The sequence below is a fragment of the Hordeum vulgare genome, chromosome 1H (genome assembly GCF_904849725.1).
Source record: "Hordeum vulgare subsp. vulgare chromosome 1H, MorexV3_pseudomolecules_assembly, whole genome shotgun sequence".
Lineage (NCBI taxonomy): Eukaryota > Viridiplantae > Streptophyta > Magnoliopsida > Poales > Poaceae > Hordeum > Hordeum vulgare.
In genome coordinates this window covers 495,312,564-495,456,742 of record NC_058518.1, presented here as the reverse complement: position 1 = coordinate 495,456,742, position 144,179 = coordinate 495,312,564, and the positions used below count along the sequence as shown (strand labels likewise).

Genomic DNA, 144,179 nt, shown 5'->3' with positions numbered 1-144,179 from the left:
GACAAAGGACGATTTAGTGTAGCTAGGGGCCATTACTCATGTTGGTCCATGTAATCGAATAGACGGGCTCTAGTCCCGATAATTCAGATCTCCATATAATTGTATATATATGCTCGCTTGTAAGATAAGTTAATCTTATATATATATGCATAATTATTTCTATTTAGAATTATATCAAAACTAATTCCCCAACACCAAACGAGGCATCACGTTAATCTCTCGAACACCTAAACCCTAAAACCCTAAAACCCAAAAATAAACAAAATCTGAAACTCTTTAGTCCCGGTCCGTGTTAAGACCCGGGACTAAAGGGCCTGCCCCTGAGGGCGCTCCGAGGCGCCCACGTGGAGCACCTTTGGTCCCAGCTTGGAACAGGGTCGGGACTAAAGGTTAGGCCTTTAGTCCCGCCCCTTTAGTCCCGGTTGGTGAACCGGGACTAAAGCCCGTTACGGGCCGGGGCTATAGGTCCTGTCCCCACTAGTGGACATTGACAATACTCACCCTTTTCAATCCTATGTTTGGCGCGACATCGTCAAAAAAATTGAGTTCTTTCGGTCAGTAACCATGGTTCATATTGGTAATGGTAGGAATACTGCCTTCTGGCTTGACCTCTGGGTACCCAACAACTCTCATAATCTTGCAACGAGTTTCCCAGCAATTTTTTCCCACTCGCTTTGGCCTTCGACATCAGTCGCTCGCGCTCTTAGTAATCCTCAGCTACAACTTGATTTGGCTCTGAGACTTTCTAATGTTGCGGAAATAGAACTGGTCAACCTTCGCTCCTTGCTGACATCTGTCTCCTTGAATGTGCAGGTTCAGGACAAACGAATGGGACGTATCGACGGAAAGCCTCTAACCTGCAACTCAGCGTACAGGGCGGTTTGGGCCAACACATCAGTAGACCCTTTTGCATCGGTCATGTGGAGAAACTATGCGCCCAATAAATACAGAATTTTCTTATGGCTTACATGTAAGAACCGACTTTTCACCAACGAAAGGCGATTCAACAGGGGGTTAACGGACTCTTGCTCCTGTCCTTTCTGTCCTGCTTCGGAATCAGCGGAGCACCTTCTCCTTCTCTGCAGTCATCTTCGACCACTGTGGCAAGAGCTCTCGACACTCTCTGCCTCTCCTCCTTCAGATTTTGGACAGCTCTGGGGGTCTCTCCCTACTAACAAGACCCGCTCCAGAATTATCATTGCCATCTTATGGAATATCTGGAAAAAAAAGGAATGCAATGTGTTCAGAGGGGACCTACAACTCATCCACCTTATCGTCCGATCAGGCGCAGACGACATCATGCTCTGGTCAAATAGATGCTCAAAGGAGCAGAACATGCTCCTGCTGCGAGATTGATGCACCATGTTGTTTCACCTTTCGGAGAGATTGTAACCTTTTTATTTTTATTTCTCATACTTTCATTCTCGACCCCCTCCCCCCCTCACAATGCCCGTCCCGTTTTGTAATTACTCTGTTCCAATTTTATTAAAATGGTTCAGGCCGGCGTAAGCCCGCCGTTGCACCGTCAAAACAAAATCCTACAAACCCGTGGTCAAACATCGGAGGCAGATTGCTAGTAGTCCCTCCGTAAGCGTACGTGTAGCATTCTTGCTAGTACTAATTCTCCGGTATGGTCGCGAGACGAGGTCTCCATGCGTCCCTGCATGGGCTCATCATGCCGCCATTGACGAGCTCTTCTATCCTGGCTTTCCTATCCGCGGCCCGCTTCTCCAGCCTCGCCACGAACTCCGCCGCGTCTTTCCTCGTCGCCACCACCTTCAACCGCACCCCGCCGTCCTCGCCCGCTGCCAGCTCCTCCACGCGCACGCGGCACTCCGGCAGGGTCGCCTCTTTCCCCTTGCCGCCGTCCTGATCCGCCGTGCCGCCGCCGACGTTGTTGGCCACCAGCGGCTTCTTCCTCTTCGCCTTCATGGCGACGGTGGCATGCACCACCATGGCCTCCTTGCACGTGCATGGCAGCGGCTGGACGTTGCCCATGTGCGTGCGTGGGGAGGTGGTGGCGACGCTCGTGTGTTTCGACTCTTCGATTTCTGAGTGACATCTCTGCGTTGCGATATACATATCGATCCAGTGCGGAGACGAGCGAACGAGACGGGGGCGGAGCAAAGGGACCTGTTCAAAGGCAATAAGAGGGCATGCATTCCAACAGTGGTCAAGTGTCGCCAGCACAGTAATCGCCAAACAGTTTCGTGGTCTGCGTACACGGTGAGGATCGTCAGCTGAGAATAGTAGTGCCGGTCAACGTAGCTGCGTGCGATCAAGAACGGGATCGCACGGCACCGTCTTTCTTTAGTTCAGAATAGATGTGTATGTATGCAGGGCTATGGTCAAGATACTTCGTTTAGTCAAGATGAGAATTGGACCCTGGAGCAGGCCGGGCGGCATCAACTGATTTTGTCTTCGTCAGGTGACACTGATCATCTTCTAGATCAGTGATGCATGCCTTTGAATCCAGTTATACAGTGGATATGACATTTGTACAACATCCCCAACGTGTCTTGCGGATAGGATGGAACCCTTTAGGAAAGGGCATGTATAATGTGTTAAGTAAATAGGCAATTTTCCGAGTAGATTAATCCACAAAATAATAACTAGCATGGCATTGACTAGACTAATGACATACTGATCTTGAGCTAACCTAGCACATACTACGCATATAGTGGATACATCTATGCAAACAAGTAGTACTGCTAGAATAAATACGAACAAGAGGATAAACGAGTCATACCCTCCAATCGGCCAGTTGGCCGTAGCAGCAGCAGCGGCGGCGGCGGCAGAGGCAGTATCCTCTGCCATCTTCTTCTCGGCTTCCTCGCGGAGACGATCAGCTTCGCTTGGTGAAGACATGGCGATGACGAGGGCGACGCGGACGCAGACGAAGCAGACGGACGGAGGCGAGCAGTCGCGTGATCGCTCCCCAAAAACCTAATCGCCCCTCTCCCGTACAGGAACCGGAGAGGCGAGGTTTCGGAGGCCTGCTCTCCCGTCGACCGTGTACGCGGTAAACGGGACGGAGTCGCCGGCGGCAGCAGCAGTTCAAGGAACGAACGCGTGAGGCAGATGTGATCTGATTTCGTGACGGCTAGGGTAGGCGATCGCGTGCTTATAAAGGCGGCTGGGTGGAGAGTCCGAGTCGGTAACGATCACGATCCGACGTCTCGGATCGTTTCCTTGTCCGTTACGTATTCTCCGTTCCTGACCGGCAAAAATAAGCGCGTAGGTATGAGCTCGGCTCGGCTCATTCCCGCAACCCGCGTCGCGTCGCGTCGCGTCGCGTCGCGTCGTGACGAGGCGTGGCGTGGCGTGGCGAGGCGGGCGGCGGAGGAGGAGTGCGCGAGGGCACCTTCTCTTCTCACTCTCCAATAGCATGTGGAAGAGAGACCCTTATAAAGGGGTCCAAACTCTCCTCCACTAGCGGGGTGGGACTAAACTCCCACCACCTTGCCATGCCACCACCTACATGGGCCCTTTAGATTTTCTGAAATTCTCTAGTGGGCCTAAGGCCCACCTCCAAATTTCAACAATCCCCCACCAGATCTCAAGGGCACATCGTGTTCCCTCGTTCCAATCACTGTTTTAATATACCAGCATTTCAGTGAAGACCTGTTAAGGTTGAGCTTCACCTAGAACAAGTAGCTACACCCCTTCACAACTGAACAATGGACTATGCCTTGAATTGTCAGTTTGGCGTAAAGGAGCTTCACCACAAGTCTTACTAGTACTAGGCTGCCGAAGGTGACCCCTCGGGTGGAGCATATTAGTCACACTCCTGGCCTATTCATGAGTTTACTAGAGATCACCCAAATCTCATAGACTGTGACCAGCAGTCAAGCTCATATAGGTGTGTTCCTCCAAAGATCGCTCTGTAGGACAGCATCTTGCTTACATATAAGCTTTAGAACACATTAAGACAGTAGTCATCCTACCATACAGTATCCGAGAGCATTGCATCTCCAACGGAGTGGGTTAGTAAAGTTACTCTCCTCAGTTCACCACTGGCTTGTTTTCCCAGGTCCTACTTCACGGGATCTCCGATCATATAGGTTAGGTTACTACCATGGCAACTCATGTGGGTCTCATACCCATCTCCCTCGATGCACTATCTATCACAACACGTGATAGCCCTTTAGTAAAGGGATCTGCCAGATTCTTAGCCGTTTGGATATAATCCAACGCTATCACTCCGGAGTTTCTCAAACGTCTGACAGACTTCAATCTCATTCTTATATGTTTGTTGGACTTCATATTGTCCTTTGAACTCTTCACTTTAACAATAACCGTCTGATTATCGCAGTTCATAAGGATAGCCGGAACCGGCTTCTCAACCACAGGTAAGTCCATCAAAAGATCTCGAAGAAATTCTGCTTCGACACCAGACGTGTCTAATGCTGTTAATTCTGCTTCCATTGTCGATCTTGTTAAGATCGTTTGCTTGCAAGACTTCCAGGAAACAGCACCACCCCCAAGAGTAAACATATACCCAGTAGTGGCCTTCATATCATCAGCATCAGAGATCCAATTCGCATCACTATACCCTTCAAGTACCGATGGGAATCCCGTATAGTGAAGCCCGTGGTTGACAGTACCTTTCAAGTAGCGCATAATTCTTTCAACAGCACGCCAATGAACTTCGCCCGGGTTTGCAACAAACCGGCTAAGTTTGCTCACAGCAAACGCGATGTCAGGCCTCGTTGCGCTAGCTAGGTACATAAGTGAACCGATAATTTGAGAGAATCTCAATTGATCTATAGCTGTGCCTTTAAACTTTCGAATAAGCACACTAGGATCATATGGTGTTTGACAAATCTTGCAGTCTGAATATCCAAAGCGACTCAAAATCTTGTCAACATAGTGGGATTGCAGAAGTGTAATCCCACCCTCATCATCTCTCAATAGCTTGATGTTCAAGATAACATCAGCCACCCCAAGGTCCTTCATCTCAAAGTTTTGAGACAGAAAGGACTTAACCTCCTCAATTACTTTGAGGTTGGTTCCAAATATCAGTATGTCATCAACATACAAGCACAATATAACTCCTTCGCCCCCACCATGGCGATAGTATACACATTTGTCAGCTTCATTAACAACGAAGCCAACAGATGTCAGAGTTGTATTAAACTTCTCATGCCATTGCTTAGGTGCTTGTCTCAGACCATATAAAGATTTCAGCAACTTACACACCTTTCCTTCCTGACCTTCTATCACAAAGCCATCTGGCTGTTGCATATAGATTTCCTCATTTAGCTCTCCATTCAGGAAAGCCGTCTTAACGTCCATTTGATGAACGAGAAGACCATGAGAGGCCGCCAATGAGAGTAGTACTCTAATGGTGGTCAGTCTAGCCACAGGTGAATAAGTATCGAAGAAATCTTCCTCTTCTTTCTGGGCATAGCCCTTGGCCACAAGCCTAGCCTTGTACTTTTCAATTGTACCGTCGGGCCTAAGCTTCTTTTTGAACACCCACTTGCATCCCAATGGTTTGCAACCATAGGGACGATCAGTGATTTCCCATGTCCCGTTAGCCATGATGGAGTCCATCTCGCTACGGACAGCAGCTTTCCAGTAATCAGCATCTGGAGAAGCATACGCTTCTGAAATAGAAGTGGGATTATCATCCACGAGGTATACGAAGAAATCATCACCAAAGGTCTTTGCAGTCCTTTGTCTCTTGCCCCTACCACGGGCTTCCTCGTCATCCTCCTCAGGATTTTCATCATGTGTTTGTTCATAATATTCCATAGGAATGGCAGGCTCAGGAGTTATCTCAGATTCCTGTCTAGAAGTGCTTTGCATATCTCTCATGGGAAATATATCCTCAAAGAATGTAGCATCCCTCGACTCCATTATTGTACCGACCTTCACGTCAGGTACCTCAGATTTCACTACTAGAAATCTATAGCCTACGCTGTTCTTAGCGTATCCCAAATTAACGCAATCCACAATCTTTGGTCCAAGCTTGCGCTTCTTGGGGATCGGTACATTGACTTTCGCCAAGCAGCCCCAAGTACGTAAGTACGAGAGTGTCGTCCTTCTCTTCGACCACTCCTCGTAGGGAGTGACCTCATTATCTTTTGTAGGAACTTTATTCAGGACATGACACGCGGTCAATATAGCCTCCCCCCACCATGCCTTGGATAAACCCGATGTATCTAACATGGCGTTAACCAAATCAGTTAGAGTACGGTTTTTCCGCTCGGCAACCCCGTTTGACTGCGGTGAATAGGGAGGCGTCCTCTCATGAATAATGCCGTGTTCCGCACAAAATGAATCAAATTCGTTTGAGAAGTACTCTCCACCACGATCAGACCGGACTCGTTTAATTTTCTTTTCAAGTTGATTCTCAACTTCTGCCTTATAGATTTTAAAGTAGTGTAGAGCCTCATCTTTAGTATTTAACAGATACACATAGCAAAATCTAGTGGAATCATCTATCAATGTCATGAAGTATTTCTTTCCACCTTTAGTCAACACACCATTCATCTCACAAAGATCAGAATGTATGAGTTCTAATGGTGCCAAGTGTCTCTCCTCTGCAGCCTTGTGAGGCTTGCGAGGTTGCTTTGCTTGCACACACGAGTGGCACTTAGAACCTTTGGCTAAAGTGAAAGATGGGATTAAATTCAGTTTTGCTAGCCGCGACATAACACCGAAACTTATGTGACAAAGACGTGAATGCCAAACTTCAGATTCATTAACACTCGAATGAATATTGTTCACGACGTTATTACAAAAATCTGCTAGAGAAAGGCGGAACAGACCTCCGCATTCATAACCTTTTCCAACGAAAAGTCCATATTTCGTAACTACTACTTTATTAGACTCGAACACCAACTTAAACCCTTCTCTACACAGAAGGGAGCCACTAACGAGATTCTTCTTGATGGCGGGGACATGCTGCACGTTCTTCAGCTGCACGATCCTTCCCGAAGTAAACTTCAGATCGACCGTGCCAACACCAAGAACAGAAGCACTCGCGCCATTCCCCATCAATACGGACCCGCGACCGGTGGCCTGATAAGAAGAGAACAATGACAAGTCAGCACACACATGAATATTTGCACCCGTGTCCACCCACCAATCGGTGGACTGACAAACTGTAAATACAGTAAGTAAATTACCGTACCCAGATGCACCACTTTCATTGTTGCCCACAATCATGTTTGCAGACTTGGAGTCCTGCGCCGGCTTCTTGTACTTGTTTGGGCATTTGTTCGCCCAATGTTCCTCTGAACCACAAGTATAGCAGCCATCTCCCTTCTTATTCTTCTTGAAGGGCTTCTTCCCCTTCTTCTTGAAGTCGGTATTCTGTTGGACAGAGTTCTTTCCCTTGGGCTTGTGAGAATTGAAGTTCCTCTGATGTACCATATTGGCAGCAGAAGAGCTTTCCACCGCTTTTCCATTGGAGTCCTTTGCTCTCGAGTTCTGCTCAACACTCAGATGGCCGATGATGTCCTCTACTGAGAACTCACGCCTCTGATGTTTCAGAGTAGTAGCAAAGTTCCTCCAGGAATTAGGGAGCTTAGCAATTATACAGCCCGCGACAAACTTGCCCGGCAAATTGCACTTAAGAACCTCAAGTTCCTTAGCTATGCATATTATCTCATGAGCTTGTTCCAATACAGAACGGTTGTCAACCATCTTGTAATCGTGGAACTGCTCCATAACATACATCTCACTCCCAGCATCGGTGGCCCCGAATTTAGATTCGAGCGCCTCCCACAAGTCCTTGGCAACATGCATATGTAAATATGCATCAACCAGCTTATCTCCGATCACGCTAATGACTGCTCCAAGGAATAGGACGGTGGCCTCCTTAAACATCTTCTCCTGTTCAGGAGTGATAGTTTCCGTAGGAGTGACACCGGCTACCCAGAACACGTTCATAGCCGTGAGCCATAAGGTGGTTCTCGTTTGCCAACGCTTGAAAAAAGTACCGGTAAACTTATCCGGTTTCAGTGCAGCAGCAAAACCATTACTCGAAAAATTCCTACAGACATTAGGTTTTTGGATTGTTAAGTAAATAGGCAATTTTCCGAGTAGATTAATCCACAAAATAATAACTAGCATGGCATTGACTAGACTAATGACATACTGATCTTGAGCTAACCTAGCACATACTACGCATATAGTGGATACATCTATGCAAACAAGTAGTACTGCTAGAATAAATACGAACAAGAGGATAAACGAGTCATACCCTCCAATCGGCCAGTTGGCCGTAGCAGCAGCAGCGGCGGCGGCGGCAGAGGCAGTATCCTCTGCCGTCTTCTTCTCGGCTTCCTCGCGGAGACGATCAGCTTCGCTTGGTGAAGACATGGCGATGACGAGGGCGACGCGGACGTAGACGAAGCAGACGGACGGAGGCGAGCAGTCGCGTGATCGCTCCCCAAAAACCTAATCGCCCCTCTCCCGTACAGGAACCGGAGAGGCGAGGTTTCGGAGGCCTGCTCTCCCGTCGGTACGCGGGCTGGGTGGAGAGTCCGACTCCTTGTCCGTTACGTATTCTCCGTTCCTGACCGGCAAAAATAAGCGCGTAGGTATGAGCTCGGCTCGGCTCATTCCCGCGTCGTGACGAGGCGTGGCGTGGCGAGGCGGGCGGCGGAGGAGGAGTGCGCGAGGGCACCTTCTCTTCTCACTCTCCAATAGCATGTGGAAGAGAGACCCTTATAAAGGGGTCCAAACTCTCCTCCACTAGCGGGGTGGGACTAAACTCCCACCACCTTGCCATGCCACCACCTACATGGGCCCTTTAGATTTTCTGAAATTCTCTAGTGGGCCTAAGGCCCACCTCCAAATTTCAACATAATGATGTTATCTTACTAGTGCCATGTAGGATAAATAGTGAGGTGGAAGAGAGAGACGACTCATAAAAAAAGATTTGTCTTCTCTTATTAAAGAGAGAACAAGAGGTGACCTTTTACCACAATATGTCTCACCATGTTTTTAGTTATAACTAGTTATTGAAGAAAAGACTAAGAGATGACCCATTATAAGACATTTTTTATCATCTTTAAATTACATGCAAGACTTAAAATAAGATCATTTTATCGATCATTATATATGCCCGAAAGGAAGACAAGAATAAGATGAGGATATGTAGCAGTGAGGTGCTTCATCCACCGATATCCAGGCCTTGTGTTATTCTGGCCAGATCATCGATTCATCGTATCATTAAATGAAAAAGCCTTTATGTAGGGTTAGATATACGTTGGCAATACATATTGGGAGCAACTAGAACTCAGCTAGCTAAGATTTTTCTATGATCTCACTTACATGACATCATCATATGTGTTGGCTGTTTTTTTTCTTCTCCCCGTGATTTGCACACGTTGTGTTTTGTTTTTTGGCTTGGCCTTTTTACTTCTCTTGTCGCTCCTGCTAGAGCAAACATATGAATCAGCACATACGTCTTACTGGGCTGGCCTGTACAATATATTTTCAGTTGCCATAAAACAGTTATGAAGTGTTCTCTTCGCTATCTTAAAAAATTGGTTTCTTCATTATTTTAGTTTTGACTCAGTTCAGCAGTAATCACGAGCAAGCTGCCTCTGGCGCACAAGATCAATCCCGGTTTTGTCCTATGCATTATTTATTTATTTGTTTATTAAAAATCCATCATTTTTTATATTATGGAGTTTGATGTTGCGACCCGACTATAAAAACATGTTGCTGCAACCCGACTATAAAAACTTACAGTTGCAACCTGACTATGAAAACTTGCAGTTGTGATCCGACTTCAAACTTGCATTTATGCCCCCTTTTTAATACTTGCAGTTATGACCCCGTAGACTCACTAAAAAAATTGCAGTTGTGACTTTGAAAACTGATAATTGCAACTTGACTTAAAAATGTGTGCTTGCACCCCTCTTTTAATACTAGCCATTGCGCCCCCACTTGGGTACATCCAGTTGCGAACCAACTTTAAAAACTTACAGTTCGACCTGACTTTAAAAACTTACAGCTGTGACCTGACTTTTGAAACTTGCAGTTGTGACCTGACTTTGAATACTTGCAGTTGTAACCCGACTTTAAATACTTGCAGTTGCGACCCGACTTTGAATACTTGCAATTGCGATTGGACTTTGAATACTTGCAGTTGCGACCCGATTTTGAATACTTACAGTTACAACCCCACCGAAAAAAAATTATAGTTGCGACCCGACTTTAAATACTTGCAGTTGCAACCCGACTTTGAATACTTGCACTTGTGACCTGACTTTAAGTACTTGCAATTGCGATTGGACTTTGAATACTTGCAGTTGCGACCCGATTTTGAATACTTGCAGTTACGACCTCATTGAAAAAAAATATAGTTGCGACCCGACTTTAAATACTTATAGTTACGACCCGACTTCGAATACATATAGTTACACACCCAATTTGAAAGCTTGCACTCACAGCCACATTTGAAAAACGGTGTTCGCGTTCAATTTTTAGAAACCTCGCGGTTGCGACTCCATCTAAATCGTAAAAATTGCAACCCCACTTGACAGATCGCAATTACAACTCCATTTGAAAAACTTGCAGTTGTGACCAGAGTTAAAAACTTTGGTCATGCATTTGTTTTGATGGGAAAACTCGTGGAAAAAACATTTCTACCGAAAAGGAGGCATGGGCATTGATATGATTAGAATTAAAAGAAAAAATACACCAAAATTAAATAAAAAGAGCAATTGATTTTTATTCAAAGTCAGAAATAAAAATGGAAAGAGAAATTAAATAAAAAAAAGCAACTGATTTCTATTAAATAAAAATAGAAAATAAATTTTAAAAGGAAAATACGAAACAAAAAAATAAAATGGAAGGATTGAACAGAAAAAATAGGAAATCCCTTAACAATGATTTTTTCAATCTATGGTAATATATGGATATTAATAAAAAATATGTATAATGTAGGAAAAAGGGGAAAGAGTGGTATAGTATTCTACTACATATTAGTGAGATAAGAAAATAAAAAAAAAATTAATCATGAGAGAAAAATATATGAAAAGAAAGTCGTTACAAAGAGCTGACCCCCTAGAAGCTACATTCAACAAATGGCACTAACATGATTTAAAAAAAAACAGGTGACAATAACATGCAAGGAAGAATGCATTACAACGATTCACATCCTTCGATCATATCATATTTCTCTTTTGTCGCTGGTTAAAAAAGAAGAAGAAGAAAAGCCCATATAGGCCAGCTCCGTAAATGAAAAAAAATACAAAAGCTAGTACTCATGCACATGGGCTACGTCCTGATACGGGACCAGAGCCTTGGACAGAACGCACAACGACAACAATCCGACGAGTGACAATCAGACAGTGTCAAAACGATGATTGAAACCATAATTAAAACTCAGGTAGTTGAATTTCAGCAAAACCGAAAGAAAAAACAACAATTAATTATGAGAAAAAATGAAAATAGAACACCATTACAAAGAGTTGATCCTTTCCAGTGAAGAAATGACAAAACATGTAAGGAGCAGCGTTCCATTAGTACCTCTGACCCCCATCTTTTCTCAACCAGCTGGGAAAATATGAAAACATCCCACATGGCCCAGCTCGATTGTCAAACAACAAAATGCTGAGAGAGAAAAAATCACTGGGCGAGCCATCATCCCTTCATGCGAGATAAACGATAACATTCATACTAATCTAGAAACCGCAAATCTAATGGTTACAATGGTGAACGAGACCATAACAAAAACTCATCTAGCTGAGTTTTAGCAAAACTCATACACATCTGTACACATCAGTCGTTCTGTCCACGGTAGAACAAGATCAATCTTGGATACATTTCAAACATGTTTAATTTTTAACATTTCAATTCACTATGCTCAACCTATTTCGTTGTGAGGGACTGCTTAGACGGGGCCAACAAATCAGCAACAACAATAGTTTCAGTCCCCCTCCTTTCTGGTGAGCAATTTTTTTTTTGCCAGTGCTGGTGGGCAATTGTTGAGGCCGCAGGGTAGGGACAGAACTTGCAGATGGGGTTCGACGGTCGTTTGGAGGTGATTAGGCCACAGGGATTTTACCAAGATGTGAGCAGGGGGAGGTATCAAGTCATCAGAGCAGAATTCTAAGTTCTGTGGTCGCGTTCACGTGGAAGGGCGTGTTGGGCTGCAGTGGCAATTCAAGCAGGGAAATTATGGTGTTAAAGCATCTGTTAGAGCATCTGCAACCGACGCCTTAAAAGACCTTTTATATGCTCGTAGACGCGTTCGGTTAGTGACCGGGTTTAATAGAGAAGAAAAAAAATTTAATCAGACTCCTTATATCATCCTTATACGTTCGGGATATTCGCGAATCCTCATATTAAAGACAAATACAGAAAGAATATGTAGGCTCGCGGACGCACCCTGACACGGCTGATCAGTCTGTCATGTAAGACACGACCCCGTCCGAGACCATTTTTCATTTTTTGCGAGAAGGAGAAGGCCTGCAAACGCAGCTTTGAAAAAAGAACTTCGGAAAAAAGAAAAAAGAAATGATAACTCGACGTTTCCAACAGTTTCCATCCAACCCGAGCAAGCCGCGGGCGTGGCCCGTGCAGCCGCGACGGCCACACCTTTCGCGCGACGACGCCGTAGCGATAAAACCGGTGCCTTTTTTCTAACAAACCGACGCGGCCACGTCCCCAACCAAGAGCAGCGAGAGCATGGCGGCCACGAGCTCCGCCTCCGCGGCGCTCTTCTCCCTCCTCCCCTTCCCCACATCCACCCCGGCCTCCGCGCGGGCAGGCGGCAGCCATTACAGGCCCACGCGCTCGGCCGCGGCCGTGTCCCCCATCAGATGCTCCGCCGCCTCGCCCGACCTGTCGCCCGGCGCTCCGGCGCCGGCGCCGCCCAGGCCCCAAATCGAGCTCGAGTTCCTCGGGGTAAGTCCTCGACGGCCTCCGCTACCTCCGGCCTCCGGGCGGCGAGTGTTTAATTGTTCTTCTGTGCCGTGCGTGCAGCCCAAGCCGGGCGCCGACGGGTCGTACCCCGTGGACAGGGCTGCGGCGGTCAGCGGCGACAAGCTCCTCCGGGACGTCATGGTCGAGAACAAGATCGAGCTCTACGCGGCATACGTGAGCCACCCTCCCTCGCTAACCCCCCACACCTTCTCTGGTTTCAATTCCTCTGCAGATTTCCCTCTTCCACTGTCTGTTAATTAATTAATGGTTCCTGGTGCGCGCGCGCGCTGCAGGGTAAGCTGATGAACTGCGGCGGCGGCGGCAGCTGCGGCACCTGCATCGTCGAGGTGCACCACTCCCTCTCCTTCCCAATCTGCAGCGCCGCAACTGAAAATGGCTCGCTATCTCGTTGTGCTTGTGCATACTGGCTGCTCGCTCTGAACTGTAACTGATGCCACCAGAGTGTGAACCTTTGTGGCGCAGATAATCGACGGGAAGGAGCTCCTGAGCCCGAGGACGGACGCCGAGAACCGTTACCTGAAGAAGGTACGCAGCAGTTCGTTCTGAAATTCTCTGCTGCTGTCTCCACTGTGGTTCACAACCAGAGGAGCTGCCACTTGACTGTGCTCTCTGCATCTCGTTGCCTTTGCCAGAAACCGGAGTCGTGGAGGCTGACCTGCCAGACGATCGTCGGAAACAAGGAGAACTCCGGCAAGGCATGATCTCACTAAGCCTCACGCACTGTCTTCGGCTTTCTTGCCATGACCGCCATTGTCTTCGTGAAAAAAAACTGTGGTTCTTCTTGCAGGTCGTCGTCCAACGGCTGCCGCAGTGGAAGAAATGAGCGAACAATCTTGCATGCACATTGGATGTTCTGTACTGACAGCATGTGATCGATCCAATGCCATGTACGTACCTCCTGCTAGGAAGTGTTGAGCAAAGACGTCTATCCTGGCAACAAGTTTCTGACAATTTGAATGTGCGGTTCTTCACTCCAGAGATGAACACAAGAAGAACACATCTGTTACTCCTGCTGGCATCAGTTACACAAACCTGTTCTTGGCATGTCCCTAGTACCCTTTATCTGTATGATAGGGCCTGGTAGCGCAATTCGTGTGTATCTAAAACCATATCTTGGTTTTCTTCCTGGAATCAATGGTAAACTGTAAATCGTAAATTGTAAATTGTGTTGAACCAGTAAAAGTTCCGTTCCTGCGTAGGGGTCTGCGTTTTGTAACGGATGATTCTTAACCAATAAAGTCATGTATGATTTAAACAACAAAATCCGTCGTAGTCTAGGTGGTTAGGATACTCGGCTCTCACCCGAGAGACCCGGGTTCAAGTCCCGGCGACGGAATTTTTAGCCACCATAAGTCTTTTTTGTGCAGGTATCCTTTAATTTTTTGCCTTTGCCGTCATACAGTCCTTTTTGTGCAGGTATCCTTGAAATTTCACAACAGCTATGCTAATGCCATATGCCAAGGCACAACTACAAAAAACCACAGCACCAAGCTAAGATCATCCCCAAAGGCAACACCTATGCCGCTGCATCAGGCCTAAATCATCTATACAGCAACAAACATTAGAAACTTCACAACCTTGCACCACTATCTTCATTCGCCTGACCACAGATATATTCGATCCTTAGTATGCCACCAGAAGAACGGCTAGTAGCATCATGAACATTCATAGCCAGTCAGCCATCTCCTGAAGAGCAATAGCCCCAGCCATCAATGCATCCATGCCATCTCCAGAATGGAGCATTGCCCAACAAGGGCGAATCTCCATCACATTCCACACCACTTATAGTGCTAAAACCATGGCTCACGCTCATGTATTGCGTGATAGTTGAAAAGGTTTGATAAAGTAAATGTGTAAAACAATTACTTGGCCAATACCGGGGTTGTGCATGATTTAAATTCGTTGTGCAATGATGATATAGCATAGCCAGACTATATGCTTTTGTAGGGATAACTTTCTTTTGACTTTGTTATTTTGAAAGTTCATGATTACCTTGCTAGTTTGCTTGAATTATTATTGTTTCCACGTCAATAACAAACTATTGTTTTGAATCTAATGGATCTGAACATTCACGTCACATAAGAGAAGTTACAAAGGACATCTATCCTAGGTAGCATGAGAGCATAAAAAATTCATTCTTTATCATTTCCCTACTCGAGGATGAGCAGGAGTTAAGCTTGGAGATGCTTGATACGTCTCAAACGTATCTATAATTTTTTATGGTTTCATGTTGTTATCTTGTCATCCTTGGATGTTTTATGTACCTTTTATATCTTTTTCTGAGACTAACTTATTAATTCAGTGTCAAGTGCGAGTTCCTGTTTTTTCTGTGTTTTTGGCTCTTTTCGGATCTGATTTTGGAACGGAGTCCAAACGGAATAAAATTCCCGAAATGATTTTTTCCCGAACGGAAGAAGACCAGGGGGGCTTGAGGGCCAAGCCAGGAGGGCTACAGGGGGCCCACAAGCCACTATCCGCCACGAGGGGGGCGGCGGCCAGCAAACTTGTGGCCTCCCTGGCGCGCCCCTGACCTAACTCCTTCGCCTATATATTCCCTAAAATATAGAAAAAAAATCAAGGGATCCACGAAAATACTTTCCGCCGCCGCAAGCTTCCGTTTCCGCGAGATCTCATTTGGAGACCCTTCCCGGTGCCCTGCCGGAGGTGACTTTGGACGTGGAGGGCTTCTACATCAACATCATCGCCCCTCCAATGACTCGTGAGTAGTTCACTTCAGACCTACGGGTCCGTAGTTAGTAGCTAGATGGCTTCTTCTCTCTCTTGGATCTTCAATACAAAGTTCTCCATGATCTTCATGGAGATCTATCCGATGTAATCCTCTTTGGCGGTGTGTTTGTCGAGATCCGATGAATTGTGGATTTTTGATCAGATTATCTATGATATTTATTTGAGTCTTTGCTGATTTCTTATATGCATGATTTGATATCCTTGTAAGTCTCTCCGAGTCTTGGGTTTTGTTTGGCCAACTAGATCTATGATTCGTGCAATGGGAGAAGTGCTTGGTTTTGGGTTCTTACCGTGTCGTGACCTTTCCCAGTGACAGTAGGGGCAGCAAGGCACACATCGTGTAGTTGCCATCAAGGGTAACAAGGCGAGCTCTGTCGTAGATATGAGATTGTCCATCTACATCATGTCATCTTGCTTAAGGCGTTACTCTGTTCTTTTGGACTTAATACACTAGATGCATGCTCGATAGCGGTCGACGTGTGGAGTAATAGTAGTAGATGCAGAAAGTATCGGCCTACTTGTTTTGGACGTGATGCCTATAGATATAATCATTGCCATAGATGACATCACGACTTTGCGCGGTTTTATCAATTGCTCGACAGTAATTTATCCACCCACCTTATACTTGCTTTCATGAGAGAAGCCACTAGTAAACGCTACGGCCCCCAGGTCTATTCACCCACCGTCTACTTGCTTTCATGAGAGAAGCCACTAGTAAACACTTGGCGAACAATATATAAGGGATTGACAACCCCTTCATAGCGTCGGGAGCAAGCTTTTTGTGTTTGTGCAGGCAATTGTGATACTCCTTCACTGGATCGATACCTTGGTTCTCAAACTCAGGGAAATACTTACCACCGCTGCGCTACATTAACCTTTTCGCCTCGAGGGAACACCAACGCAAGGCTCCAAGGCCACGGGGGAAATCCTTTGCATATTTTCCTAGGAAGTCCCTTAAGGCGTAGCCGTAGCAGAAGGATTCCTGGTGTCGTAACACGCCTATTTCTGGCACCGTTGGAAGGTCTTTTGTTGCAGTAGCAGAAGTATTTCTGGCGCCGTTGCCGGGGAAGGAGAGATCTATCCAAGTAGGTCTCACAAACTCATCTCCTGTATTTACTTTTTTGCCAGTTGCCTCTCGTTTTCCTCTCCCCCACTTCACATTTGTCGTTTCCATTTGCCTTTTGCCTTTTTGCCTTTCTCCTTTGCCGTTTTCTTTTGCCTTTGCCGGTTTTCTTGCTTGCTTGTGTGCTTGTTTGTTTGTTGAAATCATCATGGCTGAAAACACCAAACTTTGTGACTTCTCGAGCACTAATAATAACGATTTTATTAGTACTCCGATTGCTCCCGCCACTAGTGCGGAATCGTATGAAATCAACGCAGCTTTGTTGAATCTTGTTATGAAAGAGCAATTATGTGGCCTTCCTAGTGAAGATGTCGCATCCCATCTCAATACCTTCATTGAGCTTTGTGATATGCAAAATAAAAGAGATGTGGATAATGACGTGATTAAGTTGAAGCTTTTTTCCTTTCTCGTTGCGAGATCGCGCAAAAACTTGGTTTTCTTCTTTGCCTAAAAATAGTATCGATTCTTGGGATAAGTGCAAAGATGCTTACATATCCAAGTATTTTCCGCCGGCTAAGATCATCTCCTTACGTAACGATATCATGAATTTCAAGCAACTTGATCATGAACACGTTGCGCAATCTTGGGAGAGGATGAAGCTTATGATTAGAAATTGTCCCGCTCATGGCTTGAGTTTGTGGATGATTATACAAATCTTTTACGCTGGCTTGAATTTCTCTTCTCACAATATCTTGGACTCCGCCTTAGGTGGAACATTCATGAAAATCACGTTAGGAGACGCTACAAGACTCCTAGACAATATCATGAGCAACTACTCTCAATGGAACACTGAAAGGTCATCTGATAGCAAAAAGGTACATGCTATAGAAGAGATTAACTCGCTTAGTGCTAAGATGGACGAGTTGATGAATTTGGTTGCTAGTAGAAATTCTACTGTAGATCCTAATGACATGCCACTATCTTCCTTGATTGAGAGTAGCAACGCTAGTTTGGACGTGAATTTTGTTGGTAGGAACAATTTTGGCAACAACAATGCTTTTAGAGGAAACTATGTTCCTAGGCCTTTTCCTAGTAACTCCTCTAACAACTATGGCAATTCCTACAACAACACTTATGGAAATCACAACAAATTACCCTCTTATTTAGAGAGTAATATCAAAGAGTTCATCAACTCTCAAAAGATTTTCAATGCGTCCATAGAGGAAAAACTACTCAAAATAGACGATTTGGCTAAGAGCGTTGATATGATGTCTTGTGATATTATCGCTTTGAAAGTTAGATGTGCTCCTCCCAAGGTCAACTCGGATGAAACTTTAAAAGCTATGCGTGTCTCCATGAATAAGAGCAAAGAAAGAACCGCCCAAATTCGTGCTAGGCATGAATGGTTTAAAAGGGTGTGTTCTAGTGATGCAAATCACGAAGATCTTAAAGTGCTTGGTGTGTCTCCTCTTGAATCTTTGTTTTCTCGTGTCAAACCTATTGATGGAGGGGCTGGATATGAATCCACTTTGGTTGAAAAACGCCCCAATGATTCAGATTCCACGTATCTTGATGATAAAGGTGTGGAGAGTGGAGTAGAAGAAATCAAAATTTTGGGTAGTAATGAAACTCCCACTTTAGATTTCAAGGAATTCAATTATGATAATTGCTCCTTGTTTGAATGCATTTCTTTGATGCAATCCATTGCAAACTCTCCACATGCTTATAGCCAAAGCAAAGCCTTTACCGCACATATCGTAGATGCTATGATGAAATCTCTTCAAGAGAAGCTCGAATTAGAAGTCTCTATACCTAGAAAACTTCATGATGAGTGGGAACCTACTATCAAAATCTAGATCAAAAACTATGAGTGCAATGTTCTGTGTGATTTGGGTGCTAGTGTTTCCACGATTCCAAAGTCTTTATGTGATATTCTTGGTTTTCATGAGATTGAAGAGTGTTCTCTTAATTTGCATCTTGCGGATTCTACTGTCAAGAAACCCATGGGAAGGATCGATGATGTTCTTATTGTTGCAAATAAGAACTATGTACCCGTGGATTTTATTGTGCTTGACATAGATTGCAATCCTTCATGTCCCATTATTCTTGGTAGACCTTTCCTAAGGACTATTGGTACTATCATCGATATGAAGGAAGGGAATATCAGATTTCAATTTCCTCTAAAGAAGAGCAGGGAGCACTTTCCTAGAAAGAAAATAAGATTGCCTTATGAATCTATGATGAGGGATACTTATGGTTTGAGCATCAAAGATGACTATACGTGATTCCATCACATTTTGCCTAGCTAAGGGCGTTAAACAAAAGCGCTTGTTGGGAGGCAACCCAACGAATCTATCCTTTTTGTTTCTGTTTTCTGTTTTCCACACTTTCATAATTCTTTTATGATTGTGTTTTTGTGTTTCTTTTTGCGTTTGTGCCAAGCAAAATCGTTATGATTAGTCTTGGGGATGATCGTTTGGTCATGCTCGAAAAGACAGAAACTTTCTGCTCACGAAAAGAATTTTAATTTTTTTTCTGTAAGAGATTTTGAGTTGATTCTTGTTGCTGCTGATTTCTACGCAAATTATTCAGACTGTCGTAATGTTTCAGAGTTTTTGAAGTACCAGAAGTATACGAAATATACATATTGCTATAGACTGGTCCGCTGTTAACAGATTCTGTTTTTGTTGTGTTGGTTGCTTATTTTGATGAAACTATGGATAGTATCGGGGGGTATTAGCCATGGAAGATTGAAAATACAGTAACCCAACATCAGCATAAGTATAATTTAAGTTTGCTACAGTACATAAGGAAGTGGTGGTTTGCTTTCTTATACTAATGTTATCACGAGTTTCTCTTTAAGTTTCGTGTTGTGAAGTTTTCAAGTTTTGGGTGAAGTTCTTATGGACAAAGAGATAAAGAGTGGCAAGATCTCAAGCTTGGGGATGCCCAAGGCACCCCAAGAGATTCAAGGATGCCGTAAAAGCCTAAGCTTGGGGAAGCCTCGGGAAGGCATCCCCACTCTCGTCTTCAATCCATCGGTAACGTTACTTGGAGCTATATTTTTATTCACCACATGTTATGTGTTTTTGCTTGGAATGTCTTGTATCGTAGGATTATTTTATTTTTGTTGTGTCACAATCATCCTTTCTGCACACCTAGAGAGAGAGACATGCACTCACCGTGATTTTGTCGAGCTGCACTTATATCTTTTGGTAGACAATTTTGCTCACATGTGCTTCACTTATATCTTTTGAGCTAGATACTTTTGCTCTATGTGCTTCAGTTATATCATTTAGAGCACGCCGGTGCGTGGCTTGGTAGTTGATCTATGCTTTGAAAGTGGTCTCAAAAGGGGTAGTTATCCAAAGGGATACGAAAACTTCCACCTTCATGTGCATTGAATAGTTAGAGAAGTTTGATTCATCTCAATTAGTTTTGAGTTGTGGTTGTGGTAATATTGAAGTTATGCTAGTAAGCTGTCGTGGATCTAGAAATACTTGTGTTGAAGTTAGTGATTCCCGTAGCATGCACGTATGGTGAACCGCTATGTGATGAAATCTTAGCATGATTAGTCTATTGATTGCCATCCTTTGCGTGGCGGTCGGGATCACGCGATGGTTTATACCTACCAACCCTTCCCCTAGGAGTATGCGTTGAATGCTTTGTTTAGATTAGTAATAAAACTTTTGCAACAAGTATATGAGTTCTTCATGACTAATGTTGAGTCCATGGTTTAGATGCACTTTCACCTTCCACCATCACTATCTTCTTAGTGCCGTGTAACTTTCGCCGGTGCACAAAACCCACCATTAGCCTCCCTCAAAACACCCACCATACCTACCTACTATGGCTTTTCCAAAGTCATTCCGAGATATATTTCCATGCAACTACCACCATGACATGTGCCACCACGTCTACATTGCCATTGCATGATCATAAGATAGCTAGCATGATGTTTCCATTAATGTCTATGCCATGCTAGATCATTGTCACGGTACACTACCGGAGGCATTCCTTATAGAGTCATCGTTGCTCTAAGTTTTGAGTTGAAAGTGTGATGATCATCATTGATGGAGCATTGTCCCATGTGAGGAAATAAAAGAGGCCAAAGGTGCCCACCAAAGTAAAATAAATAAATAAAGAAAATAGGCCAAAGAGCCCACCAAAAAAATAAAAAAAATATGAGAGAAAAAGAGAGAAGGGACAATGCTACGACCTTTCCACACTTGTGCATATTAAGCATCATGATCTTCATGATTGAGAGTCTCTCGTTTTGTCACCACCATATAGCTATTGCGAAATTTTCATTATATAACTTGGCTTGTATATTCCAATGATAAGCTTCCTCAAAATTGCCTTAGGTCTTCGTGAGCAAGCAAGTTGGATGCACACCCACTAGTTTCTTTAAGAGCTTTCACATACTCTTAGCTCTAGTGCATCATTTGTATGGCAATCCCTACTCATTCACATTGATATCTATTGATGAGCATCTCCACAGCTCATTGATGTGCCTAGTTAATGTGATCATCTTCTCCTTATTTTGTCTTGCAACCTCCATCACATTCCACACCACTTATAGTGCTAAAACCATGGCTCACGCTCATGTATTGCGTGAGAGTTGAAAAGGTTTGAGAAAGTAAAGGTGTGAAACAATTACTTGGCCAATACCGGGGTTGTGCATGATTTAAATTCGTTGTGCAATGATGATAGAGCATAGCCAGACTATATGCTTTTGTAGGGATAACTTTCTTTTGGCCTTGTTATTTTGAAAGTTCATGGTTACCTTGCTAGTTTTCTTGAATTATAATTATTTCCACGTCAATAGCAAACTATTGTTTTGAATCTAATGGATCTGAACATTCACGTCACATAAGAGGAGTTACAAAGGACATCTATGCTAGGTAGGATGAAAGCATCAAAAAGTCATTCTTTATCACTTCCCTACTCGAGGACGAGCAGGAGTTAAGCTTGGGGATGCTTGATACGTCTCAAACGTAGCTATAATTTTTTATGGTTTCATGCTGTTATCTTGTCATCCTTGGATGTTTTATGTATCTTTTATATCTTTTTTTGGGACTAACTTATTAATTCAGTGTCAAGTGCCAGTTCCTGTTTTTCTGTGTTTTTGGCTCTTTTCAGATCTGATTTTGGAACGGAGTCCAAACGGAATAAAATCCCCGAAATGATTTTTTCCCGAACGGAAGAAGATCAGGGGGGCTTGAGGGCCAAGCCAGGAGGGCTACAGGGGCCCCACAAGCCCCCTATCCGCCACCAGGGGGGCGGCGGCCAGCAGGCTTGTGGCCTCCCTGGCACCCCCTAACCTAACTCGTTCGCCTATATATTCCCTAAAATATAGAAAAAAAATCAAGGGATCCACGAAAATACTTTTCTGCCGCCGCAAGCTTCCGTTTCCGCGAGATCTCATCTGGAGACCCTTCCCGGTGCCCTGTCGGAGGGGACTTTGGAGGTGGAGGGCTTCTACATTAACATCATCGCCCCTCCAATGACTCATGAGTAGTTCACTTCAGACCTACGAGTCCGTAGTTAGTAGCTAGATGGCTTCTTCTCTCTCTTGGATCTTCAATACAAAGTTCTCCATGATCTTCATGGAGATCTATCCGATGTAATCCTCTTTGGCGGTGTGTTTGTCGAGATCCGATGAATTGTGGATTTGCGATCAGATTATCTATGATATTTATTTGAGTCTTTGCTGATTCTTATATGCATGATTTGATATCCTTGTAAGTCTCTCCGAGTCTTGGATTTTGTTTGGCCAACTAGATCTATGATTCTTGCAATGGGAGAAGTGCTTGGTTTTGGGTTCTTACCGTGTGGTGACCTTTCCTAGTGACAGAAGGGGCAGCAAGGCACACATCGTGTACTTTCCATCAAGGGTAACAAGGTGGGTTGTGTCGTAGATATGAGATTGTCCATCTACATCATGTCATCTTGCTTAAGGCGTTACTCTGTTCTTTTGGACTTAATACACTAGATGCATGCTGGATAGCGGTCGACGTGTGGAGTAATAGTAGTAGATGCATAAAGTATCAGCCTACTTGTTTTGGACATGATGCCTATAGATATAATCATTGCCATAGATGACGTCATGACTTTGCGCGGTTCTATCAATTGCTCGACAGTAATTTGTTCACCCACCGTCTACTTGCTTTCATGAGAGAAGCCACTAGTAAACGCTACGGTCCCCGGGTCTATTCACACCTAACGTTTCCACTTTCGCTTTTACTTTGCTTTGTTACTTTGTTGCTTTCGGTTCTCACTTGGCAAACAATCTATAAGGGATTGACAACCCCTTCATAGCGTTGGGAGCAAGCTTTTTGTGTTTGTGCAGACACTTGTGATACTACTTCACTGGATCGATACCTTGGTTCTCAAACTGAGGGAAATACTTACCACCGCTGCGCTACATCACCCTTTCCGCTTCGAGGGAACACCAATGCAAGGCTCCAAGGCCACGGGGGAAATCCTTTGCATATTTTCCTAGGAAGTCCCTTAAGGCGTAGCCGTAGCAGAAGGATTCCTGGTGTCGTAACACGCCTATTTCTGGCACCATTGGAAGGTCCTTTGTTGCAGTAGCAGCGCTCCCCTACCCTAGGTCTTTGGCCAATAAAATCCCTAAAAATCCAGAAAAAATCAGGGCATCCACGAAAACACTTTTCCGCCGCCGCAAGCTTCCGTTTCCGCAAGATCTCATCTGGAGACCCTTCCCGGTGCCCTGTCGGAGGGGACTTTGGAGTTGGAGGGCTTCTACATCAACATCATCGCCCCTCCAATGACTCGTGAGTAGTTCACTTCAGACCTACGGGTCCGTAGTTAGTAGCTAGATGGCTTCTTCTCTCTCTTGGATCTTCAATACAAAGTTCTCCATGATCTTCATGGAGATCTATCCGATGTAATCCTCTTTGGTGGTGTGTTTGTCGAGATCCGATGAATTGTGGATTTGTGATAAGATTATCTATGATATATATTTGAGTCTTTGCTGATTTCTTATATGCATGATTTGATATCCTTGTAAGTCTCTCCGAGTCTTGGGTTTTGTTTGGCCAACTAGATCTATGATTCTTGCAATGGGAGAAGTGCTTGGTTTTGGGTTCATACCGTGTGGTGATCTTTCCCAGTGACAGAAGGGGCAGCAAGGCACGCATCGTGTTGTTGCCATCAAGGGTAACAAGATGGGCTTTTATCGTAGATATGAGATTGTCCATCTACATCATGTCATCTTGCTTAAGGCGCTACTTTGTTCTTTTGGACTTAATACACTAGATGCATGCAGGATAGCGGTCGACGTGTGGAGTAATAGTAGTAGATGCAGAAAGTATCGGTCTACTTGTTTTGGACGTGATGCCTATAGATATAATCATTGCCATAGATGACGTCACGACTTTTCGCGGTTCTATCAATTGCTCGACACTAATTCATTCACCCACCGTCTACTTGCTTTCATGAGAGAAGCCACTAGTGAACACTACGGCCCCCGGGTCTATTCACACCTATCGTTTCCACCTTCGCTTTTACTTTGCTTTGTTACTTTGTTGCTTTCAGTTCTCACTTGGCAAACAATCTATAAGGGATTGACAACCCCTTCATAGCGTTGGGTGCAAGTTCTTTGTGTTTGTGCAGGTACTTGTGATATTCCTTCACTGGATCGATACCTTGGTTCTGAAAACTGAGGGAAATACTTACCTCCACTGTGCTACATCACCCTTTCCTCTTCGAGGGAACACCAATGCAAGGCTCCAAGGCCATGGGGGAATCCTTTGCATATTTGCCAAGGAAGTCCCTAAAGGCGTAGCCATAGCAGAAGGATTCCTGGTGTCGTTGCTGAGGAGTATCTAGACAAGAATAGTCTCCCGTCAGCACGCTTGTTTCCGGTGCCGTTGGAAGGTCTTTTGTTGCACCAGCAGAAGTATTTCTAGCGCCGTTGCCGGGGAAGGAGAGATCTATCCAAGTAGGTCTCACAAACTCATCTCTTGCATTTACTTTTTTTGCGAATTGCCTCTCGTTTTCCTCTCCCCCACTTCACATTTGCCATTTTCATTTGCCTTTCTCCTTTGCCTTTCTCCTTTGCCGTTTTCTTTTGCCTTTTGCCTTTTTGCCGTTTTCCTTTGCTGGTTTTCTTGCTTGCTTGTGTGCTTGTTTGTTTGTTGAAGTCATCATGGCTGAAAACACCAAACTTTGCGACTTCTCGAGTACCAATAATAATGATTTTATTAGTACTCCGATTGCTCCCGCCACTAGTGCGGAATCGTATGAAATCAACGCAGCTTTGTTGAATCTTGTTATGAAAGAGCAATTCTCTGGCCTTTCTAGTGAAGATGTCGCATCCCATCTCAATAACTTCATTGAGCTTTGCGATATGCAAAAGAAAAGAGATGTGGATAATGATATGATTAAGTTGAAGCTTTTTCTTTCTCGTTGCAAGATCGCGCAAAAACTTGGTTTTCTTCTTTGCCTAAAATTAGTATCGATTCTTGGGATAAGTGCAAAGATGCTTACATATCCAAGTATTTTCCGCCGGCTAAGATCATCTCCTTACGTAACGATATCCTAAATTTCAAGCAACTTGATCATGAACACGTTGCACAATCTTGGGAGAGGATGAAGTTAATGATTAGAAATTGTCCCGCTCATGGTTTGAGTTTGTGGATGATTATACAAATCTTTTACGTTGGTTTGAATTTCGCTTCTCGCAATATCTTGGACTCCGCCTCAGGTGGAACATTCATGGAAATCACGTTAGGAGACGCTACAAAACTCCTAGACAATATCATGACCAACTACTCTCAGTGGCATACTGAAAGGTCACCTGCTAGCAAAAAGGTACACGCTATAGAAGAAATTAACTTGCTTAGCGCTAAGATGGACGAGTTGATGAATTTGGTTGCTAGTAGAAACGCTCCTTTAGATCCTAATGACATGCCACTATCTTCCTTGATTGAGAGTAGCAACGCTAGTTTCGACGTTAATTTTGTTGGTAGGAACAATTTTGGCAACAGCAATGCTTTTAGAGGAAACTATGTTCCTAGGCCTTTTCCTAGTAACTCCTCTAACAATTATGGCAATTCCTACAACAACACTTATGGAAATCACAACAAATTTCCCTCTGATTTAGAGAGTAATATCAAAGAGTTCATCAACTCTCAAAAGATTGTCAATGCGTCCATAGAGGAAAAACTACTCAAAATTAACGATTTGGCTAAGAGCATTGATAGGATGTCTTGTGATATTGATGCTTTGAAAGTTAGATGTGCTCCTCCCAAGGTAAACTTGGATGAAACTTTGAAATCTATGCATGTCTCCATGAATGAGAGCAAAGAAAGAACCGCCCAAATTCGCGCTAGGCATGAATGGTTTAAAAGGGTGCGTTCTGGTGATGCAAATCACGAAGATCTTAAAGTGCTTGGTGTGACTTATCTTGAATATTTGTTTTCGCGTGTCAAACCTATTGATGAAGGGGCTGGACATGAATCCACTTTGGTTGAAAAACGCCCCAATGATTCGGAGTCCACCTATCTGGATGATAAAGGTGTGGAGAGTGGAGTAGAAGAAATCAAAATTTTGGGTAGTAATGAAACTCCCACTTTGGATTTCAAGGAATTCAATTATGATAGTTGTTCCTTTTTTGAATGCATTTCTTTGATGCAATCCATTGCAAACTCTCCACATGCTTATAGCCAAAGCAAAGCCTTTACCGCGCATATCGTAGATGCTATGATGAAATCTCTTGAAGAGAAGCTCGAACTAGAAGTCTCTATACCTAGAAAACTTCATGATTAGTGGGAACCTACTATCAAAATCAAGATAAAAAAACTATGAGTGCAATGCTTTGTGTGATTTGGGTGCTAGTGTTTCCGCGATTTCAAAGTCTTTATGTGATATTCTTGGTTTTCATGAGATTGAAGAGTCTTCACTTAATTTGCATGTTGCGGATTCTACTGTCAAGAAACCCATGGGAAGGATCGATGATGTTCTTATTGTTGCAAATAAGAACTATGTACCCGTGGATTTCATTGTACTTGACATAGATTGCAATCCTTCATGTCCCATTATTCTTGGTAGACCTTTCCCAAGGACTATTGGTGCTATCATCGATATGAAGGAAGGGAATATTAGGTTTCAATTTCCCCTAAAGAAGGGCATGGAGCACTTTCCTAGAAAGAAAATAAGATTGCCTTATGAATCTATGATGAGGGATACTTATGGTTTGAGCACCAAAGATGACTATACGTGATTCCATCACCTTATGCCTAGCTAAGGGCGTTAAACAATAGCGCTTGTTGGGAGGCAACCCAACGAATCTATCCTTTTTCTTTCTGTTTTGTGTTTTCCACACTTCCATAATTCTGTTCTGATTGTGTTTTTTGTGTTTCTTTTTGCGTTTGTGCCAAGCAAAACCGTTATGATTAGTCTTGGGGATGATCGTTTGGTCATGCTGGAAAAGACAGAAACTTTCTGCTCACGAAAAGAATTGTCATTTTTTTCTGTAAGAGCTTTTGGGTTGATTCTTTTTTCTGCTGATTGCTACGCAAATTCTTCAGACTGTCGTAAATTGTCAGAATTTATGAAGTACCAGAAGTATACGAAGTATACAGATTGCTATAGACTGGCCTGCTGTTAACAGATTATGTTTTGTTGTGTTGGTTGCTTATTTTGATGAAACTATGGATAGTATCGGGGGGGGGGGTATTAGCCATGGAAGATTGAAAATAAAGTAACCCAACATCAACATAAGTAGAATTTAAGTTTGATACAGTACCTAAGGAAGTGGGGGTTTGTTTTCTTATACTAATGTTATCACGAGTTTCTGTTTAAGTTTTGTGTTGTGAAGTTTTCAAGTTTTGGGTGAAGTTCTTATGGACAATAATATAAAGAGTGGCAAGAGCTCAAGCTTGGGAATGCCCAAGGCACCCCAAGATGAATCAAGGATGCCGTAAAAGCCTAAGCTTGGGGATGCCCCGGGAAGGCATCCCCTCTTTCGTCTTCAATCCATCGGTAACGTTACTTGGGGCTATATTTTTATTCACCACATGTTATGTGTTTTTCTTGGAGCGTCTTGTATCGTAGGAGTCTTTTATTTTTGTTGTGTCACAATCATCCTTGCTGCATACCTAGAGAGAGAGACATGCACTCACCGTGATTTTGTCGAGCTTCACTTGTATCCTTTGGTAGACAATTCAGCTCACATGTGCTTCACTTATATATTTTGAGCTAGTTGCTTTTTGCTCTATGTGCTTCACTTATATCTTTTAGAGCACGGCAGTGTGTGGCTTGGTAGTTGATCTATGCTATGAAAGTAGTCTCAAAAAGGGTAGTTATCCAAAGGGATACGAAAACTTTCACCTTCATGTGCATTGAATAGTTAGAGAAGTTTGATTCATCTCAACTAGTTTTGAGTTGTGGTTATGGTAATATTGAAGTTATTAGTAAGGTGTTGTGGATCTATAAATACTTGTGTTGAAGTTAGTGATTCACGTAGCATGCACGTATGGTGAACCGCTATGTGATGAAGTCTGAGCATGATTAGTCTATTGATTGTCATCCTTTGAGTGGCGGTCGGGATCACGCGATGGTTTGTACCTACCAACCCTTCCCCTAGGAGTATGCGTTGAATGCTTTGTTTTGATTACTAATAAAACTTTTGCAACAAGTATATGAGTTCTTCATGACTAATGTTGAGTCCATGGTTTAGATGCACTTTCACCTTCCACCATCACTATCTTCTTTAGTGCCGTGCAACTTTCGCCGGTGCACAAAACCCACCATTAGACTCCCTCAAAACAGCCACCATACCTACCTACTATGGCTTTTTCAAAGTCATTCCGAGATATATTGCCATGCAACTACCACCATGACATGTGCCACCACGTATACATTGCCATTGCGTGATCGTAAGATAGCTAGCATGATGCTTCCATTAATGTCTATACCATGCTAGATCATTGTCACATTACACTACCGAAGGCATTCCATATGGAGTCATTATTGCTCTAAGTTTTGAGTTGTAAGTGTGATGATCATCATTGATGGAGCATTGTCACATGTGAGTAAATAAATGAGGCCAAAGATGCCCACCAAAAAAATAAAAAAAAATATATATAAAAAGAGGCCAAAGAGCCCATCCAAAAAAAAGAGAGAAAAAGAGAGGTGGGACAATGCTACTATCTTTCCACACTTGTGCATATTAAGCACCATGATCTTCATGATTGAGAGTCTCTTGTTTTGTCACCACCATATAGCTAGTGGGAAATTTTCATTGTATAACTTGGCTTGTATATTCCAATGATAGGCTTCTTCAAAATTGCCTTAGGTCTTCGTGAGCAAGCAAGTTGGATTCACGCCCACTAGTTTTCTTTAAGAGCTTTCACATACTCTTAGCTCTAGTGCATCATTTGTATGGCAATCCCTACTCATTCACGTTGATATCTATTGATGAGCATCTCCATAGCTCATTGATATGCCTAGTCAATGTGACCATCTTCTCCTTGTTTGTCTTGCAACCTCCACCACACTCCACACCACTTATAGTGCTAAAACCATGGCTCACGCTCATGTATTGCGTGAGAGTTGAAAAAGTTTGAGAAAGTAAAGGTGTGAAAACAATTACTTGGACAATACCGGGGTTGTGCATGATTTAAATTTGTTGTGCAATGATGATAGAGTGATGTTTGCTGTGTATCCCTTGCAACGGCGCCAGAAATAGTTGTGTCGACGGCACCAGGAATCCTTCAGCTACGGCTACGCCTTAAGGGACTTCCTAGGCAAGTATGCAAAGGATTTCCCCCGTGGCCTTGGAGCCTTGCGTTGGTGTTCCCTCGAAGCGGAAAGGGTGATGTAGCACAGCGACGGTAAGTATTTCCCTCAGTTTGAGAACCAAGGTATCAATCCGGCGGAAGAGTATCTCAAGATCCTGCACAAACACAAAAGCTTGCACCCAACGCTATGAAGGGGTTGTCAATCCCTTATAGATTGTTTGCCAAGTGAGAACTGAAAGCAACAAAGTAACAAAGCAAAGTAAAAGCGGAGATGTAAACGATGGATGTGATTAGACCCGGGGGTCGTAGTGTTTACTAGTGGCTTCTCTCATGAAAGCAAGTAGACGGTGGGTGAACAAATTACTGTCGAGCAATTGATAGAACTCTGCAGAGTCGTGACGATATCTATGCAATGATTATTTCTATATGCATCACGTCTAAAACAAGTAGACCAATACTTTCTGCATCTACTACTATTACTCCACACGTCGACCGCTATCCAGCATGCATCTAGTGTATTAAGTCCATAAGAACAGAGTAACGCCTTAAGCAAGATGACATGATGTAGAGGGATAATCTCAAACCAATGATAAAACCCCCATCTTTTTACCCTTGATGGCAACTGCTTGATGTGTGCCTTGCTGCCCTACTGTCACTGGGAAAGGTCACCACATGGAAGAACCCAAAACCAAGCACTTCTCCCATTGCAAGAATCATAGATCTAGTTGGCCAAACAAAACCCGAGACTCGGAGAGACTTACAAGGATATCAAATCATGCATATAAGAAATCAGCGAAGACTCAAATATATATCATAGATAATCTGATCACAAGTCCACAATTCATCGGATCTCGACAAACACACCGCCAAAAAAGATTACATCGGATAGATCTCCATGAAGATCATGGAGAACTTTGTATTGAAGATCCAAGAGAGAGAAGAAGCCATCTAGCTACTATCAACGGACCCGTAGGTCTGAAGTGAACTACTCACGAGTCATTGGAGGGGCGATGATGGTGATGAAGAAGCCCTCCAACTCCAAAGTCCCCTCCGGCAGGGTGCCGGGAAGGGTCTCCAGATGATATCTCGCGGAAACGGAAGCTTGCGGCGGCGGAAAAGTATTTTCGAGGCTCCCCTGGTTTTTTGCGGAATATTTGGGAATTTATAGGCGAGAGACCTAGGTCAGGGGGCGGCCAGGGAGGCCACAAGCCTGCCCACCGCCGCCTTCCCCCTGGTGGCGGAGTGGGGGCTTGTGGGCTCCCTGGAGCCCACCTGGCTTGGCCCAAAAGCCCCGTGGACTTCTACCGTTCGGGAAAAAATCATTTCGGGGTTTTTCTTCCGTTTGTACTCCGTTCCAAAATCAGATCTGAAAAGAGTCAAAAACACGGAAATAAACAGGAACTGGCACTTGGCACTGAATTAATAAGTTAGTCCCAAAAAGATATTAAAAGGTACATAAAACATAGAAAGAAGGCAAGATAATAGCGTGAAAACATCAAAAATTATAGATACGTTTGAGACGTATCATAGAGCATAGCCAGACTATATGATTTTGTAGGGATAACTTTCTTTTGGCCTTGTTATTTTGAAAGTTCATGATTACCTTGCTAGTTTGCTTGAATTATTATTGTTTCCACGTTAATAGCAAACTATTGTTTTGAATCTAATGGATCTGAACATTCACGTCACATAAGAGGAGTTACAAAGGACATCTATGCTAGGTAGCATGAAAACATCAAAAATTCATTCTTTATCACTTCCCTACTCGAGGACGAGCAGGAGTTAAGCTTGGGGATGCTTGATACGTCTCAAACGTATCTATAATTTTTGATGGTTTCACACTGTTATCTCGTCAACTTTGGATGTTTTGTTTACCTTTTATATATTTTTTGGGACTAACTTATTAACTCAGTGTCAAGTGTGAGTTCCTGTTTTTCTGTATTTTTGACTCTTTTCAGATCTGATTTTGGAACGGAGTCCAAACAGAATAAAATCCCCGAAATAAAATTTTCCATAACGGAAGAAGTCCACGGGGCAGTGTAGCCGTACGGGGCGTACGCAGCTTGGTGCTGGGCCAGCGGAGCCTGCTGCGGAGGAGTGCCAGACCGCGAGCCGAGGACGCCAACACCGGGGGCACGTCAGGACATCGGCCAGGCTTGCACCATGCCGGTCCAAGAGTTGTCGCTGGTGCAGGGCCGGGGAACACCGACGGGCGGGGAGCCAGAGGCTGGCTCGAGGAAGACTGCGTTGGGGCCTTGCCAGCGCGGCAGCGCCCGCGGCCACGACCTCGACCCGTGAGAGACGACGGTTTGGAACCCGGGGCGGGAGCCGGTGCAGGCGCTGGAGCCTGTGGTGGTGAACACGCGACAACGAGCACGTGAGCAGTGTGCTGGCAAGCCGCCTGCTCCGCACGATGTTCTTCAAGGAGCAACAAGGAACGGGCCTGCAAAAAAGTGGGGAGTGGAGTACACGAGGTGATGTGAGGTATAGCACTGTGGTGCTGTCGCCCAAGACCACAGAGCATGTTGAACAACTGTTGGGTCTCGGAGACAGGCTGCCCGAGATGGCGCAGCTGACCGACGAAGGACTTGAGGCGCGTGCAGTATTACATGATTGTAAGGCCAACTCCACCGCATGACCCCAAACGGACGTCCGGTTTGGCCGGATTTTGTCCGTGTGGGACGACAATGGGTTCGTCCATGTCCGCCTCTGTCCGTTGGGTCGTGCGTGCGCCCACCGTGCGACCGCACCCCAAATCATGTACGTGGTGGACTTGATTAAAAAACTAGGAAAACTCAACTAAAAATAAATAAACGAAGTTCAAAAACTTAAAACATAATAAGATTTACATTAAAAAAGGCCCAGTTTCACATAATTAACATAAAAAAGGTAGCATGTCGTTGCCGTTGCCGTCACCGTCTTCACTGAGCGCCGGTGTCGTCGTCGTCGCCGTCGCTGACGAGGTCGACGTAGGGCGGCGGCGTCCAGAGGTGGGCCGGTGGTCCCTGGTGCGCGGGGCGGGTTGGAAGCTGGTCTGCAGCACCTCCTCCCGTTGCGAGGCCTCCCACTCCGGTGACCGCGGCGGCGTGGGGCACCAGTTCACGGCCCCCATTGCCCACGCCATCTCCGGCGTGGTGTACGACCAGCCCCACAACGTGCCCACCAGTTCCGGAGGGAACACGGCCACCACCTCCTCCTTCATCGGCTCAGGGATGGCGACGTCACCGGCCGCAGAGAGGGCCATGGTGCGGTCCAGGCCCGACCATTGGCGCTCATCATGCGTCGTCATGGAGTCCTCCATGACGCGCTGCATGAGCCGGGCCTCCTCCTCCTCCGTCATGCGAGGAGGTGGAGGTGGTGTCAGAGACGAGGAAGGCGACGGCGTGGGCGTGAGGCCACGCACCCGTGTACGCCCGCGCACCTCCCGTGCCTGCCGCGGCCCCGCGACCGTCTTGGCGAAGTAGGAGGCACGCAACACTTCGTAATCATCCCTGAGCCAGGTGTCCCAGAGGGTGGAGTCGGCGGCGCACCTTGGGTCGTAGTAGAGGTCATCGGGAAGGAGGCGGCGGCGGCGCTCGATCTCCTCGCAGCGCGCACGGCCTCTCGTCGGCACCGGCGGGATAGGGACGCGGTCGGCAGAGAGATACCACGCGTTGGGCAGGTGGACATCGCTCCACGGGACCGGCGTCGTCGTCTTCCAGTAGCACCGGCATACCTCAACGCTGAGGTACTGCCGGTCGCGATGGCCGGCGGGCCTAGGAGCGATGGTGAAGGGAGCCGCGACCTGGCGCAGTGGGATGCGGCCTCCTCCTTCACGGAGCCGTGGCAGCGTCCCGACGAGGAGCTAGCCTCGCGGTCGTGGGTGCCCTTGCGGCCGTAGTTCCACAGGCCCATGGTTGCGGCGGCCGACGAGTTTGAGGAGGAGGCTAGGGTTCTTGGCAGTCGGGTTTCGAGGAGGCCGCGGGGTGGCGATGGGAACTGTGGATGACCGGTCCACGGCTTGCTCATTTAAGAAGGACCGCGACCGTTCCCTGGGCGGATGACAGGCGGGCCCGGCCGCTCGTGCGCATTGATGCGAGTGGGTGAGAGGTTGGTGGCCGCCTGCCACGCGTCCTCGACGCGGACGAGCATGCGTCTGTTTGATGTCCGCCGCGACCCAAATCTCGCGCAAGTTTGCGCTCGAAATGGGTCGTGCCGGACACAAAACGGACAGGATGGGTCCGGGCCGACCTGTTTGTCCCTTTACCCCAAACGGACGGGGCCGGATAGAATGGGGTCGTGCGGTGGAGTTGGCCTAAGATCGCCTTGGACGGGAGCGTGGTACTCGGCGTCGATGTAGACGGCGGGGGGCAACTGGTTGTCGTGGAAGATGCTGGTGACCGTGGCCCACACCGTCGTGGCGATGTCCTCCATCTGTTGAGTCAAGCAGCTCCGCAGAGACGGTGGCATAGAGCTAATGCACAACACAGTGGTCGATCATCGTCCAATACAAGTCGCGGGGAGGCCCGGCTGCCTCGGCGGTGAGGTGATCGTGGACGCCAAACATGCCAACGACGGTGAGGAAGAAACACCGCCACTGGGATAAGTGTCGGCATGGAGGTCGAGGACGACTGGAACGTGATGACGGATGTCAATCGTCTGCGGCACCGAGGCAGGGAAGGCACGGAGCAGGGTCGCCACGGTGATCGCGCCGATGGGTGCAGCAGAGAGAAACCCGATGCCAATGACGTCGGTGGCTGCAGAACCGGCAGGAAGATTGCCGTCAACAACAGCGTCCCCATTTTGGGAAGAGGTGGGAGATATGGTGGGGTTGGAGTCCATGGGAGCGAAAGCGAATGGGTTGTGCATGAACTGGTCCTGCGATACCATGAAAGCAGAGAAGAGGATCCAACACAACTTTTTCATTCATCAGGTGCCAGTAATATAAAGGTTACAGAGGGCTGATGACCCACAAGTATAGGGGATCTATATATTGTAGTCCTTTCGATAAGTAAGAGTGTCGAACCCAACGAAGAGCAGAACGATCTGACAAGTGGTTTTCAGCAAGGTATTCTCTGCAAGCACTGAAATATCGGTAACAGATAGTTGTGTGACAAGATGATTCGTAGCAAGTAGCAAGTAACGACGGTAACAAAGCTGCAGCAAAGTAGCCCAATCCCTTTCGTAGCAAGGGACAAGCCTGGACAAACTCTTATAGGAGGTAAAGCGCTCCCGAGGACACATGGGAATTTCTGTCAAGCTAGTTTTCATCATGTTCATATGATTCGCGTTCGCTACTTTGATAGTTTGATATGTGGGTGGACCGGTGCTTGGGTGATACCCTTGCTTGGAAAAACCTCCCACTTATGATTAACCCCTCTCACAAGCATCCGCAACTACGAAAGAAGAATTAAGACAAAGTCTAACCATAGCATTAAACTAGTGGATCCAAATCAGCCCCTTGCGAAGCAACGCATAAACTAGGGTTTAAGCTTCTGTCACTCTAGCAACCCATCATCTACTTACTACTTCCCAATGCCTTCCTCTAGGACCAAATAATGGTGAAGTGTTATGTAGTCGACGTTCACATAACACCACTAGAGGACAGACAACATACAACACATCAAAATATCGAACGAATACCAAATTCACATGACTACTTATAGCATGACTTATCCCATGTCCTCAAGAACAAAAGTGACTACTCACAAAGCATAATAATATTCATGACCAGAGAGGTATTGAATAACATCAAGGGTCTGAACATATAATCTTCCACCAAGTAATCCAACTAGCATCAACTACAAAGAGTAATTAACACTACTAGCAACCTTACATGTACCAATCGGAGTCGCGAGACGGAGATTGGTTACAAGAGATGAACTAGGGTTTGGAGATGAGATGGTGCTGATGAAGATGTTGATGGTGATGAGTCCCCTCCGATGAGAGGAGTGTTGGTGATGACGATGGCGACGATTTCCCCCTCCGGGAGGAAGTTTCCCCGACAGGACGACCCTGCCGGAGCTCTAGATTGGTTCTGCTCAAGTTCCGCCTCGTGGCGGCGACGATTCCTCCCGAAAGCCTCCTCCTGATTTTTTCTGGAACAAAACTCTCCTTATAGCAAAAGAGGGGGGCCAGAGGGCCAGCAGGGAGCCCACAAGCCCCCTAGGTGCGACCAGGGGGGTAGGTCGCGCCTAGCAGGCTTGTGGCCTCCTGCTGTATCCCCTCTGTACTTCTTCGGCCCAGTATTTTTTATAAATTTCAAAATAATTCCTCGTTGATTTTCACGGATTTTGGAGTTGCGCAGAATAGGTATCTCATACTTGTTCCTTTTTCAGGCCAGAATTCCAGCTGCCGGCATTCTCCCTCTTCATGTAAACCTTGCAAACTAAGAGAGAAAAGGCATAAGTATTGTACCGTGAAGTGTAATAACAGCCCCAAAAATAATAAATATCAACATGAAAGCATGATGCAAAATGGACGTATCAAGGGCACACACGATCATCAGGACGTGCGCTAGACCACGTACAGCATGTACGTGAGGTGGTGATCGTGTGTGTTGACCCTGAGAGCACACACGCACGCACACTTGTGCTAAATTAACTATACTGATGCATTCACTAGTCTAACAGGGGGATCCAACAGAAACAATGTGAGAAGCATTCAGTCCTAGTCCTGGTTCCAATGGCGAGGACCACAATGCTCTTGCTCCACACATATTTTGGAGCAGCACAATAAAATAAAACACGGTGGATGGTGTTTTCATCAGAACAAAACCTACAAGTCATGCTGCCTATACAATTACGCCTAGTCATATAATCTTTGATAGCAATGGCGTTATGCCGAATTAGCTATAACCCTGATTTTAATTGTGAGTGCTATTTTGGCTTTCTACAAGTGTTTAAAAGATCTACATAGATGAACATATCCTCTCCCCTGTGTCGCCTCTCTCGGGCGTCATGGTGCAACCCCTCCGGCACCGCCACCTTCCCATCCCAGGGGCGGAGCCAGGCTGGCAATAGGCCCCAGGCCGCCTCGACCATTTTCCTGAATTTAGGCCTCACATTCCATATAGTTCCTACAAACATCAAAGAAATTGGGCCTCACACCCCGGGCCCAGGCCCTGGGGGCCTGGGTCCTGTCTGCGCCCCTGCATCCCCCTCCTCCCCCTCACCTTGCCGCCGCCTCAGGACACCGCCGGTGAAGCCCGATCACGCTCCAGGGAAGGTGGGGGCAAGGCATCTCTCTGAAGGGCGCATAGGCAGATCTGGCGTGAAGGCTTGTCGGGCTCTGGGAGGCACGCGGGCAGGCTGGCGCGGTGCCGGTGGTCCGGGAATGGGGGCGGTGCGCGACGGCCAGGTGCAGCCGGGCGCGGCGTCCAGTTGCGGCGCCGGCGCGCGACGCCTAGAAGCGGTGCATGTGCACGATGTGGGGAGGGGGCGTCCAGATGCGGTGTGGATGCACGATGAGGGGCGCAACAAGCGCGCGGCGAGGCGAGCTGCGGGCACGACTGGGGTGTGTCTGGTCTGTATCGCGTGGATGCCCCTCGGGGTGCGTGGATCAAAGGCCCATGACGACGAGGAAGTGCGCTCCGATGGCGTGTGATGCGGATCTGGTCTCCGACCGTCGGTGGTCTTCGCGAGGTGCGGTTGGCTGCGACTAGTCTTCATGCTTCTTCGTTGATGGATGACTGCGATGTTGGTGATGTATGGAGGGCTTACCGACGCTAATGCGGAATCATGTGCGGCCGAGGTGGCGTGGAGCTCGGTCAAAACCATGTCATGGCCTCGGACCTTGACCAGTGATGGCGGCGATTGTGGCCGTCATTGATATTCTTGGAGGCATCGTTGCATGTTCTCCAACCCCTCCGGCGCGAATCTGTCCGTTTCGGCCTCTCCAAGGAAACCTTGATCTGTGATCGAAGGATGGCGGTGCCTTGATGTCGTATTCCCTCTTGGGGCTTCATGTGGGGAGCTTCACATTGGTGAGCGGGACCATTGGATGGAGGTTGGTGGGTGTGGCGTCCAGACTTCTATGGCAATGATGATGGTGGGAGCGATGTAGGCAACGCAGTAATGGTTGCGGTATTTGGCTCCTCTTCGGCGTGTCCATGGTTTTGCCTCGGTTTGTTTGTTGCTATGGAGTCGAAGCTACGGCGGCGAGGCCCTACAATATATGATGACTGGTTGCAGGTAGCCCGTTCGTGGATCTCCCGTGACGCCAGTCATGCTTGGTTTTGTTTTACAGAGTTCTCCGTCAGAGTCGGAGTTACGTTGTTTGGACGTAGGTCGACGTGCCGTCGATAAGGGGGGGGGGGGCTTTGCCCTGAGTGTTTTAGTCTAGGGGAGTGGACTTAGCCCTTGTTGTATCGATTTCTGCCCAATTTTTCGTAATTAACTGGACAATTCTCTTCTGCTTATTTAATAGATGAGGCAATCTTTACATCTGTATCAAAAATAAAATAAAATCTTCATGATCGTTGTAAGCAATGTGGGCATAAAGAGATTCGATGTGAACACTCCCGATACTTGGATCTTTTTTTCTGTTTTTTGGAAGGGTAATACCATGGCACTAATTCATTTTTTCTTAGAAAACTTAACTGTTTTGTAAAAAATTCCTTACTCAAGGGTAATAGCAATACCACTAATTCATTACTTTTCAGAAAGCCTCCTTTTTGCCAAAAATGACAATTTTATGATTATCCTTTCATATTAATAATAAATATATTTTTTGTTTCACTTTTTAACATTTTTTATCTTTTTAAAAAAAATCTTTCTTCTTGAAGGGTAATAGTAATGCCACTAATTTATTCTTCCTTAGAAAACTTTATTTTTAATCTTCATTTATTTTCCTATTTTAGGCTAATACGAGTGCCACTAATTCATTTTTTCGAATTCAATTTTGTAAAAAATGTGTGGAACTTTTCTCATCATTTATTTTATTTGTTTGTTTTCTTTCTTCTTTAAGGATAATACCGATGTCAATAAGCATTCCTCCTTAGAAAAGTTCATTTTAGTATTTTTTTTCCTTTTTATTTGTTCACTTATTCATTAAAGTGACACAAACACAAGTATTACATTATGACACACTTTAGCTACATGTAAATTGCCTGAATTCAAAAACTTTGTTCAGTCGAACCATGGACCATCCATTCTTGTGTTGTGTTCTTATGTTTGTCATGTTGTTTTGTTGGGTTGGGCCTTCAAGCCTGCTAGCCCATTTCCATATGATCAGTCAATTTCCTATTGGGCCTTGAAGACTGCTAGCTCCATATGATCGCCATATAAGTCATGGAAATAGCCCTTTTATTTAAAAAACAATTTTTTTAGGGGAAGTTAAGGAAATAGGGACATGGAATTTTTGCTCCCGAGCTCATATGCTCCCTCGTGAATAGTAAAGTTGAAAAAAAAATAGTAAAAACATTTAAATTTTCTTGATTTTTTTGTGATGAACTTTGCCAAATATTTTGTATGTTTACAAAATTTCAGCTCGAAATAACATTTGTGAAAGGTGTGGCGAAAATAACAAAATCGCTGCTCAAAAAATGCTAGTTTTGGATACATTTTAGACTGTTGATTTTTTTTCCGCTGCGACTTCCACGAATGTTATTCCGTGCTGAATTTTGATACGCATGTAAAACATTTGTCAAAGTTTACAGTAAAAGAATTTCACAATCTTTTAAATTATTTACTATTTATTTCAATTTTACTATTCACGGGAGAGCATTTGAGCTTGGGAGTAGAATAGGACTTTCCAGGAAATAGCTGCCTCTATATCTGTCCAATACTTTGGGCCTTCAGCAGTGCACTTAGAGAAACTCTAGCGGACCCCGCATCCCGCCCCGGCCTGTAAAATAACCGCCAAATTGCGGGTCGGGGCTGGAAAATCCGCACGATCAGACACCGCATCCCGCCCCGTCCCGCAAATTTTTTTGCGGGGCGCGGGAAATCTTCTCCCCCAACCTCCATCTTCACGGGCTGGGAGGCCGACCCGAGCTGAACCCCTATCCGGCGCGAGATTTGGCGGGAGGGACTTTTCCGCGCACCCTTTCCCTGCTCCTCGCACCCTCTGGCACCATTGCCCCCCCCCTCCGCAAGCTCCGGTTCCTCCTCCCCGGCCGTTCCTCGCCGCCATGGAGGACCCCATGCTGTCCCCCGTCACCGTCGAGGTCGCGCATGCTCCTTCCCCTCGGGCAGATCTCGTCGCCGGCCATGTTTCCTCCGCCGCTGTCGCCCAAGTACACGCCGTGCCTTCCCGCAAGCGGCAGGGCAACGTGCTCGTGCAGGGCGGAATCCGGCTGCCCCCGTCGCGACGGCCCGCGCTCCGGGTGCCAACGTCGCAGTGCGATCTCGGCCTGCGGCGGAGAAGGCCGACAAGGCCGCGGGCATAAAGCGGAGGAAGGTTCTCGCTTCAAGGAAGCCACCTTATTCAACCTCTGACTTCATCCCCCCGCAAGGAGGTGCTCCGGCGATGCGTCCAACGATGTCGCTCCCCCCGCGTGCGAGGTGTTCGACGAAATGGCTGGAAGGTATGCCTCTTCGGTCTTGGCGATTCCCTTTCATTTTTCGCCATTAGTCTTGGTAGCTTGTGACTTGTTATCGTTCGCTACAGCGGTGGTTCGAACAATGCAACAACCGAGTTCATGAACATGTTGGACACGAACATGGTTGACATTGATCAAGCTTCTTTCGAACCATTCAACTACAATGAAACGGACGGCGGCGTGGATGATCATGGTGCTGCGGGTGAATTGGAGGAGATCGAAGCGGAAGCGTTTGAGCAACCGCAAGCAAAGAGTGGGAAAAGCCAAAGATCGAAGAACTACATGATCTTGGAAGATCAAGCTTTGATCCAAGCATGGAGTGCGGTGTCTCTTGATGCATGCACGGGTGTTTCTCAAACCGCCAAGAGATATTGGCAAAGGATCGAAGATCAATACTTGCGCATTATGAAAAAGTATCCTAATAGGACTGCACGCACATTTCGGTCTCTTCAAGGGCGTTGGGAGAATATCAAGCCTATGTGCAGCCGTTGGGCAGCTTGCTTGGAGCAAGTACGCAATGCACCTCCAAGTGGCACCGTGGAGTCCGACTATGTGAGTTTGTTTTTCCTTTGTTCAAGTTGTGCATCATCATAATGTATCATGGGAAATGATTTCATCACTTTGTTCACATTTTGTAGGACAAGATTGCTCAACATAGATACAAGGACATGGAAGCTTCGGAAGGCAAATTCTTCAAATTAGAGCATTGTTGGGAGTTGCTCCGAAAGTGCGAGAAGTGGAAGTTGATCGACAAAGAATCCCCACCAAAGAGAGGCTCACTTATAAACATGGATGAAGATGAGGATGATGATGGCCCAAGAAATTTGCACAAGGCCGATGACGACAAGAAGACTAAAGAGAAGATGAAGAGAGAGCAAGAAGCAGCGAGCTTGAGGGAGAAGATTGATGCCATGGTGCAATCAAACGAGTTGATGTTGTTGAAGTCGTTGGAGATCAAGAAAGAGTTGGTCCAGAAGAAGGCAAAAGAGAAGCAAGACAAATGGCAAATGCTCAAGGAAGAGGGGCTCCGCAAAGCTGCCATTGAGGAGAGAAAAGCACGTGCCTCTGAAAACAAATCAAGGCCATTGTTGCTCGCCGAGGAGAACAAGATCATGTAAATGAACCGCAATGACATGAACGACCTCACCAAAATATGGCATGATATGACAAGGAGAGAGATCTTGAAGAGGAGAATGGTCGCCTCGGCCGGTCTGTGTTCCAGTTCCGGTGATGTTTTCTCTGCTCCATATGGTGCCAATGTGGATGATTTCGATGCGGGAGTTGGAACAAGCGACGGAGGTGGATTCGGTGGCGCTAATGAACTCCAATATGGACTCCATGGCGTGGAGTGAAGATCCACCCCCAAGATGATGCCGGACATGGACGCAAACCTTTGCATGTCCTCTTTTGCGTAATGAACTTTGCTTTTATTTGCGCGCAAACTGTTTATGTCGTTTGAATTTGAACTTGTTTGTCAAACCTTATGTCAAATGCGAGATTTGCAGTTTTTCTGTTTGTGGGTCGTCGCGGTGGAGCCCGAGCAGAACCCACAAAAGCCGACCCTTAAAAAATCATATTCCGCAAATATACTTTTTTACGGATTCGTTTGGGGTCTGCATCCATGTCAGCCCGTGCCTGCTCGCAAAAGTGGTTTTGCGTGAACTGTAAACGCGCTTTGTGGGGCGACGGGATGCGGGGTACAAACGCCAAGTAGAAAGTGGCACGCGTGTGTGTGAGCGCTTCCTTGTGCCGTGCATCTGTGCTCATGTATGTGTGTTCGCTCAAGCGTGTTTGCGTGCATACGCATGTGTATCTGCACGATATGTGAAAAGTGACACCACGAATATATCAAATATACATTATATATAGTTTTTTCATTATTTCCAATTCTTGATAATAATATTTTTCAATAATCTGTTGTTGTTGTTTAGTCTTTCCCTTTTTTTTGTCGGTTGGTAAATTTTTTCCTCTGTGTCTGCGTTCAAATTTTTCTTTGTCTATTTAAGTGTGTGCAATTTGTCTTTGATGTGTCGAGGAGTGATTAAACACTTTTGCAATTGGACAAAGTCAATTTTATTTCCTTTTTCCATGTGTGTTCTTTTTTGAGTCGTTTTCTTTTCTATATGTGTATTTGTGGATGTTGGATTTTCTTTATTCTGAAAGGGTGATATCGATGTCACTAATACGTCTTCTTTGGAAAACTTCATTTATTTGCCTTTATTTTAATTTTAATTTTATCTATTTTCTGCATTAAACATAATAATAATGCCACTAAATCCTTGCTTCTTGGAAAACTTTTGTGTATTCTTGCATATTAACTCAATTTCAATGTAAATTGTATGCAAATTCGATCATTTTTTGTTTGTTTCATTTTATTTCTTCTTAAAGAGTAATACCAATGCCACTAAGTCATTATCCCTTAGGAATCTTTATTTCATTATTTTTTAGTTCTTATTCATTTTTTCGTCTTCATGGCTAATAAATTTCCACTTCTTATGAAACTTCCTTTGTGTGAGAATTCAACAATTATATTTTTATTATTGCATGCCATAAAAAGCGCGATATCCGTGTATATTGTGTGCAAATTTAGTCATTATATGTTTTAGTTTATTTCACTTTCTTTCTTCTTAAATGGTAATATCAGTGCTACAAATTCATTCTTCCCTGGAATACTTCATTAAGTTGATTTCATTTAATTTTCTTTTCCTTCAAGGAAATACCAATTTCACTATTACTTTCTCTCTAAGAAAACTTCAATACTTTGATTTTACTTTAATTTTACAGAATTTTCTTTCTTTTGAAGGGCAATACCATGCCACCAAGTCATTTCTTTATGCAAATCTTCCTTTTGCAAAACAAAATGACTGTTATTAGCTTGTTCTTGTTTTTTGCAATTTATCTATAAATTGTTTGCAAATTTTGTCCTTATTTACTTTATTTTTTTTACTTTAATTATTTTCAAAGGGAAATACTAACGCCAGTAATACCTCCTTTCTTAAAAAATCATATTTTGATTTTGCTTTAGTTTTTGTTTCATTTTATTTCTTCTTAAGGGTAATACTAACATGCTACAAATTCATTCTTTTTTAAAAACATTTTTGTTGCACAATTCCATTATGACATGCTTTTTTTGCAAGGATATTATTCTTGCATATTATGAAAAAAATGCAATTTATGCCTAAATTGTGTGCCATTTTTGTCATTTTTTTTGTTACAATTTCTTTCTTCTTAAAGGGTAATACCAATGCCCCTAATTCACCCTCTCTTAGAAGGCTTCATTATTTTGATTTTAACTCTTCATTTACCTACTTTCTTCATTAAGAGTAATACTAATTCTACTACTCCCTTTGATCCAAATTAAGTTAACTTAACCTCATTATATGTTTTAGTTTATTTCACTTTCTTCCTTCTTAAATAGTAATATCAATGCTACAAAATCATTCTTCCTTGGAATACGACATTAAGTTGATTCATTTCATTTTCTTTCTCCTTAAAGCAAATACCAATGTCACTATTTCTTTCTCTCTAAGAAAACTTAATTACTTTGATTTTACTTTAGTTTTACTGATTTTTCTTTCTTTTTAAGGGCAATACCATGCCACCAAGTCATTTATTTATACAAAACTTCCTTTTGCAAAACAAAATGACTATTATTAGCTTATTCTTGTTTATTTGCAATTTATCTATAAATTGTTTGCAAATTGTGTCCTTATTTACTTTATTTTTTACTTTAATCATTTTGAAAGGGAAATACTAACGCCACTAATACCTCCTTTCTTAAAAAAATAACATTTTGATTTTCTTTTAGTTTTTGTTTCATTTTCTTTCTTCTTAAGGGTAATAAAATGCTACAAATTAATTCTTTCTTAGAAAACTTTTTTGTTGAAAAATTCCATTATTACATGCTTAATTTTTTTTGCAAGGATATTACTCTTGCATATTATGAAAAAGAATGCAATTTATGCGTAAATTGTGTGCCATTTTTGTCATTTTGTTTTTGTTCCAGTTTCTTTCTTCTTAAAGGGTAGTACCAATGCCCCTAATTCAACCCCTCTTAGAAGGCTTCATTATTTTGATTTTAACTCTTCATTTACCTACTTTCTTCATTAAGAGTAATACTAATTCTACTACTCCCTTTGATCCAAATTAAGTTAACTTAACGTCATTATACGTTTTAGTTTATTTCACTTTCTTTATTTTAAATAGTAATATCAATGCTACAAAATCATTCTTCCCTGGAATACTTCATTAAGATGATTCATTTCATTTTCTTTCTCCTTAAAGCAAATATCAATGTCACTATTTCTTTCTCTCTAAGAAAACTTAATTACTTTGATTTTACTTTAGTTTTACTGAATTTTCTTTCTTTTTAAGGGCAATACCATGCCACCAAGTCTTTTTTTTATACAAAACTTCCTTTTGCAAAACAAAATGACTATTATTAGCTTATTCTTGTTTATTTGCAATTTATCTATAAATTATCTGCAAATTGTGTCCTTATTTACTTTATTTTTTTACTTTAATCATTTTCAAAGGGAAATACTAACGCCACTAATACCTCCTTTCTTAAAAAAAAGCATATTTTGATTTTGTTTTAGTTTTTGTTTCATTTTCTTTCTTCTTAAGGGTAATACTAACATGCTACAAATTCATTCTTTCTTAGAAAACTTTTTTGTTGCAAAATTCCATTGTTACATGCTTATTCTTTTTTTTTTTTGCAAGGATAGTATTCTTGCATATTATGAAACAGAATGCAATTTATGTGTAAATTGTGTGCCATTTTTGTCATTTTGTTTTTGTTCCAGTTTCTTTCTTCTTAAAGGGTAATACCAATGTCCCTAATTGACTAATTCACCCCCTCTTAGAAGGCTTCATTATTTTGATTTTAAGTCTTCTTTTACCTACTTTCTTCAGTAAGAGTAATACTAATTCTACTACTCCCTTTTATCCAAATTAAGTTAACTTAACCTCATTAAAATGTCCATTGTACATTGTATGGAGGCTGCGTCGTTAATTCAGATTGGAGGGAGTAATTCATTTCTTCTAACGAAACAAATTCCACTATTATAAACTTATTCTAGGCTTCTAGCATATCATAAAAAACGTAATATGTGTGTATGTTATGTAAAAATAATTATTATTTATTTTAATATATTGTGTCGTATTTCATCCATGAAAGCTCATCGTGAATTGATATGCACACTACGTATACACAAGACGCTCGAACTGGAGGTTTGTCATGTTTCCGGCTAAAAGAAGTGACTGACCCACCAAGCAAACCAAATTCAGGCAACGACTTACAGTGTTTCCGAAGAAAATTTCATAGTTCCATGACAACTGCGTTTCCGTAATAACGCGTTAGGAAATCATCTATTCCCTCCGTTTCTAAATATAAGTCTTTTAAAAGATTTCACTAGAGGTCTACATACAAAACAAAATGAATGAATATATACTCTAAACTATGACTATATACATCCGTATGTAGTCTTTTATCGGAATTTTTAAAAGACTTATATTCAGAAACGGAGGGAGTAGTTAATTTATTGTTCCAATAAAAAAGAACAAGGCGATGAAGCGGACACGGCTGACGACGTGCTCATCTACAGACTACAGAACTGGGAAGGCGACAAGGTACATTGCACTCTCCATTCATATGCTATTTTGTGTGCACGGCAACGCAACCTAACCAACCAACGCCACTTCGTGTGCCAATGCACACATATATGCACCGCTGCATGAGACCAAGAGAAAATTCAGCTCGTTACCATTCCTCTACGAGCTACGTGCATCGCCAGCGCCTGCAGCATGTATTGCATGCACGCGTCGCCGACCGATGAGCTCATCGCCGACACCGGCGAAAGACATGTCCCCGCGCTCCACCGGCGAGCGCTATAAAAACCCGTCCACACATGCATGGTTGATCACAATTCAGCGTGCGTACATCGTTCCGTCGATCGATCGGTATGGCCTTCTCCCGTGGCGCATGGCCGGCGATCACCGCAATCTTGCTGGCGCGCGGCCTGTTCGCCGCCTTCCCGGCGGCGTCGGTGGACATGGGCGACATGCTGATGATGGACAGGTTCCGCCAGTGGCAGGCCACGCACAACCGGTCGTACCTGAGCGCGGAGGAGAGGCTGCGGCGCTTCCAGGTGTACAGCGACAACGTGGAGTACATCGACGCCACCAACCGGCGCGGCGACCTCACCTACGAGCTCGGCGAGAATGAGTTCGCCGACCTCACCCAGGAGGAGTTCCTGGCCAGGTACGCGTCGTCCTACGACGGCACCGGAGATGACGCCGGCATCAGGTTGCCCGTGGGCGGCGGCGACGCCGAGCCGTGGTCGTCCGGCGGCGACGACGGTAGCTCCTTGGAGGCTCCGCCTCCCAGCTGGGACTGGAGATCCAAGGGCGCCGTCACACCGGTCAAGACCCAGGGCTCAGGATGCGGTACGTACGTAAAGATAAATCCATTTCAACTTTACATTGTGGTGGTTAAATGAATCATGAATGGATGCAGCTAGCTGCTGGGCGTTCGTGACGGTTGCGACGATCGAGACTCTCAACTGGATCAGGACGGGGAAGCTGGTGGCGCTGTCGGAGCAGCAGCTGGTGGACTGTGACCAGTACGACGGCGGGTGCAACAAGGGGTCCTTCCACAGGGCCTACAACTGGATCGTGGAGAACGGCGGGATCACCACGGCGGCGGAGTACCCGTACAAGGCGGTGAGGGGCGCCTGCAGCAAGTCCGTCAGAAACGTCGTCAAGATCCTCGGCGGCGGCGTGATCCCGCCCAGGAACGAGGCCGAGATGCAGGTCGCCGTCGCCGGGCAGCCCATCGGCGTGGCCATCGAGGTCGGCGGCGGCATGCAGTTCTACAGGAGCGGCGTCTACTCGGGCCCCTGCGGGACAGCGCTCGCTCACGCCGTCACCGTCGTCGGCTACGGCGTCGACGCCGCCACGGGGGTCAAGTACTGGCTGGTGAAGAACTCGTGGGGGCAGACGTGGGGTGAGAGCGGCTACATCCGCATGCGCCGCGACATCGGCGGCCCGGGGCTCTGCGGCATCGCGCTGGATGTCGTCTACCCGAAGATGGCGAAATAGTAGTGAGAATTGTTGGTGTGATTGTGAATGTACCTATGTCATGCATTCGCATGCGTACATTCCCAATTAAGTAAGCTCTCCTACTGTACCGGGATTGTTTCAGGACTACCTGAACTGGAAACATGCTTTTTTCCCTAAACATAGTATAAACGAAAGCGCTCATATATACGTGCATACACTTATCCCTTTGAACGTACACATGCACATCTTATCCCTAGGATCACCTCTAAGAGACTCAACCATCATATCATCATGAAATTTACGAAGTCAACACTTGTAAAAAACAGGGTTGTAGTCCCGAATCACCAACCGAAACTAATAATTAGATACCAAAGAATTTTTGGATTTATGATTTATTTTTTCTTTTCATTTTGTGTTTTTCATTTAATTCTTTTTTATTTCAGACATATTTTACGCTACTACATATACTGTAAACGTTATGCATATATAAAAGAATTTCTCATACGACCAATGATATATCATAGTATTTCACATCGATTGTACATCGATAGAAATCCTAAAATAAATTCAGAGATAAAGCGGGTAACAGGATTTAAATCCCCTCTAGCCATCCAATCATAGGTTGCTTTCTAGTGTGTATGGATGTGTCTATGTTGGACTTATATTGCGCGTGTCTCTTGATGGTGGACTTGTTATATGCCCGTATATTGTACGTACCATTTTTATCTTTTAATCTTAGTCACTTTAACTAAGATCGACGAAGGATATTTTTTAGCATATGTAGAGGAACGTGATGGCTTGTTTGCCTCTTATAAATGTCACTCAAAAAACAATCTCACGCTATAAACATCAAAGTTTCTGTTTCAAGCGTGTACTTGGTCCAGATCTGTCTATGATGGACTTACTAGCAAAAGGCATATGCGTTGTAATGAAAGAAAAAAAGTCATAATATTCAATCGCCATGCCCACATTTTGCTGCATCACCGAGATAGACTACCACTCTCAATTTCATGAAATCATTAATAATTTTTGAATAAGGAATAGTTTTATAAACTTATGCACTTATTTGAAATCATGAACATTCTTGAAATTCATGAACACATTAAAAAATGAAAAAAACTGAAAGTAATCGCATTATTTCATGAATATTTTATACTATATGAAATATTTTTTAATATCAAATGTTTTGAACAATTTTCTTGAATTGGAAACATTTTCAGAATCGATGAGCATTTTTCTGGAAATTGGTAGAAGAATTTTTGAAATGCATGATTTTTCGTATTTAACGAACAATGTTTGAAATGCATGACCATTTTTTGATCAAGCGAACATTTTATGAACAAATAAACTATTTTGTAACTCACGAACAATTTCTGATTTTTATGATATTTTTCCATTCATGATTTTTTTGAATTGGTGAAATTGTGGTCAATTTATTTATCATTTTTGAATATATTTAAGAAAAAAAATCATGAACACTTATTAAATTTCCTAACATTGGGTTTGAAAAAATCGAACATTTTTATATAAGAAAACATTTTTCACAAAGTCACAAACATTTCTTTAATCCAAAAACATTTGATGATTTATTAAACATTTTATTTCAAAGTTCTCACTTTTTTAAGTTATGAAACTTTTTTGGAGTCCCAAATTATTTAAAGCTTTACAAATGAAAACCTAAAAAAACAGATTATCCATACATGGGCCGACCCAAATGGACGTGTTGTGTCTTCTCTAACGAAGCCTATTGGACTCGTCTGATAACCGGACATCCGAACGCATGAATGGACCTTAGGGACGGAACCGATGCGTGTTGTTCCACTTGATGACAAGAATCAATCACACCCTTAGTATATAGGAGCGGAAGGGGTTGATGGCGGGCCAAAAGAAGAAATGATATTTCTTTGAGACAACAATAAAGGCACAGCTAGGGCACACCTGTGTATTTGATAGTCACTCCAAACAAAAAAGGAGATGAAAGTTAAACATTGACTGACATTCCTCATTGTATTTGTACGGACCATTGCCAGAATATGCTAATTTATGTCTCTTTAGTGTATTCGATCTGTACTTTCCCATTTTGGCGCTGTATACCCGCCTAGTTATTGTGTAGCTCAAGGCATACCATATAAACTAGTTTTAAGATGGACATTGGTAGTCATTAATTGTACCCTTTGCACAATTTTTTGTCTATGTGCGCATTGGTAGAGAAAAACGGCAATGGGGGAAGTACTGCAGCCGGCCTATATATATATATATCAGGGTTGGATGACCTTGGTAGAAAAAACAATACAGATTGAGAGGATGACCTTGTCATGGTGCTCCCTACTTGCGCAGGTACTTGTTCTAGCAGGTGCAGGGCTGGCAAATGGTGCGGTACAAGTCGATCCCAAAGACATTAAGATGACCATAAAGGTATGTCTCCATCTCTCCATCTGTGTATGTTGAGTCGATTCTATTGTATACAGCCACGCATCTTGTTCCTTGGGGAATATACCATTATCTCTGTATATGCATGTTGCAGAGACGAAATGGCGAGATAGTTGACTGCGTTGACATCTACAAGCAACCGAGCCTCGGTAACCCACTGTTGAAGGACTTGAAACAACAGGTTGATTACCCTCAAATTATGCAAATAAGCCATCCTCTGTATTTGTAAACTCAATTAACTACTACTAGTTCTCTTCAACTATAACTATTTCAGGGTAGATATGAGTGTGTGACCTATGTGTGCTTGCAAGCAGATAATGAGTGATATAGCCCGCACCGTAGCTAAGCAGCGAGATGAGAAGACGGAGGCGGAGGCGGCGGTGGAGCAGGAATGGCACAAAAGCACAAGGCAATGCCCAGTCGGGAGCGTCCCCATCTTGAGGACGGCCGCCGGCGCCGCTCCTGACCGATGGCGTTGAGGATGCCCTCGACCCCAGATACGAGGTCTCTCGATCTCTCTTTCTCCATCTACTGGAGTAGTAATCTCCAATCTCTTTCTGCGTGTGCTTACTTCATTTGATTCTGGTGTGGGGTTACCCTACCCAGTACGCTGCAGCGACTGCTGCTAACGGGCCGTACGTGCTGCTGCCGGCGTGGAAGGCGAGGCGCGTCCGTGAATTGGAATACACCGCGACGTATCTCCTAGTCGCCGGCACTGACAACCCTGATTTCGACCCTACACCCGGGGTGTTACCGCCAGACGTCACCAATCAAATCGGCGTCGGCCTCTTTGTACGTACGCGTGGACGTCATGACATATACAAATATAAGCTGGAGTAGCATGTTATTTACTACATGATACATATTCCTATGAACAAACATATATATATATATATATATATATTACTGACATATATATTTATGTGTTCTGCGTGCAGGGTTATCCTTTAACTAACGGCGTAAACAATAATCCTGTGTTAAACATATTCTATACGGTGAGTAGGGTAGGGGGAACAGTTGCATGCGCGTACTCTTGAATCATACTTTCTTCGTCTTAAATAAGTATCTCAAGTTTAATACGTACAATTTTGTATTAAAACTAACATAAAGTTAAGATAAATATCTTAAAACGAGGGAGTATATAGCTATCTGAATCTGATATCTGTATGATGTACATAGGCCGATGGCGGAAAGACCCTGTGCTATAATTTGAACTGTGGAGGGTTTGTTCAAACAAACCGTGCCGTCGCCCTCGGTGCTAGCGTCGCCAAGGCAGCATCCCGTTCAAATGATACAGCACCGTCCTACCTAGTTAGCATATACAAGGTATGCACATATACATATATACGCAATATACAAGCTTGCATTTTTTCTTTGCAATAACTGTTTTTTATATACTGGATAGTGAATAGCTTTATTATTAATACTTTCTCTGCCTCAAAATAACTGTTTTAACTTTGTACTATATATAGTATAAAGTTATACAATTAAATTTAAAATAATTATTTTAAGACGGAGAGAGTATTATTCATTGAACGAGGAGCATGGATAGGTTTGATTAACCATTCCATGGACAAGTGTGCAGAACCCAGGCACGTGCTGGTGAACGACGCGGACCTGGGCTACTACCCTCGGACGCTTTTCCCTTGGTTGTTCCCGGAGGCCACGGCCAACACGGTGGGTGGCACGGTGCTCAACACATGGCCCGGCGGCAAGCACACCGACACCATCATGGGCAACGGACGCCAGCCATCCGGAGACAACAGAGCTGCTGTCGCTAAGGGCTATGTAGCCGTTAACCTCGCCGGAAACCCCTTCGCCGACACTCTCGACAACACCGTTCACACCGTGCCCAACTGCTACGACCTCAACGTACTTGGCCAAAGCGCCGACACCCCAGGCAGCAGTGTTGCATTCGGAGGATCCGGCGGACCGGACTGTGCTTCGCACCCTGCTTAGCGCGCGGCTAGCTGCATGCATGCATGACAGCACCAAAGCTTCAAAGCGTGGATGGTGATATGGGTGTCTTTTGAAGCTATCAAAGCAGTTGTTCAATAAGAAAAAAGAAGTTGATAAAACTACAAATCGTGCATGTATTTTCTTTAAAAAAAAGAGAAACCCCTTTATATATGTGTGGAAAACTACTTTTCAAAATCAGCAATAATGAAACTATAAACCAATATCACGAATCGTGCCATACAACAAATTCACCATTCATCCACTAAAGTAAATTCCATTTAAACCCGTGTTTTGATAGTGATCGCCATATTTAAGGTATTTTCATCTGTTTTACTCGATTTAACCATACATATGCCACACTTGCCAAATAAGAGAAAATATACACATGTGGAGTAATTTTTGAGCACTCACAAGTTGTATTCGTCGAAATTCGATCCGGTGTTCAACCTCACGTGCCACATTGATTGCTATGCGTTAGACCGATGACGATATTGTTCTCATGGACACGGCCGATAGTCACACCTTCACTAGCCGCCGCAAGTGATTCCAAGGCGAGCAACATCCTACGTACACCGTTACGCGGAGCGGTCACGGTAGGATGATAGCATACATGACGTCGGGATCCCCCGGAATAGGCCCATAGCAAGGATTCAGCCCACCCATATTGGGGTGGCCCATCATAATTTCAGGCAATCACTCGGTTGAGCCTCTTCACCATGACGTCCACCTGGTTGGATCAATCATGGTTTATCAAGCCATATTTTTTTTGAATGAAAGGGTTTTCTCCCTGCGTCATTTTTATAAAATGAAGCAACCAGTCCAACATCGGGTTTGAGCACCATTGCTCCAAAACTGGATGCAACTAAAGGAAGAGATTGCCACCATGACCTTATTACACTACTAAACCAAAGGTCCAAACCGAGAGCAGAAGTTCCCTCAACACTAAACTCAACTCCAATTACAGCCCCTGAGAACAAAAGCTAAAAAACAACCACCATAGATCAAAGCGTGCGCACATCCGACATTTTATGTACTCAACTCCGATAAAAAAGGACATTGGATAGATTCACCCTCCCCACAGAATAAACAGGTTGAATCCACCACTGGTCTATGTTTTGCTAGATTGTCTCGCGTGAGTACCTTATTATACACACACAACCATAGAAGAATATGTATTTTTGTTGGGCAAACAACTTTCCATAATTTGTTACCAATAGTAGAAATTATACCCCCAAAATTAATCTTAGCATACAAAGATTTGACTGAATAAACACCACTAGGTTCTAGATTCCAAATAGGTGTATCAATTTTATCAAGAAGAGGAATTTGACTAATCAGCTCAACTAGTTGATTCGAAAGATCTACCCCACCTGGATCTACACATCTCCTAAAGGTCAATTGTAAACTAAACTCATCCCACACCTGTGCAGTGGTGCGATCTGGCTGATTACAAATTTTGAACAGATCACAGAATTGTACCTTGAGGGAACAATCAGCTTCCCAGGTATAATACAAAAGGCTAATTAGTTCCCCATTACCCACACTGGTATCGTTAGGTCCTATACAAATGGGTTTTAACCCTTTTTCCATGACATAGTTCCAAACCGTTGTCGTGCCTATCTGGGCGATAGGGGGGGGGGGGGGCACGTCCCACACGACATCGAAACATTGTCTACGATGGGGCGAGCGCCTTCTGACGATTCACTTAACATAAGTGTATGTGAAGTCATAGCCTATCCCACACATCACACTCTGATGTTATGTTTGTGATCAACCACACATCCGAGACGATGGCGCAGATATATTCGTGTGCGGAATATGGATATCACAAACATTTCATCTCATGACATGTTTGCGATAAGTATATTATGACACACTGTCCAAAACTTTTAAACGAGTGCGGTGGCTCTACTATCGCCAACGTGCCAATTTCATAACCGTACATGATAGTTATTCCGATCTCTTCTTATCATCCTACATTACGCATGCACACATGTTTGGAACTGCTTGTCGTATTGTCGCCAATCGCACACACTTACGGCGTGCAAACGCATGTGTGACATTGCGCACATCCCACACGCTCAAAATAGGCAACCGTGTGTTGCAAAGCTAATAATCACATGCGTTGTTCATCAAACAATCATGTATAATATATGACACCATCGCAATTGATTTTTTTGTCCTAACTGTGTGCACAGTAATTTATTACATAATAGCTTATTTTCGTTAATTTATTATTTGAATTGGAAATTTCAAAATAAAAATTATGAAATGTGGATCTCACAACCATCAATACATATTGTAATTATAATGGTTCAACAACCAATGCATAAATAAAAAGCTCAATACATGTTGGATGGTTACATAGGTCGATAGAAAATTAGATATGATTAACCATAATATACTAAGTCCGCAAGGGATTCTTTTTTTAGGTTTTTTTGAAGTTTTATTTTTACCTCTACTACTTTAAAAATTACACGTATGCTGGGTTGTTCCTTCCTGTAGCTTTTTAATTTATTCTGACTTCCACCGCTTTGACTAGTCCTACGAAATTGTTTTATATGAAGCCATCAGTTTTTTCTTTGTCATGCTTAGCGTTGCGTTGAGCGCTGGTCTCCTCTGATACTTTATGGCCTTATGTTTGTTCCTGATTCTTTCCCTCATCTCTAGAAGACTCCTGGTCAATCCTGTACCACCGCTGAACCTGACTATATAACCTTGTGAATCAAGCAGAAGCAGACCAAATTCTTCTTCCTTCCTTCGTCCATCCAGGGCCGGTCCAAGCAAATTTTGGGCCCCGGGGCAAAGTCGAAAATAAATGAATTTTATACCAAACTTTTATATTCTTCTAAACATATTGTTTAATCAGACTAAAACCTAAACGAGTATGATGTTTTCCACTTAGTTGGCATAATTAGTCACCCAACTACATCCCTAAATATTAATTATTGTTTTTTTGTCCTACGATTGTAACGTACATTAACAAAACAATTATATTAAATTTAAATTATTTATCCTAACAAAAATTAATTTGATGGTTTGCATAAATTATATATATAGGGGGGGGGGGTGAGTGTGCGCGTCCATGTTTATTTTAATATCGTGAAATATCATGATAAAGCTTCGTAAAGCATATTGTTTAAAAAAAGTTAATAGTGGTTTCTAGTGTATTATTGGGTAAGTATATCTATAGAAATTTATAGAGTATAAATTGAGTAGTTGCCAACTGAATCTTGCAAATTAAGTTAATTAATAAACTGACACTATGTGCGTACTAGATAGTTGATTCTGAAGTAGCATCACTTATAAGAATCACCTATGCAAAGATAAGAATAACGTTAGTTCAATTTCTATATACTGATTTTATTATTTCACTAGTTGGATGCCCGTGCGTTGCCACGGCATATGGTTTTCATTTACTTTGCGACATATATTGGCTTTGTCTATCATCTTTCCTCCACAGTAATGTGTCTCCTCAATCACTCTTTGCTTGGAAGAAGAGATGGGGTTCAATGATCTAGTTGAAGTAAAATATTCGTGTGTTGCCACAAAACAGTTGGAGTTACTGATGTAGTCTTTTTGGTATTATTTTGTAGGATCTAAATCCCTCTGAACTCCAACTCATGTGAGGACTTGTTCTGCTTTGGGGTAAAAAGGAAAAGAAAAAAAATACTCCATACGTTTTGGAAACCATGGGAAATGTGTTTCTTCTATTCATACTAAAGAGCAATACGCAAACAACATCCTCAGAAATTTCTATCAGGAAACATGTGACATGACTACGATATGATGTAGGAAACTTTGCAATTGGGTAAATCGATAGCTATGCGTAGTAACTCCAACCTTTTTTATTTGAAGAAGACTCCGCAAAGGGCTATATTCGTTGCACTGGATCTCCTGTTCCAATTTCCAAGTTGCAAAAATACCTTGATTTTTTTTTCGAGAACACCAAGTTGCAATATTTTCTCAAGAAGACCCAGTGTTGAAAGTCGCAATCACCTCTTAGGTTGCATATAAGTTTTGTTATCACAAGGTTCCTTCTCGAAAACACCAGCTCACTTTCTCGGGTACAAACATATGGAGTTGTTCAATCATACATGTCATCTTGTCTGTTGAACAATAAACAACAAAATATGTTGGGAAGACTTGTACTTTTGAAAAGTTGTGGCAGTAGACCTGAACATGACCACTAAAGCTTGTGTTGATACCATCTGAAGTGCTTATCTGTCTTCGCAATCACGCTGAAACTTTGGATCTACAATGCGATAATGATGGAATATGTAGATCCTGGATGACGCCAGGGAGCACTGTAGCCAAGTCTACGGCCTCCGGTTCCATCAGAAATTCAGAATGCCCTTCCCGCGCATCCTATTCCTACCACGGAGACATCCAGTTTTTTTTAAACGGAGGTACAACTTTGTCTCATTCATTAAATACAAAAATAGAGTTTGTGTTAGAGCATATATCTCCATATGTGGTTTTGGTAATTGATGACAATTCCTACGGACTAATGGTTGCCTTAAGTTATATTTATAGGATTTTTCCATAGGCACTTCTTGAAGTCCATCTGTTGGGTTCAAGGAGTTTATATGATGACCAAGGTGGTATTCAAGGTATTATCCAAAGAATGGTCATAGAGACACAAGGTTGATCAAGATCTCAGACGAAGAGCAAATCAAGATGATCAACACACAAAGCGTACAAGATGTACCGAGAGGGATCAAGTGATCCCATGGTATGGTAAGCATTGTCCATTACGTGTTTGTGTACTAACCGGTGGTCTTCGTGAGAGTCCTATGTGTGGGTTAGGTGTGTTTCCATGGGCTTGCGTCAAAAGGAAGATCTCATACAACCCATGAAGGATGACGTCAAGTGGTGATCGTCATCAAGATTGTGGTGTGCAAGTTCAAGAGGATCAACACGAATATATCGTGCTTGAAGCTTGCCGTCCATTGTGGTGGCAATGGACTTGTGAAGGTATGCTGAAGAGTGGCTCACCCATAGTGAGTATGGGGGAGCAATCAACTAGTCTTCATCAAGCCAACGCAATCAAGAAAGGTGGTCCATCTTAAGGAAGCCAAGATCATCATCATCTAGCTCAAGAGGTCGAGGTGCAAGGTATAGGTTTTCCCTTGATAGGTTTTCTGTTTAGGATAGAATGTTGTACTGTCAAGGGGGGCTCTCAAGTGATTAGCTTGATCGTATCGTTCGTTGAGAGCTCAAACCATTTGCATCCTTGCATCATACTTCTTGGTTCTTATTTGGTGTTTCTCTTTGTGAGTTTTAGAGCTTATGGTCATCTTCATGACAAGCTCGAGTTCATCGAAAACGGAGTCCATATGCAACTACTATGATGTTTTCGATGTTGGAGTTTTTGACGGTTCTTCATTCATAGAGGTCTCACATCTCTAGATCATTGGCATTTTCATATCAGCATGGTCATAGAGGTCGCTGTTTGGATAGCCCTTGTCGTCCTGAATCCAACAAGCTTGGGTTTGCTCGATTTGGAGCTCGTATGCGAAAGTTATGGCTTTTCAGTGGCGAGCGGTAGTACCACTGGACCTAGCGGTAGTACCACTAGAGCTGGCGGTAGTACCGCTGGCCCTAGCGGTAGTACCGCTAGAGCTGACGGTAGTACTGTTGTGCTGGCGGTAGTACCGCCCCTGGTCAGCGGTAGTACCGCTCCAGGAGCTTAGTATCGCCTTCCTAGCGGCTGTACTTCGTCGGACCTTTTTGCGAAGACTTTCTTGGCGGTGGTTGGCTCGGCAGTATCTTTGCGCTACCATGGGCTCAGCGGTAGTACCGCTGCAGCCAGCGGTAGTACCGCTGGAGGGTCAGCGGTAGTACCGCTGGAGTCAGCGGTAGTACCGCTGGACTCAGGCTGTAAGTGGGGGTAACGGTATGATTCCTCCCCCCACTATATAAAGGGGGTCTTCGTCCCCCTTGGTCTTATCCATCCGTTGAGCTCTTGTTCTGCCTCCATTGTTGACATTCTTAGAGCTTGCTTACTCTCAATCCCTCCAATGATTCTTGCTTGTTCTTGAGGGAAAAGAGAGAGGAGATCTAGATCCACATCTCCACCAATCACTTTCTCCTCTATGTGAGGGGAACCCCTTGGATCTAGATCTTGGAGTTCTTTGTGAGCTCCTTGTTCTTCCTCTCATATTTCTGTTGGGGAACGTCGCATGGGAAACAAAAATTTTCCTACGCGCACGAAGACCTATCATGGTGATGTCCATCTACGAGAGGGGATGAGTGATCTACGTACCCTTGTAGATCGTACAGCAGAAGCGTTAGAGAACGCGGTTGATGTAGTGGAACGTCCTCACGTCCCTCGATCCGCCCCGCGAACAATCCCGCGATCAGTCCCACGATCTAGTACCGAACGGACGGCACCTCCGCGTTCAGCACACGTACAGCTCGACGATGATCTCGGCCTTCTTGATCCAGTAAGAGAGACGGAGAGGTAGAAGAGTTCTCCGGCAGCGTGACGGCGCTCCGGAGGTTGGTGATGATCTCGTCTCAGCAGGGCTCCGCCCGAGCTCCGCAGAAACGCGATCTAGAGGAAAAACTATGGAGGTATGTGGTCGGGCAGCCGTGAGAAAGTCGTCTCAAATCTGCCCTAAAAGCCCCATATATATAGGAGGAGGGAGGGGGACCTTGCCTTGGGGTCCAAGGGACCCTCAAGGGGTCGGCCGAGCCAAGGGGGGGAGGACTCCCCCCCCCCCCAAACCGAGTTGGACTTGGTTTGGTGGGAGGAGTCCCCCTCCCTTCCCACTTCCTCCCTCTTTTTTTTCCTTTTCCTTTGATTTCCTTCTCTTGGCGCATAGGCCCCCTTGGGGCTGTCCCACCAGCCCACTAAGGGCTGGTGTGTCTCCCCAAAGCCTATGGGCTTCCCCGGGGTGGGTTGCCCCCCCCCCCCCCCCGGTGAACTCTCGGAACCCATTCGTCATTCCCGGTACATTCCCGGTAACTCCGAAAACCTTCCGGTAATCAAATGAGGTCATCCTATATATCAATCTTCGTTTCCGGACCATTCCGGAAACCTTCGTGATGTCCGTGATCTCATCCGGGACTCCGAACAACATTCGGTAACCAACCATATAACTCAAATACGCATAAAACAACGTCGAACCTTAAGTGTGCAGACCCTGCGGGTTCGAGAACTATGTAGACATGACCCGAGAGACTCCTCGGTCAATATCCAATAGCGGGACCTGGATGCCCATATTGGATCCTACATATTCTACGAAGATCTTATCGTTTGAACATCAGTGCCAAGGATTCGTATAATCCCGTATGTCATTCCCTTTGTCCTTCGGTATGTTACTTGCCCGAGATTCGATCGTCAGTATCCGTATACCTATTTCAATCTCGTTTACCGGTAAGTCTCTTTACTCGTTCCGTAATACAAGATCCGGCAACTTACACTAAGTTACATTGGTTGCAAGGCTTGTGTGTGATGTTGTATTACCGAGTGGGCCCCGAGATACCTCTTCGTCACACGGAGTGACAAATCCCAGTCTTGATCCATACTAAATCAACTAACACCTTCGGAGATACCTGTAGAGCATCTTTATAGTCACCCAGTTACGTTGCGACGTTTGATACACACAAAGCATTCCTCCGGTGTCAGTGAGTTATATGATCTCATGGTCATAGGAATAAATACTTGACACGCAGAAAACAGCAGCAACAAAATGACACGATCAACATGCTACGTCTATTAGTTTGGGTCTAGTCCATCACGTGATTCTCCCAATGATGTGATCCAGTTATCAAGCAACAACACCTTGTTCATAATCAGAAGACACTGACTATCATCGATCAACTGGCTAGCCAACTAGAGGCATGCTAGGGACGGTGTTTTGTCTATGTATCCACACATGTAAATGAGTCTTCATTCAATACAATTATAGCATGGATAATAAACTATTATCTTGATACAGGAATTATAATAATAACTTCATTTATCATTGCCTCTAGGGCATAATTCCAACAGTCTCCCACTTGCACTAGAGTCAATAATCTAGCCCTCACATCACCATGTGAATTACATTGTAATAAATCTAACACCCATACAGTTCTGGTGTCGATCATGTTTTGGCTGTGGAAGAGGTTTAGTCAGCGGGTCTGCTACATTCAGATCCGTGTGCACTTTGCATATATTTACGTCCTCCTCCTCGACGTAGTCGCGGATGAGGTTGAAGCGTCGTTTGATGTGTCTGGTCTTCTTGTGAAACCTTGGTTCCTTTGCTAAGGCAATGGCACCAGTGTTGTCACAGAACAAGGTTATTGGATCCAGTGCACTTGGCACTACTCCAAGATCCGTCATGAACTGCTTCATCCAGACACCCTCCTTAGCCGCCTCCGAGGCAGCCATGTACTCCGCTTCACATGTAGAATCTGCTACGACGCTTTGCTTGGAACTGCACCAGCTTACTGCACCCCCATTAAGAATAAATATGTATCCGGTTTGTGACTTAGAGTCGTCCGGATCTGTGTCAAAGCTTGCATCGACGTAACCTTTTACGGCGAGCTCTTCGTCACCTCCATACACGAGAAACATCTCCTTAGTCCTTTTCAGGTACTTCAGGATATTCTTGACCGCCGTCCAGTGATCCACTCCTGGATTACTCTGGAACCTACCTGCCATACTTATGGCCAGGCTAACATCCGGTCTAGTGCACAGCATTGCATACATGATAGAGCCTATGGCTGAAGCATAGGGGACGGAGCGCATATGCTCTCTATCTTCATCAGTTGCTGGGCACTGAGTCTTACTCAATCTCGTACCTTGTAACACTGGCAAGAACCCTTTCTTGGACTGTTCCATTTTGAACCTCTTCAAAACTTTATCAAGGTATGTGCTTTGTGAAAGACCTATCAAGCGCTTTGATCTATCCCTATAGATCTTAATGCCTAGAATGTAAGCAGCTTCTCCTAGGTCCTTCATAGAGAAACTTTTATTCAAGTAACCTTTTATGCTTTCCAAAAGCTCTACGTTGTTTCCAATCAGTAATATGTCATCCACATATAATATCAGAAACGCCACAGAGCTCCCACTCACTTTCTTGTAAATACAAGATTCTCCAACCACTTGTATAAACCCAAATGCTTTGATCACCTCATCAAAGCGTTTGTTCCAACTCCGAGATGCTTGCACCAGTCCATAAATGGATCGCTGGAGCTTGCACACCTTGTCAGCATTTTTAGGATCGACAAAACCTTCGGGTTGCATCATATACAACTCTTCCTTAAGGAAACCGTTAAGGAACGCCGTTTTGACATCCATCTGCCAGATTTCATAATCGAAAAATGCAGCTATTGCTAACATGATTCTGACGGACTTAAGCATCTCTACGGGTGAGAAGGTCTCATCGTAGTCAACTCCTGGAACTTGTGAAAAACCCTTTGCCACAAGTCGAGCTTTATAAACGGTCACATTACCGTCAGCGTCCGTCTTCTTCTTAAAGATCCATTTGTTCTGAATAGCCTTGCGGCCCTCAGGTAGTATCTCCAAAGTCCACACTTTGTTCTCATACATGGATCCTATCTCGGATTTCATGGCTTCTAGCCATTTGTTGGAATCTGGGCCCACCATTGCTTCTTCATAATTTGCAGGTTCATTGTTGTCTAACAACATGATTGATAAGACGGGATTACCGTACCACTCTGGAGCAGCGCGTGATCTCGTCGACCTGCGTGGTTCAACAGAAACTTGAACTGGAGTTTCATGATCATCATCATTAACTTCCTCCTCAACTGGCGTCGCAACGACAGAGGTTTCCCCTTGCCCTGCGCCACCATCCAGAGGGATGAGAGGTTCGACAACCTTGTCAAGTTCTATCTTCCTCCCACTCAATTCTCTTGAGAGAAACTCCTTCTCGAGAAAAGTTCCGTTCTTAGCAACAAACACTTTGCCCTCGGATTTGAGATAGAAGGTGTACCCAACTGTCTCTTTTGGGTAACCTATGAAGACGCACCTTTCCGCTTTGGGTTCCAGCTTTTCAGGCTGAAGCTTTTTGACATAAGCATCACATCCCCAAACTTTAAGAAACGACAACTTTGGCCTTTTGCCATACCACAGTTCGTATGGTGTCGTCTCAACGGATTTCGATGGTGCCCTATTTAAAGTGAATGCAGCTGTTTCTAATGCATAACCCCAAAATGATAACGGCAAATCAGTAAGAGACATCATAGATCACACCATCTCTAACAAAGTACGATTACGACGTTCGGACACACCATTACGCTGTGGTGTTCCAGGCGGTGTTAACTGCGAAACAATTCCACATTGTCTTAAGTGAGTACCAAACTCGAAACTCAGATATTCACCCCCACGATCAGACCGTAGGAACTTAATCTTCTTGTTACGATGATTTTCCACTTCACTCTGAAATTGCTTGAACTTTTCAAATGTTTCAGACTTGTGCTTCATCAAGTAGACATAACCATATCTACTTAAATCGTCAGTGAAGGTGAGAAAATAACGATATCCGCCGCGTGCCTCCACGCTCATTGGACCACACACATCGGTATGTATGATTTCCAACAAGTCACTTGCACGCTCCATTGTTCCGGAGAACGGAGTCTTAGTCATCTTGCCCATGAGGCATGGTTCGCACGTGTCAAGTGAATCAAAGTCAAGTGACTCCAAAAGTCCATCAGCACGGAGTTTCTTCATGCGCTTTACACCAATATGACCCAAGCGGCAGTGCCACAAAAATATGGCGCTATCATTGTTTACTCTAACTCTTTTGGTCTCAATGTTATGTATATGCGTATTGCTATCAAGATTCAATATGAACAATCCTCTCACATTCGGTGCATGACCATAAAAGATGTTACTCATAGAAATAGAACAACCATTATTCTCAGACTTAAAAGAGTAACCGTCTCGCAATAAACAAGATCCAGATATAATGTTCATGCTCAACGCAGGCACTAAATAACAATGATTTAAGTTCATCACTAATCCCGATGGTAGTTGAAGTGACACTGTGCCGACGGCGATTGCATCAACCTTGGAACCGTTTCCTACGCGCATCGTCACTTCGTCTTTCGCCAGCCTTCGTCTATTCCGCAGTTCCTGCTTCGAGTTGCAAATGTGAGCAACAGAACCGGTATCAAATACCCAGGCACTACTACGAGAGCCGGTTAAGTACACATCAATAACATGTATATCAAATATACCTGATTTTTCTGTGCCCGCCTTCTTATCTGCCAGATACTTGGGGCAATTGCGCTTCGAGTGACCCATACCCTTGCAATAGAAGCACTCTGTTTCAGGCTTAGGTCCAGCTTTGGGCTTCTTCGGCGGATTGGCAACAGGCTTGCCACTCTTCTTCGAATTGCCCTTCTTTCCTTTGCCGTTTCTCTTGAAACTAGTAGTCTTGCTCACCATCAACACTTGATGCTCTTTACGGAGTTCAGACTCTGCGACTTTCAGCATCGCAAACAACTCGCCGGGAGACTTGTTCATCCCTTGCATGTTGTAGTTCAACACAAAGCCTTTATAGCTTGGCGGCAGTGATTGAAGGATTCTGTCAGTGATAGCTTCTTGCGGGAGTTCAATCCCCAGTTCAGCTAGACGGTTTGAGTACCCAGACATTTTGAGCACATGTTCACTGACAGATGAGTTTTCCTCCATCTTGCAAGCATAGAATTTATCGGAGGTCTCATACCTCTCGATCCGGGCGTTCTTCTGAAAGATAAACTTCAACTCCTGGAACATCTCAAATGCTCCATGACGCTCAAAGCGACGTTGAAGTCCCGGTTCTAAGCCATACAAGACTGCACATTGAACTATTGAGTAGTCCTCCTTACGCGCTAACCAAGCGTTCTTAACATCCTGATCAGCCGTAGCGGGTGGTTCATCTCCTAGCGCAGCATTAAGGACATAATCCTTCTTTCTAGCTTGTAAGATTAGCTTAAGATTACGAGCCCAGTCTACAAAGTTGCTTCCATCATCTTTCAACTTAGCTTTCTCTAGGAACGTATTAAAATTCAGGATGACTGTCGCGTGAGCCATGATCTACAACACAAATATATTCAAAGTGGACTTAGACTATGTTCAAGATAATTAGAGTTCAACTTAATCAAATTATATGCTAAACTCCCACTCAAAAAGTACATCTCTCTAGTCATTTGAGTGGTTCATGATCCACTTACACTATCCCAAGTCCGATCATCACGTGAGTCGAGAGTAGTTTCAGTGGTAAGCATCCCTATGCTAATCATATCAACTATATGATTCATGATCGACCTTTCGGTCTCATGTGTTCCGAGGCCATGTCTGCACATGCTAGGCTCGTCAAGCTTAACCCGAGTGTTCCGCGTGCGCAACTGTTTTGCACCCGTTGTATGTGAACGTTGAGTCTATCACACCCGATCATCACGTGGTGTCTCGAAACGACGAACTGTAGCAACGGTGCACAGTCGGGGAGAACACAATTTCGTCTTGAAATTTTAGTGAGAGATCACCTCATAATGCTACCGTCGTTCTAAGCAAAATAAGGTGCATAAAAGGATTAACATCACATGCAATTCATAAGTGACATGATATGGCCATCATCACGTGCTTCTTGATCTCCATCACCAAAGCACCGGCACGATCTACTTGTCACCGGCGCCACACCATGATCATCCATCAACGTGTTGCCATCAAGGTTGACGTGCTACTTATGCTATTACTACTAAAGCTACATCCTAGCAAAATAGTAAACGCATCTGCAAGCACATATGTTAGTATAAAGACAACCCTATGGCTCCTGCCGGTTGCCGTACCATCGACATGCAAGTCAATATTTCTAGTACAACATGATCATCTCATACATCCAATATATCACATCACATCGTTGGCCATATCACATCACAATCATACCCTGCAAAAACAAGTTAGACGTCCTCTAATTTTGTTGTTGCATGTTTTACGTGGTGACCAAGGGTATCTAGTAGGATCGCATCTTACTTACGCAAACACCACAACGGAGATATATGAGTTGCTATTTAACCTCATCCAAGGACCTCCTCGGTCAAATCCGATTCAACTAAAGTTGGAGAAACCGTCACTTGCCAGTCATCTTTGAGCAAAGGGGGTTACTCGTAACGATGAAACCAGTCTCTCGTAAGCGTACGAGTAATGTCGGTCCAAGCCGCTTCAATCCAACAATACCGCGGAATCAAGAAAATACTAAGGAGGGCAGCAAAACGCACATCACCGCCCACAAAACCTTTTGTGTTCTACTCGAGAAGACATCTACGCATGAACCTAGCTCATGATGCCACTGTTGGGGAACGTCGCATGGGAAACAAAAATTTTCCTACGCGCACGAAGACCTATCATGGTGATGTCCATCTACGAGAGGGGATGAGTGATCTACGTACCCTTGTAGATCGTACAGCAGAAGCGTTAGAGAACGCGGTTGATGTAGTGGAACTTCCTCACGTCCCTCGATCCGCCCCGCGAACAATCCCGCGATCAATCCCACGATCTAGTACCGAACGGACGGCACCTCCGCGTTCAGCACACGTACAGCTCGACGATGATCTCGGCCTTCTTGATCCAGCAAGAGAGACTGAGAGGTAGAAGAGTTCTCCGGCAGCGTGACGGCGCTCCGGAGGTTGGTGATGATCTCGTCTCAGCAGGGCTCCGCCCGAGCTCCGCAGAAACGCGATCTGGAGGAAAAACTATGGAGGTATGTGGTCGGGCAGCCGTGAGAAAGTCATCTCAAATCTGCCCTAAAAGCCCCATATATATAGGAGGAGGGAGGGGGACCTTGCCTTGGTATCCAAGGGACCCTCAAGGGGTCGGCCGAGCCAAGGGGGGGAGGTCTCCCCCCCCCAAACCGAGTTGGACTTGGTTTGGTGGGAGGAGTCCCCCTCCCTTCCCACTTCCTCCCTCTTTTTTTTTCTTTTCCTTTGATTTCCTTCTCTTGGCGCATAGGCCCCCTTGGGGCTGTCCCACCAGCCCACTAAGGGCCGGTGTGTCTCCCCAAAGCCTATGGGCTTCCCCGGGGTGGGTTGCCCCCCCCCCCCCCCGGTGAACTCCCGGAACCCATTCGTCATTCCCGGTACATTCCTGGTAACTCCGAAAACCTTCCGGTAATCAAATGAGGTCATCCTATATATCAATCTTCATTTCCGGACCATTCCGGAAACCCTCGTGACGTCCGTGATCTCATCCGGGACTCCGAACAACATTCGGTAACCAACCATATAACTCAAATACGCATAAAACAACGTCGAACCTTAAGTGTGCAGACCCTGCGGGTTCGAGAACTATGTAGACATGACCCGAGAGACTCCTCGGTCAATATCCAATAGCGGGACCTGGATGCCCATATTGGATCCTACATATTCTACGAAGATCTTATCGTTTGAACCTCAGTGCCAAGGATTCGTATAATCCCGTATATCATTCCCTTTGTCCTTCGGTATGTTACTTGCCCGAGATTCGATCGTCAGTATCCGTATACCTATTTCAATCTCGTTTACCGGTAAGTCTCTTTACTCGTTCCGTAATACAAGATCCCGCAACTTACACTAAGTTACATTGCTTGCAAGGCTTGTGTGTGATGTTGTATTACCGAGTGGGCCCCGAGATACCTCTCCGTCACACGGAGTGACAAATCCCAGTCTTGATCCATACTAAATCTACTAACACCTTCGGAGATACCTGTAGAGCATCTTTATAGTCACCCAGTTACGTTGCGACGTTTTATACACACAAAGCATTCCTCCGGTGTCAGTGAGTTATATGATCTCATGGTCATAGGAATAAATACTTGACACGCAGAAAACAGCAGCAACAAAATGACACGATCAACATGCTACGTCTATTAGTTTGGGTCTAGTCCATCACGTGATTCTCCCAATGATGTGATCCAGTTATCAAGCAACAACACCTTGTTCATAATCAGAAGACACTGACTATCATCGATCAACTGGCTAGCCAACTAGAGGCATGCTAGGGACGGTGTTTTGTCTATGTATCCACACATGTAAATGAGTCTTCATTCAATACAATTATAGCATGGATAATAAACTATTATCTTGATACAGGAATTATAATAATAACTTCATTTATCATTGCCTCTAGGGCATAATTCCAACAATTTCTCCATAGCTTTCGTTGTTGTGGAGGGATTTGAGTGTGAGGGACTTGACCACTTCGTGTGTTCTTGCCATTGCATTGGTTGCATCGATTTGAGTTCTCCACGGTGATACGTGGAAGTGAAGTTTGAGAAGCTTATTACCTTTGGTACTTAGTACCCTAGATATTGTTCTTCGTGGATGCTTTGGCGTCCTAGAAGCTTGGTGGTGTCTTGGAGCTCAAGCATTGTGGTGTAAAGCTCCGGGCAAGCGTCGGGGTCTCCAATTAGGTTGTGGAGATTGCCCGAGCAATTTGTACGGGTACCGGTAACCGCCCCCAAGGGTTGCCACGTGTACGGGTCCGGTGACCGCCCCCAAGGGTTGCCATTTGTACGGGTTCGGTGACCGCCCTCAAGGGTCCCTTAGTGGAATTACGACATCTTGCATTGTGCGACGGTGTGAGGAGATTATGGTGGCCTTAGTGGCATCTTGGGGAGCATTGTGCCTCCACACCGCTCCAACGGAGATTAGCATCTGCAAGGGTGTGAACTTCGGGATACATCATCGTCTCCCCGTGCCTCGGTTATCTCTTACCCGAACCCTTTACTCATGCACTTTACTTTGTGATAGACATATTGTTTATTGTAATATATCTTGATATCACTTAGTTGTTTATCTTGCTTAGCATAAGTTGTTGGTGCACATAGGTGAGCCTAGTTGTTTGTAGGTTTTGTGCTTGACATATTAAACGTTAGTTTTATTCCGCATTTGTTCAAGCCTAAACCTTAATTATTTTAAAGCGCCTATTCACCCCCCCTCTAGGCGACATCCACGTCCTTTCAGTTTGTTACAATTTTATTTTTTTTGTTTTGTGGACCGTGCTGTAGCTGATGCATGCATGCATGACCATCTTGCGGCATAGCTGGTTGCGCGTAGTCGGGCCTCATAATCACACAATTTACTAATTAAGGGTTATGATCAACATGCAACTGCCAATTAAGCTGCTGGCCAATATATATGCGGTTAGCACGATCTCCTTATTCCTCGTTCTTAATGGCGGGTCATCATACGGGTTTAGATATAACAGAGATTAAATTTTTTCCTCACCAAAACATATTGCATCATAAAATTCATATTATAAATATATAGCCACAACATATAGCAAAATACAATAAACAAATCCATGGAGATGAACAAAAAAATCGATATAAAAAGAGTTTGAATACAGGTGTGTAGAGATAAGTCCACTTTAATTATGTAGATTACTAACTCCCTATTTGAGGCAGTTGAGAATTTGTCGTATATTATACGGGATGTTGTCTTCAGCTTCATTCCTATGATAGTCGAGCAAATATATCAAAAAAATTCTTTCTCAGCTCATAACCATCCTGCATGAGCAATGTATCTCATTAGCATGCAATGCTGCTTCGTTTTTTTTATTAATATGTGCTATAGGACACTCACCGTGTAAATTGGACGAACAAATTTGTTACCATACCATGAGAGCATAAAATGGAAAACAAAATAACCAGATTCATACATGTAGATGAATAAACTAATCATTATTTTGGGAGTTAATAACAATGAATATAAAAAGTGCATAGTGATTTTTATAGTAACTGACCGGTCTAGGCTCGTTGGAACATCAGTTGCTAATTTACGTGGCCACAAGAAAATATCGGACTTCCAATCTGGTTGTGCTAATTCCAGTGCATCATTCATGTAGAATGAAATCCTTTGAAATTTTAGTGCATATCTCTCCGAGGATAAGGACGGAAAAAGAGGGTCCATAATAGATACTTGACGGGCATGTTTGTTGATCGCGAACAAGATGTAATGGCCAAGGAATCTATGAGGAAGCAAAATCTACAAGCAACACTAATTAAGAATAAACATTTATCACGACAACCATATAAAATAGACCAAACTTACCAAATTGCATGATGAGATGTTGCGCTCTATCTCAGTCCAGCTACGAAGCAATGCTGCTAGCGCTTGAATATCTGGTTGTACCTGTGAATCTAGATCTCGTGCGGAAGCAAGAGCGGCCTCGGTCACAGCCGTCTGGGTGAAAAATGGTTAAGAAACATGATGGTGACAATGATAATATAATCTATGATTGTGGTAACTCACAGAAAATTGTAGATCCATGTAGCGCACCGGAGGATCTACCGCGAGTGAGGCCTTGTCACATGCAAGTATACGTATAGCCATGTTGAAACAATCAATGTCCAGCGGATGATCCCTGTGGAGTATACCCTGAATTCTTCTAAGACTTAATCCTATTGGATGGGGTTTAGAGCTTCGCATCCACTCCTTCCTGTAGGTAACAATTAATAATCATAACATTGTAATAGTTAATATTGAAACTTTATATTTCTTAGACATGGTGCTTACTCCAACAAATCAGCATCATTAATTGACATGATGTCATTGCATATTTTGTCAACTAAATCATGCGGGTCTACGCCCATGATTGGGGCTGGAAGGGGGCTTTTGTCTTCGGCTCCATCAGGTGTATCTTGCCGCTTACGCTTTCGATCATCCAGGAGCTCAACATCAGAATCAGATTCTTTTTCTTCATTGTCAGGCTCATAGTATATTGGACTTCCTTTTAACTTATTAAGTTCTGTCTCCAATAGTATGACAGCTAATTTTCGTCGAAATTCTTTCATGTCCTCCTGCATATAGCAATTAAAAATAATTCATTAAAAAAGCACGTGCATTTGAGATGAAATCCGATATTAAGAAAAAAAGAGATACCTGAGTGAATTGATCTGACAAAAGTTCTCCTGTCCAATACTCCTTAAAATTTAACATAAACAATCGACACGATGTGCTGCAATATTGAAATATTCCTTTAGGCTTTCGTCTCAATATAAATAAAGTATTTAAACAAGTAATAATGTTCATTGTGCATGTCTCCATGCATCGACAAATGTATCTATTACCTCAATGTTTTGGCTATAAAATAAGACCATATTTACTACCAAAAATTTATTATTCACATGACTTACTATTCTATCTATCATAAATTTCTCTATAATTTGGTTTAAATATGAGATGTGTTCATCATACCATCTGTTTGGAGTGGCTTTTGGAACTATTCTACGACTGTCCAATTCATAATATCGAGGTCCTGCCACCTATCACCTCTCTTAAACTCCGGCATATCACATGCGATTTTTATATGCTTGTCAAGTCCTTGTATCTATTAAATGGAAAAAGTCACCACATATTAGGAAAATGAAATGTAATGTCTAGGGAAAGAAACACATGAAGTAGACATTTACCATCATAGTGAGGTCACTTCGGTTCATGCCAATTCCAAGTGAGTCCAATACATGTATCTCTCGTTTCTTCGCATTGAGAACCGATAGATACCAGTGGTATTTTGTAATGTTAATTGGAAGGAATACCTAAAGCAAAAAATATTATATAATATAACATGTGACTACTCTCACGTAAAACAGTGTTGCATCATTATATGTAAGTGTAGTGACTTAAGACTAACCATGTCATGCTTCAGAAAAGTATTTATTCGTCTTACAATATGACGATGTGTTGCCGGGTCTATCTCATCTTTCTTTAGCAGGGAAGACACAAACGTGCTTGCATTGTGTACCTTTCCACCCACTCTATCTTGTAGATGCTCCTGGGCACTAATGCAATATATGTATGCATTTATTACCTATAGTTTCAAAGACACAATACATTTAAATGTTAATACACTTATCGTGCGAAAATAGAATACATTTTTGTTAGTTTAAAAGAGTTTGTGTGGTTTGACTTACTTCATCGTACAGAAACACATCATCGTGCGTAAGACATCTCATCTCAGCATTTGATAATAATGCATCATTGATGTGCACCAACTTAGTATTTGAATGTAAGGGCATGATTGTTTTAATAATTTAAATATCGCGCGGGGTGCAAATATAATCTGTCATGGGACGACATGAAACCAAATTAGTAGATCATAAAAAAGACCAACAGAATGAAAAAGTTGATAATCACTGTAAAAGTAAGTACCTTGTGGTGTAATATTAGTATTTGCTCTTTTTGGTTTGGTATGACCTGAATTGGATGTATCTATATGTTGTGTAGTAGTTGTTGAGTTTTTGTTCGCTTCCAATGACATATCCGTCGGGCTCTTATCGGTAGCTTCTTTTTGATGGTCCACGGTATTCATATCTATCACCTTCGGGCTCTTGTTGAGAGGTAACTTTTGATGGTTCCCCATTTCCCTTGCCAGATCTGAGCCGAGGGGGTTCTGTGCTCCTTCTCCCTCGCCAGATCCGAGTCGGGAAGAACCCTGGGGTTGGCCGGCGGCCGTGGTGCGCGTGGGTTCCCACGCCGTGCGCCGGCTCTAGTCTCCTTTCCCGTGGCGGTCAAGCCCCTCCTAGTTAGCTTCCATGCCCCGCCGGCGCACTTCATGCGCACAAGACCAGGGCCTTCGGTGGCCACGGCGGCCGGGCCTCTCTCCATTGCTTGTAGCGCGAGAGAGGGGCCTTGTTTTCGTGGTTGCCGAGGCCTCTGGCGGTTGCCTTCGCGCACTGGCCTTCGGCCCCTTGCCGAGGTCGTGACCTTCCCCTCGCCGGCTGCGCACACACCTTGCGGTGGGTGCGCCGCCGTCGAGTGGTCGGTTGCGGCCTCTTCGTTTTTCTTTTCTCTTTTCTTTTCTTGTCTCAAGAGAGAGAGTGACGGCATGACCGGGGCGGAAAGCATCTTTGTTGCCATCCCCCTCGCCGGCGGCACGTCCGCCTTGCGGTGGGCGCGCCGCCGTCGAGGGATTTGGTGATGAAGTCCTATGCCCCCATGGGAAACTTTGTTTTTCTTTGCATGTTCATCCGAAAACACATCTAATGCCAACTTGGCTCTGATACCATTGATAGATCCCGTGGATCTTAGGCTAGATGTGTTCGGTATAAGACAGTGATTTATTACCTTGTTGTGCACTCGATGTGCTCCCTCCGGCGTCCATCGTGACGTATTGGCGACGGTGAGGAAGGAGAGAGAGATGCGGTAGCGGCGGTGATGGACTTCCCATCGCTTCAGTGCTACCCTCTGGATCAGATTAGGGTTGAGAGTGGGGAACCAGTGGCGGCGGCGAACCTCGTGACTTGTGCCATGGTCCCCACCTCCTCTTTATAGCACTGCGCGACAGAGGCCCACCAGCCTTGCTTGGGTTGGATGCCCCCGATCAGGGCGTGGGTCAAGGTTCCAATGGGCCGTTGGGCCCATTGAATGAGAGATCAACCTAACAGTTCTATCAATTGACCAAACCGAACCAAGTCTGATCATGGATGATGGTACATAGTGGATGATTTATCAATAGCAACACGATCTGATTCTCAATTTACAAGTTGATTTTACTGCTATGGATTGGATTAAATCTGATTTTTGATATCTTGATTTAGTCTGCTTCAGGTTCATGGCCGGTGGATTCGTTCTTCGATGGTGACACTATCCATGTCAAGCGGCGGCATGATAAGAGCTCCGGCGAGGTCGTCATGTGCCGGTGCATCTTCAAGCACATGCTGCCGACTCTCGGTGGTGTGGCTCTATTCCTTCCCCGTCCTGTTTTTCTTCACTCTCCCTTGGTTACTTTTCGCCTTAATCTTGATTTTTTTTGTCGGTTCATGTTGTACGTTAGTTCTTTCTCTGCTGGATGTTCGGCCCATTGATGCTGCATGGAAGCATTGGAAGCAAAAAAATGTCACATACCTTCCTGTAAGTGCATTTCCCCATCTTAATTTGGGTTGCTCTCGATGTCTCGCTTATCTATTCTCCTCCGCCCATCGTTCAGTGCAGGGTTGGTTCATGAGATCAGATAATGTGCTGTCATTTAGTTTACCCAACTGCTACATTGAAGATCGAGGAGTACAAGTGTGTATTAATTTGAACACAAAGTGTTACAATTTTCATTTTGAACTTATCTGTGCAAGTGGATAAATTGGTCGTATATCAGTCTGCACTTTTAGACCAAAATAAGTTCTACATGGGCTTCTTCGAAGGAAAATGAAACCCCACCTGAACTTTTAGCCCCCCGTATGTGTGTGATCACTTGTTGAGTTTTCCAACGTGATCAGTTTTCTTATGAATTCGTGGGATTTTATATTCTAATCAAGTCCCGCAGTTCTGAGTTTTAATTCATGTGCAATAGTCACAAACAGATCTGCCTTGGATTCAAAATATTGCAGGCTTGAACTTATTTACATTTCAATCAACTTTTGTTCACCAATGTCAGCCAGTGGGAGAGCCAAGTTTTCCTTCGACTATTCTAAATTTTCCTTGGACTATTCTCCTGATGTGCCACTGTGCAATATCACGACGACGAACTTCACCCAGTGAACACTGAAAAATTCTCGGATCAATATGCATTTGCGACTTGTTGTTATGTCCTGTTTTAGTAAGGTTGCATCTCTTTTCTTCTATAATCTTTTGGTAATTTTGTAGATTAGGAAGTTTAATTCTTTTCTGATGATAGTTTAACTGTAGTCAAGATATGGAATCTGCATGTCCATTTTACGAGCTTTGCTACAGCTACGGATGCTTTACAGGACTTCTACGCACGAGGCTGAGCTGGGTTATTTTAATTGGTGATTAGATGAGGCCGGTCCCACGGTGAAAATCAAAGGGGGAAGATTAGTGAAGGGAAAAGTATAGGTCCGTAACTTTTTGTAAAAAAAATCCGTAAGTCTAGCATTTTTGTTCATTTTACTGTATGTATCTGTTTTTACACTTCTATTATAGGTCTCGGAGTATTATGCCCATTCAAGAAGCACAAGACCAAGCCTCTTCAGCAAGATTTTCAATATTAAGGAGGAAATATTAAGGTGTACAAGTAAACACACAAAGCTCTAGATATATTTAGTAATAAATTTTCTTTGTACCTTGCATTGTAATTACACATGGGAAATACGGATGAGGTTCTCGATGTCAGCTGCAATCACAGATCCAAGAACCACCTTTTTAATGTAATTGATAAAATGATCAAAGAGTAACCGTGTGACCCACTATGCAGAGAAAGTGTAAGAACGACACACCTATTAATCCTGAATGTTATCAAGTTCAGGTATTACCATCATTGTATATATTGAAGCAGTGTGATGTAGTTATCATGACACATATCTTCACGAGAGAAGTTTTTGTGAAGCAGTAGCATAGGATAGCTTTTCTTCAGCATAGCTTAGATCATCATTGAATGAAATAAGAACATACCCATTACTTGTGTGAAATCTTATAGGAGAGGAAAGACGTTTATGCAGACTGAACTTGACATTTTGCAAACTTATGTTGACACAAACTATAGACCGGGTCTCCGGCTTGGTGCTACCTTTATGGTGTTGTAGGTGCCATTCTTATTGGCCTGCTGGTACATATTCAGTTAATCACGCAGAGTTACAGGAATATAGGCAAGACTGGAATGTGTTCATCTGAAAACCTATAGACGCTTAACAATATATTAGTGATCTTGGATGCTATCACCTACATAGACTTTTTTCCCATAATAGTGTGCTTTCGGTTTTTTGGTTCATGGACGATCACACTTAGCTGGTTCATGAACAGTCAGATGGATCTCACTTAGCTGGCCTGCTTTCAAGCATCAGTTTGCTAAACATGCAAATGTCTCTGGAATTTTCATTGGCACTATATAATACATCAATTGATTTCTTACTGTTGAAATCTGTGAATTAGAAGAATGTCTTTTTTATAGGATGCCTATGCTTAGAGGCTTATAAATCGAGTATTTCCTAATGTGGTGCAAAATATTGTGTTGTTCTTATGGCCCATGGTCCTACGTGAAGTATTCCAACACATTTCCACAAATCAGTTTTTATATTCTTGATGTAACACGTGTTCATGTCCAATCAGGGATGGATTCAAGCGGTGCTAGGACATGTATGGAGAAGGGAGCCCATTATATATGGAGAAATGTTTTGAACTGGGGTGTGTTGTTTCCTACCTGATGGTGTAGACGTTAGATGAGGGATCTCCATATAAGTAGAATGTCACACATATGATGTTGTATCTTGGATGATTCATAGAAAAAATACCAGGAGAATTCATCGGTTGCATATCTTTTTCACGTCCTATACATGTTATTTCTTTCTCCATAGGTTGGTCCGCTCTTCAAAAAAGCTGTGAACGTGACTATATATGAGAAGCGTAGTTAATTGTGTTCAAAAAGTATACATAGGAAAAAAATAGACTACTAGGAGTAAGAACTCTCGAGCTTTGTCAGCTACAAAGGTACCTATATTCAAAACGTATAACGATTTTTTAAAAACTATAACAAACACAACACATATATACAGAACCAATGGACGTGGCGGCACAACGGATGCTTCGATGGATGGTGGGGCGACTTATCAGATATTACAAATAAAACTAAACGGCTTATCAATCCTCATGGCGCGGCGACACGCCGCGCATTACTCACTAGTATAGTACTAGAGGTGGTAAAGGTGAAGAGAGAACTGTAAATCCCTTTGGCTCTTGATGGTGTCGAAGAAGTGGAATACCCGTAATGCGTCCTCCTTCATGCCAAAGGTGCGCACAACTTTTGTCCAACCCTTGTGATTGTCGTCCGTTCGTCCTTCGTTACCTTCAGGAAGACTTGTAGACCATTATCATGGTAGCATGAATTATATACTATAACATTCGTTTCCTTCACTCCGATCAGTTGGTTTGCAAGGTAATCTTGAGTAAATTCCTTTGAAAACCCGTGCTGCCATATTCCAACGGTTGCACCCAGGCCCGGCCCTGAGGGGGGGCGAGCAGGGCAGTCGCCCCGGGCCCCCAAAATCAAGGGGCCCCGAGCTTCTGTAATAGGCCTGGCTATAGAAGTGGGCGCACATCGCGTGAGAGGGTCGCTGATTCCACGATCACACCCAGCGCATAACCTAAACGCGAAACCTCCGCTTGTGAATGCAACTATTGATAGCAAGATCTCCTAGATTTTCCATCTGTTGTGGCTGCGTTCCGAGAGTTCTGATCCACATCCATGGCGTCAGATGCGTGTGCTGGCTGCATCGGTATCACGTTACCACGGTGGCTATACGAACACACCCTTCGGTGGACAGGAAAAGTTCACCGCGCTGCAGATCTTCCATGAGCTCATCGACTACATCTCGGTGAGAAGCAATTGGTCGTCGTTGTCCTCAACGATGGTTGTCCTTGTGCATCGCCTTCAGACCAGGAAGCCTGGCTTAGAAACCTGTGGATGGCTCGGTATGCACAGGCCCGGCCCTGAGGGGGGGCGAGCAGGGCGGCCGCCCCGGGCCCCCAAAATCAAGGGGCCCCGAGCTTCTGTAATAGGCCTGGCTATAGAAGTGGGCGCACATCGCGTGAGAGGGTCGCTGATTCCACGATCACACCTAGCGCATAACCTAAACGCGAAACCTCCGCCTGTGACTACAACTATTGATAGCAAGATCTCCTAGATTTTCCATCTGTTGTGGCTGCGTTCCCAGAGTTCTGATCCACATCCATGGCGTCAGATGCGTGTGCTGGCTGCATCGGTATCACGTTACCACGGCGGCTATACGAACACACCCTCCCGTGGACAGGAAAAGTTCACCGCGTTGCAGATCTTCCATGAGCTCATCGACTACATCTCGGTGAGAAGCAATTGGTCGTCGTTGTCCTCAACGTTGGTTGTCCTTGTGCATCGCCTTCAGACCAGGAAGCCTGGCTTAAAAACCTGTGGATGGCTCGGTATGCACAGGCCCGGCCCTGAGGGGGGGCGAGCAGGGCGGCCGCCCCGGGCCCCCAAAATCAAGGGGCCCCGAGCTTCTGTAATAGGCCTGGCTATAGAAGTGGGTGCACATCGCGTGAGAGGGTCGCTGATTCCACGATCACACCCAGCGCATAACCTAAACGCGAAACCTCCGCGTGTGACTGCAACTATTGATAGCAAGATCTCCTAGATTTTCCATCTGTTGTGGCTGCGTTCCTAGAGTTTTGATCCACATCTATGGTGTCAGATGCGTGTGCTGGCTGCATCGGTATCACGTTACCACGGCGGCTATACGAACACACCCTCCGGTGGACAGGAAAAGTTCACCGCGCTGCAGATCTTCCATGAGCTCATTGACTACATCTCGGTGAGAAGCAATTGGTCGTCGTTGTCCTCAACGTTGGTTGTCCTTGTGCATCGCCTTCAGACCAGGAAGCCTGGCTTAAAAACCTATGGATGGCTCGGTATGCAAGGCCCTAGGAGGACGAGCAGTACATGTGCTCTCTGTCTGCATTCAGGTATGTAGTATATACCATATATAAAACTCTTAACAGAAGCAAAGTTTCATAGATTTTTTGCTTTCCGTCTCTTGGCTGAATTGAATTGTCCAATGAAAGACAATGATTGTGTGTCCATGCAATTTAAAATTACTTCCAATTTTTCTTTCAAGAAGTCATGAACGAGATGTGAAACCATTGCTTAATACCCTATATAATTAAATCTTTGTGCAGAGTTGGTGGTTAATTTTATTGGATTAACTAGATCATGATTGGCGCGCGTTGCTGCGCCTATCTCTTTTTGCAATGAAACAATATGAATTCTCGTAGAAGAGCCCCAAAATGGACATAATATTATGTTAAAATTTAGACAGCATGAATAGTTGAAAATCATTGTGCTACCTCGAACCAACAGCATGACGAGTCTTCAGCCAACTAATCTTATATTAGATTCAAACATTTGGATAGTAGCCCAGCGCCAAAATTAGGATAATACAGAGTAGTAACACCCTAGTATGGCATGCCACATACACAGCGGAGTAGCAATGCAAAACAGGCCAAAATATAGTAACCCAAATTATAGTTCAGATACCATAAGACGCATTGAATAAACAGACAGTTCATAGGTAACCAGGTATTTCTAAGTTGTGTATAACCATGGAACGAAGCTGTTAGTTGATATCTTTTGTTGTTCTGTAAGATCTACAAGAAGATATTGTCTGTGGGGTGTATGCAAACTATTTTGAGGCAAAACCATGTCTACATCCAGGTATGCCACTTTGAATCAAAATTTATCAAGATAACATGGAAAGCAACATGTAAACCCTATAATTTAGGAGGCTTCCTAAAAAAATATGTCACGCTTTGCCGCGCCAATCAAGTAAGAAAAAACTTCCAATCTAAGCATCGGTTTTCTAGATCATTGATGGCACGCTTTGCCGTGCAAGTCCATTGGTCCAATGTAATGACATGAATTTATGTAAATGTATGGTGCCATGAGCGAGACCCAGTGTGCAACATATTTAGTTGGGTCACCATACAAACCAACAACTGATTGGCGACATCAAGACATAATCGCATAATCGTGCAAGATTTCAGCATTTATCCTTTAGTAGTATCTTGCTAGATGTAACATCATGAACATATGGAATTCCAGCTTTGTTATTTCGGCATTAAGTTTACTTTGTACTTCCTGTAAAGAGGGAAAGAAGCATTAAAAGAAAGGCAAAGGGCGTACGTTATACATTCAGATTCATCTAAAAAGATGAAACGATAACCTGTTATGGTAAGTAATTGTTGTTGTTAACATGAGAAGATTACACACAATAATAAAACAAAATATATTCAAGTGAGGATTATGAGATATATATATTAGTCTGCATGTATTATTACGACATTGGTTGATCCTCTTCCCAGGTTCTAGAATTCCTTTATCATATCCATTGCAGGTGAGAGCCGCTTTGCTAACCTAATCACGGTAAAGTCCCCTCCTACTAACAATTAATTTATAGAAGTGTTGGTTTTAAAGATTATTAGAATTTAAATTGTTAAGGTGTATGAAAGGACAATAGTTTTTATACCACAAGCGTATATGCCTCTAAGAAGGTTCTCTTGGAACTTCATGTCAACAATACTCTCAGACACTTCATTATATGAAGTGAAAAAGTCCAAAGTTAATGTTACCAATTAATTTACAAAAGTAATGGATCAACCAATCATAGTTCTATTTTCCATTATCAAAGGCGATCAACTCATCCTGCACATATTCAGAGAAGATCGGCAAATGAAGTAAAACACGATGTTTGTTTATGCTATCCTCCCACCCAATCGAAGGAACGAACCTTGTGTGCGCCGATGGAAGTCGACTAGAGGAGGAGGACTGCATCTGGGGCAGGACGATACGCGGGCCCGGCGGAGCCGGAGGAGGATGACCAAGGTGCCGCGGGGTGCTGCAGCTGGGGCAGGAGGAGGCGCGGTCCCGGCAGAGGAGACGCCGGTGGAGGTTGGCAAGAAGAGGACGAGCGAGCCGGGGGGGCTAGCCGGAGGGACGCCAATGGAGATTGGCCCGGGAGGAGGAGAAGCACCAAGCTCGAAAGATGTCGTCCTGAAACTCCAAAGCTGTCGCCGTCGCTGCATACTCCTCGGGCAAGACGAGGAGGGTTTGGGGTAGCGGATGGGGGAGGGGTGCGCGAAGGGGAGTGGGCATGAAGCAAAATCACCGTCGCTCGTTCTGGATCCGACGTTCATTTGTTGCAATTAACGACAGGCATCCGATTCCGCCTCTGGATTAGCAGCCCAGGACAGTTGGCCTAGGAACAGCCCAAGCGTGCGAAATCCATGCATCGGATGACCAAGAACAACGAGTCGCATGATCCAACGGCCAAAAGCAAAGAATGCGTGAGAGAGCTCCATTTAAGTGCAGTTTTACTGTCTGTAATTAGGACCATAACAAAGCAAGCAAAGAAAAGGATAATGTTGTAAATGAATGCAGATGATTTATTGATCAATGGAGGGTAGTGCTCAAACTATTTTCTTATAGAAAATATTATTGATTGCTACATCATATATTGTCTATGTAATACTCCCTTCGTCTCAAAATAACTGTTTTAAGCTTAGTATAATTATGTACTAGAGCTAGTACAAAGTTGAGACCGTTATTTTGGGACAGAGGTAGTATGTTGTACAAGCAAAAAAAAACTAAAACTTGCACAAAGTTTATGTTGGGAGAATCATTTCAAAGTTAAAAATTATTATTTTGACGTGTATATTAGAGGACTCGATTATCACTTTGCCCCGGGCCCCCGAAATCTCATGACCGGCCCTGGTTGCACCAAGTAACTAAAATCTTCCTGAACTTCGCATGCATGAGAAACAACCACATACAGATTAGATAAGCTCCAAAAAGTTGATAAAGTTTTTTCTATAAAATATCATATCATTTCTATAGTTTCATATAGACCAAAATAATGCACATATCCCTCGAAAATACAGTTTGGTTCTTTGATTGTATATGCACCCCATATGGGAACTTTTTTAATAATTAAATAAAAAGTCAAAATAGTTCAAAAATATGTTTGGATTAAAGTTGACTTTGTTTTGCACTAGTATCAAAAATTTCACGAAAAAGAACCCAACATTGACTTCGGGGCAAAAAAGAAAAAAATCATTTGCTATTATAGGTCACTATTCACATTGTTTTGACCGAAAATTTGTCTTTTTTGAAAGGACGTCAACATTTATTTATATATTTGTGCAATTTTTCTTACAAGTACAATGGAAGGTCAAATTTATTTCAAAATATTTTTTGATTTTTTTAAGTTTTTATTGTATTGCTATATTTTTTTCGCATATAGGGTGTATATACACCCAGGAACCAAACGTTCCCGTCCACATATCCCTATCCGAATATGACTTGCTATACTTGTTTCCACTTCATTGAGCCACGTCTCAAATAACATGTTCATACTATATGGAGGCCAATATTGACACCTATATGTAAAGTATGTCAAAGTAGTTGGGCAAGCGAACAATCGAAAAGGAGGTGTTTTATAGTTCCATTCTAGTCACAAAAACAGCATGTAGAGCAGTACTCCTTGGGTATGCAACACTATCCTAAGCATACATGTTATTTGATCGAGTATTTAACAAAATTTTATCACAATACATGGAACCGTGCCTATAAACTACCATTTTACGATTTTGTCTAAAAAACTATCACTTTTTGCTAATATTGACGACTATATTTAAAATACGCCAAAGTAGTTGGACAAGCGAACAATCGAGAAAGAGGTGTTTTATAGTTCCGTTCTGGTCACAAAAACAGCATCTAGAGCTACCTACCCATCTTGGCTTAAACAAATTATCGTTCGTCAAAATCACTCACTTGTGAACAAATCATATAAATATTTTAATTCTAAGTGGAATCTTAATCTTCCATATGTCTATGGATGTCGTTAATGGTTCAGAATCAATAAGATCTAAATACATTAATTTCACCCAGAAATTACCACTCATGATTAATTTCGAGTGAATAGCATTTGCCTCGTCCGTAAGTTAAACCTCCATCAACCTACAGACAAGGTGCAGCCAAGAGTTCCATCGTCCCCCCACCAAAAAATACAAGGTGCTTAAAACCGAAAAAGGCGTTGTAGGGACTGCTTCAAGCGCCCAGAGCTTGGAATGTAAAACTTGATGCATGTCACTATCACTTGGTTTGCTAGATGCCCGCTAGAGCACGGTGTGTACTGCAGAATTACAGGAGATGGCCGGCTGCTGATAGGAGTCTCTGTGGATGACCTGATTGTAGAAGTTAATCATGTTGTTTCTGTAGGATTAGAAAAGAAAGCCAAACCAGGTCCTAGTAGTATTAGGATTTCTAGTCTTATCTATTTCCATAGTCCCTTGTGAACGTGTACAAAAGGCACCCTAGGGGTGTTGGTTGTAACACCAGAAAAAACGAAAAGCAATACAAAGCAAAGGCTCGACACGGGCCTTTAGCCATCAAATCCATCGATCAGTTTTATTCGTGTCGCTAGTTACGCAAGTTCCGTCAAGTACCCGGCCGAAGCAAGAATCGCGTAGGCACGCCTGTACGGCTGCATACGCACGTTCAAAAGCCAACAATTGGTATCTAGAGCCTCGACGATCTACGATGACGGACAGCGACGCTGAGTGGGTCAAGTCCGGCAAGGGCGGTGCCAAGGCGAACAAGAACGGCGACAAGGTGAAGAAGGGCGTCAAGTCAGCAACCAGTGCTGGAGGAACGAGCGACGCCAACGTCCAGGCGCATCGCAACATCCCCATCCAGTATCCGATGCTCACCGATGCCAACTACGGCGTGTGGACGGTGAAGATGAAGATTATTCTCCGAACCCTTCGAGTGTGGCAGGCAATCACGGATGACGACGTCGATGACGAGTCCGACGAAGGTGACATGGCCGCCATAGCCCAGTCCGTGTCGGATTCCGTGCTAATGACATTGGCGGAGTTCGAGACGGCGAGAGAGGCGTGGAACGCACTCAATGAGATGAGGATCGGAGAAGATCGCGTCACCAAGGCTCGGGCACAAGTGCTGAAGTGCCAATTTCACAAGTTGCAGATGGAGGAAACTGAATCGGTGAACGAATATGCCATGCGTCTTACTACTTTGGTGGGAGAGATCCGCGCGCTTGGTGCAAAGCTCGATGAGACCGAGATTGTGGAGAAAATTTTCAGTTCGCTGACTGATAAATTCACGTACATCATCGGCACGCTCGAGCAGCTTTACGACATCGACGACATGACCATAACGGAGGCGATCGGACGCCTGCGGACATGGGAAGAGAATGCTCGTGGCTGTCGAAAAGGCAAAGGAGGAGGTAGTGACCAACTCATGTACTCGCGCGCAGATTGGGAGGCCCCAAGTAGCAAAGGAAGGCGTGATGGTGGCGAAGGCTCAAGCAACGTGAAGCGCGACGGACAAACCGGAAAAGGCAATCCACAAGGTCGTGGTAAGGCGGACCAATCTAAAGGGCGGAAGCCACGGAACTTGAATTTATCCGAGGTCAAGTGCTATAACTGCAATGAGATGGGTCACTTTGCAAAGGATTGTTCGAAGCCTAACAAGCGGGTGATCAAGACAAATTTGGCAAAGCAGGAAGACGAAGGTCCAGGTCTTCTGATGGCCGAAGTTTGTGATCTCGCTGAAACGGTGGTTGTGAAACCAAGCCGGAAGGTGCTACTTCATGAGAAGAAAGTGACATCGAAGTTATCTGGTGATCAGAACGTGTCGCGGTATCTCGACACGGGTGCCAGTAACCACATGACGGGGTGCAAGGAGAAATCCCTCGAGCTGGAATACGATGTTGAAGGCTCGATCAAGTTCGGTGATGGTTCAGCTGTGGAGATTTGCGGGCAAGGATCTGTCCTCTTCGAGGATCTCACAGGCGAACATCGCATACTCACCGGAGTGAACTACATCCCACGGATTCGCGACAACATCATCTCTATTGGGAAGCTTGACGAGAATGGATGCAAGGTGAATATCGAGAACGGAGTGATGACGATCTTCGACAACCTCCAAAACGTGCTAGCTCGTGTTAATCGCACACAGAATAGACTCTATATCCTCAACCTTGATCAATCTCAACCGGAGTGTTGGCTTGCCAAGAGTGATGATGATTCGTGGTTATGGCATGCTAGATTTGGACATGTTAACTTCTACGCCTTGAAGAAGATGCCAAAGATGGAGATGGTATCCGGGATGCCAGTTATCGACCCTGTTGATTGAGTATGTGACGGGTGCTTGGTTGGAAAACAGCACCGCAGGCCGTTCCCTGCTCAGTCTACCTATCGTGCAAGTGATGCACTCGAGTTGCTCCATGGTGATCTATGTGGCCTTATCACCCCGACAACTCACGCGGGAAATAGGTATTTCTTCCTTGTGGTAGACGACTACTCGAGATATATGTGGGTCATTCTCCTACGATATAAATATGAGGCGTTTGAAGCGTTCAAGAAGCTGAAGGCTGCAACGGAAATGGAACACAAGCTTAAGGTTCGCGCTCTACGGACAGATCGCGGCAGAGAGTTTACGTCGAACGAGTTCAGCGACTACTGCGAGAAGATTGGCATAAAAAGGTTCCTCACGGCACCTTACACGCCACAGCAGAACGGGGTCGTTGAAAGGCGCAATCGAACCGTCGTTGACATGGCAAGGAGTATACTCAAGAGCAAGAACCTCCCGGTGATTTTTTGGGGAGAAGTTGTCTCGACGGCGGTCTATCTTCTCAACCGGGCTCCAACGAAGGCGGTGATCGGCAAGACTCCATATGAAGCAATTTACGGACGTAAGCCGAATGTGTCTCATCTACGGACGTTCGGGTGCATGGCACATGTGAAGACGGCGGAGCCGCACCTCTCAAAGTTTGCTGATCGTAGCAACAAGATGGTGTTCATCGGATACGAAAGGAGTTCCGGCACCAAAGCATACCGCTTCTACGATGCACAAACCAAGCGTCTACGGATTTCACGCGACGTCGTGTTTGAAGAAAACCAAGCGTGGAATAGGAGCTCCGCAGCCGACGATGCTCCAAACGGTAACATATTCACGGTTGAATTTCCAAGTGAGGATGATGCAGGGGAGGATGTCCAGGTGGTTGGCAAGACGCCCAACCAAGGTGACCACCATGGTAGTGATCATCATAGTGCCGACACCGACGACGACACGCATAGGTCGCAAGGAGATAGCGACAACGACGCGCACGACACAGGCGGAGATCTCAACGACAACATCGACAACGAGGCGCATAATGATAACTACAATCAAGATGATGGTCAAGGTCACGACGTCTACGCCGATGACACGGATGTCGATGATACGCCCGGGAGTCGGCCGTCTTCCTCAAGTGCATCAACACCGACACATTTGTGTCACCTCCTTCGCAAAGCTCCGAGAGATTTCCCTATGTCAATCGACTTATGCGGTCAAGTTAATGGAAAAGTGTAGCATGTCAGATTGCTACGAGACACAAGTTCCAATGGACCAACGTCACAAGTTGAGCAAGCGTAGCTCAAATCCGTCGGTGGACACCACAATGTATCGAAGCGTTGTGGACAACCTAAGATATTTGGTGCATACCCGACCTGATTTGGCTTATTCAGTCGGGATCGTGAGTCGTTTCATGGAGAATCCGACAACCGAGCACATGAGCGCGGTCAATCAAATCTTGCGCTATGTGAAAGGCACCATTAATCTTGGTTGCACGTATAGAAAGGGAAAGGAAGGATTGCTCCTTCGTGGATATTCAGATAGTGACATGGCAGGTGATGTTGATGACCGGAAGAGCACAATGGGCATGATTTTCTACCTTGGCCCGAATTCGATTAGCTCAAATTCTCAGAAGCAAAAGGTGGTGGCACTGTCTTCATGCGAGGCAGAATACATAGCGGCAAGCACGGCGTCTTGTCAAACAGTTTGGCTGAGAAGACTCCTAGCTATTCTTGCAAAGCGGGAGGTGCAGAAGGTGTCATTGAAGATCGACAACCAAGCTGCAATCTCATTGTGCAAAAATTCGATTCATCACGAAAGGAGCAAGCACATAGATACCCGGTTCCACCACATCCGGAAGTGCATTGAAGAAGGGTTAGGAAAGGTGCAACATGTGAACACGAAAGACCAACTTGCCGATATTTTCACCAAGTCCCTCGGTCGACAGAAGTTCATCGAGATGAGGAGGAAAGTCGGAGTGCAAGAAGTGAAATCAAGCAACAAGATTAAGGAGGTGAATGTAGAAGTTAATCATGTTGTTTCTATAGGATTAGGAAAGAAAGCCAAACCGAGTCCTAGTAGTATTAGGATTCCTAGTCCTAGTCAATTTCCATAGTCCCTTGTGGACGTGTATAAAAGGCACCCTAGTGGTGTTGCTTGTAACACCAGAAAAAACGAAAAGCAATACAAAGCAAAGGCTCGACACGGGCCTTTAGCCATCAAATCCATCGATCAGTTTTATTCGTGTCGCTAGTTACGCAAGTTCCGTCAAGTAGCCAGCCGAAGCAAGAATCGCGTAGGCACGCCTGTACGGCTGCATACGCACGTTCAAAAACCAACACTGATAATCTCTGGAACAAGCACCCCTGAAATTGCAAAGTTCAAGGATGAGATGAAAGAGAAGTTTAAGATGAGTGATCTTGGTTTACTCTCTTACTATCTTGGTATTGAGGTAATCCAAAAGGCAACTGGCGTTACACTCTGTCAAGCTGGCTACGCAATGAAGATACTTGAGAAGGCTGGTTTGAGTAACTGCAATCCGAGTCTGATTTCAATGGAACCAAAGCTGAAATTGTACAAGTCTAAGGAGGAGAAGGAAGGTGATTAATTCAACAACCTACAGAAGTCTGCAGGTAGCTTAAGATACCTGATCAATACATGGCCTGATTTACTCAGTGGGAGTAGTGAGCCGCTTTATGGAAGCGCCCACCGTTTCTGATAAGGCTGCAGTAAGGCAGATCTTAAGATACATCAAAGGGCAACTACGCTTGGCTGCTGTCATGGAAGAAAAGAAGAGGAAAATCCAGGATTTGTCGGTTATAGACAGTGATCATGCAGGAGATGTGAACGACCCAAAGAGCACAAGTGGAATTGTGTTCTTTCTCGGAAGAAACCTGATCAGCTGTGCATCACAGAAGCAAAGAGTCACATTCATCTTGTGAAGCAGAATATATCTCTGCATGTACTGCAGCTTGTCAAGGTGTCTGGTTGAGCAGACTACTTAGAATTGCAGGGCAAGGAAGTGCAGTGTGTGTAGTTGAAGGTTGACAACCAATCTGCCATTTCCTTATGCAAAAATCCAGTTTTTCACGACCACAGTAAGCACATAAAAATTCGATACCACTTCATTCGTGATTGTGTTGAGGAGGGCAGTGTGGCTGTGGAGCACGTGAGAACAGGGGACCAGCTTGCTGATCTGTTCACAAAGGCACTTCCTAGACTGAAGTTTCATGAGCTCAGGGAGAGGATGTGAATTGCTGCAGTGAAGAAACAAGCACAAGGTCAAGGGAGATATTGTTAGAATTATTAGTACTAGATATCCTTGTCTTAGTTTCAGACTTCGTTTATCTGCATTTTGTAACAATCTGGGCAATGCTCAATCTATATAGGCCATGCCCTGTACTCAAAACGTCCACTTGCTTTGTGTGTTTCAGTTTGCCTGAAGGAAGTTGGGTGAGAAACTGAGTTCCCAGCTCTGTCCACCGTGCAAGGGAGGACGAGGGAGACTCAGACAACTATCAAACATCACCACTGCCAAATTGTACCACTTGTGCCTCAGAAAATAAATCATGTACTGCTACACCTCAAGCCATGGATCTGCTTCATGGTTTGAGCTGTACCAGGAGTCCAGGACTGGAAGCGCTGTGCTCCAACTACCAACGAGGAGTCACGGTTCAGACAACCGGCGAGGAGTGCTGCTCCGGCAACGGACAGGGAGGCCCGGCAACAGCGAATGGTGAGGTCCCTGTTGTGCAGCAGCGTCGCCTGTGATGCCATATACTGTACGAGTTTAGTCTCTTTTTTGTATGTTTTCGCAGGTGTTATTGTCTGCAGGTTTGATGTGTTATTGTCTGCTCAATGAGTAGGCTAAAGTTGTTCCTACAAGATAATTTAAACGAGGCAAGCGCCCTTACAACAACTCAAGTGATAAACCGGCCATCAATACTCATGAAACACATGTTCAGTCGATAATAGTGAAATACATGTTCAGTAGTTATATATGGAGAACTGAAGACATGCATGTGGAGAACTCCTTGCGTATATATCAGTCTATCAATTGGTCCCGATAGTGCATCGATATTCATGAAATACATGTTCAATAGTTATATATGGAGAACTGAAGGCATATGAAGAACTCCATGCGCATCAGGCTATCACTTGGTCCCGAAGACGCATGCAATTGCAATGGCGATGTACACCATGTACATGCTCAGGACGGACGAGATGACCATCCCGGTCAGCATCGCAGCCATCGTCCCCTGTGGCCAGCAATGGACCTTGCCCATCCGCAGGGACACTGCAAGCATAAGACTCGAGAAAAAGCAGACGGTCAGTCCAAGCTGTGACACAGCGGCGACGAAGACCAAAACTCGGCGCATCACCAGCGCCGCCACGGTAATATGCTATACCCAAAATGAACTGAGTAGTAATAAATGTAATGAAGACATTAGCTCAAATAAACTCGTCCAACCATTGTGAGTGAAGTATGCCATTAGTCTTAATTCAAAGTGATTGCATGCTTTAGGGCAATAACTTGAGAACCGATCGATTTAGGCCGTAACTAATTGACTTGATTAAGGACCTGTTCGGAGTCACTCCCGCTTCCTGACTCCACTCCAGGAGCAGCAGGAGCCGTAGTTAAACTTTACGGAGCGGGGAAACAGCTACTCCGTGGATCCTTCTACTTCGCGAAGCTGGAGGTCTTCCGAACAGCTCCTAAATAAGGCCCAAACTGATTTAAGATGGGGAAAAAACCGCCACTTGGCTGCCACATTAGCACTCGTTTGACTGCTTGCGAACTAACTATTTTATACAACGTTCTAGTCCCTCCGTTTACAAATATAAGATGTTTTAAATAATATAATATAAACTATATACGAGCTGAAATAAACGAACAAATACACTAAAATATGTCTATATACATCAGATTCAGGAAAAAACTATAACAAATTATATTTGTGCATAAAGAGAGTTTTCGCCAATTTGCCGGGCTTTTTTTTCTCACAAACCAGTGTATGCAGGAAAAAACATCAAAAACAAACTTTACATGGGACTAGAACCCACAACCTTTGGCCCTGGCCCATGATTTCCTTTGTCTACTACTCCCTCCGTTTTTAAATATAAATCTTTTTAGAAATTTTACTAAGAGACTACATACACATGTAATATAGACATATTTTAAAATGTAGATTTACTCGTTTTGTTTCGTATGTAGTTCTTCAATGAAATCTCTAAAAGGACTTATATTTAGAAACAGAGGGAGTAAGATCTAACCAACCCTATTTATTACAATATTACCTTTTTTGCTTGAAAATTAGAATATTAACTTTGACACGTGTTTTAAAAATAATTAAGCCGCTCTGCCTTAGGAAGGGTTTCAACCCACGCCCTAAGAAGCAAGAAGCAAGTAGCCCTAACCAATGGAATGCAAATTGTTCTGGGTATCTAGTTGGTTACATATGGAATCAGCGGAAAATTAAAACGTATGCGAAAAGTTTCATTCTACTCCAAATTATACAAGTACACCGTTTTCCAAAAAAAATTCTCTAAAGAAGGGATATCATCAAAAGTTTACGGCAACTGTCTAAGTTACCTTTCGTATCTCTCTTTTAAATTAGTTAGCTCGTGAATCTAAATTGAACGTGTTCTTGTTATTGAGTGGCGTGGGAAATGAGAAGGCCCACTTAATTAAATACGATTTAGGAATTGCCCACAAAAAAGGTAGGAGTATGATTTAGGAATTGTTCAATTATGGCATGCGATTATTAGCGGTGGTTATGACAAAAAATCACCACAGGATTACTTCCTTAATCAACAAGCCAAAAAGTATGTGCCTGCTCTTTGCAGTTGGAGGAAGTAATAAATAGAGTCAGCTGAACTAACGCTCAAAGATCAGTCCAATGTGGAGACAGAAAGAAGTTGGTTGTTTATGCGGCCCATATGTGAAACTAACGCTCAAAGATATGTGTTCAAGTCCAATTAAACCCATATATTTTTATGAAAAAATTGTACACGGGCCGACCAATTGGCAAATACATCTTTATAAAAGATATATAATTGTAAATGGTCAAAGTAACACTGATGTGGCAGCCACGTGGGCGGTTTCCCCCCTCTTAAATCAATTTTGGTCTTATTTTATGAACTCAATGTTTATACGGCCTAAGTTGTCGAGTTGGTGGCCCAAAGTGCGCAATCACTTTAAGTTAATTGACTAGTGGCGCATTTCACTCAGCCATTGTACTATCTATACCAGTGATGAATCCAGCATCACAAGAATTATAGACCAATTTATAATTCTTGCTCGGACCTAAACCGAGAACTATAAATTGTTTTTTACTTGATATAGTCGACTCTGAACAATTGTATACAAGTACTAAAGTTAGTACTCCATTAAGTAGGTCCATTAAGATGCACAGGAATAATTCATTTAAATATGTGTTTGACGTACCTAGTAGACCGGGCAGTGCATACGTCCCCTGATTGCCGGTACGCCGGTCCCGAACCACAGCCTGTGTGGAGGAGTCACCGGGGGGTGGCGGTCCTGAACCACAACGGGCGGCGGCTGCTTCTGTTGTGCAGTAACGTAGTTAGCTCAATAATCCAGGTTGATCGGATAGTAAAACTTTCATTTGTATTTAATTATTCACATCAAATTTTGCTTATTTTTTGCTACAATATATAGACTGTAGATAAATTTTAGGATGGTCCATGCCCCCCCCCCCCCCCCCCCCCGAGCTACGTCACTGCTATTGTGCCGAGGAAAATACGGCAATATCATATACAGTGGTAAAGAACTTCGACAAGAAAAAAGTAACAAGCATAACAGTATCACTTTTGTCTGAAAAATACTAGAGAGTTTTTGTGATTATATGCTGGACCACTCGGCTATAACGGCTGCTGCGTCTATTGGGGAACGTGTTGATCGATCTCGAAACAGAAGAATAGTCTTGTACTAATGCGCCTCACCTAGTTTCGGAAGCAGCGAGATTTCGGAAGCTGGAAGTAGCATCGCCCCCAACCCCCCGCTACCCCCGGGTCCCGGCTCCCTCCCTTCCATCGCCCATTTGCCCCCATGGCCCCGTCGCTCGCAGCTCGCTTCCTGTCTGCGGTTCACCAAAACCATCGAAACATTTGTTTGATATGCCATTGTTTTTTAAAAAAATTCAGGAAAGCAAGATGAATAAAAGGAACAAGACATTGAATTCTTTTTTTCAGATTCGAACCACCGAAACCGTGGAAAGAGGTGCTTCAACTCAAATAGATAATCACACCCTAATGTTAGAGCTGAACTCAAACCCGGTGGTGTTGAATCGGACCCTGGTAAGAGAATACCCATTGAGGATTGGATGTAGACATTAGAGATCTTGCTACAAGGGAGTACATTAGTACGGGTCCTTGCCAACCATCTAATCATACATATGAAAAGATCGATGGTAGAAGTTTTCATAACTATTGGTTCGATAATCATCGCGGCTGGTTGGAATATAGCATTGAAAAGAAATCAGCCTTCTGCTGTTATTGTTTTCAGTTTAAGAAACCAAGAGCTGAAAACTATGGCATTGAAGCATTCACGAAACATGGATTCAAAACATGAAACCAACCATTTCAAATTATGTGTGATGCTAGTGATTACGGCATTGGCGTTGTTCTAGGGTAAATAATAGACAAGAAATTGAATGTTATTCATTATACTAGTAAGACCCTAGATTCTGCTCAAAGAAATTATGCTACTATTGAAAAAGAATTTTTAGCAATTGTGTTTGCATGCGATAAGTTTAGACCTTGCATTGTTGATTTTAAAGTAACTATCACACTAATCATGTTGCTATTAAATACCTTATGAAAAAGAAAGATGCTCAGCCTAGACTTATTAGGTGGGTACTTTTACTTCAATAGTTTAATTTGCATATCGTTGATAGAAAAGGAGTTGATAACCCTGTAGTAGATAACTTGTCTAGGATGAAAAATGTTCTTGATTACCCACTGCCTATTGATGATAATTTTTCTGATGTACAACTTGCTCCTATTAATGCTTCACGTAGTTCTCCTTGGGTGATGATTATGCTAATTTTATTGTTGCTAAATATATTCCACCTAGATTCACGTATCAACAAAAGAAAAAAATTGTTTATGATTTACGACACTATTTTTGGGATGACCAACATCTTTATAAAGAGTGAATGGTGTTATTAGGCATTTTAATTCTTATATATTACAGAAAAAAATTCGTCATGAAGTTTCAGGTCATTTGGAGTAACTTGATTTTTTTGCCTTTTTCTTGATTTCTTTGTTCAAAATTCCAGTTTCCATACAATTTCCTTTTCATAATGTGCCTTGCATATTCAGAGAAAAAGACATAAGAATTACATAATAACAGGGAAATAATGGACACTAATAAAACAAATATCAATAAAGATTCATGATGCAAAATGAACGTATCAACTCCCCCAAGCTTTAGACCTCGCTTGTCCTCAAGCGAAAGTCGAGCTCAAGAATAATGCCCACATGACTTGAGAGAGAGAAATCGATAAAACTAAAATACGGACATGAGAGCATCATGAATATTAGCATGGCAACAGCTATTTTATCATATATCTTCTCATAAACAAGTAACGATTCATTCACAAATCTTGGAGTATGAAGCATAAATTTTGTTGACAATCAACAAACTATGTTCTCAGTCATTGGGACAATCATATTTGAACATATTTCAGAGGAGGGTCTATGTCAGATCTTTCTTATTGGCAAGTTGTCATACTCAACTATGATTCATTCTTCTATGATTGCTCATACTCAAGTCATATTCTTAGAGCTCTTGTTTTCATAGGACACAAAGGAAAATGGGGGCTTAAATGATTCGCGGTCCAACTCATTTACCTCGACTATAATGTCAACAATAATAAATCATGATAATCTACATTCACTTGGATATAGAAATCCGAATCTTTCCTCGACACATGATGCTTGCCACTATAGAATTAATAGGTAGAGGGAAATTGAATTTAGTGACTCGAGCATAAGAGTGAATGATAACCCACAAGTATATGGGATCACGATAGTTTTTTAGGGTAGAGTATTCAACCTAAATTTATAGATTTGACACCAGGGGAGCCAAAGAATATTTGCATGCATTAGCCGATGAGTTGTCAATTCAAACACACTTGGAGATTTAGTATGTGCAGCACAATAATCAGTAGCACAGTAACATGATAGTTTTGATAGCAATGATAACAGTAGCAGAAGTAACGATAGTAGTGATAGCAGTTTTATAGAAGTTGTAATAGGAGTAGCAACAATAGTAACTTAGGAAGACCAATATGTGGAAAAATTGTAGGCACTGGATCGGTGATATTGTTGGATAATATACATCATATATCAGTCATAACATAGGGCGACAGCGAACTAGCTCTCGTTCATCGATATAATGTAGGTATGTATTCCATAAATAGTCATACGTGCTTATGGAAAAGAACTTGCATGACATCTTTCGTTTTACCCTCCCGTGGCAGTGGGGTCCTTAAGGAAACTAAGGGATATTAAGGCCTCCTTTTAAAAAAGAACCGGAAGAAAGCATTAATACATAGTGAATACATTAACTCCTCATACTACGGTAATCATCAGAATGAATCCCAATTATTGTCACTCTAGGGTATGTGGATCCTAACACGTAGTAGGTGCATATAACTTGCAAGATCGGATCAAGAACATAGTTATACTGGTTAAAACATACAAGATTCAGATCTGAAATAGTGACACTCGGGCCCTAGTGACAAGCATTAAGCATAGCAAAGTCATAGCAACATCAATCTCCGAACATGGTAGATATTGGGGATCAATCCCTAACAAAACTAACTCGATTACATGATGAATCTCATCTAGCTCTTCACCGACCACCAGGCCTACGACGGGATTACTCACTCACGGTGGAGAGCATCATGAAATTGGCGATGAAGCATGGTTGGTGATGATGAAGACCGAAGATTCCCCTCTCCGGAGCCCCAAACGGACTCCAGATTAGGCCACCGAATGAAGAACAAGATGTGGCGGCGGCTCCATATTGTGAAACGCGATGAAACTTCCTCTATGATTTTTTCACAACAAATAGGGTTTTATAGAGCTGGAATTATGGTCAGCGGAGCCCCATGGGCCCCACTAGACACCAGGTCGTGCTAGGGGGGCTCGCGCGCCCTCGTGTCTAGTGGGTGCGTGGGGCCTACCCTTTCGCGGGTCTAGATTGCAGTATTTTTTTATTTATTTCATAAAAATCTCCAAAAAATTTTGTTCCATTTCGATAACTTTTATTTCTGACAAAACAACATCATGGTAATTCTGCTGAAACAGCATCAATCTGGGTTAGTTTTGTTAGAGCATATTTCTCCATATGTGGTTTTGATAATTGATGACAATCCCTATGGACTAATGGTTGCCTTAAATTATATTTGTAGGATTTGTCCATAGACACTTCTTAAAGCCCATATGTTTTTTTTTTAAACAAACACCACTATAGTAATCAACAGGCATAGCAATATCGCTAGCCACCACACCAACAACATCATTTGGTACATCATCTGGCCATAGGAGACCAGAACCGGCAACACCCGACACACCTAGCGCCGCCATAGCATGCGCCACTTTATTACAGTTTCTCCTACAGAATCTATATAAAACATTGGAGAAATTCAGGCCAGCGAGCATCTGTGCATCCCGCACTATAACACCAATGTGTGATCTATCATACTCCTTATTTAGTGCATCCACAAGAACCTTAGAGTCAGTTTCAACCACAACTCTTGTCATGCCCCAGTTCATCGCCGATGTTAGCCCTTGGATACATGCCTCCGCTTTAGTATGAACCGCATCCATCGGAAACGCCATCTTCCCTGCACCCGATCCAGCAACAACCCCAGCGCTATCTCCATAACGAAGCCCCAGCCACCTCTCCGTGGGTTCTCACTAAAACCTCCATCCGTGTTAATTTTCAGCACTTCGGTAACCGGTCTCTCCCATTGATCAACACCATTTGCATGAGTTGATGACCCCCTTGGTTTTGTCAGGTACATCACAAAATCTCCCGCCCATCTCCTGGACTGGGCAGCCACCTCTAGTATTGACCGAGAGCCATCCTTAGCATTCCTCTTGTTCCGGGTTGTCCACCATTGCCACATCATTGCTAAGATCTGCATGCGTTGCTGTTCATCCATATGAAAAATGGCCATGAGCATATCCTGGGCATTCAAACAAGAGCAAAGCTTCAGACGAGCTTCTTCCATATCCAACTCTCGCCACAACAATTTTACTTGTTTGCATCGAAGAAACAGGTGTCCCCCATCCTCATCAAGCCTACTGCACATAGGACAAACTGTTTTAGTCTTCATTCCCCTTCTTTTGAAATTTAGTCTCCAAGGAAGGCTTTCATGAGCAAGTCGCCAAAGGAAATGTTTTGTTCGGAGCACAACGTTGAGACCAAAGTAACTGCCAATCAAAACCTTTGATATTATTTCGCACACCCAAAGAGGAAGCTCCGTCAGGCTGTGAAAACTTCTGTCCTACCAACATCATGTACGCCGAACGGACAGAGAAAATTCCTTTAGAATCGTAACTCCATGCAGGAAAGTGGGATCATAAGAATGGCCTCATCATCTTCTTGGTAGAAAATGTCCCTGATAAGATGTCCGTCCTACTGACCGGATAATGGGTCGATAAGCTCTGACACTCGTGTCAAAAGACATTGCCTCCTCGGAGTGATCACTGAATTTTGTCCAGCCCTTGGTAGCCACTTATCTTCCCAAATATGTACCTCTTCACCATTGCCAATCCGCCAAAGCATTCCTTGTTTTACCACCTCAATCCCTTTCATAATACTCCTCCATGTGTATGACATATTCCGGGTCCTTACAGCCTCCAAAATAGTTTTATTTGGGAAATATTTGGCCTGCAGCACCCTTGCACACATGGACTCGGGATTGATCAATATCCTCCAGACTTGACGAGCCAGCATCGCGAGATTAAAGAGGTGTAGATCACGGAACCCCAACCCTCCTTCCCTCTTCGGTCTAGCCATTTTATCCCAACTTATCCAGTGTACCTTCCGTTCATCCTTCTGTTGAGCCCACCAAAACCGGTTGATCATGGCACTGATTTGGTCACACATATTTTTCGTAATATCAAAACATGACATGGCAAAAGTGGGTATAGCTTGAGCACAAGCTTTGATAAGTACATCTTTTGCAGCCCTAGAGAGGAGCCTCTCATCCCACCCTTGAATTCTGGCCCATATTCTTCCTTTCAGATATGCAAACGTGTTTGTCCTGGACCTTCCCACATACGCTGGCAACCCAAGATATTTCTCATTCCTTGTTTCCACTGTAATGTTCAGAATGTCCTTGACCTTCCTTTTCACCTGGTTTGGAGTATTTGGGCTAAACATAGCAGCTGATTTGGAATAGTTGACTGTTTGCCCCGAGCAATCCTCATACAGAGCTAGTATATTCCGAAGATGTGTTGCGTTCTCTTCTGTTGCTTTCAGCAGAACCAACGAATCATCTGCGAACAAAAGATGATTGAAACTCGGGGTTGTTGCATACACTTTAACACCTTGGAGTCTTCCATCCTCCTCAGCTCTATTCAACAAACAGGATAGAGCCTCCCCACAAATTAAGAACAAATAGGGGGATAAAGGATCCCCTGTCGAAGCCCTCTCCGTGGTGTTATTGTATCTGAATATGCATTATTCACCTTTATTCTGTATCTGACCGACGATACACAATGCATAATTCTCTTAATCCAATCCTCATGAAAGCTTAGTCTCCTCATCATATCCTCCAGAAAGTGCCACTCCACCCTATCATATGCCTTGCTCATATCAAGCTTCACCGCAGCAAAACACTCCTTCCCCCTTCTCTTATTATGCATGAAATGTGTGCACTCATATGCCAGGAGTATGTTATTGTAATAAGTCTACCCGGTATAAATGCACTTTGATTCTGGGAAATGATCTCAGGGAGAATTATTTCCATTCTATTTGCCAAAACTTTGGAGATTAACTTGTAGACAACATTACATAAACTAATCGGCCTGAGCTCTTTCATACTTACAGGATTTGCAACCTTCGGGATTAGCACCACACATGTATCATTCCATCCATCAGGTATATCTCCCCCATTCAGCACCTTGAGCACCTCTGACGAAATATCCTTCCCCACCACATTCCAATATTTCTTATAGAATAAAGTCGGCATACCATCTAGACCCGGAGCTTTAAGGTTACCGATACTGTCAAGGGCTTCATAAACTTCCCATTCAGTGAACTCCTTCAAAAGAGCATCATTCATAGCCGGTGTCACTCGAGGGCCGATCTGTTCGAAGAGCTCTGCCGACCTAGTACCTGCATTGGATGTGAACAAATCAACAAAATAATTAGATGCTAACTCCTCCAAATCCTTCTCCTCTGTCACCTCCACTCCATCATCCCTCCTTAGCATTTTAATCCGGTTCTTTTCATTTCTTCGTGTAGCTACCGCATGGAAAAACTTTGTATTGCGGTCTCCCTCCTTTAGCCATGACACATGAGCACGTTGTTTCCAGTACGTGTTTTTTTGATCCTGCGGTCTGCTCAATTTGAAACACAAAATAGCCTCTTTTCGTACCATGCCTACCGAAATATCCCCCCTTCTGCATCTCTCCAACTCCTTTTTTAGACCATTTATACGGTTGTCCAGCTCCCCCAAAACCTCCTTACTCCATCTCACCAGATCACCAAGCACTCCCTCCAAACCCCCTTTCACCGACTTTCTCTCTACATTGATAGCTTCCTCCCAAGCCTTCCTTACCCTTTCTTCACATTCTTCCTCCTCTACCCATCGAGCTTCAAACCTAGGGATAACTCCTCTCCCTCTCTCTCTGTGGCACCGCTCTACACCTTGAGTATCAATGATAATTGGTCGGTGGTCTGAATGCCGGGGGTCTACATGAGTGATCGTGAATAAAGGAAATCTTGTACGCCATGCAGGGCATGCAACCGCACGATCCAAACATTCTCGTATATATCTCATTGCATCATGGTTGGGGTTTCTCCATGTGAACACATCCCCTTTAAATCCGAGATCCATCAAATTACAATCTTCCAGCGCCGTCCGGAAACAATCCATACATGCTTGGGGCCGAGGCATTCCCCCCTCTTTCTCCCAATCAAATAAAATTTCATTGAAATCTCCCGCACACATCCACGGTTTATATGATGACCAAGGTGGTATTCAATATTTTATCCAAAGATTGGTTATAAAAACAAAAGGTTGATCAAGACTATGTGAAAAATCAAATCAAGTTGATCAACACACAAAGCGTATACAGTAATCAGTGCGGTGACCGGCGAAGTTACACGTAGGAGTCTCAGCACAGGGCGCTCGCTTACAGGTACATTTGCCTCTGCAACATAGACATAGTGGGAATAGTTAACACGTACAGTACAAAAGGAAAACAAAACGATGAGCCCTGAGCTTCTCGAAGCATGAAGGGATGAAGGAGGAAAGCGGGACGGATCCGGCGTCTTTGATCGACGCGCAAGCGGAGTGTGTGGTCTTCCAAACGAAAGAGCTGACAGAGCAACATGGCATCCTCGACTGCATCCAGTTTGAGGCAGAGGTGGATGCCAACTGCCGCTATCAACGCAAGGCACGGGCGGAGGCATTCGCGAACATGGAGTCGGACGAAGAGGCGAAGCTGCCGGAGGTGGCCAACGACGAGGAGCCAGGTTCGTTCGGTAGTGCCGACGCAAATGTGTTCTACACCTCCGATGAGGAGTAGTTTTATTTGATAAGTTAATTCGTTCTGTCCAAAACACACGGAATTTTGTATGTCTAAATCCATTTCCTGATTTTCTTTCTGGGAATAACTGGAAAATTATAACTTATGTTGAACCGTTAACGCTTTTCATTCTACATGGTCTTGTGTTTTTTGCCCATGGATGCCTAACTGAATGAATACTTTGCCATGAAGAATGTTTTCAGAATCCGTCGTAGTCTAGGTGGTTAGGATACTCGGCTCTCACCCGAGAGACCCGGGTTCAAGTCCCGGCGACGGAATTTTTTTGCCACCACCTTGCAATATTTTTCTTTGCAAGCACTCTTTTGAACTTTTACTAGTAGTATAATAAACAAGGCCATCTACTTACTCTTTTCATTTCAAATACGGAATGCTTAAAATGCTAACTTTCCTGCCTCCAAAGCTAATGTCTGTTGTACACTTCAATTACAATGCCCTCACATATAGGATGTCAGGATAATACAGAGAAATAGGTACCCACATGGCAATCAAATTCAAAACACTGGAATCACAGCCGCGACCCATATTTGCTCGAGAGAAATAGCTCTAGACACTTGAATTAAGCTCTAGGACAATGTTCATAAAATAAGCAGGCAAAGTTACAGGTAGGAGTCTCAGCACAAGGCGCTCGCTCACAGGTACATTTGCCTCTACAACATAGACATAGTGGGAATAGTTACAACGTACAAAAGGAAAACAAAACGACGAGCCCTGGAGTTGATCTGATCATCAGCCAGGCGCGCTTCACCGAACAGGGGAAGAGCACCATTTGCACGAGCCTCCACCGAACGAACATACGCTAAACGAGGGTGGCGGCGATCAAACTATCGTCGCCGACGACTGGCTGACCTACCCTACCAGGACGGCTGTGTGGCCGGTCACTGGCTGGAGGGCTGCAGCGGACTCTAGTTTCGCCCACTTCAGCCTCCGCTTCTCCTCCATCGACACCTGGTTTTCTTCGTCCTCCTTGCACTTTGTTAGGCACACCGAGAATAGTTCCTCGTCCATCTCGGAGAACATCTTCATCACGTTGGCGGTCAGGTTCAGGACCGCGTGGTTCCAGTGGTTCTGCCCGTTCTGTTCTAGCGCTGGAACGATGATGGGCATGATCACTTGTCGGTTTTGTGCCACCAGGCTGATGATGTGATCATTGTTCCACATGAAGAGTGCTCTTTCAGCAACCTGAAGAAAGAGTATCTTATCAAGCCAACAACCATTTGTAATAAAGAAATTAGAGCACATGTGAGCCAACAAATAAGTGACTAACAGACCATAACGCACTAGATGCGTGAACTCACTTCAGTGCTTAATGCCGGCCCAAGTGTATGATATTCATAGTATTAAAAATAGATATAGAATGAGTAGGTGATAATATGACTGCCTACTTCAGAGAAGTTGTCCATTTGTCAACACTAACTTTCAGGGCTTGAGACAGCTATTGCTCATTTGCCATGTCCACACACACACTCTAATCACCAATATGAGGCACTAAGCTAGCTATTGGGGCCATTTAGGACAGCTTGATCAAGAATGTTATTTTTTTATCATGACCCATTCTGATTGAGTGATGCTAACTTCTTCAGACTTCACCACATAAGCACCTAAATAAATTTCATATGAAAGCGTCTAGTTTAAATGGCAGAAACAAGTATAGTGCATCTAAGAATACAACTATATGAGTTTTCTTTTTCCTTTGATGGTGGAAGTACGTGCAAACTCAAAAAGGAACATTTCAAGAATTCAGAATTACCGCGTTATGTTAGTTGGGGCAAAGCTAGTTACCTGGAAGTGGGAACTGTTGATGCAATGAGCTATCCGTCGAAACAACGGAACCATACATTTCTGGAACTCCACCATGCTGGTAGCCTCCAGGATCTCCTCGATCTCACTCAGGAACATCACTTCCTTCTGACTATTTGTTACAGGCCAATATCTCAGCAAACCGATGATTATCGATCCGGCAAGCTTGGGGTCCTTTTCTAGAAACTGTGTCACACAGTATGTCAACTGCTGGAGATACACCCCAACTGACTTAGGCTTGTGCAGAGGAATCAATACTCTCCAGAGAAAGATCTTGTGTTCTTCCTTGAGAGGCAATGCAAAGCCACTAATGACACTGCCAAACACCTCGAGTAGCTCCGCGATTCCGTTGTGCCGCTGAGTTTCAAACACAAAGTGGTAGAATATGTTGCTCACCGCCTTGCGGATGAACGGCCGGTGAACCATGAATTTGCCATAGATCCTGTGGAGGATGGTTTTCAGAGAGTCTCGCTCTCTGGGGTCCTCTGAGTCGAGGAGGTTGAGCAGCCTGACAATGAAGGAGTGGTCGAAGTACTTCTTCCCTATCTTGGCATCCAGGGAGTTGGATCCGATGAACTTGAGCAGCAGCTCATACACAAGCTGCAGGTGGCACCAGGCAGGGTCGAACATGGGCTCGTCCTCGTCGCCCTCGCCGCCGCCTCCACCACCGGACGAGCCACCACCAGACCTGTAGCTCGGAGGGAACACCCGGAACAGGTTGACGGCGAGCATCCTAGAGCAGGCGGCAATGACGGCCTCCGGGTAGCGGCCGCTGCTGGAGTCGACGAAGTCGATGAGATCCAGCAGCGTCTGCCGCTTGATGTCCTTCTCGGCGGAGCTCTTGGCCGGGTCGGAGAAGTCGAAGACGGCGCAGCAGAGGCCGAGCTTGCTGACGAAGAGGTTGTGGCGCTCGGAGCTGGGCACGTCCTTGAAGGAGACGAGCGGCTCGATCCCGGCCACGACGCTGGAGGGGAAGACGGCGGAGGACATGCGCTTGATGGTGGAGGCGGAGCGGCCGCCCCCGCCCGCCGGCACGCTGCTGGTGCGCTGTATCGGGTTGCCATTCCCGCCGCTGCACTGGCCCGAGTCGCCGCCGCCGCCGCCGCCCGAGGACTTGGTCCGCGGCAGCTTGCTGAGGAACTGCTTCCACATCTTGGTTGCGCCCGCCCGTCCGCCCAGGAGCCCCTCACGCCGGCGCCGGCATGGTACGGCCGCAGGAGAGCGGAGCAGAGCCTTCAGAGGAGCAGAGCAGGGGAGGGATTAGCAGGAGCCGGAGCAAGAAGAAAGATCTGGGGAGCTCTAGATGCAGCAAACAGTGAACTTTGCAGGAAAGATCTTCCAAATCGAGGCCAATGCAGCTGAATCTGGACCCAGCGCGCTCAGACCACACACGAAGATAACCAAACCGGAGCTCGGAAACCTCGGCCAGGAAAGGGACGGTGCAATGGCGGCGGCCACCCACCAGCCACCTACCTCACAAGCGCGCAGCAGGCGGCAGCAAAAGCAGATGGCCGCTCCACCCCCCACCAGAACAGAACGGCACCGGATCTGGGGCCTCCGCGGCCGGGGGTCTCCGGATCCGTGCGCCGAGACGCGGCGGCGAGCTCGGCCGGGAGCTCGTGAGGGGGCGATGCTTGGGGAAGCGGATCGAAATCTGTGAGCCTGCGCGTGGTCCGCTGCTTCTTCTCGGGAAGAGGAGAGGAGAGGGAGTGAGGTGGGGGGGAGCAGACAGGAAGGGAAGGCGTCGCTTGTTCGCTTCCTGCGCGGACTGTTTTGTTAATACGGGAAAGCGTACGGACGTCCTCGTCATTATTTTTCAAAAGGGCAAAAAGAAGCATTTTTTTGTACCGCCACGAGTCAGTCCTCGTCATTATTTTTCAAAAGGTGTAGATCGGCTGCTTCCAGTGAATGTAATGTTAAAACAAATTAAAAAATGGAATCACCAATTTTAAATCTTAAAATTTAAGTCCTTTTGAATCACCAAATTTAAACTCGTTTCAAAGCAAACAATTTGGACACGAAAATGCGACTCAAGCGGGCTCCTCAAACGGACATTAAACGTTTGGTCTCACCGGCACATCTCATACTCAGTTCAAATCTAGAGCGAATATAGGAGCGTCCGGGCACGTCCCGCCCCATCGTACTAACCATTGGGTCCCACGCGAAATCGTCTGGAAACCCAATGGTCAGATGTAAGTCTCCTCTGGTTGGGATGCGAACGTCGCGTGGCGCCTCTCCAGCTCGCCACCCGAGGCCAAATTCGTTTATTGAAGCATATCAATGTCACTCAACCCTAGCCAAATACACCTTCTCCCTCACCGCACCACCAGCCTGAGCCCATCCACCTCCTCTCGTCCGCTCAGTTGTTTGCCCCACTCCGACTGGCTTCGCCATGGCCTAATGAAAGAAGACTACCTACGACATGCTCATGCCAGAGCGTCGCTTCCCAATCGAGGAGCGGATCCACGTGAGGCGGGGCACCCGCATCGTTGTCGGCATGTCTCCGGACCCATCAATGCAGGAGGAGGAGCAGGACCATCCGGTTCCGATGGAGGAAGAGGAGTTGGCTCCAGGGTTCAACATGGATAAGGCGGAGCGGAGTCCGTACTCGCCTAAAGGCCTATTTGGGACTGTTGTACTTCATAAAATTTAGCTCCGCTCCATCAAATTCAGTTTAAAGCAATTTCATACAGAAGTTGTAACTCTTTTAAGAGAGTATTTGGCTTTTATCTAGCTCCAGGTTCAAGAACGAGAAATTTGATAGCAAAAAAGGGTACAGAGTGGAAAGAAACGAACGGGGTATCTTGTAACTGATGACGATGGTAGGTAATTCTTTTCCAACTCCAGCTTCTATATTTTTTTAAAGCACATCCTAAAGAGCTTCACAAAAAACATGAAGGTATATTTCAAATTGTAATTTTTTTTACGGAGCGGCATTATCGTCGAGTTACCCGTTTGTCTTGCATTTTTAGAGGGTACGTGAACTTTAAGGAGCGGAGTAGTACCAAACAGACCCTATGAGATAGGAAACTACAAATCTCAAATCAAATCTGTGGCCTTTCTGCAAAGCCGGGATCCCCGGGCGGCCCTACGAGCAGATTTGGTCGCCGGGTGATAATCTAATTACCCCAGCTTTAATAACCTTAACAAAACCGGCCGAAATAAATTGTGTGGAAAAGCAGTTGGACAAAATCTGTCTAGGAAAGAGTAGTACCCTTGGTAGAGTAGGGAATAATAATGTGAGTAAGTAGAAGTAGTAGGGGCGCATGTGCGTGTGGGTCCTTTGAATCAGAGCCCGCCCATGCCTATGCCTCTGATCGAAGCTGTCCGCGTGCACGGCCGGCGACGGCTTTAATTCGAACGGCGCGCGGTCACGGGCGGGCCGGCCCCGGCCCGGCCCGGGCCGTCGGATGGGTACGGCCGGCCCCGTGTGTGTAGTGTACATGTGCATGTGCATGTCCTCCGGTGAGGCAGGGCCGTGCGTGAGGGTGACGCGCACGGGCGGGCGGCCGGAGGAGCAGGCCGGACCACCGCCCGCCGCGTCGCTGTCTCGCCGCGGGGGACCGCGCGCAAGGGGTCGAGTGAAGTCACGCACCACGTACTACTACTCCTGTTGCCTCCTGCAAGCTTCCCTTCCCTTCCCTGGGTCTGGGTGAAGAGGAAGGAGGATGGGGACGTAGTGGAGTAGAGGTTTTTTACTGGTGTTGTGTGCTACGGCTACGGCCCTGTCCCTGGTCCGGCGAGGCCAACGGGCGTTGCGCCGACGGCATGCGGCCATTTGCGCATGCAGTAGTAGCAGGACGTTTGTTCGTCGAGCGTACTGCGTGGGCGGCTCTTTTTGCTGCGCCGTGACGTCGCCGCTGCAAAAACGCGCACGTACGCACCCTTTTTTGCGGGTACGTACACACTAGTGCGTAGTACGTTCTTTTTCTTGTACTCCCTTCATTTCTAAATATGAAGCATTTTACAAAATTTTAACGAAGAGACCATTCCCTTCGTTTTTACATATAAGTGGTTTAAAAATAATAATTATACATATAGATGTATATACTTTAAAGTATAGATTCGTTTATTTTTGTTTTATATGTGGTCTACCATAAAATCTCTGAAAAAGACTTTTTATTTGGAATGGAGAAAGTACGTAAGCAAACTAAGTGAATCGGCATTTTAAAATACGTATTACACATATGTCTGTAGTCTTTATTGAAATCTCTAAATGTCTGATACTTATACTTAAAAGGTAAGAGCATCTATAATCGAACTTTATAAATATGGTCCTTCAAACGTTCGCGGACGTGCTCGATTGCGTCGACGGGTATTAACCGGACACGCCTTATATTTGGTACTCTCCATCCGTATATCTCATATCAGACACCCTATATTCATACTACACGTACAATGTTGAGCTACTCTACTAATCAAACACCGAACCAAAAATCAGATGAAAACAAACATGAGATCTACTCCAGACGGACATCAAACATCAAACGGACCTTGCCTCCAAATGTTCCTAGCGGCAATTTGATATGCTCACTTTGGAACATTTGGAGGCAGCAAAATCAACGAGTCTTCACTGGCAAAATAACCGACTTACCGTGAAGTGTCTCACCTTGGATTTTGGCATGCACAAAAATAGTTGTTTTATACTCCCTCCGTCCCAAAATTCTTGTCTTAGATTTGTCTGTCTAGATATGAATGCATCTAGTCATGATTTAGTATTTAGATACATCCATTTCTAAACAAAACTAAAACAAGAATTTAGGGACGGAGGGAGTATCTCACAAGTAATTCACATGTTGTTTGTTGAGGTTCTCTCGTCTTTACATCAACAAAAAAGGCATCATCTAAATATTTGTAATAACTTCTCTTTTTTCTTTTTTAAAGGTAGGGCTTCTGCCGGTTGCTTGGAGAAAAAAAAAACATGTGGATACATATGATGTTCTCTCACATATGAAACAAACTGCATTAGTAATCAATATTTACCGATTGACGGCATGGCAGTGAGTACATGGCTCTAGAACCTTGAACTGAACATACACTAGAACTCTTCCAGCGGTGTACCGACCTGCAACCTCCAGGCCTCCTCGAGCTCTCGTGAGATCTGTCTTGCTCATCATCTCGCATCGATCTTTCTTTGTTGAGGTGCGACATCTACCAATGATACCAAACCTCCTCGTAACCAGAGGTCGTGTCCAACGTAGGACGTTCGAGGGAAGCCACACTCTCGAGGATGTGGATGGTGAGCTCAACCAGGTTCTTGATGGATAGAATCACATGATCAACACGTGCTTGCGACAGTCATGCCAACGCTCTAGCTTTCGGCTAGAATACTCAATTTCGTCTCCAACAATGCGATCGGGCCTGCTGGCACATTGCCCTATCTGCATATATATGTTAGTGTCATGGTTCTAATAAAAAAAGTACTCCCTCCGTCCCAAAAATTTTGTCTTAAGTTTGTATAGAAATGAATGTATCTAAATACTAAAATGTGACTAGATATATTCATATATACACAAATCTAAGACAAAAATTTTGGACGGTGGAAGTACATGATTCTATTAGCTTGATGTGTTCCGGATAGTGACTTACCCGCGGGATGAAAGAATCTAGGAGAGCACAAACATCAAGAAAAGAAACCAAAGAAAAGATGTCGGAACTTGGAGGGAAGGGCATTGCTGCTTGCCGGAGTCCGATTTCCAGGTTCCTGAGGTGGGGGAACTTGGACGACCACATTGGAATTGGATTATTGACATTCTGGATAAGGAAGAACCCCAAGATTAATCAAAACGTGTTGTATACGTACATTTAAATACTTGAACTCTTTCATCTTAATTTCGGTACGATTACGCTATTACCGAAGAAAGAGGGGGCCTCCAGAATTGAACAATTTCGTCCTATATGTCTGCTCAATGTCAGCTTCAAAATTTTCACAAAGATGGGAACGGATAGGCTAACTAAGATGGCACATTCGGTCGTGCAATCTTCGCAGACAGCTTTTATGTCTGGTAGGAATATTCTTGAAGGGGTTGTCGTTCTGCATGAGATTCTTTATGAACTACACTCCAAGAAACTCAATGGAGTTTTATTTAAAGTTGATTTCGAAAATGCATACGACAAAGTTAAATGGTCTTTCCTGCAACAAACTCTACGTATGAAAGGGTTTGGTGACATTTGGCGAAAACATGTGGATTGTTTTATAAAAAAAGGAAGTGTCGGTGTTAAAGTAAATGATGACGTCGGTCATTTCTTTCAGACGCTTAAGGGACTTAGGCAAGGAGACCCTATGTCACCTATTTTATTTAACATTGTTGCGGATATGTTGACGCTAATGATCAGGAGGGCTAATGACAAAGACTTAGTAGGGGGACTAGTACCACATCTAGTTGATGAGGGTGTCTCGATCCTACAATATGCGGACGACACGATCCTTTTCATGGAACATGATCTCTAAAAGGCCAGAAACTTGAAACTCATATTATGCTTGTTTGAACGGCTATCTGGGTTGAAGATTAATTTTCACAAAAGTGAGCTTTTCTACTTTGGGGATGCACAAGCTGAACAGCTCACGTATTACCAACTTTTCGGCTGTCAGGGTGGTACATTACCGTTCTCATATTTAGGCATCCCCATTCATTACCGAAAATTGACCATCAAGGAGTGGAGATGTATCGAGGATCGTTTTGAGAAAAAACTAAGCTGCTGGAAGGGCAAGCTGTTATCCTACGGAGGACGATTAGTTCTTGTCAACTCAGTGTTGACAAGTATGCCAATGTTCCTCCTATCCTTTTTCCAAGTGTCTGTTGGGGTGCGGAAAAGGTTGGATTTCTATCGATCTCGATTTTTCTGGCAGAGCGATGATGTCAAGACTAAATATAGACTTGCTAGATGGGACATTATTTGTAGACCCAAGGATCAGGGAGGTTTGGGAATTGAAAATCTAGAGGTTAAGAATAGGTGTCTGCTTAGCAAGTGGCTATTCAGATTGTCTGTCGAATCGCAAGGGATGTGGGTACAAATTCTAAAGAACAAGTATCTACAGCACAAAACCTTAGCCCAGGTCACTGCGCGACCGGGTGATTCCCCTTTTTGGAAGGGTCTAATGAGGACAAAGGCCGCTTTCTTTAACAGAACTAGATTCGTCATTGGAAATGGTGAAACTACTAGATTTTGGGAGGATACTTGGTTAGGAGCGCAACCTTTGGCTCTACAGTATCCGTAACTCTATAACATTGCACAACGAAAACAGACTTCAGTTGCGACAGTGTTACGGCAGACTCCTCTTAACATTCAATTTCGCAGAGCATTGTTCGGAAATAGATGGGTTAGTTGGTTACATCTAGTCAGAAGACTGATGGATATTTCCCTGTCTGATTTTCTAGATAGTATTCATTGGAGGTTGACCACGAATGGTACTTTCTCAGTGAAATCGATGTACGACCATATTATTGATACGTCGCCTATGCCAAAGTCCATGCATATTTGGAAGGTCAAGGTTCCCCTTAAGATAAAAGTCTTCATGCGGTTTGTTCACAAGGGAGTTGTTTTAAGTAAGGATAAATTGGCTAAAAGACAATGGAAAGGAAATAAAAGATGTAGCTTCTGTCAAACGCATGAGACGATTAAACACCTCTTTCTGGAATGCCCTATGGCTAAATTATTATGGCGCTCATTACAAATTTCTTTCAACATTAAACCGCCTACTAGCATTCACATGTTATTTGGGACGTGACTAAATGGGGTTAATGTACTTTACGCCAAACTAATTCGGGTTGGAACTTGTGCCATGTTGTGGGCGATATGGAACTGCAGAAATGATTTAGTTTTTAACAGTTTGCATTACATTAACTTTTTGCAGGTCATCTTCATGGCTACCGCCTTGATCCGCACGTGGTCCTTACTCACTCCTGTGGAAACCAGGGAGCCTTTGGTTATTGGGTGTGTCCGATGGGAGATGGTAGCTCAGGATATCTTCAACCGATATGGTGTTGGAAATATTCCCTAGAGGCAATAATAAAATGGTTATTATCATATTTCCTTGTTCATGATAATCGTCTATCTTTCATGCTATAATTGTATTAACAGGAAACAGTAATACATGTGTGAATGAATAGATCACAATGTGTCCCTAGCAAGCCTCTAGTTGGCTAGCTCGTTAGTCAATAGATGATCATGGTTTCCTGATCATGGGCATTAGATGTCGTTGATAACGGGATCACATCATTGGGAGAATGATGTGATGGACAAGACCCAATCCTAAGCCTAGCACTAGATCGTATTGTTCGTATGCTAATGATTTTCTAATGTCAAGTATCTTTTCCTTCGACCGTGAGATTGTGCAACTCCCGGATACCGTAGGAGTGCTTTGGGTGTATCAAACGTCACAACGTAACTGGGTGACTATAAAGGTGCACTACGGGTACCTCCGAAAGTGTCTGTTGGGTTGGCACGAATCGAGATCGGGATTTGTCACTCCGTGTAACGGAGAGGTATCTCTGGGTCCACTCGGTAGAACATCATCATGAGCTCAATGTGATTAAGGAGTTAGTCACACGATGACGTGCTACGGAACGAGTAAAGAGACTTACCGGTAACGAGATTGAACAAGGTATAGGTATACCGACGATCGAATCTCGGGCAAGTTCTATACCGACAGACAAAGAGAATCGTATACGGGATTGATTGAATCCTTGACATCGTGGTTCATCCGATGAGATCATCATGTATCTAGTGGGAGCCACCATGGGTATCCAGACCCCGCTGACGGTTATTGGCCAGAGAGGTGTCTCGGTCATGTCTGCGTGTCTCCCGAACCCGTAGGGTCTACACACTTAAGGTTCGATGACGCTAGGGTTATAGGGAATTGTTATACGAGGTTACCGAAAGTTGTTCGGAGTCCCGGATGAGATCCCGGACGTCACGAGGAGCTCCGGAATGGTCCGGAGGTAAAGATTGATATATAGGACGGATGGTTTCGGACACCGGAAGTGTTTCGGGCATCACCGGTAACGTACCGGGACCACCGGGACCACCGGAGGTGGTCCCGGGGGACCACCGAAGGGGGGCTGCGACCCCGGGTGGTAAGGTGGGCCAAGTGGGGGTGGGAACCAGCCCCTAGGTGGGCTGGTGCGCCTCCCCACTCAGCCCATGGTGCAGGGGAAAGAAAAAAAGGGGGCAAACCCTAGGCCAGGTGGGCCTAAGGCCCACCAGTGGGTGCGCCACCCCCTCCTCCCCATCTGGCCGCCGCACCACCCATCTGGGAGGGCTGCCGCACCCCCTAGGGTGGGAACCCTAGGGGTGGCACCCCCTCTCCCCTTCCCCTATATATAGTGGGCACTTTTGGCCTTTGGAGGACACGGTTTTCCCTCTCCCTCGGCGCAGCCCTGCACTTCTTCCTCCTCCTCTCTGCTGGCGCTTGGCGAAGCCCTGCCGGGAGACCTCGTCTCTCCACCGACACCACGCCGTCGTGTTGCTGGACTTCTTCCCCAACCTCTCCCTCCTCCTTGCTGGATCAAGGTGCGGGAGACGTCACCGGGCTGCACGTGTGTTGAACGCGGAGGTGCCGTTGTTCGGCACTAGATCGGAATCGCTGCGAGTACGACTCCATCAACCGCGTTCTAGCAACGCTTCCGCTTAGCGATCTTCAAAGGTACAAAGATGCTCTTACCCCTCTCTCGTTGCTGGTCTCTCCATAGGAAGATCTGAACATGCGTAGGAAAGTTTTTGAATTTATGCTACGTTACCCAACAGTGGCATCCGAGCCAGGTTTTCTATGCGTAGATTCTATGCACGAGTAGAACACAAAAGTTGTGGGCGATGGTTTGCCAATTTGCTTGCCGTTACTAGTCTTATTCTTTTCCAACGGTATTGTGGGATGAAGCGGCCCGGACCGACCTTACACGTACGCTTACGTGAGACTGGTTCCACCGACAGACATGCAGATCGTGCATAAAGGTGGCTAGCGGGTGTCTGTCTCTCCCACTCTAGTCGGATTGGATTTGATGAAAAGGGTCCTTATGAAGGGTAAATAGCTTTGGCATATCATCGTTGTGGCTGTCACGTAGGTAAGAAGGCGTTCTTGCTAGAAACCCAAATCAGCCACGTAAAACTTGCAACAACAATTAGAGGACGTCTGACTTGTTTTTGCAGGGTTTGACATGTGATGTGATATGGCCAAAGTTGTGATGTTGCATGTATGATGTATGAGATGATCATGTTATTGTAATAGGTTTCACGACTTGCATGCCGATGAGTATGACAACCGGCAGGAGCCATAGGAGTTGTCTTAATTTATTGTATGAGATGCAACGCCATGTGCTTACTATTTTACTTCATTGCTAACGGTTAGCCATAGTAGTAGTGATAGTAGTAGTTGGCGTGACGACTTCACGGAGACACGATGATGGAGATCATGATGATGGAGATCATGGTGTCACGCCGGTGACGATGATGATCATGCGATACCTGAAGATGGAGATCGAAAGAGCAAAGATGATAATGGCCATATCATGTCACTATATGATTGCATTGTGATGTTTATCATGTTTTACATATTATTGCTTAAAACGCCGGTAGCGTAATAAGATGATCCCTCTTAAAATTTCGAGAACGTATTCCCCTAAGTGTGCACTGTTGCGAAGGTTCGTTGTCTCGAAGCACCACGTGATGATCGGGTGTGATAGATTCTAACGTTCGCATACAACGGGTGTAAGCCAGATTTAAACACGCGAAACACCTAGGTTGACTCGACGAGCTTAGCATGTACAGACATGACCTCGAATACAAGAGACCGAAAGGTCGAACATGAGTCGTATGGTTGAATACGATCAGCATGAAGTTGCTCACCATGGTGACTAGTCCGTCTCACGTGATGATCGGACACGGGTTAGTCAACATGGATCATGTATCACTTAGATGACTAGAGGGATGTCGATTTAAGTGGGAGTTCATACTTAATTTGATTAAATGAACTTAATTGTCATGAACTTAGTCTAAAAGTTGTCTTTACAAATATTGTAGATGTCCAACGTCAACCTCAACTTCAACGCATTCCTAGAGAAAACAAGCTGAAAGATGATGGTAGCAACTATGCGGACTGGGTTCGCAACCTGAAGCTCATCCTTGAAGCAAGTAAAAAGGCTTATGTCCTTAATGCGCCACTAGGTGACCCTCCCGCTCCCACAGCAGCCCAGGACATTCTAAACGTCTGGCAAGCGCGGAGTGATGACTACTCTCTGGTCAGGTGTGGCATGTTATACAGTTTAGAAACGGGGCTCCAAAGACGTTTTGAGCAACACGGGGCATATGAGATGTTCCAAGAGCTGAAGCTAGTTTTTCAAGCTCATGCCCGCGTCGAGAGATATGAAGTCTCCGACAAGTTCTTCAGCTGTAAGATGGAGGAGAACAGTTCTGTCAGTGAGCACATACTCAAAATGTCTGGGTTACACGGTCGTCTGACTTCACTTGGAGTCGAACTTCCGGATGATGCTATCATTGACAGAATCCTCCAGTCTCTCCCACCAAGCTACAAAGGCTTTGTGCTTAACTACAACATGCAAGGGATGGAGAAAACCATTCTCGAGTTGTACTCGATGCTCAAGTCTGCAGAAGTAGAAATCAAGAAGGAGCATCAAGTGTTGATGGTCAACAAGACCACTAGTTTCAAGAAAGGCACGGGAAGAAGAAAAAGAATGGACCCAAGCCTGAGACTGAGTGCTTCTATTGCAAGGGAAAGGGTCACTGGAAGCGGAACTGCCCCAAATACTTAGCGGACAAGAAGGCCGGCAACGTTAAAGGTATATTTGATATACATGTTATTGATGTGTACCTTACCAGCGCTCGTAGTAGCTCCTGGGTATTTGATACCGGTGCTGTTGCTCACATTTGCAACTCAAAGCAGGAACTGCGGAATAAGCGGAGACTGGCCAAGGACGAGGTGACAATGCGCGTCGGGAATGGTTCAAAGGTCGATGTGATCGCCGTCGGCACGCTACCTCTACATCTACCGTCGAGATTAGTTTTAAACCTTAATAATTGTTATTTAGTACCAGCTTTAAGCATGAACATTGTATCAGGGTCTTGCTCAATGCGAGACGGCTACTCATTTAAGTCAGAGAATAATGGTTGTTCTATTTATATGAGTGATATGTTTTATGGTCATGCTCCGCTGGTGAATGGTTTATTCTTGATGAATCTCGATCGTGATGTTACACATATTCATAGTGTGAGTACCAAAAGATGCAAAGTTGATAATGATAGTCCCACATACTTGTGGCACTGCCGCCTTGGTCATATCGGCGTTAAGCGCATGAAGAAGCTCCATACTGATGGACTATTAGAGTCTCTTGACTTTGAATCATTTGACACATGCGAACCGTGCCTCATGGGCAAGATGACTAAGACTCCATTCTCAGGAATAATGGAGAGAGCAACCGACTTATTGGAAATAATACATACTGATGTGTGTGGTCCAATGAACGTCGAAGCTCGCGGTGGTTATCGTTATGTTCTCACTCTCACCGATGATTTGAGTAGGTATGGGTATATCTACTTGATGAAGCACAAATCTGAGACGTCTGAAAAGTTCAATGAATTTCAGAGTGAGGTTGAGAATCAACGTGACAGAAAAATTAAATGTCTACGATCTGATCGTGGAGGAGAATATTTGAGTCACGAGTTTGGCACACACCTAAGGAAGTGTGGAATCGTTTCACAACTGATGCCGCCTGGCACACTGCAGCGCAACGGAGTGTCTGAACGTCGTAATCGCACTTTATTAGATATGGTACGATCTATGATGTCTCTCACCGACTTACCGCTATCATTTTGGGGATACGCATTAGAAACTGCAGCATTCACTTTAAATAGGGCACCGTCTAAATCCGTTGAGACGACACCGTATGAACTATGGTTTGGCAAGAAACCTAAGTTGTCGTTTCTTAAAGTTTGGGGCTGCGATGCTTATGTGAAGAAACTTCAACCAGAAAAGCTCAAACCCAAAGCGGAGAAATGTGTATTCATAGGATACCCTAAGGAAACTATTGGGTATACCTTCTATCTTAGATCCGAAGGTAAAACCTTTGTTGCCAAGAACGGATCCTTTCTAGAGAAAGAGTTTTTCTCGAAAGAAGTAAGTGGGAGGAAGGTAGACCTTGATGAGGTAATTACACCCCCTCTCGAACAGGAAAGTAGCGCAGCGCGGGAAGTTGTTCCTGTGGCGCCTACACCGACTGAAGAGGAAGTTAATGATGATGATCATGAAGCTTCGGATCAAGTTACTACTGAACCGCGAAGGTCCACAAGGGTACGCTCCGCACCAGAGTGGTATGGCAACCCTGTGATGGAAATCATGTTGTTAGACAACGGTGAACCTTCGAACTATGAAGAAGTGATGGCGGGCCCGGATTCCAACAAATGGCTTGAGGCCATGAAATCCGAGATAGGATCCATGTATGAGAACAAAGTATGGACTTTGGTGGACTTGCCCGATGACCGGCGAGCCATAGAAAATAAATGGATCTTCAAGAAGAAGACTGATGCAAACGGTAATGTAACCGTTTACAAAGCTCGACTTGTCGCAAAGGGTTTTCGACAAATTCAAGGAGTTGACTACGAAGAGACTTTCTCTGCCGTAGCGAAGCTGAAATCAGTCTGAATCATGTTAGCAATTGCCGCCTTTTATGATTATGAAATTTGGCAAATGGACGTCAAAACAGCGTTCCTTAACGAGAACCTTAAGGAAGAGTTGTATATGATGCAACCAGAAGGTTTTGTCGACCCTAAGGGTGCTAACAAAGTGTGCAAGCTCCAGCGCTCCATCTATGGGCTGGTGCAAGCATCTCGGAGTTGGAACATTCGCTTTAATGAGGTGATTAAAGCGTTTGGTTTCATACAGGTTTACGGAGAAGCCTGTTTATACAAGAAAGTGAGTGGGAGCTCTGTAGCTTTCCTCATACTGTATGTGGATGACATATTATTGATGGGGAATAATATAGAGATGTTGGAGAGCATAAAGGCCTATTTGAACAAGAGTTTTTCAATGAAGGACCTTGGATAAGCTGCATACATATTGGGCATCAAGATCTATAGAGATAGATCGAGACGCCTCATAGGTCTTTCGCAAAGTACATACCTTGACAAGATATTGAAGAAGTTCAATATGGAAAACTCAAAGAAAGGGTTTTTGCCAGTTTTGCAAGGTATGAGATTGAGTAAGACTCAGTTACCGACCACGGCAGCAGATAGAGAGAAGATGAGTTCTGTCCCCTACGCTTCAGCCGTGGGCTCTCTAATGTATGCCATGCTGTGTACCAGACCTGATATAAACCTTGCCATAAGCTTGGTAGGGAGGTACCAAAGTAATCCCGGTGCGGAACACTGGACAGCGGTCAAGAATATCCTTAAGTACCTGAAAAGGACTAAGGAAATGTTTCTCGTTTATGGAGGTGACGAAGAGCTCGTCGTAAAGGGTTACGTCGACGCTAGCTTCGACACAGATCCGGATGACTCTAAGTCACAAACCGGATACATATATGTGTTGAATGGTGGGGCAGTGAGCTGGTGCAGCAGCAAGCAAGAAGTCGTGGCAGCATCTACATGTGAAGCGGAGTACATAGCTGCTTCAGAAGCGGCTCATGAAGGAATTTGGATGAAGGACCTCATCACCGACCTTGGAGTGGTTCCAAGCGCGTCGGGTCCTATGACACTCTTCTGTGATAACACTGGAGCCATTGCCATAGCCAAGGAGCCCAGGTTTCACCGGAAGACGAAGCACATCAAGCGCCGCTACAACTCCATCCAGGACCATGTCCAGAGTGGAGTGATAGATATTTGTAAAGTACACACGGATCTGAATATTGCAGACCCGTTGACTAAACCTCTTCCACGAGCAAAACATGATCAACACCATGATGCTATGGGTGTTCGATACATCACAATGTAACTAGATTATTGACTCTAGTGCAAGTGGGAGACTGTTGGAAATATGCCCTAGAGGCAATAATAAAATGGTTATTATCATATTTTCTTGTTCATGATAATCGTCTATCTTTCATGCTATAATTGTATTAACAGGAAACAGTAATACATGTGTGAATGAATAGATCACAATGTGTCCCTAGCAAGCCTCTAGTTGGCTAGCTCGTTAGTCAATAGATGATCATGGTTTCCTGATCATGGACATTAGATGTCGTTGATAACGGGATCACATCATTGGGAGAATGATGTGATGGACAAGACCCAATCCTAAGCCTAGCACTAGATCATATTGTTCGTATGCTAATGCTTTTCTAATGTCAAGTATCTTTTCCTTCGACCGTGAGATTGTGCAACTCCCGGATACCGTAGGAGTGCTTTGGGTGTATCAAACGTCACAACGTAACTGGGTGACTATAAAGGTGCACTACGGGTACCTCCGAAAGTGTCTGTTGGGTTGGCACGAATCGAGATCGGGATTTGTCACTCCGTGTAACGGAGAGGTATCTCTAGGCCCACTCGATAGAACATCATCATGAGCTCAATGTGATTAAGGAGTTAGTCACACGATGACGTGCTACGGAACGAGTAAAGAGACTTACCGGTAACGAGATTGAACAAGGTATAGGTATACCGACGATCGAATCTCGGGCAAGTTCTATACCGACAGACAAAGGGAATCGTATACGGGATTGATTGAATCCTTGACATCGTGGTTCATCCGATGAGATCATCGTGGAGCTAGTGGGAGTCACCATGGGTATCCAGACCCCGCTGACGGTTATTGGCCAGAGAGGTGTCTCGGTCATGTCTGCGTGTCTCCCGAACCCGTAGGGTCTACACACTTAAGGTTCAATGACGCTAGGGTTATAGGGAATTGTTATACGAGGTTACCAAAAGTTGTTCGGAGTCCCGGATGAGATCCCGGACGTCACGAGGAGCTCCGGAATGGTCCGGAGGTAAAGATTGATATATAGGACGGATGGTTTCGGACACCGGAAGTGTTTCGGACATCACCGGTAACGTACCGGGACCACCGGAACCACCGAAGGGGGGCTGCGACCCCGGGTGGTAAGGTGGGCCAAGTGGGGGTGGGAACCAGCCCCTAGGTGGGCTGGTGCGCCTCCCCACTCAGCCCATGGCGCAGGGAAAAGAAAAAAAGGGGGGCAAACCCTAGGCCAGGTGGGCCTAAGGACCACCAGTGGGTGCGCCACCCCCTCCTCCCCATCTGGTCGCCGCACCACCCATCTGGGAGGGCTGCCGCACCCCCTAGGGTGGGAACCCTAGGGGTGGCACCCCCTCTCCCCTTCCCCTATATATAGTGGGCACTTTTGGCCTTTGGAGGACACGGTTTTCCCTCTCCCTCGGCGCAGCCCTGCACTTCTTCCTCCTCCTCTCTGCTGGCGCTTGGCGAAGCCCTGCCGGGAGACCTCGTCTCTCCACCGACATCACGTCGTCGTGTTGCTGGACTTCTTCCCCAACCTCTCCCTCCTCCTTGCTGGATCAAGGTGCGGGAGACGTCACCGGGCTGCACGTGTGTTGAACGCGGAGGTGTCGTTGTTCGGCACTAGATCGGAATCGCTGCGAGTACGACTCCATCAACCGCGTTCTAGCAACGCTTCCGCTTAGCGATCTTCAAAGGTACGAAGATGCTCTTACCCCTCTCTCGTTGCTGGTCTCTCCATAGGAAGATCTGAACATGCGTAGGAATTTTTTTGAATTTATGCTACGTTATCCAACATATGGATGGCGGCATGCTAATAGGATTGGACCTTAGTCCAGTTTATTAGAGGGTTATAGTTGGTTGTTGGGCGGTCTGATCGCCGTGTAACTTTTATTTTCTTCTTCTTTGAATGCTCGGACTCATTTGTATTTTTTTCAGACTATTTCGTTCTTAATAAAATGGCTGTATGCATCACTCGATGCAGAGGCCGGGGCAACACCTCCATTTCGAAAAAAAAAACTTGAATATGTCGATGTTGTTTTGTCACAAGAAGCTGTAAAACTGGGGAAAAAACTCTCCATAAGATGAGCGCAGGGTAAGTCCCTCAACATTTTGTATAATGGATGGAAACATGACGCGAACATCACAGCGAAGAATGCATGACAAATCTATATTCTGAAGTTGAGAAGATTTACTCAGTGAGGTTTCTGTCAGGATCCCATCGGAATAAAATGAGAGGAGACTCGGTCCCGTGAAATGTGCAAAACTACGGTATTTGAGAGCTGCTGCAACTACAAGCTATTCGCAAGCAAACTATCCCTATGCAAAATGAGATGTCCCGACTCTGTTTCTTCAGAGTTTTTGTAATGCCCTGACTCTAACGGAGCTAGATCGCCTAGTTGTTACTTTGTACTCTCTCTTCATCAGTGTAATAAAGATGGGCCAAGGATCCTTCGAGAGAAATATAGAACTAAATAAGTACTCCTACTCTAATATGGTCATATGGGAACGGGGGAGTACAAGTATAACTATTGTGGCGATTTACGATGAACTAGAACCAGTGATTCCTATGTCAACAAGCAAAAGTTCTAGGGCTAGATACATCGTATATTCATGTGGTAGACATTTCCACTGCCCGCAAGAACATATACCTTGCCCAAAAACTGGTACGTGTCTCGTACTAGCCAATTGAAGTGTGCTGAACTTTGAATACTTCACAATCATAAAGGTTTGCTAATCAAAACAGCACCGAAGTCGTTGTAGTATAGTGGTAAGTATTCCCGCCTGTCACGCGGGTGACCCGGGTTCGATCCCCGGCAACGGCGTTCTACTTTTTTTCTTCTACTTTACAGCAATTTTCATCTCTCCTTGCCAAACCTGTTGCAGTCCGTCAATAAGTCATTGAAATGCAACCCCTTCGCGCTATTAATTTCATGCATCAACATGTTCCCTGCCTAAATATAAAGCTTCATGTTATTTGGTTATAAAATGCCATTGATCGAACCCTAAAAAAATGCCGCCCATCATTAGCTTAGGTGCACTTGCTGTAACTAGATAATTTGTGATTTCTTGCTGCAAACGAATCCATGTCCCAATGCTTCAATATATCATGGTAATGCAAAACCTTTGCACACTCACATGTGACCCGGTTCCTACTTAAACTAGAATCTAATTGTATCATGTGTTTGTTCGCCACTTGATCCAACTTTTCTTGTGAAATTGTTGAAATTGGGGAGACTGAACAGCTTGACCACGTTAAAGGAAAAGCAGTAGTCTGCGAATTATAGGTTGTTCCTACACCAAAGGAGAATAGTGATCATGATCAAGGGGTGTCATTCAAAACAATAATGACACGCCCCACGACCACGCTCCTGCGACGCGCCACCCTCGTGCCTGCAGCCACCCCCGTCACCGTCGTCGTTGCTGCCCTATCGCTGATCTGCCGCCAGTGGGGCACCCCGTTGTCCTCACCCCACCCACTGAGTTTTCACTAGACCATCCCCTGCTGGGACGCGGTCACGCCTCCCCCCCCCCCCGTCGCATCTGATCGCGCCTGCTCCAGATCTGGATTCGCCGACGTGCCTACCGGTGTATTCAGGCTCCTCCGTCATCGTTGGTTCCTAGCTGGAGGCCACTAAGGTGGATGTGTGCGTGCTGCGACAGCGCTCGGTCAGCTTTGCCTTCAAGACGGAGGTGTTAGATTCAACTCCCCCTCCTATTCAAGGCGCTCACCGGCCCTGCCTCAATACGGTCTCTTCAGGCGCCTTCAAGTCCCGTTGGTGCGAGTCGCGGACGTCGCTTTGCTCGAGCCCCGAGCCGACTGTCTCCCCTGACGCGACCTCTGAGGATAGCTGGCAGATTGTTAAGGATCCATACTAGTGGCGAGCTCTCCCTGGCTACCATCATTCAAGACGAAGGAGAGGCTCTGCCTCTTATCCCCCCTCCAGCAGATCCTTCGTCCAACATCGCTTTCGCACCTGTCATTGATGCCTCGACGTTGGTCACTGCAAAGCCGCCTGCCAGAATCTGTTCAAGTGTCGTGTGTTCAAACGGTGCGGTCACCGCGGCTGCTACTACACCACGTCTCCCACCTCCTAATCTCCGGCATCAAGAAGTTCATTTCTAGTGCCCGTTGTGCTAATCGCCCCCTCAAGACCGCCACAAACCGCAGCCTTGTTGCCTCAAGTGTCGGTGCCGTCGGGCATGACGCGTGTGAGAGACCCTTCGTTGCACCCGGAGGAGGCCCACGTCGTCATCACCTCCACGCGAGCAATGTCGGACAAAGCTACCTCCCTCGCAAACTTTGGTGCGCTACTTTGGATTAGAGGGAATCGTCCGTGCACCAACGCCACTGACATCAGGAACGCCATCGTGAGCAAATTCGTCATCGACCGCAAGTACATCAAGGTTGTGTCACACTATCCGGAGGACTTCTTCGTCCTCTTCACGCACCCGCATCACTGTAACATCGTCACCGCTTCGCGCGATCGGTTCAGCCACGGTGAGATGGACATCCACGTCGCTAAGTGGAGGTCGGAGGCCAACACCGATCTGGTAGAGGTATACTACCACGTCCATCTCTGCATTGAAAATCTGTCGCTCAACGCCTCGTGCAACGAGGTGGCGACGCAGGTGCTCGACCGTGACACATTTGTGCACTACTTCGACGTCGCCACCGTGCAAAAAGAAGATTCCTCCTCCCTCAACCTTTGGGCGTGGTCTGCCAACCCTTCTACCATCCCCAAGGTTCTGAGACTGATGACCACGGGAGGCCAGCCGGCGGGCTACATCAATGGTCCAAGCACCGCTGTTGGCAGGCGCGGGCTCAAGCGTCGAGTCTTGGTGCACCTCGACCTGGTGGAGGATTTCATGCCCGATATCAACGACAACGTCCCTCAGCGTCCTCACTCCTCGCACCCGTTCCCTATCCCCCTGGGGGTCATCGATGGTGAGTCCAGGTTGCGGGACGGGTCAGAGGTGGTTGTGCAACGCTGTGATGATGACCAAGACGGAGTAGGGCACGAAGACGATCGTGACCGTGGCCGCCGCGACCGTGGTGATCGCCCCTCCTCTTGGAGGGATCACTTCTTCCAAAGCAGATCATGCGCTCCAGAGCACCGAGATGGAAAGGATCGCTGCGACTCACGCGGTGGTCGACGCGACGACAGAGGTGATCGGTGGGACGATCGCGACCGTGACAGATGTCGTCGTCGATCTGACGCCCCCGACGCGTGCTACATCGACCCCAAGCTTGTGCAGCGCCTCTTGGACGGATCTACCATCCCTACCTCTGGAAGGCTGATGCTCGTGAACTGCGTTGGGTTTTTTGTAAAAAGGAACGGATTATCGCAGCACAAAGTGGGTAAGTACTTACTTTATTTATGAAACCAAGGTTTATCAAACCAATAGGAATATCAACCACATCCATCTTGAGTGGTTGAAAGAACAAACAACTTGCACCCAACGCGGGCAAGAGGGTTGTCAATCCTCTTGTCTTGTTATTTTCAAGAAAGTGAGGTGTGTAGATAATTGTAGATAGCAAGATAAAATAAAAAAAAGTAAATGACAGCAAGGTAATGAATGTTTTATCAATATGTTGTGAATAGACCCGGGGGCCATAGCTTTCCCTAATGGCATCTCTCATGGAAAAATAGCATACGGCGGGTACACAAATTATTGTTGGGCAATTGATAGAAAAGCTGATAGTTATGCGATAAGCAATGATCATGTCTATATAGGCATCAAGTCCATAAACAAATAGACCGACTCCTGCCTGCATCAATTACTATTACTCCACTCATCGACCGCTATCTAGCATGCATCTAGAGTATTAAGTAAAACAGAGTAATGCATAGAGAAAAATGACATGATGTAGACAAAGTAAACTGAAGCAATATCAATAAACCCCATCGTTGTATCCTTAGTAGCAGCAATACAAAGGCGCATCTTGTCCCCTTCTGTCACTGGGATATAAAAAATCGCCGAGTTGAACCTACCACAACACACCTCTCTCACCGAATAAATATCGATCTAGTTGACTAAACAATTTCAATAGATTGGAGAGAATTACAAAGCTATCATAATCATGCACATAAGAATCATATAAGTATTCAGAGGTGACTCAAATATTTATCATGAATAATCTAAACATAAACCCACAATTCATTGGATCCCAACAAACACATCACACAAAAGGAATTACATCATATGGATGAAAGTGAAGATGCGATGATCATTGTATTGAAGATCAAAGAGAGAGATTGCCATCTAGGTACTAATTATGGACCCGTAGGTATGTGGTGAATGACTCACACATTATCGTGAGGGTAGCAAGGTTGATGAAGAGACCCTTCGTGATCGACCCCCCTGTGGCAGGGTACCGGAACAGAGCTCCAGATGGCCTTCCGTCGAAACAGAAACTTGCGATGGCGTAAAAAGTGTTTCGGGATTCCCTATGGTGTTTTACGGTAGATTAGAATTTATAAGCCAATGAACAGAGTCGAGAGGGCCACGAGGGAGGCACAAGCTATCAACCCTCCCAGGTCGCGCCATGTTAGCTTGTGGGCCCCTCGTTAGGCCTCCAACCTTCTTCTGATTCTCGTTGGTCTTCTTTTGATCTAGAAAACATCATCAAAAAGTTTCAGGGCCATTGGACCTCGTTTGGTATGGAAAACCTGCAAAGTCAAAAACACGCAGAAAACAACAACTCGCACTTGGCACTAGGTCAATAGGTTAGTATTCAAAACTAATACCAAATGATAAATAAATACCCCAAAAGTATTGTAGAATGATAATATATCAGTATGGAACAATAAAAAATAATAGATACGTTGGAGATGTATCTGAGACACGGTGGGCGTCACCTCGTTGATGATCCTACGCACCCTAGCTGTGCTCGAGGTGTTTCCAGCTAGTGAGTGAAGACACCCGTGGACGATCGCCTCCCTCTTCGCCGCGAACGACCTTGTGCAACATTGTGCATCTTGGCCCCTCCCCGGCGAGTCCTTCTGGCTGCGTTGGATCGCCCCCTGCTTCAGGGCTAGCCCCGTCCAGGTGTGCCCTGCCTCGTTCATATAGACTCCAGCATCGCCACCTAGCATGACGACGGACGTGATTGAATTTGTGATGGAAGACTAGGCTTGGGACCTTGCCGCTGCTACGCCACCCCATGTTGCCTCCCTAGGTATTGATGGTGGGATCGCCCCGGAAGGCCAAGCCTGAGACCCTGCTGTTGTTGCACCCGAAGAAGCCCGTGTTACTCCTGAAAGAGGGTCGGCCACCCGTGCTTCTCAGACGGAACCAGCGACGCCAGTCTTCATCCCGGCCCCTGAAACACTGCCATGCATCCCTATGTTCACTAAGTGTCAGCCACCAGTGCTACCACTGCCCAAGTCCCCATCCCCAAGGCCGAGACCTCCTACGAAGAGAAGGAAAACTCTTGCTGGTGTGGTCAACTTCAACATCAACCGCTCCAGCACACGTCTCCACGCCAAGAACAGGAAACTTCCAATAGTGAAGATGGTCGATAAACTGCTCTGCCGGCGAATGGGTATCATCAAAGAAGGCCAGCATGTTACTGAGGAGGCCATTGCCAAATTCGTGGCCATGTTCCAAGGCCAACTGCCAGATATAACAATGTTGGCTCCTTGGGCCCTGTTCAACCTCGACTATGATAGTGATGGATGTCGAGGCGGCCCTAATCGAACTTGGCGGAGAGGCGGATAGAGAGCTCTAGTCTGCTACTGGAGATGTGACCGATGAGGCCACCTGAAAGTGTAGCCGCGGGGTTCATGCAGAAGATGTGTTCTACTCCCTCCGTTTCAAAATATAATACCTTTTAGAGATTTCACTAGGAGACTACATACGGAGCAAAATGAACGAATCTACACTCTAAAATATGTCTAAGTACATCCGTATGTAGTTTATAGTGCAATCTCTAAAAGGTCTTATATTTAGGAACGGGGGGAGTACTTGTCATGTTAGTTAAAACCCCTCTACTAGTGTATGTGTGTGACTGTTGCGAGTTGTCGCTGTTGATGTGTGCTCCCTGCTGCCTTGGCAAGGCAAATAGATTATTTACTCGAAGGTGTGTACTGCCCAAGGCAGCTCCTGTTGTTGATGGTTGCTTGAGTGCGTCACTCAGACATCTAGGGTTCCCATGTTAGAACAAGAGCTTAATATTCTGAGTTGGAATGTTTGAAGCTTAAACTGTCCAGACCGTCGAGCAACCATACAAGAAACTATTGCCAAAACACCATGCCACATAGTTTGTCTGCAAGAGACCAAATTCTAGCTCATCGACCCGTTCACCACTTCTTTCCTAGGTGGCAACAGACTCAAGAACTTTGCTCACCGCCCTGCTCTAGGCACCCGCGGTGGCATCCTTCTTCTTTGGGATGAGAATGTTGTGGATGTGAAGGATGTTTGTTTTGGCACTTTCTTCCTCTCTTGTAACGTCACGGTGGTGTCCTCGTCCAAAATATTTAAGCTCGCCATCGTCTATGGTCCGACGAGACACAATCTCAAGGATGCTTTTTTCCAAGAGATGATCAACAAGAAGCCCCCCACCGGCTCAAAGTGGCTGGTCGCCGGCGATTTTAATCAAATCTATCAGACGCGAGACAAGAACAGAGCAAATGTCGATCGGAGTCAGATTGTCTGCTTTAGAAGCGCGCTTAATACCTGTGAGCTCAAAGAGATTCACCTTCAAAACATAAAATTCACCTGGAGCAACGAGCGGAGCAACCCTACACACAGCAAGTTGAACTCTTTCTTTTGCAATGAAGACTAGGATCTGGACTTTGGCAAACACATCCTCCATGCACTCTCATCTTCCTTATCGGACCATTGCCCCTCCTCTCAAATGGAAGAGGACCCCCGAGATCAAAGCCCTTCCGTTTTGAAAACTTCTGGACCAAAATGCCTGGCTTCAAAGAGATTGTCCCAGAATCTTGGAACAGTGCCTCTGGTCACTCCGATCCATATCGCATCCTGTTTCACAAGATGAACGAGATTGGCAAAAAAACTATGGAAGTGGAGCAAGACGATGTTCGCACACTCGAAGCTACAACTCCATATGGCCCTTGAGGTCATACTACGCTTAGATGTGGCCCAATATTCACAACTCCTCAGTGATAATGAGAGACAGCTTCGGGAGAGCCTTAAGCGGAAAGTGATCGGTTTAGTTGTCCTTGAACGTGCGGGAAAGAGGCAAAGTTCGAGAATCATGAACATGAGAGCAGGCGACACCAACACCTGTTTCTTTCATCTTCGAGTGAACCATAGAAGGAGAAATAACTTCATCCATTGCCTCAAGCATAACAACGAATGGGTTACCGCTCATGACCACAAAAAACAATCATTCAGAACCACTTTGCTGAGGACATGAAACATAAGCAGCCACGCTGCACCGACATTAATTGGGACACCATTCCGGTTCCTGATTGGGATCCGCAGACCTAGGGGTTGCCTTTTCAGAGTCCGAGGTTAAAAAGGCAATTTTTGACCTCCCCAATGACAAAGCTCCAAGACCCGATGGTTTTACTAGGACATTCTTCAAGGATTGCTGAGAGATTATAAAAGATGACATTTTACTAGCAATAAACCATTTCTCGAGACTACACACCACAAACTTGCACTGGCTCAACTCGGCGAACATTGCTCTCATCCCAAAGAAAGATAGGGAGGAATACATCATGGATTTCCGTCACATAAGCCTCATTCATGTTGTTGCGAAGATCATTGCAAAGATGATGGCTACTCGTCGGGGCCCCCACATGCATATCTTGGTATCTAATGCCCCGAGTGCTTTCATCAAAAAGAGAAGCATTCACGATAACTTCATGTACGCCAGAAACCTCGCGAGAAAGCTCCACCACAGTCGCTCCCCTACGCTCTTGTTCAAACTCGACATCAAGGAGGTGTTTAACTCTATGTGTTGGTACTACCTTATGGATTTGCTGAAGCATGTTCCCTTTCCAGACAGATTTCGTGATTGGGCCTCTGCTTTGCTCTCCACCGCTACCTCAAGGCTGCTTATTAACGGGATTTTGGGTGACCCCCTAAAGCAGGGATGTTGCCTCTTCCAGGGAGACCCACTTTCCCCTCTTCTCTTAGTATTGGCTATTGACCCACTCCATCACCTTCTATGCAAGGCCACGACCCAAGGGCATCTCCACCCTCTGTGTGGTAGACCTTCTCCTGTCCAGGCTTCCTTATACGTTGATGATGCTGCCATCTTTGTGAAACTCATCAAGGAAGATGTCCAATTCCTCACTTCTACTCTGGATTCGTTCGTCTAGGTCACTGGTCTCGTCACCAACTGTGTGAAAAGCCTCGTTGCTCCCATTCGATGTGATAATATCAACCTTCATGGGATCCTCCATGCTTTTCTTGTGGTGCGCACCTCATTCCCGATGCGCTACCTTGGACTTCCGCTTGCTGTCAAGCTGCTGAAACGAATCCACTTCCAGTATGAGGATAAAATTGCAAACAAGCTTCCTCCTTGGCAAGGAAGACACATGGCCTATGCTGGCCGTGTGGTTTTGGTCAAGGCTGTCCTAACCGCCATTGCTATATACCATGTCACGTCCCTTGACATCCCGATGGAGGTGCTGAAGAAAATTGATAGCATCTGTCGTGCTTATCTTTAGGCGGGCACCAACAAGGTTTATGGAGGAAAGTGCAAGGTTAACTGGGACCTTGTGTGCAAACTCAATGACAAGGGAGGGCTAGGTGTGCTAAATCTGGATAAGTTTGCTAAGGCGTTAAGGCTCCGATGGTTGTGGTTCGAGTGGACAGACAGGAGCAAGCCATGGATCGAGTTGGGCACACAATGCACGGAGGACGACCGCCACTTCTTTGCGGCAGCCACTAAGGTCACGGTTGGGAACAAGTGGACCACTCGATTCTGGACTCATCGTGGCTTACTGGTTTGCGCCCTCGCGACATTGCATCGGACTACTTCATTCTTTCGCACAAAAAGAACTCATCGGTCCAGCAAGCCATGACCAACAACTACTGTATCGCCAACATTGACGGCACTGACGGCCTTTCCCTTGCGCATATCCAGCAGTTCACTGACCTATGGCACAACCTGTCTATGGTGGGCCTTGCTAACGACGTGGAAGACTCGATCATCTAGAAATTCGCTAAGGATGGGATGTATTCGGCTTCCTTGGCTTACAAGGCTCATTTCGAAGGCCTCACTTCCTCTAACCTTGTTCAAGACGTTTGGAAGGTTTGGGCACCCCCAAGGTGCAATTTTTTTTTGTCTGGGTTGTCCTTCAAAATAGGATTTGTACATCCGACCGGTTGATCTGTCGTGGCTGGCCAAACTGCAGTCTATGCCCTCTTTGCAAACAGGTTCAAGAATCCATGGCTCACCTTCTCTTCCAATGCCTCTTCACTTTACGTATTTGGAACGACACTCTTGCTTGGCTAGGTATGGATCACATCCCCACTACTACGTGGCACATGTTGGCTTCAGTGAAAGATTGGTGGAGTGGTACCTTGCAGATTCGTCTTGGTTCCCCCAAAGCGCTTGCCTCCCTGATGATGCTCATTTCCTGGGAGGTCTGGTCTAAGAGAAACGCAAGGGTCTTCCGTAACAAGATGCTCGATGGTCATCATTAACAACATAAAACAAGAGGTGTCCATTTGGATTCTTGCGGGCGCCAAGCATTTGGGTTGTATAATTCCGCGCGAGTAGTCCTCTTTTCCTTTTACCGTTTGCGGCTTATGTCTAAAACCTTCTTCCTTAATTAATGAAATGGCAAGTCTTTTGCCTTGTTTCAAAAAAGAAAGGGTGTCATCGTGGAAGGTTCCTACACCAAAGTTTAATACGTCCGACTCATTTGTTTCAGAAAATGGCTCGGCTGCGAGTGGTATATATGATCCTCCAAGACCATAAGAGCATCTTCAACAGTCCGTATGTTCAATCGTTGGTATAAATATCTACATCAACAACCAACAACACATCATACAAGCTCTTCAATGGAGTATATGTTAATCGTGTGTAAAATAACTAAGCGGGTCCACTAAACATGGAAGAAATAACCATGCTTGCCTCGGAGCTTGTGCGTGAACCGTTGCTTCAAGTTCATACGATTTCATTCTCTCCCTTCTTTTATTATACGCCATGTCATCAAAATCATCTATGTGGCAATTTTACCAACGATGATCATACAACCATTGAAGATGCCCTAAGTGAGATATAATCGTATCTTCATGCAGATGCCTCGTTCATTGTGCTGATGCTTTGGAAGCGGAACTCTCTTCCTAGATCCAATCCAGGAAGATCTCTCACATCTCATGATGACATCCGATCATATAATAAACTTTACTTACTACTTCCTCCGTAATTTAATATAAGAGCATTTACACATTACTTTAGCAATCTAAATATTTTTATATTAGTTTACAGATGGACTAGTTTAAAAGGCAGCCAAGTCTTGGTTCTCTGCTTGTAAATACTTGTAGTATTCAGGTAGAATCACTTTTGGCGTGGAGAGTTTTAGCAAGTGAGCACACATACATATCTGACATTTGTTCATCCGAGGTGTTATCTGTGTATATCCTGAGCTTGTGGTCATATGGCTTTACTTTTATGCGATTTTCGTTATCGCCGATCCTGTTTCGAGATTACTACTATTGCTGCTGGTATTTCTGCAAGGCTGCTTTACTGGGGATCAGTAACTGCGCCGGTACCTCATATTTTTTTGTCTTTTCGATATGGATCTTTATGTGGTGCATGCCTTTGCTTGTGCAATGTGCGATCTTTGCAGCTTCGTGGGGTCAGTGTTGTCGATCACAAGATAAGCAGAAGAGTGTTGTTGTTTTGTGCCTATTTATCTCGGCATTTTGATTAATTAACGTTGCGATGATCATTTTATGGATGCCTGCTGCTATGGTTGATGAAAATAACCACACGTGTGTGTGAAATGGTTGTATTGCAGTTTGTCACTCACGTGCTGCAGTGATGTGTGAAATGGTTGTATTGCAGTTTGTCACTCACATGCTGCAGTGATATGTTGCCGGTAGTAAACCCAAAATAAAAGTTAATGGTGCTAACATGAGCAACATAGAAAGATCAACTAATCTAGAAACCAACATTGGAATTTATTAATGGAACTTTGCAGTTTGAAAACCAACCGTTGAGCAACTCAAGGATAGCACAACAATGGTGAAATATTTACAAATGCAATGCTCACCACATAAACAAACTTAGTACATACATGCGAAAGCAAAACATAACAGCAAGCGTCAAGGAAAATAGAGGAAAGCAATTTCTACACTGAATGATTGAAGCTACAGACAAGCTGCAATGAAGCTAGAATTAAACTAAGTGACAACATTTTCTCGAGCATTCTATATGAAACCATGGGGTGGAAGGTTAAACAGCAGCTGTTGGAACAACGGTTTTGACTAGGGTGCTCTCTCCATGGGCTGGTGAACGGAAGGCATTCTCCAAGATGGGATTGACCGATGCGGGAGCCTTTTCCTCTTCGTATGCTGCGTCATGCACACCGAGAGCAGCACGGCCAGACGGGTCGATGAGCTTGGACCAGGCGGCGTCCCATTCAACAGCTTTCGCGGTGCTGCATGCAACGCTGGGACCTCCTGGCACCGTCAGCCTAGCAGCATTCTGCACAATTGAATTGTTAGTTAAGTGGAGAGCAGGCATTAATTCTTTTACCACGCAAATGAAATAGCTTGGAATATCATGATAAAAGTAAATGCTGGTTGTAGCTTATGGACCTTGGGATAAAACTTTTCAAATACTGTCCTATAATAGTAGGCTTCTTTTGTTGTGGGTGTGTTTTCAGGGTAAACAAAGCTGGCGTTTGTCATCATGGAATCTGACACCTGAACATGAATGGGAGCAAACGTTAATTCTAATGGGGGTAAAGTAATATGAAACCATCGCAAGTCGACTAAGTAAACAATTGTCAAGTTATGAATGGTTTGACAAAGAAAAGATGGCATACATGTGCATTAGCATGGTCCTTCAATCCATCAATCCAACTGTACCCAACACCATCGCTGAACTGTTCTTTTTGCCTGTAAAGAATGTGCTGTTCACAGAAAAAAAATCTTCCTTATGAGCATAGACGCAAGCTTGTGAAAGTAACAGAGCAAATATAACACCATAAAAAGATCAACTTCTCCAACCTTGGGTAAATAGGGCTTCTCATCATCATCAAATGCATTACGCAGAACCCATTTCTCGATCCGGCCAAGATCACGTCTTATCTAATTTTTTTCAAGATGACAAATATAAGATGAGAATGCTAGTTGTAAATTGTAATACATGGATAGAGCTAGAGTGAGATTAGTGTATTATAGCAAGAAATTACATACCATCTTACATTCCGGATCCAGGTCCATTGCTACATTGATGAAGTTTTTGTCGAGGAATGGAACACGAGCCTCGAGACCCCAGGCAGAAGTTGCTTTGTTTGCTCTCAAACAATCATATAAATGGAGAGCCTTTATCTAAACGCCAGACAAGAGAACTCAAATAAATTAATCAGCTGACCATCTAAACAACTTAGCAGATATAAACCAGAAGGAGCAATGTTATCATTAATTACCTTCCGACATGTTTCCTCATGGAATTCCTTTTTGTTTGGTGCCTTGTGAAAATAAAGATAACCACCAAATATTTCATCGGAACCTTCTCCCGAAAGAACCATCTTCACACCCAACGATTTGATTTTCCGAGACATTAGAAACATTGGGGTACTTGCTCTAATGGTCGTTACATCATACGTCTCAATGTGATAAATAACTTCTTCCAAAGCATCAATGCCCTCCTGCAATTTTTTTTCAGATGATTTAATAACTTCAAAATGTCTCTTCCTCTATGCGAAGGACAAATAAAAATAACGAACCTGCACTGTGAAGTGTAATTCATGATGGACTGTGCCAAGGTAGTCAGCAACTTCCTTAGCAGCTTTAAGATCAGGAGAACCCTATAAAAATTGGAATGTGTTAGAACTTCTATCATATTTTATCCTCTGCTTATGTTACTCCACTGAAAAACCTTCTTTTTTATTGTAAAAAACACTCATAAGAGCAAGAAAACAACTTAAATTTGAAAGATTCCCAGCAATGGGGATACACCAGTAAACAACATTAAGAAATGTACCTTCAAACCAATGCAAAAGGTGTGCAGTTTGTTTCCCCACTGCCTGGCAACTTTTGTTTCTGCCAAGTGGCGTGAAACAACAGAAGCCACCAAAGAAGAGTCAAGCCCACCAGACAAGAGAACACCAAATGGCACATCAGTCATTAGCCTCTTGAGAACAGCCTGCGAATTTTACAATTCATCTAAGAAATATAGTAGATGACATACGTAAAGAAACTTAGCTTACAAAATATGCGTCAGACACAATAATTTATTTATACTCCGTACATACTTAATAACCAATTAGCATGATTCCGAATAAAATGCCATATATCTAAGATATTAATATAGAAATCATCGCACTAAGACATAAATGTGATTGCAGGGAGCTACAATAACCTATTAGTCTATTACGACTCATGAATTATCAACAAGGGTATTCCAAACAAGCATCACTTAATCAGAGGCGTGTATACATCATATCAACATGAAACAAAATAAAAAAGAGATTATCATTAAATAATTATAAACATACAATTTATGCATCAAAAGGTATGAAATGTAACAGAGCATAAGAAAAGGCGTGCCTTCTCAAAACTCTCTCGGATGAGAAGAGGATCATAGGGGGCTGAGGGAATGCTTTCTGAAAACCATGGAGGGTTGTACCACCTCCTTAAGCCACCTAGGATAAATGTTAGAAAGCAGATTAGTAGGCAAGACAAACGGATATTTGCAACATACATGGTAACTTATACTATTTTTGCCTTCAGACTTTGCAACTCTGCATTTCTAGTATAATGCCTGATGAGATCGTCAATATGTTACAGCAAGACATTTGAACCTGTTTTGCTTGAGTACAAGTGTCCAGGGGGGAACGATATGAAGCGCTCGCAATCATCACTCAACGCCTTCATCTCCGAAGAGAACCAAACGGATCCTGGAATAACAATGAATGTACAGATTAATGCATAGTAGATTTGTAGCAGCTACTTAAATCCATATAACTGTAACAAGTTGTGAAACATGCAAACACTACAGTGTCTAATGTTCCAGAACTGTGCACTTGCAAATGCAGACAGCCAACCATAGTTTTCAACAGCTCACGGAACATCTCAGAATCTTTGCATAGCTAACTCCGTATTGCAAATTTAACAGTCAGCTTGGCAAATATTATGTCTATCCACATCTTTCCCATCAGACATTCCCGTTGCACATATATCATGGGCGTCATCACAACCTAGATACTTCCTTCGTGCAGGTATATAAGGCATATTTTGATTGTCTAAAGATCTGACCCAAAATTTAATCTCATGATACGTGAGCTATGTGACACAGAATTTATACCTTTAGATTCAAATACAAAAGCTCTTTCTCTTGATTGCGATTTTTTAACTCATAGCAAATATTATAAAAAAATATGGTCAAAGATTAAACTTTTACAATCACAATACGCCTTATAAATCAAGACAGAGGGAGTAACACCTCTATATTCTTTGCAAATGGTGAGAGATATCACTCCGATTTTGTGGGATGTGAGCCGACGATAGATCCAGGGTTATTATCTTTTATTGTTATTTTTGCAAATGAATTGGCCTTATCCAGTTCTATTCTAATGAAGTAGGCAAGCAATGATATATCTACTTCTAATCTTAACTTCAATTTAAATGAACCTAAACGCAGCCTGCTTTGCACCTCCCCATGATACATTGACTGACCGTTGAAAAAGTTGAATAACCAAGCAAACCATACACAAAGTCCAGACCAAGATAAATTTGAGAGGAAAAAAGCTATAACTTCATGGTTGTGATTTTGATCAAACAGACAAGTAGCTACAAGAACAGATTCCATGCATACCGTCGAGGCCCCAGCCCATGTATAAAGGACAGATGCCAATAGCATCACGGGCAGCTATGAAGCTTTTATCACGGGTGTCAAGAAGCACAAATGAGAACATGCCATCCAACATATCCACAAATTCTTCCCCATATTCCTCGTACTGTGAAAACAATAGAATTTGGAAGTACAGATGTTAACATATAAAATATATGTACTGGAGGATGATGCTTAGGAGAAGACATTTGAAAGTATTGGCAGAAGCCAAGTTAGACAATAGAGCACTAAGAGAAGCTGAACATAGAAATAAGAATACAAACTTACTAGGTGAGCAATAACTTCACAATCACTACCAGTTTGGAATTTATGTGATTTCAGCTTAGCTTTCAGTTCTTCATGATTATAGATCTCCCCATTCACCTGGAAATGTAAAACATAATTAGTTTAGTTACAAAAATATGGTGGGTAGGTTGTGTCTCAAAAGATGTATTGAGCGGAGCTCGATACACAACATTTCAAAAATCCCATCACAAAATTATACTAGCAAATGCTAGTCACTAAAAGCAGAATGGTGAGACATAATCATGTGTTGTACGTGGAAATGAATCATGAAAGCAGAAATAAGATAAATGGAAACAGTGAAGTGTCATTCTCACTCCAGATACTGACCGTCACAATAACTGTTTTGTCCTCATTGTACAATGGCTGGTCCCCAGATGTGGGATCAACAATAGCCAACCGCTGGTGTGCAAGATAGCAGTCCTCAAAGCTGTGTATACCACTCCAGTCAGGGCCTCTGTGCCGTAATCTATCAAAAATGGTAGGCTGAGTTCAGTTGATGCATAAGAATTCATACAGTGAACCATGTATCGCAAAGAACATTTAAATAACAAGCGGCACACAGAAATTTTTAGCCACTACAGTACAGAACATTTCTAATTCCAGTTTAATCTAACGCAACTTTGTGTTGAACAACAACTCTCTCTAAGGTAAAGTAAAAAAACCCTGAAAACTGTTACCCCATGACTGTGCAGTTCGTAAAGATGGAGAAGTTGCACACAGCAAGTCCGAAGACACAGCAAACTAGGTTTTGCAAACATATGGAAAATCGTAATGTCCTAACCTATTCGTAAAAGAATTTTTCAGTAGATATAGAAGTGAAGTTTTCTACAGGTTGGTGTATAAACTACGTTTGACCATAATCCCATGTTAACATCATCCACTGCCTGACTGTAATTACATAAAAAGCGTATAAGGGGGCATTTTGCCGCAGCCCAACTAAAGCATGCACATTTATAGAGGAGACATTTTGCAGAACCCCAAGTAAAACACACATTTGCAAGCATAATGTCGCATGGTATTACAGATAGAATCCGATACACCTCACAACACTGTCCTAATTCTAAATTAAAAAGATCCCATGGTTGCACATGTACACAATATGGACGGATTGCTACAAGTAGTGCATTTTAATATATTTATAAATCAATAGCATTCAAGTACATCAGCCGGCACGATCATACAAGCGAAGCAGATCGTTAGGCAACAAAAACTGCCACTAGTTTCCAAATTATCATTTGAAAATTTCCGTGCCTCAGCGGAGACTCACACACATACATAATGTGCACTATGCTCCATTCCCAAAACCCAGAACCTCACAGTTCCTCGGGACATAGACACGCTCCCCCGAAATAAAAGGCCATCACGCACCACAGCTCGCTCGCAAACAAAGAAACTTGCATCGGTAAAAGGCTAACCACAATTTCCCCGGCATGTCAACGATTCGTCTAACACAAACTCCTCATGAATATCTACACACCAAAAAAAATGATTTTTTTCATTGGAAATGGAAAATAACAAGTCAAAGAACTAAAAATGGTAAATGAAGCGAGAGCGACATGACCCCGGCCAAAGTTGACCCACATCTCGCCTGCTATTCCAGTCCACACAAACCCACCGCCAACTTCAATTCTAACCACCGGAGGCGCGCGCGCGACTCGCGCAGGGACGGGGCAAAACGACAGAAACACACAAAGGAGGGAGCGGGGGATGGAAACGGCGGGGCGTGTTACCGGCGGGAGAGCTCGATGATGCGCGAGCGCTTGGCGAGGGAGACGTCGCCGACGCCGAGGACGGCGAGGATGCCGCACATGGTGGCGGCCGGCGGGACCTGCAAGGCGCGAGAGCTCCCAAGGTGATTGGACCGACCGGTCGCTGGACCGGATGGAAAGAAGAAGAAAGCAAGCTCGTACCTCAGGCCTGGGTCGCTGGACCGACCAGACGCCGCGGACGAGCGGGGCGGAGGCGGAGGCGGAGGCGGCGACGCCCCGACGAGGAGGGACGGGCGCGGGTGGTGGTGGGGGGGAGGGGTAAGGTACGGGCGGAACGGAACGGCGGCTGGGTGGTGGTGGACTGGAGCAGGAGGGATTTAGGTAGGGCGCGCTCTGGGGGTTGGGACCCCACCCTACGCATCGCCTGGACCAGGCCAGGCCGCTCGCGCGGATTCGGCCCACCAAACTCCCATATAGGAGTGTACATCTTCTTCTCTTTTTTTTCCCAACAAACGCTACTAGAATTTTGCTAAAAAAACACAAATGCTACAATCCTCTCAAGAAAAAACAAATGCACCGCACTGTCGTACATTCCCTTGCTCTCATGCAGCGTACTGCAAGGCGAAATCCCTAGAGAGTACTGCGATACGTGGTCGATGCGTGTCAAGGCGGGGGTGTGGGCTGCGGGAACCGGCGATGGAGGGTACCACTTCGAGGATGGAGTGGCCACACATGCGTGTCGAGTGAAGAGGATGAGAAGGGGAGACGCCCGACGGTGGCACACACAAGCACCGGGACAAAGAGGTCACGGCGAACTGCACATATTCAACAAAAGATTACCTCACTGCACCCCACCTATTTTTTCCACCAAACTCGGGGTTTTTTCACAACGGCGCCATGGGCATCTGCTAAGAGGAGTGGGGAGAAATGGAATCCGACATCTAAATTGCTAGGTAGACAGAGTGCATCTTGTGCGTGTCAAATCGAGCAATATGGCGTGCTTTTTTGGGCTCTCCACACCTCTCGTGCTATGTTTTTTCGAGGCGCCGCATGAAGTCCTACAAGATTTTGGAGAGGACAAAGCTCAATTTGAGCTCTACTAGAGGTTTTTTTTTTAATGAAGAGAGAGATTAATAATTTTTCAAGGTTGATAGTGTGGTTGCGGCAGTACTAGCAACAATGATGGAAGGCCAACACATCTCTCTTCGATTTTCAATGAAATTCAATACAACACGGTTTGGCGGGTAAGCTGAAACAGTCATGTAGGCATTTTAAGCAAAATTCTCAAATATATACGTCACACATTTTGGTGGACGCAGGCAGGCAAATGTTTTCACTGCCCAGTTAGTCATCTTGTTAATTTTTTGTGGACGCATGTCAGATAAAACAGTATAACCACGTTAGTCAAAAAAAAATTTTTTGTGGTGAGATTGATTGTTTGATGTGTTGCTGGACGGGGATGAGTTTTGGATTTGTAGAGCGGGTCTATTGAACCTTCCCCAAAAAAAGAATCCTGCACGAAGAGATAAACAATTTTGTGCCTAAAGTAGAAGAACCAAGATGGTTTGGAGAGTAGGGAGACGTGCTTGCAGTTGCAGGAGGAGTAGAGTGTGTTCGTGCAGTCGTTTTCATGGATCGCCGTCGACGAGGACATGGTCGTCGACAAGGGGAGTTGGACATGGCGATCCCTCTTGAGCGCTTCTTGTTCCGTCTCCTGTTCATGTGTGCTAACCTTTTGTAATAACCAATTAAATCTCAAATAGTGATTGGAACATCGAAGTCGTTGTAGTATAGTGGTAAGTATTCCCGCCTGTCACGCGGGTGACCCGGGTTCGATCCCCGGCAACGGCGTCCAATTTTTTCTCTTCGTTCGTATTTATATTTCGGCAATGCAGACGACGTCAAGTAGTGAAATTCCATACATCATTTTTGTAGTAAAAAAATACTGAACATTTTTTCTAAATGCTCCAGTTTAATTCAACCACCTACGTCCAAACTTATTACAATATATACATTCTTCGCTGATACTCCATCATCATAGATGACTTAAAAAATGAGTCGAAAATGTTTCCTTTCATCTACAAGGCAGAGTCTTTGGTGAGACAACTCATGCAACTTCTTACAGATCTAAGCAAATGCATCACAATTTCTAGACGGCAGGATCGGTTGGAGCATATGGGATATCTTAGACGAAGGCAAAAGAACGTGACTCTGTTTTTGATTGAGTCATCTGTGATACAATTTAGGTGGTGTTTCTTTTTAGGGGACTAGACTTTTTTTAGTCCCAGGGACTAAAGAAAAAGTCCCTTCAATATAGACCTTTTCTAGTCCCTTAAGGAAAAGTCCCTCCTGTTTATTTACCTATGGACTAAAAGGGACTTATTAGTCTATTCCTTAGGTAAAGAAACACCACCTTACATAATTGGGTGATCATCCACAACACCACTAAAGCGAAAAGTAATAATACCGCGAAACCAAAATATATATCATAGTCCTCGCTATACTCTCCCGATCCGGCAAATTTCACATGTTGTCTTGGCCGCGACATCACCTTCACGATGCTCACTTCGAGGATGCATCCACCCAAAACCTGAAACAAGAGGAAAGAAGGCATCCATTGATTGTTACACATCTGCAAACCAACAAAAGATTATCATGCATAATTTGATATCTGAAAACATCCTTAATATATAATACCACATAATTCTCTGAGCATGCATACGTGCCACATCATCATGTAAATGAGCATGAAAAAAAATCCACCACATCATGCAAACATGCATGGGAAAAGGCCCGCCGCCTCATCATGCAACACGTGCATGCAAAAGACCCACCTCATCATGCAAACATGCACGGAAGAAGGCCTTCATTAATAATTAATTAACTACTCCCTCCGTTTCTAAATATAAGACATTTTAGAGATTACATTAATGGACTACATACGGAGCAAAATGAATGAATCTATACTCTAAAGTATGTATATATACATCCGTATGTGTTCGATAGTGAAATCTCTAAAATGTCATATATTTAGGAACGGAGGGAGTACAATAAATCATATGTGTTTCTTAGTTTAGTTTTCATATTATTCATCCAAATAATCATATTCAAAATAATCAAATATCATGAAAGTATATTGCAACCGAGTCTTGCCGTAACGCATGGGATATCATCTAGTTAACCCATAATATGTATGCACTTGGCTGCATGCATCGATTGATGCAGAGGTCGGGGGCTCGTTTCCTCCTTATCAAAAAAGAAAAATGTATGCACTCACCAGCCCGTCGAGAATAGCGAGAGCATTGGCATCTTCCTCAACCATCTTCACGGTGACATGCCCGAATCCCCTTGAGATATTGGTCTTCTTCTTACATCTCACCTTGGCTTTGGCAATGCAGACGACGTCAAGTAGTGAAATTCCATACATCATTTTTGTAGTAAAAAAATACTGAACATTTTTTCTAAATGCTCCAGTTTAATTCAACCACCTACGTCCAAACTTATTACAATATATACATTCTTCGCTGATACTCCATCATCATAGATGACTTAAAAAATGAGTCGAAAATGTTTCCTTTCATCTACAAGGCAGAGTCTTTGGTGAGACAACTCATGCAACTTCTTACAGATCTAAGCAAATGCATCACAATTTCTAGACGGCAGGATCGGTTGGAGCATATGGGATATCTTAGACGAAGGCAAAAGAACGTGACTCTGTTTTTGATTGAGTCATCTGTGATACAATTTAGGTGGTGTTTCTTTTTAGGGGACTAGACTTTTTTTAGTCCCAGGGACTAAAGAAAAAGTCCCTTCAATATAGACCTTTTCTAGTCCCTTAAGGAAAAGTCCCTCCTGTTTATTTACCTATGGACTAAAAGGGACTTATTAGTCTATTCCTTAGGTAAAGAAACACCACCTTACATAATTGGGTGATCATCCACAACACCACTAAAGCGAAAAGTAATAATACCGCGAAACCAAAATATATATCATAGTCCTCGCTATACTCTCCCGATCCGGCAAATTTCACATGTTGTCTTGGCCGCGACATCACCTTCACGATGCTCACTTCGAGGATGCATCCACCCAAAACCTGAAACAAGAGGAAAGAAGGCATCCATTGATTGTTACACATCTGCAAACCAACAAAAGATTATCATGCATAATTTGATATCTGAAAACATCCTTAATATATAATACCACATAATTCTCTGAGCATGCATACGTGCCACATCATCATGTAAATGAGCATGAAAAAAAATCCACCACATCATGCAAACATGCATGGGAAAAGGCCCGCCGCCTCATCATGCAACACGTGCATGCAAAAGACCCACCTCATCATGCAAACATGCACGGAAGAAGGCCTTCATTAATAATTAATTAACTACTCCCTCCGTTTCTAAATATAAGACATTTTAGAGATTACATTAATGGACTACATACGGAGCAAAATGAATGAATCTATACTCTAAAGTATGTATATATACATCCGTATGTGTTCGATAGTGAAATCTCTAAAATGTCATATATTTAGGAACGGAGGGAGTACAATAAATCATATGTGTTTCTTAGTTTAGTTTTCATATTATTCATCCAAATAATCATATTCAAAATAATCAAATATCATGAAAGTATATTGCAACCGAGTCTTGCCGTAACGCATGGGATATCATCTAGTTAACCCATAATATGTATGCACTTGGCTGCATGCATCGATTGATGCAGAGGTCGGGGGCTCGTTTCCTCCTTATCAAAAAAGAAAAATGTATGCACTCACCAGCCCGTCGAGAATAGCGAGAGCATTGGCATCTTCCTCAACCATCTTCACGGTGACATGCCCGAATCCCCTTGAGATATTGGTCTTCTTCTTACATCTCACCTTGGCTTTGGCAATGCAGACGACGTCAAGTAGTGAAATTCCATACATCATTTTTGTAGTAAAAAAATACTGAACATTTTTTCTAAATGCTCCAGTTTAATTCAACCACCTACGTCCAAACTTATTACAATATATACATTCTTCGCTGATACTCCATCATCATAGATGACTTAAAAAATGAGTCGAAAATGTTTCCTTTCATCTACAAGGCAGAGTCTTTGGTGAGACAACTCATGCAACTTCTTACAGATCTAAGCAAATGCATCACAATTTCTAGACGGCAGGATCGGTTGGAGCATATGGGATATCTTAGACGAAGGCAAAAGAACGTGACTCTGTTTTTGATTGAGTCATCTGTGATACAATTTAGGTGGTGTTTCTTTTTAGGGGACTAGACTTTTTTTAGTCCCAGGGACTAAAGAAAAAGTCCCTTCAATATAGACCTTTTCTAGTCCCTTAAGGAAAAGTCCCTCCTGTTTATTTACCTATGGACTAAAAGGGACTTATTAGTCTATTCCTTAGGTAAAGAAACACCACCTTACATAATTGGGTGATCATCCACAACACCACTAAAGCGAAAAGTAATAATACCGCGAAACCAAAATATATATCATAGTCCTCGCTATACTCTCCCGATCCGGCAAATTTCACATGTTGTCTTGGCCGCGACATCACCTTCACGATGCTCACTTCGAGGATGCATCCACCCAAAACCTGAAACAAGAGGAAAGAAGGCATCCATTGATTGTTACACATCTGCAAACCAACAAAAGATTATCATGCATAATTTGATATCTGAAAACATCCTTAATATATAATACCACATAATTCTCTGAGCATGCATACGTGCCACATCATCATGTAAATGAGCATGAAAAAAAATCCACCACATCATGCAAACATGCATGGGAAAAGGCCCGCCGCCTCATCATGCAACACGTGCATGCAAAAGACCCACCTCATCATGCAAACATGCACGGAAGAAGGCCTTCATTAATAATTAATTAACTACTCCCTCCGTTTCTAAATATAAGACATTTTAGAGATTACATTAATGGACTACATACGGAGCAAAATGAATGAATCTATACTCTAAAGTATGTATATATACATCCGTATGTGTTCGATAGTGAAATCTCTAAAATGTCATATATTTAGGAACGGAGGGAGTACAATAAATCATATGTGTTTCTTAGTTTAGTTTTCATATTATTCATCCAAATAATCATATTCAAAATAATCAAATATCATGAAAGTATATTGCAACCGAGTCTTGCCGTAACGCATGGGATATCATCTAGTTAACCCATAATATGTATGCACTTGGCTGCATGCATCGATTGATGCAGAGGTCGGGGGCTCGTTTCCTCCTTATCAAAAAAGAAAAATGTATGCACTCACCAGCCCGTCGAGAATAGCGAGAGCATTGGCATCTTCCTCAACCATCTTCACGGTGACATGCCCGAATCCCCTTGAGATATTGGTCTTCTTCTTACATCTCACCTTGGCTTTGGCAATGCAGACGACGTCAAGTAGTGAAATTCCATACATCATTTTTGTAGTAAAAAAATACTGAACATTTTTTCTAAATGCTCCAGTTTAATTCAACCACCTACGTCCAAACTTATTACAATATATACATTCTTCGCTGATACTCCATCATCATAGATGACTTAAAAAATGAGTCGAAAATGTTTCCTTTCATCTACAAGGCAGAGTCTTTGGTGAGACAACTCATGCAACTTCTTACAGATCTAAGCAAATGCATCACAATTTCTAGACGGCAGGATCGGTTGGAGCATATGGGATATCTTAGACGAAGGCAAAAGAACGTGACTCTGTTTTTGATTGAGTCATCTGTGATACAATTTAGGTGGTGTTTCTTTTTAGGGGACTAGACTTTTTTTAGTCCCAGGGACTAAAGAAAAAGTCCCTTCAATATAGACCTTTTCTAGTCCCTTAAGGAAAAGTCCCTCCTGTTTATTTACCTATGGACTAAAAGGGACTTATTAGTCTATTCCTTAGGTAAAGAAACACCACCTTACATAATTGGGTGATCATCCACAACACCACTAAAGCGAAAAGTAATAATACCGCGAAACCAAAATATATATCATAGTCCTCGCTATACTCTCCCGATCCGGCAAATTTCACATGTTGTCTTGGCCGCGACATCACCTTCACGATGCTCACTTCGAGGATGCATCCACCCAAAACCTGAAACAAGAGGAAAGAAGGCATCCATTGATTGTTACACATCTGCAAACCAACAAAAGATTATCATGCATAATTTGATATCTGAAAACATCCTTAATATATAATACCACATAATTCTCTGAGCATGCATACGTGCCACATCATCATGTAAATGAGCATGAAAAAAAATCCACCACATCATGCAAACATGCATGGGAAAAGGCCCGCCGCCTCATCATGCAACACGTGCATGCAAAAGACCCACCTCATCATGCAAACATGCACGGAAGAAGGCCTTCATTAATAATTAATTAACTACTCCCTCCGTTTCTAAATATAAGACATTTTAGAGATTACATTAATGGACTACATACGGAGCAAAATGAATGAATCTATACTCTAAAGTATGTATATATACATCCGTATGTGTTCGATAGTGAAATCTCTAAAATGTCATATATTTAGGAACGGAGGGAGTACAATAAATCATATGTGTTTCTTAGTTTAGTTTTCATATTATTCATCCAAATAATCATATTCAAAATAATCAAATATCATGAAAGTATATTGCAACCGAGTCTTGCCGTAACGCATGGGATATCATCTAGTTAACCCATAATATGTATGCACTTGGCTGCATGCATCGATTGATGCAGAGGTCGGGGGCTCGTTTCCTCCTTATCAAAAAAGAAAAATGTATGCACTCACCAGCCCGTCGAGAATAGCGAGAGCATTGGCATCTTCCTCAACCATCTTCACGGTGACATGCCCGAATCCCCTTGAGATATTGGTCTTCTTCTTACATCTCACCTTGGCTTTGGCAATGCAGACGACGTCAAGTAGTGAAATTCCATACATCATTTTTGTAGTAAAAAAATACTGAACATTTTTTCTAAATGCTCCAGTTTAATTCAACCACCTACGTCCAAACTTATTACAATATATACATTCTTCGCTGATACTCCATCATCATAGATGACTTAAAAAATGAGTCGAAAATGTTTCCTTTCATCTACAAGGCAGAGTCTTTGGTGAGACAACTCATGCAACTTCTTACAGATCTAAGCAAATGCATCACAATTTCTAGACGGCAGGATCGGTTGGAGCATATGGGATATCTTAGACGAAGGCAAAAGAACGTGACTCTGTTTTTGATTGAGTCATCTGTGATACAATTTAGGTGGTGTTTCTTTTTAGGGGACTAGACTTTTTTTAGTCCCAGGGACTAAAGAAAAAGTCCCTTCAATATAGACCTTTTCTAGTCCCTTAAGGAAAAGTCCCTCCTGTTTATTTACCTATGGACTAAAAGGGACTTATTAGTCTATTCCTTAGGTAAAGAAACACCACCTTACATAATTGGGTGATCATCCACAACACCACTAAAGCGAAAAGTAATAATACCGCGAAACCAAAATATATATCATAGTCCTCGCTATACTCTCCCGATCCGGCAAATTTCACATGTTGTCTTGGCCGCGACATCACCTTCACGATGCTCACTTCGAGGATGCATCCACCCAAAACCTGAAACAAGAGGAAAGAAGGCATCCATTGATTGTTACACATCTGCAAACCAACAAAAGATTATCATGCATAATTTGATATCTGAAAACATCCTTAATATATAATACCACATAATTCTCTGAGCATGCATACGTGCCACATCATCATGTAAATGAGCATGAAAAAAAATCCACCACATCATGCAAACATGCATGGGAAAAGGCCCGCCGCCTCATCATGCAACACGTGCATGCAAAAGACCCACCTCATCATGCAAACATGCACGGAAGAAGGCCTTCATTAATAATTAATTAACTACTCCCTCCGTTTCTAAATATAAGACATTTTAGAGATTACATTAATGGACTACATACGGAGCAAAATGAATGAATCTATACTCTAAAGTATGTATATATACATCCGTATGTGTTCGATAGTGAAATCTCTAAAATGTCATATATTTAGGAACGGAGGGAGTACAATAAATCATATGTGTTTCTTAGTTTAGTTTTCATATTATTCATCCAAATAATCATATTCAAAATAATCAAATATCATGAAAGTATATTGCAACCGAGTCTTGCCGTAACGCATGGGATATCATCTAGTTAACCCATAATATGTATGCACTTGGCTGCATGCATCGATTGATGCAGAGGTCGGGGGCTCGTTTCCTCCTTATCAAAAAAGAAAAATGTATGCACTCACCAGCCCGTCGAGAATAGCGAGAGCATTGGCATCTTCCTCAACCATCTTCACGGTGACATGCCCGAATCCCCTTGAGATATTGGTCTTCTTCTTACATCTCACCTTGGCTTTGGCAATGCAGACGACGTCAAGTAGTGAAATTCCATACATCATTTTTGTAGTAAAAAAATACTGAACATTTTTTCTAAATGCTCCAGTTTAATTCAACCACCTACGTCCAAACTTATTACAATATATACATTCTTCGCTGATACTCCATCATCATAGATGACTTAAAAAATGAGTCGAAAATGTTTCCTTTCATCTACAAGGCAGAGTCTTTGGTGAGACAACTCATGCAACTTCTTACAGATCTAAGCAAATGCATCACAATTTCTAGACGGCAGGATCGGTTGGAGCATATGGGATATCTTAGACGAAGGCAAAAGAACGTGACTCTGTTTTTGATTGAGTCATCTGTGATACAATTTAGGTGGTGTTTCTTTTTAGGGGACTAGACTTTTTTTAGTCCCAGGGACTAAAGAAAAAGTCCCTTCAATATAGACCTTTTCTAGTCCCTTAAGGAAAAGTCCCTCCTGTTTATTTACCTATGGACTAAAAGGGACTTATTAGTCTATTCCTTAGGTAAAGAAACACCACCTTACATAATTGGGTGATCATCCACAACACCACTAAAGCGAAAAGTAATAATACCGCGAAACCAAAATATATATCATAGTCCTCGCTATACTCTCCCGATCCGGCAAATTTCACATGTTGTCTTGGCCGCGACATCACCTTCACGATGCTCACTTCGAGGATGCATCCACCCAAAACCTGAAACAAGAGGAAAGAAGGCATCCATTGATTGTTACACATCTGCAAACCAACAAAAGATTATCATGCATAATTTGATATCTGAAAACATCCTTAATATATAATACCACATAATTCTCTGAGCATGCATACGTGCCACATCATCATGTAAATGAGCATGAAAAAAAATCCACCACATCATGCAAACATGCATGGGAAAAGGCCCGCCGCCTCATCATGCAACACGTGCATGCAAAAGACCCACCTCATCATGCAAACATGCACGGAAGAAGGCCTTCATTAATAATTAATTAACTACTCCCTCCGTTTCTAAATATAAGACATTTTAGAGATTACATTAATGGACTACATACGGAGCAAAATGAATGAATCTATACTCTAAAGTATGTATATATACATCCGTATGTGTTCGATAGTGAAATCTCTAAAATGTCATATATTTAGGAACGGAGGGAGTACAATA

General features: G+C 44.2%; 4 protein-coding genes and 4 non-coding genes across 8 annotated transcripts; 6 read left to right on the top strand and 2 right to left on the bottom strand.

The window, feature by feature from the left end:
* Window positions 1-12,610: 12,610 nt before the first annotated feature.
* On the top strand, window positions 12,611-14,119 carry LOC123418693 (photosynthetic NDH subunit of subcomplex B 3, chloroplastic-like). The gene is made up of 6 exons (XM_045107047.1): window positions 12,611-12,882; window positions 12,961-13,074; window positions 13,194-13,247; window positions 13,384-13,446; window positions 13,554-13,616; window positions 13,709-14,119. The coding sequence occupies exons 1-6, from the start codon at window positions 12,664-12,666 to the stop codon at window positions 13,742-13,744; spliced, it is 549 nt and encodes a 182-aa protein (XP_044962982.1). The 5' UTR covers window positions 12,611-12,663; the 3' UTR covers window positions 13,745-14,119.
* Window positions 14,120-14,184: 65 nt separating this feature from the next.
* On the top strand, window positions 14,185-14,257 carry TRNAE-CUC. Its single transcript has one exon. It is a non-coding gene; the product is annotated as a tRNA-Glu (tRNA).
* Window positions 14,258-45,952: 31,695 nt separating this feature from the next.
* Window positions 45,953-47,258, top strand: LOC123418677 (ervatamin-C-like). The gene is made up of 2 exons (XM_045107046.1): window positions 45,953-46,474; window positions 46,545-47,258. The coding sequence occupies exons 1-2, from the start codon at window positions 45,991-45,993 to the stop codon at window positions 47,126-47,128; spliced, it is 1,068 nt and encodes a 355-aa protein (XP_044962981.1). The 5' UTR covers window positions 45,953-45,990; the 3' UTR covers window positions 47,129-47,258.
* A 50,812-nt stretch (window positions 47,259-98,070) lies between these two features.
* TRNAE-CUC lies at window positions 98,071-98,143 on the top strand. The gene has a single exon. It is a non-coding gene; the product is annotated as a tRNA-Glu (tRNA).
* Window positions 98,144-98,409: 266 nt separating this feature from the next.
* On the bottom strand, window positions 98,410-101,424 carry LOC123449661 (serine/threonine protein phosphatase 2A 57 kDa regulatory subunit B' kappa isoform). The gene is made up of 3 exons (XM_045126954.1): window positions 101,157-101,424; window positions 99,666-100,916; window positions 98,410-99,065 (listed from the first exon to the last, which is right to left on the bottom strand). Exons 2-3 carry the CDS (start codon window positions 100,833-100,835, stop codon window positions 98,733-98,735), a joined length of 1,503 nt encoding a protein of 500 aa, XP_044982889.1. The 5' UTR covers window positions 100,836-100,916; window positions 101,157-101,424; the 3' UTR covers window positions 98,410-98,732.
* A 15,926-nt stretch (window positions 101,425-117,350) lies between these two features.
* TRNAD-GUC lies at window positions 117,351-117,422 on the top strand. The gene has a single exon. It is a non-coding gene; the product is annotated as a tRNA-Asp (tRNA).
* A 10,270-nt stretch (window positions 117,423-127,692) lies between these two features.
* LOC123449651 (asparagine synthetase [glutamine-hydrolyzing] 2) lies at window positions 127,693-133,976 on the bottom strand. The gene is made up of 15 exons (XM_045126943.1): window positions 133,813-133,976; window positions 133,633-133,730; window positions 132,230-132,368; window positions 131,885-131,980; window positions 131,582-131,723; window positions 130,569-130,664; window positions 130,315-130,409; window positions 129,749-129,910; window positions 129,492-129,572; window positions 129,192-129,413; window positions 128,959-129,093; window positions 128,770-128,850; window positions 128,586-128,672; window positions 128,356-128,463; window positions 127,693-128,242 (listed from the first exon to the last, which is right to left on the bottom strand). The coding sequence occupies exons 2-15, from the start codon at window positions 133,710-133,712 to the stop codon at window positions 127,991-127,993; spliced, it is 1,776 nt and encodes a 591-aa protein (XP_044982878.1). The 5' UTR covers window positions 133,713-133,730; window positions 133,813-133,976; the 3' UTR covers window positions 127,693-127,990.
* A 1,414-nt stretch (window positions 133,977-135,390) lies between these two features.
* Window positions 135,391-135,462, top strand: TRNAD-GUC. The gene has a single exon. It is a non-coding gene; the product is annotated as a tRNA-Asp (tRNA).
* The last annotated feature ends 8,717 nt before the right edge of the window (window positions 135,463-144,179 follow it).

Bases quoted from the DNA above. Each gene is read 5' to 3' on its own strand.
- LOC123418693 (XM_045107047.1), top strand. From the start codon at position 12,664: ATGGCGGCCACGAGCTCCGCCTCCGCGGCGCTCTTCTCCCTCCTCCCC. The intron at 12,883-12,960 runs GTAAGTCCTCGA...CCGTGCGTGCAG, and splicing joins TCGAGCTCGAGTTCCTCGGG to CCCAAGCCGGGCGCCGACGG. The intron at 13,447-13,553 runs GTACGCAGCAGT...TGCCTTTGCCAG, and splicing joins AGAACCGTTACCTGAAGAAG to AAACCGGAGTCGTGGAGGCT.
- LOC123449651 (XM_045126943.1), bottom strand. From the start codon at position 133,712: ATGTGCGGCATCCTCGCCGTCCTCGGCGTCGGCGACGTCTCCCTCGCC. The intron at 131,981-132,229 runs GTCAGTATCTGG...TTACATTTCCAG, and splicing joins ACAAAACAGTTATTGTGACG to GTGAATGGGGAGATCTATAA. The intron at 129,094-129,191 runs GTAATTAATGAT...TCTGGCGTTTAG, and splicing joins ATGAGGAAACATGTCGGAAG to ATAAAGGCTCTCCATTTATA.
- LOC123418677 (XM_045107046.1), top strand. From the start codon at position 45,991: ATGGCCTTCTCCCGTGGCGCATGGCCGGCGATCACCGCAATCTTGCTG. The intron at 46,475-46,544 runs GTACGTACGTAA...GAATGGATGCAG, and splicing joins GACCCAGGGCTCAGGATGCG to CTAGCTGCTGGGCGTTCGTG.
- LOC123449661 (XM_045126954.1), bottom strand. From the start codon at position 100,835: ATGTGGAAGCAGTTCCTCAGCAAGCTGCCGCGGACCAAGTCCTCGGGC. The intron at 99,066-99,665 runs GTAACTAGCTTT...CTCTTTCTTCAG, and splicing joins TCAACAGTTCCCACTTCCAG to GTTGCTGAAAGAGCACTCTT.